The 130,496-nt window shown below is 49.0% G+C and overlaps 5 protein-coding genes across 9 annotated transcripts; 3 read left to right on the forward strand and 2 right to left on the reverse strand.

Annotated features, from left to right (window-relative positions):
• Positions 1-10,076: 10,076 nt before the first annotated feature.
• SHF (Src homology 2 domain containing F) lies at positions 10,077-29,696 on the forward strand. Of its 3 annotated transcripts, XM_037835412.1 has the most exons (7): positions 10,077-10,580; positions 19,057-19,198; positions 21,414-21,620; positions 23,179-23,319; positions 24,444-24,615; positions 24,759-24,878; positions 28,940-29,696. In XM_037835412.1, the coding sequence occupies exons 1-7, from the start codon at positions 10,083-10,085 to the stop codon at positions 29,124-29,126; spliced, it is 1,467 nt and encodes a 488-aa protein (XP_037691340.1). In that variant the 5' UTR covers positions 10,077-10,082; the 3' UTR covers positions 29,127-29,696. The 3 variants fall into 3 exon arrangements, with proteins under 3 accessions (XP_037691340.1, XP_037691341.1, XP_037691342.1); XM_037835413.1 differs by lacking the exon at positions 23,179-23,319; XM_037835414.1 differs by lacking the exon at positions 21,414-21,620.
• A 1,382-nt stretch (positions 29,697-31,078) lies between these two features.
• On the reverse strand, positions 31,079-57,933 carry DUOX1 (dual oxidase 1). The gene is made up of 31 exons (XM_037834085.1): positions 57,853-57,933; positions 56,775-56,962; positions 56,416-56,617; positions 56,130-56,296; positions 55,657-55,717; positions 55,451-55,547; positions 54,506-54,596; positions 53,541-53,643; positions 53,146-53,318; positions 51,898-52,073; positions 51,571-51,689; positions 50,816-50,953; positions 50,016-50,129; positions 49,096-49,295; positions 48,260-48,445; positions 45,877-46,102; positions 45,513-45,606; positions 45,062-45,237; positions 43,139-43,208; positions 42,594-42,710; positions 41,808-41,986; positions 41,348-41,578; positions 40,575-40,674; positions 40,254-40,303; positions 38,826-38,953; positions 35,402-35,555; positions 34,761-34,993; positions 34,357-34,515; positions 33,015-33,170; positions 32,644-32,772; positions 31,079-31,959 (listed from the first exon to the last, which is right to left on the reverse strand). Exons 1-31 carry the CDS (start codon positions 57,911-57,913, stop codon positions 31,837-31,839), a joined length of 4,401 nt encoding a protein of 1,466 aa, XP_037690013.1. The 5' UTR covers positions 57,914-57,933; the 3' UTR covers positions 31,079-31,836.
• A 4,308-nt stretch (positions 57,934-62,241) lies between these two features.
• Positions 62,242-73,420, forward strand: DUOXA1 (dual oxidase maturation factor 1). Of its 2 annotated transcripts, none has more exons than XM_037834089.1 (8): positions 62,242-62,258; positions 62,933-63,047; positions 69,225-69,391; positions 69,697-69,754; positions 70,389-70,523; positions 70,809-71,022; positions 71,294-71,511; positions 72,229-73,420. In XM_037834089.1, the coding sequence occupies exons 3-8, from the start codon at positions 69,245-69,247 to the stop codon at positions 72,483-72,485; spliced, it is 1,029 nt and encodes a 342-aa protein (XP_037690017.1). In that variant the 5' UTR covers positions 62,242-62,258; positions 62,933-63,047; positions 69,225-69,244; the 3' UTR covers positions 72,486-73,420. The 2 variants fall into 2 exon arrangements, with proteins under 2 accessions (XP_037690017.1, XP_037690016.1); XM_037834088.1 differs by lacking the exon at positions 62,242-62,258 and adding an exon at positions 62,653-62,766.
• Positions 73,421-73,505: 85 nt separating this feature from the next.
• DUOXA2 (dual oxidase maturation factor 2) lies at positions 73,506-77,437 on the reverse strand. Of its 2 annotated transcripts, none has more exons than XM_037834091.1 (6): positions 76,998-77,437; positions 75,922-75,979; positions 75,559-75,693; positions 75,096-75,309; positions 74,284-74,366; positions 73,506-73,876 (listed from the first exon to the last, which is right to left on the reverse strand). In XM_037834091.1, the coding sequence occupies exons 1-6, from the start codon at positions 77,142-77,144 to the stop codon at positions 73,683-73,685; spliced, it is 831 nt and encodes a 276-aa protein (XP_037690019.1). In that variant the 5' UTR covers positions 77,145-77,437; the 3' UTR covers positions 73,506-73,682. The 2 variants fall into 2 exon arrangements, with proteins under 2 accessions (XP_037690019.1, XP_037690018.1); XM_037834090.1 differs by having other exon boundaries at positions 74,284-74,498.
• A 782-nt stretch (positions 77,438-78,219) lies between these two features.
• Positions 78,220-96,611, forward strand: DUOX2 (dual oxidase 2). The gene is made up of 33 exons (XM_037834086.1): positions 78,220-78,434; positions 78,716-78,805; positions 79,044-79,208; positions 79,738-79,925; positions 80,106-80,307; positions 80,427-80,593; positions 81,021-81,081; positions 81,223-81,319; positions 81,768-81,855; positions 82,156-82,258; positions 82,854-83,017; positions 83,537-83,712; positions 83,936-84,054; positions 84,916-85,053; positions 85,265-85,378; positions 85,543-85,745; positions 86,074-86,259; positions 87,230-87,455; positions 87,543-87,636; positions 89,305-89,486; positions 90,009-90,078; positions 90,487-90,570; positions 91,117-91,295; positions 91,476-91,706; positions 91,887-91,986; positions 92,641-92,690; positions 92,977-93,104; positions 93,398-93,551; positions 94,702-94,934; positions 95,168-95,326; positions 95,641-95,796; positions 95,900-96,028; positions 96,349-96,611. The coding sequence occupies exons 1-33, from the start codon at positions 78,224-78,226 to the stop codon at positions 96,469-96,471; spliced, it is 4,770 nt and encodes a 1,589-aa protein (XP_037690014.1). The 5' UTR covers positions 78,220-78,223; the 3' UTR covers positions 96,472-96,611.
• The last annotated feature ends 33,885 nt before the right edge of the window (positions 96,612-130,496 follow it).

Below are 130,496 nucleotides of genomic sequence, written 5' to 3' on the forward strand. Positions count from 1 at the left end.
TTTGGACATTTTCATAGCCTTCAGACTATAAATTTGTAACCAAATAAACTCCCTTTATAAAAGCCAATCCATTTCTGGTATTTTACATAATGGCAGCATTAGCAAACAGGAACAAAGGGGCAGACCTATTGTGGGTGGAATCTTTTGATGAGGTTGTTTCCATGGAGATGTGACCCCACCTAATCAGGTTGGGTCTTAATTAGTTTACAGGAGTCCTTAAGAGAGCTCAAGGAGAAAGAGAGAGCTCAGAGCTTATACAGACCCAGACACTTGGAGATGCAGACAGAAAGATGTTTGGACATGCTGAACTAAGAGATGAAGCCCAGAGTTTGTCCCAGAGAAGCTAAGAGAGGACCCTGTGATGGTTGGGTTCATGTGTCAACTTGGCCAGGTGATGGTACCCAGCTGTCTGGTCAAGCAGTCACTGGCCTAACCATTGCTTCAAGGACATTTGTGGCTGGTTAATAAACCAACAGGCTGGTTTATTAAATCATAAGTCAATTGGCTGCAGCTGTGACTGATGACTCAGTGAAGGGCATGTCTTCCACAATGAGAATGCAGTTGACTGGATTTAATCCAATCAATCAGTTGAAGACTTTTAAGTGAGACAGATAGAGGACCTTCACTTCTTCTTCAGCTGACCAGCGAAGCATTTCTTGAGGAGTTCGTTGAAGTTGCCAGTTCGTTTCCTGAGGAGTTCAACAAACATCTACATTGGAGTTGCCAGTTTGCTGACTGCCCTATGGAATTTGGACTCATGCATACCCACAGTTGTGTGAGTCACTTTTATAAATCTTATATTCATAGATAACTCTCATTGATTCTGTTTCCCTAGAGAACCCTAACTAATACAGACCCCCAAATGCTTAGAGAGAAATGCTCTGGGAGAAATAAGCAAGGATGCACAGGAGCTGAGAGAGAGAAACTAAGACAGAAACCCAGAGACATTTTGGAGAAAGCAACGGAAACGAGACGCTAACCCCGGGAGATGCCCAGCGGACTCTGGCCATGTGCCTTCCCTTGTGACAGAGGAACCCCAGATGCCATCGATCTTTTCTTCAGAGAATTTATTGTCTTATTGATGCCTTAATTGGGACATTTCATGGCCTTAAAACTGTAAAATTGTGAACCAATAAACCCCTGTTGTAAAAGCCAGTCCATTTCTGGTAGTTTGCATTCTGGCAGTTTTAGCAAACTGAAACAACATATAAGCACAACATATCAAAACTTATGGGATGCAGCACAGGCAGTGCTCAGAGTGAAATTTATAGCTGTAAGAGCTTACATTAAAAAACAAAATCTCAAATCAGTAACCTAACCTCATGCCTTGTGGAACTAGAAAAAGAGGAGCAAACAAAACCCAAAGTGATCAGAAGGAAGGAAATAGTAAACATTAGAATAGAGATAAAGGAAATAGAGAATAGAAAAACAAGAGAGATTCAACAAAACTAAAAATTGATTATTTGAAGAGAAGATGCAAATAACTAAAATCAGAAAATAAAGAGGGGCAGTAAATTACTACTGACCTTACAAAAATAAAAAAAAGATTATAAAAGGATCCCATTAACAATTGAATGTCAACAAATTGGACAACTTAGATGAAATGGATAAATTCCTAGAAACATACAAATTACATAAACTGACTCAAGAAGAAATAGAAAATCTCAACAAACCAATTACAAGTAAAGGAATTGAATCAGTATCAAAAACCTCTCCAAAAGAAAAGCCCAGGACCAGATGGCTTCACTGGTGAATTTTGCCAAATGTTCAAAGAATTAATATTACCCTGATATCAAAGCCAGATAAAGACATCACTAGAAAAGAAAATTACAGACCAATATTCTTTATGAATATAGATGCAAAAATCCTCCACAAAATACTGGCAAATCTAATCCAATATTAAAAGGATTATACACCATGACCAAATGGGATTTATCCCAGAAAAGCAAGTCTAGTTCAACAAAAGAAAATCAATAAAGTACACCACATTAATAGAATGAAGGGGAAGAAAAAAACACATGATCATCTCAATTGACACAGAAAATTCATTTTTACAAAACCCAGCACCCTTTCTTGATAAAAACATTCAGAAACCAGGAATAAAAGATGTACTGGTTTGTATGTATCATGTCCCCCAGAAAAAGCCGTATTATTTAATACAGTCTTATGGGGCAGACATATTAGTGTGGATTAGGTTGGAATATATTGGTTCAGTGTTTCCATGGAGATGTGACCCACCCATCTGTAGGTGATAGCTCTGATTAGATAATTTCCATGGAGGTATGGCCACGCCCATTCAATGTGGGCCTTGATTAGTTTACTAGAGAGTTATATAAGCTCAGACATAAGAAGCTCACTGCTGTAGCTGAGACAGACATTTTGAAGATGGCTGTTGGAAGCTGATGCAGACATTTTGGAGAAGGCCATTTTTAAATGCAACCTGGGAGCAAGCAGACTCCAGCCATGTGTCTTCCAAGCTAACAGAGGTCTTCCGGACACCGTTGGCCATCCTCCAGTGAAGGTACCTGATTGTTGATGACTTACCTTGGACACTTTATGGCCTTAAGATTGTAACTTTGTAACCAAATAAACCCCCTTTATAAAAGCTGATCCGTTTCTGGTGTTTTGTGAAAAGGCAGCATTAGCAAACCAGAACAGAAGGTATGGTGGTTTGAAGCTTTATGTAACCCCCCAGGAAAACAAGTTCTTAAATTTAATCAACTCCTGTGAGTCTAAGTGGGACCTTTTGATAAGATTACTTCAGTTATGGTGTGACTCACCTTATTCAGGATGGGACTTAATCTTATTACTAGAATCCTTTATAAATGAATGTATACAGAGAGAGGGAGAGAGAAAGCCATTAGATTTCAATGTCTGAGAGTCACTAACAGAATGAGGTTGCATCCTTGGGGCTTGAGAGAGCGGGAGTCTAACCCTTCCTAAGGGCCTTTTCAGCAGCCCTTTCGTCTCTAGACACTGCGGTGAGTGCTCCAACATATCCACACATTGGGGAGACCACCTTCTCAGCCCCACCCTCCTCGAACATTGGGGCAGCACCCAGATTGTCTTCCATCTCCAGGGCACACACTCAATCCCTTCAGAAATGTGGGGTGGCAATCAGGTTCTCCCCAGTCCTCTGGGAATGTGATCCACCCTCTTTGAGGCCTGAGGTGGCAACACCTTTCCTGATCATCGAGGTGGAAGGCCACCCTCGACCTCCAGGGCAAACTCACCGTTTCCATTTGTGTGGGCCACTCTATTCTCACAGCCCGAGACCTCTTGACTCCAGACCTCAACTTCCATGGCTCTGTCTTTGAAGAAATTTTTCCTTCAGTATGTTCCTTGTCTGTCTCCTCCAGTCCAAACTGGCAGTGGCTCCGTCTATAAAGATCTTGCAAAAGTTCTGTTGGCTTTGCATGAAGCACACAGGGGTCAAAGCCATCAGACAATAAAACTTTCCACAAATCCATTCTGGATAACTCCATCTCCAATTTTGGCTTGTACTGGAATGGCAGTCGGTTTCTATGTTTGGTTAAATCCTCACATTGTGCTGTAGCTTCTGGGATTCCACCCCCTGGAAGCCCAGAATTTTCCAAACCATCAGTTTCTGGTTTCTTTGAACCCGAGTTCACTTCTAAGTTTCTCTCTCGCCACTTGCATTTTACTATAAGCTGCAAGGAGAAGCCATGCTATATCTACAATTTCTAGTTTCAAAATCTCATCAGCCAAGTATTCCAGCTTGTCACTTTCAAATTCTGTCTTCCATCTGACACTAGGATACAATTTTGACAAATTCTCTGCCACTTTAAAACAAGGATTGCTTTTCTTCCAGTTAGCAATGACACATTCATCATTTCTGCTCAATGCCTTATCAGAAGTGTCTTTAGAGTGCATATTTCCACAAACAGTCTCTTCAAAGCAGTTTAGACCTTTTCTATCAAGCTCTTCACAATTCTTCCAGAATCTTCCCCTTATCCATTTAAAAAGCCATTCCAATATGTTTGGTATTTGCAAACACAGCAGCACTCCACTTCTCCGGTACCAAAATCTGTTCTGGTTTGCTAATGCTGCCGTTATGCAAAATACCAGAAATGGCTGTAGCAAGCTCATCCCTTCTGTCTGAGCTTATATAGTGTTCCAGTAAACTAATCAAGGCCCATGCTGTATGGGCGGAGCCAAACCTCCATGGAAATTACCCAGTGAAAGATCTCACCCTCAACTGAGTGATCACATCTCCACAGAAACATCCAATTAAAAGTATCCAACCCAATCAACACCAATACGTTTCCTGCCCACACAAGACTGCATCAAAGATAATGGCATTTTGGGGGACATAATACATCCAAACCAGCACAGATAGCATACTACACAGATTGATCTACAGATTCAATGTAATGCCTATCAAAATACCAGCAGTATTTTTCAGAAATGAAAAACGTGTCCCTCAAATTTACAAAGAATAACAAAGGACCCTGAACATCCTGAACAAAAAGAACAAAGTTGGAGGTCTCACACTTTCCAATTTCAAATTTTACTACAACACTACAGTAAACAAAACTGTGGTAGTGGCATAAAGGTTGACATATAGACCAATAGAATAGAATTGAGAGTCCAGAAATGAACCCACACATTTATGGCCTGCTGATTTTTTTTTTTGACAAGGGTTCCAAGTGTATTAATGGCAAAAGAATGATCTCTTCAACAATTTTTGCTGGGAAAACTGGATGTCCACATGCAAAAGAACAAAGTTGGACTGCTACCTCACACCATATAAAAATATTAACTCAAAATGGATCAAGGACCTAAACACAAGAGTGAAAACCATAAAACTCTTAGAAGAAAACATAGGCGAAACCTTCTTAGATGTGACATGAAAAACATGAGCAACAACAAAAAATAGATAAAATAGACTTCATCAAAATTTAAAACATTTGTGCATCAAAGGACATTATCAGAAATGTGAAAAGACGACTTACGGAATGTGAGAAAATAGTTGCAAATCATATATCTGATAAGGGTTCAATATGTAGAATATTTGAAGAACCACAACTCAACAACAAAAAGACTAACAGTCCAATGAAAAAATGGCCAAAGGACTTGAATAGGCGTTTCTTCAAAGAAGATATTTAAATGACCAATAAGCACTTGAAAAGATGCTCAACATCATTAACCATTAGGTAAATGCAAATAAAAAACGACTATGAGATACTGCTTCACATTCACCAGGATGGTTATTATTTTAACAATGGAAAATAAAATGTTTTGGGGAGGAATGAGAGAACTTTGGAACCCTCGTACATTGTTGGTGGGAATGTAAAATGGTGCAGCCTCTATGGTAAACAATCTTGCTGTTCCTCAAAAAGTTAAACATATGACCTGGCAATTCCACTATTAGATATATATGCCAAAGCTTTAATAGCGGGGACTCACACAGATACTTGTACTCTAATGTTCACAGCAGCATTATTTACAAAAGCCAAAAGGTGGAAACAACTCAAATGTCCAAAACAGATGAAGGATTAAACAAAATGTGGTATATACATACAATGAAATACTATTTGACCAAAAAAGGAATAAAGTTTTGATACACGGTACAACAATATGGATGAACCTTGAAAACACTGTGCTGAGTGAAATAGGTCAAACACAAAAGGACAAATTTGTATGATTCCACTTACATGAAATATCTAGAATAAGAAAATTCATAAGAGACAGAAAGTAGATTAGAGGTTACCAGGTGTGCAGGTTTGGCTATATTCTGTCCCCCACAGAAGTCATGATTTTTTAACCCAATCTTATTGGGTGAAACCTCTTGATTGAGTGTTTCCATGGAGATGTGACTCACCCACCTGGGAATGATACCTTTGATTAAATTATTTCCTTGGAGGTGTGGACCCCGCCCACTCTTGGTGAGTCTTGATTGGTTCACTGGATTACTTAAGAGAACTCAAGAGCCAACACAGATACTTGCTGACACTTGAAGACACTTGGAGATGCAGACAGAAGGACATTTGGAGATGCTAAGTTAAGAGATGAAGCCCAGAGTCTGCCCCGGAGAAGCTAAGAAAGGACCCCCAGATGCTTAGAGAGAAACACTCTAGGAGAAAGAAGCAAGGACACAGAGGAGCTGAGAGAGAGGAACGAAGACAGAAGCCCAGAGACATTTTGGAGAAAGCCATTCTGAAACACAACCCAAGAGCAGAGGACCAGCAGACGCCAGCCGGTGCCTTCCCAGCTGACAGGTGTTCCGGTCACCATCAGCAGTTCTTCAGTGAAAGTATCCTCTTGTTGATGCCTTAGTCTGGACAGTTTTATGGCCTTAGAACTTTAAATTTGTACCTGAATAAAATCCCTTTATAAAAGCCAATCCATTTCTGGTCTTTTGCATAAAGGCAGCATTAGCAAACTGGAACACCAGGGGCTGGGAGGGGTAGTTATTGTGTAATGAGTAAAGAGTTTGTTTTCAATGATGAAATAGTTTTAGAAATGAAAGGTGGCGATGGTAGCACAACACTGTTAAAGTAATTAATGCCACTGATGTGTGCATTTAAAAATCGTTACAATGGCAAAACTTATGAGATAGAAATAAAACCACAATTAGAGAAAGAATAATGATGGTAAAGGATTATATAACATTGAATGAAAAAGAATTCTTGAGTCCACAGTGATTCTCGAGAGAGAAACCAAGTGGGGGAAGAAAGGAGAAAGTTCTTTTTGACAGAAGAATGCCAGCTTATAAATATGGAAGGAATGATAGAATTAGAAAGTCATCATTTTGCAGTACCCAGTGCAATAATAAATGCAAGCATAGATCATCCATGGAGGCCAAAACCATTGGGTAAAAATTTGTTGGGAGTTAATGCTCAAAAAGTTTCATGATACTATCCCTCACCTTACTGAATCTAATCATGAGGAAACTGTAGACAAATATGGATTTGGGGCCATTCTACATGACAATTATCCTGGTTGCTTCAAAAGAATGTCATGAAAAACAAACTAGCAACAAAAAAAAATGGAGGACTGTTCAAGACTAAAAGAAACTAAAGAACTTTAAAACGGAATACAATGGTTAACCTTGATGGAATTCTGGATCAGAGAAGGAAAAAAATCTTCTAAAAAACATTTTTGGAAAAAATGGAAAAATTTAAATGTGGACCGTAAAATAGATAATACTGTTGAATTAACGTTAAATTTCCTAACTGTCATAATGGTCTTGTGCCCTGTAGAAGAATTCCTTATTCTTTGGAAATGCCTGCTGAAGTATTTAGAGCTGCGGTGTATTGATATTTGCAACTTACGTTAAATGGTTTAGCAAAAAGAGAGAGAGGGAAAAACCAAATGTGGCAAAATGTTAAAAAGTGGTAAATCTAGGGGAAGGTTATACAGATTTTCGACTGTACTTTCTTTCAACTTTTCAGGGGGTTTGAAACTTTTTCAAAAAAATTTTTTGGAAAAATAAAAGAAAGCCTACATAACAAAAATGGGAAAATTATTATATAGTGTTAAGTGAAAAAAAATCAGGACATAAAATTGTGTGAATACCATGATTATAGCCATATCAAAATAAGAACAAGACAAATGATCTTTGTTCATTTCAACATTTGTTAAGCCCCTTCCACGAAATAGGTATTGCACTAGGTGACAGGAACACCCCTACTTTCCGGCAGACTCCTGATTCTATGGTATTGCTTAACTTGCTTAACATCCAAAATTTTGGATCTGGCAAACTCCACCCAATGTCGAAGGAGCCTTGCTAAGATGGGCTCACCTATGAATCCTTGGTTCCTAGCAGGCTGCCTGGGCCCCATGAGGTGTTCAACAATGCCTGCTTCAGAGAGCTCACATTCTGATGGGGGACAAAAGAGCATTAACAGATAATTTAAAACAGGAATAAATGCATGGTGCATACAATTTATTATAGTTTTAAAAAATGATCATTAAAAATTCTCCACCCCCCCACCCCCACCCCCACCTAATTGTATTACCTGTTCTTCCCTGGCATGAATCGTCCCCTTACTTACTATGTGTTGGTTCCCACCTCCATACCTTTGCTCAGCTCATGATGACCTCCTGGTTTGAATGACTTTTTACCCCTTTGCTTCATTTGTCTAAATTCTACTCTGCTCAGGTCTACCTCCCCCACAAAAACCTGCCCTCTTTTGTGCAGACTTGATTGATTCTATTCCTGTGAGCTGACAGCAGTTAACTCCATGCTTCTTAAATGCAGCCTCATTTGACACCTTCCATTGTAAGCATTTCATAGCTTTGAAAAAGCCCTTTCACGTCTATCATCCTCCTTAATCCTCACCATCTATCATCATAACATATCATATCATATCATATCACACCTTACCCAGTCATAAGAAAAGTGAGGATCAGTGGCACTGAGTACCTTGCCCAGAGATCTGGCTAGAGTCCACAACTGCTGGATTTGTGGGTCAAGAACTTTCCATGTTCTCACACCTGGAGACCCTCCAATATGGATCAACTGGGCCATTCTGGTATTTGTTATCTCTATGTCCAGTTTTGCATCATTAGTCAGTTTGTTTCACTGCATATTTTTAAAAAGTGGACATGTTTTCTCTGTTGTACTTTACAAAGCCAGGCATGATGTCAGATTTTTCAGTATCTCGGTCTGCTCTGCTACTTCAAATGTGGTGGGGGAACCAGAAGCATCATGATCACCTAGGAGCCTGTTAGAACTTCAGCATGTGGGACTCCGCCCCAGCCAGACCTACAGAACCAGAACCTGCAGTTTAAGAAGATCTCCAGGAGATTCATATTTACATTAAAGTTTGAGAAGCACTGTTCTAAAACACCCAGTGGAATTTGTACAAAGCAGGAACTCAAATACTTCTAAGACTTGGATCCTTGGGAATCCTTGGGGTTTCATGGATAACCATATCACCCTTCTCTACTCCCTCAGCTTTGAGCTTCCCCTTCCCTTTGGGGCCCCTCTCCAGGGTGGGCCTCACATGGCTCTTTGCTCTCTCAGAAGGCAAAGAGGAGCGGGGGTGGCCCTGAAGCCTTACCCAGGATGATGATGGCTGGAAGAAACTGCCCCAGGCGCCACCTTCTTAGCGGAACCAGAGCATCCAAAGGCAAATATTGGCATTGACTTCAGGGCCACAACATTTCTGCCGAGGAACTGGTTTTATTTCTAAGACAAAAGTGCTTAGCGCTTGAGCTTGGAGCCTCTGGAGGGCAAGGGGTTGTGATAGACAACATTGGAACTGTTTCTAGACTTGATTTATTGACTTGTCTGTTTCCATTCTGTCACTAATCTGACTGACAATGAAACACGGGATGAGATTTGAAGGGATTTCTGCGTAGATGCCTGCTGCCGACAGGGCCGGGTGGGCCTGCTCGCGGAGGGTTGGGGGCGTTTGTGCAAGAGCTGTTTGCCTGCGAGGAGGGCGTGGGTGGAAATGACACAGAAGAGGGTGTCTGTAGGGAGTTAATTGTATATGATGTGAGATGTATTTGCCTGGGTTGGGAAGCAACTGGGGTTCGTATAAGTGCGCTTCGAGCTGTTGGTTGTGAAGAGATAGGTAGGGCTCCCCAGGTAACACGGGGGTGGGGGTGGGGGTCTGTTACAGACACATCTTGCGGAAAGGAGCAGCCCGTTCTCTCCCCCTCCTTAGATTTTCCTCCTAGAATATTGTTTCCCGGTTGGGAGGCCTTGGGGGGCGGGGAGGTAGGGGTGAGGAGCGGAAGTCGCCAGAGGACCGGGAACATAGAAGTCTGGGGGCTCCCCTCTCCTCACTCGCGAGCTGGGAGCTGGGGCAGGGGAGGTGGGGGGACAGATGGGGACGTGTGACAACACGAGGAGTTTTTTTCCCTTCACAGTCCAAAAGTCGCATCCCCGTCCCCCGGGTGGCCCACTTCTCTCGCGTCTACAGCGACTGGAAGCCTGCGCCCCCTTTTCCCTCCCCAGCTGGGAGGCCACCCCCAGTCAAGAAGCGGAACCCCGCCCCTCCCTTGTTACAGACAGGCCCCGCCCCCTCCCGGCGCCTGGCGGAGCTCCGCCCCCTCCCGCCGGCCGGGCCGCCGCGCTCCGCTAGCTCAGTCCGGCGCGCCCCATGTTACTGAGCGGAGCTCCTCCGGCGGGCTCCGGCCCCGGGCCGCGGGCGCAGGGGAGCGCGGGGGGTGGCCCGGGGGGATCGCGCCGGGGTACCGGGGGTGCTGGAGCCGGCCCAGGAGGGGGCGGCAGCGGCGGGGTGGCCAGGTGGCTACGGGAGCACCTGGGCTTCCGCGGGGGGGGCGGCGGCGGAGGGGGGAGCAAGCCGGCGCCCCCTGAGCCCGACTACCGCCCCCCCGCGCCCTCCCCGGCCGCACCCCCCGCGCCGCCCCCGGACATCCTGGCCGCCTACCGGCTGCAGCGGGAGCGCGACTTCGAAGATCCTTACTCTGGGGGGCCGTCCGGCTCCGCCGCCCTCGCCGCCCCCGCCGCCCCCGGCCCCACGCCGCCCCCGCGCCACGGCTCGCCCCCTCACCGCCTTATTCGGGTCGAGACCCCTGGGCCCCCAGCGCCTCCTCCTGAGGAGCGGATCTCCGGACCCCCCGCCAGTAGCGACAGGGTGAGTTGGGAGGGATTGGCCGGGGCGGGGGTGAGGGTGGGGGGTCGGAGGTCTGGGGATGACAAGAGGGCCAGATGTAGCCTGGCTGGGGCTGGGCCCCTCCGTGTGAGGGCCGCTGGTGCACACGAGCTTAGTGTCTGACCTCGGGGTTCCGAGCTTTCACCCATCTTTGTTCAGATTCTTGACCGACTAATCTGGGACAGGAGCCCCAAACTCTGCCCCTAGCCTCCATCATCGTCCTAGGACTGGTGACCCTTCCCTTCCCCGGCATCGCAGTTACACACACACACACACACACACACACACACACACACCACCCCGGGAGCCAGATCAAGGAGCCTTTTTCTAACAGGATTTGAGGCACCCGCGCCCCTGCCCCCCAATCCCTGCTGGTTTGTAGCCTTTCTGCCTCCTGGGAGCAGCAGCTCACTGCCCTTTGATCTCTGACCCCTCCCCCACGAGCAGAACCAGCACAAAACTCCCCTTTCCTCCTCCTCAGGGAACCCAAGCATCCTTGCAGATCCCCAAGCCCCAGGAGGGAGGTGAAGGCTGGGGTTTCTCCCTGTGGACACAGCAAGAGTTGGCCTTTGCCTTAACCAGTGGGACTGGAGCTGGGAGGGCCGTTGTTCTCAGGAGGCCAGGACAGGCGGTATGCAACCCTTTGCCAAAGATGCTTACCTCTAGGGTCCAGGCAGGCCCAGTTCTGCATCCTTTCCATTGTCCCCCAAGATAGGGAACAGCTATTACCCAGGACCTGTTGCCCAGGTGAGGCTAAGTGGCTGAGTCCACCTCTCCCCTCCTGGCCTCAAGGCCCCTCCCCAGGTCCATTCTGGAGAAGGCTGGAGCCTTTCATGGATCTGCAGGCATATGGGGTAGAGAGGAGAGGGGGACATTCACTGTTCCATCCACCATGCCTCAGAGTCCCCTGGTGGAGAAGCCGCCACCCCGGCTCGCTCCCCCTGACCAGCCTTATCCCTCCCTGGCAGTGAGAGCTGAAAGCCATCCCCAGGTCCCTCTAGCCCTAAATTCAAAGAGATGACTGAAATTCAAAGCCACGCTGGCTTTGTTGTCCCTCTTCACTCATCCTAGAGAGCTCAGTTCTGGAACTTACTCCCCGCCCCTCAGCAGGGGAGAACACATTTTTTGTTTGATTGGAGAGCAAAGTTGCTGTCCGAATCCATTGGCACCAGGGTTAAGGCTTTCGGCTGAGAGCGCAGTTCCGCCCAATTTCCTGGATGAGAGAGACTGTGTCGGGATCATAACAGAAGCCTTAGGAATGTGAATTATTTTTCGTATTGTTCCTGCCATGGGGCATTGTCGCCCATCCTGGGCCAGGAGGCTTAGCCCCTGGAAGAAGGTTCCGGGGGGCCCTTCTCATAGGTTGTGCTTTCTTTGTGTGCCCTCGGGCTCCTCTCCTTTCTAACTGTCCTGTGTTGTTGGGTGATGCTTGGTGTGGTGGTGGTAGTGGCAGTGAGGCAGAGGGGAGTGCTAGGCCTTGTTCTTACCACTGACCAGTTAGTCTCCTCCTCCTGACCAGTCCTGAGCTAGTCCTAGTCCTCCTCCTCCCTGCAGTGGCTTGGAATGACCTCCTAAGGCTGCCCACTAAGCCGTGGGCTCCTCCAGGACAAGGACCGTGTCTCCATGGTCTGTGTCTCCCAAATGCCTGTCACGACACTTGGCATAAAGAGGAGTGCGTAAATGTGTCCTGAATGGTGGCTGTCCATTTGCACATTTCCTCAGTGGAACCCCAAGGAGGGGGCTGCACCATACTGACCGTGCAGAGACCTGTGGCCTCCTCTCACTGAGGGCATTTGAGCCTCAACCTGGGTTGGCTCTGTGACCCATGGGCTACTCAGACCGTGGTGGCCCAGAGATGTCTGTCTTCTTTTGTCAGTCACGGGGACAGGAATGAAATCCAGCAGGATCTCCCAGGAGCCACACAATCTGTGATTTCTCTAGTGGGTGTAATAAGGAAACAGATGCCATCTGAGCTGGGCCTGGGGCAGGGACACTGTCTCCCCAGGCCCTGACCTGGGGCCTCCTACCCCTTTAAAAGCCCAGATAACTAAACCCGGTGTCTGGCTACCCCGCAGGCCTACGGGGTGATCCATGGCTGCAGTGCTTCCACACAAAGATGCTGCCCCTTGCCTATGACTCGAGGCCCTGCTGAGCCAGTGTTTCTGTACTGTGTGGCTGCCTTCTTCCCTTTCTCTGGTCCCCCTCCCCTCAGCTCTGCAGGTCCTCTTGGCTTGCTGCTTTCAGGTCTTCAACTGAGGTGTGGTGGGGACTGGTGACCGATATGAGCCTTGGGCTGGCCCTCTTCTCTTCTCTTAGAGCCCAGTGTCTGGTGCCTGGGTGGGTCAGAACCCTCTGAGAGGAGCTGGCTCATGAGCTGTGAGGAAATGGGTGGAAATGCTTCTGTGATGAGCCAGAGAGACTGGGGGAAAATGAGCCCAGAGAGTATAGAGACAGGAGAACAGAGACCTGGAAAGGACCCCAAGAGACACAGGGGGCCCTTCTTCCACCAGGTCAGCCACTGTACGCTCAGGACCACTAGCCTTCTCCTTATGCAGGGCTTTGGCTGCCAGCCCACCCTGAGACCCACTGCTGCAGTTGGCAGTGTGCAAGGGTGGCCATCTGGACAGGCCTGGCAGGGGCAGGTGTGGGAGCAGCAGGAGCTGCACCCTGCAACGGGCAAGTAGGGGCCTTGCCATCTGGCACAGGAAGAACTCCCTCCTGGTGTGGGCCCTGTCTGGCCTCCAGGCCACTCTCTGGCAAAGGAGTTAGAGAGGGGCTTCCCTTGCTTTGCTCTCTTTTCTCAAACCTTGAACAGGAAAAGCCTGGTCTAATTAGGGGAGGGGATGGATATGGGAAAGGCACCCAAATTGGATGAGGCTCTTAGCTACCTGTGACTAGCTACACAGTGTTCTTTACCTCCATCATGCCAAGATATGGCTGCCTGAGTACATGCATGTGTATGTGTGTGTGTGGTGATGTGGACAGGAAGACAGGCGCACTGTATTGAAACCAGGGGCTCTTGTTCTGAGCCCGTGGAGAAGGTCCCCTGGGGTTTATAAACCTCCAGAAATTGTGTGCAGATATTTGGGTGCATGAACGTTTTTCTGAGAAGAGATTCACAGCACTCAGATTCTCATGGGGAGGATTCATAGACCTCCCAGATATTAAGAACTTTAAAAATAGATGCACCTCAGGTACAGACATCACATGGATTTAGATCCCCCAGGTCCATATTTGGAAACCAGTGAACAGACTGGATATGAAGATTAAAATGAAGGCGATGATCAAGGTGTCTGAAGTTGAACAAGACATGGGTAGGAGGTTCCAATGTGGGACCAAACCTGTCCCGTAGCCAGTGTTCATTGAGTGTTTGCTGTGTAATAACTGACGCAGCGTAGGCGTTGAAAGGGACCCAGACCACCTAGAAGATCCGGTCCTTGCCTTTGTTGAGTTTGTTTTCATTTTGCTTCTTCTGACTTTCCAGGCTCGGTGTCTTTGCGCATGTACTCTTTGATGGAGATGGAGGGTGGGGGAAAGTCCTGGGAAAGAGAGGAAGGAGGAGAGAACAGGGTTCGGCTTCTTGTCTGTGGCTCCTTGTTGGGCTGGCTGCCTGTGCTGCTGGTGGTGCTTGCAGCTCTTGCAGGATTGTGTGGCAGACCCAGCCCGTCTACACAGTGCCACCTACTCACGCTGCAACCCTCACTTCCTCTGAAGGACATCTGCTGCTTTTTGGCTTGGCCAGTGACTCAGTGACACCTCAACCCTGGCCCATAAGGGGCTGGGAACAGCTGGGCTAGGCAAGCTCTGACTGGGGCCTGCGGCTTGGAGGGTTTCCTGCTGCCCACTCCAGTTCCCCTCACCATAGAACCAGTGAAATATAAGAGAGCAGAGGTGGGGGGCCCAAACCCAGCCTGCTGTGAGTCTGGTACCCCGGCCTTGGGACTTCCGGGCAACTTGTGGTGCTTCACTGTCTTGGAGATTGTTTTGTATCTGGCCCTGTGAGCTCCTGGATGACGTGGGAATTTGGTCCTTTCATCTTCAGTAGTACACTGGCTGACATTACCTTGTGTCTGGCATCATTTTGAAGCAGCTGACATACATCAGACCAGTTGATCCTCACTACAACCCTGTGAAGAAGATTCTATTACCATCTCGCGTTCTGTATTCCTGTAACACAGGAACGTTGAGTCACACTTGTGCAGTTTCACAGCTAGTAAATAGGAGAGCTGAGATTTGCAGCCAGGCGACCTCCAGTAAGTACCACACCGTGGAGCCTCAGTACCTGCCACCAGGTGCCCATGGAGAGAAAGTGCTCACCAAGCCTTTGTTGGTGCAGACGGGGTTGGGGGGGTGGTAGGGAAGGAATGAGGGGCATGCTCTGGGGACTAGCACTTGCCACCTGATCCCGAGGTGCCCTCAGACACGCTTTACAAGGGCCTTACAAGGAGAGATGATGTTGGTTGCATGTCTGTGCTGTTTGAATGTTTTACAACAAGCATGGCGTTACTTTTGTAATTAGAAAAGATAATATATTTGTTTCATGTGAAGGAGCTTTCCTGGTGGATAAAATAGGAGAAGGGCAAAAACTTTTGTGGGTGCAAAAAGTTTGATCTCAGGGGAGGTGAGTAGTATATATCATTTCCCAAACTGTGACAGGTTAATAGATTTCAGTGGAAAAGGGTTCCCGTGGTTAAATACTTTGGAGAAATGCTAATTAGACAGCAGGCTGATTTATTTGCTGCAGGACTTTTCAGAACCTTTAACATGCTAAAATGTGTTTTCAATCTACAAGTAGAGGAGAGAATGTCAGTGAAAGCTGGGCAAGGCGCTGAGAGTCCCAGTCTTGTCTCTGCTAACAGATAAGCTGTGTGCAAGCATCTTAAGTCTGAGGTCTTAATGCCTAGAAACAGTGATTATCATTAGAGCTAATATTTATTGAGCACTGACTTGGTGCCAAACTCTAGGCTAAGAGCTTTTACATGCATTGTCCCATTTGCTCCTCACCACAACCCTGTGGGATAAATACCATTAACACCCCCATTCTACAGATGAAAAAAAAACAGAGGGAAAGGGTGGTGGTAGACTGGGGACCTTGCACAGCCAACATCCTGAAATGTGTGCCTCCCTTGCTCGCCCTTGGACTTGTACTCCTTGGCGACTGGTCGGTGGAACAGCAACGCATTGCATGGCCCATCCGCAGAGTGGAAGGCCACAAACCAGTTGGCGGGAGCAAGGCTTAGGCAGGAAGGATATTGAGAGAATGACAGATGCTCTGGGAGGGGCCCTGTCCAATTGGAACAAACCCAAGAGCAGGGTCCTGGAGGCACAGGAGGAAGGAGATCGGTTGTCAGGAGGCCTGGGGAGGGGGACCTGTAGGCAGCAGTTATTTACCCACTAGTTTGGAAATATTTCAGCATTTCCACAAGCATTCTGTTCTGGCTCTACCAGAGGATATACCTAAATATCAGCCCTGGTTTTAGATGCCTTCCTGGAACAGTCATTGCTTCCAGTTCCTCCTTTCTGCCCTTTAGCAAGAGGCTTTGATCCCTATTCACATGTCGATTCTCCTGAGAACCTCAGCCTAAGGCTGCTACTGATCTGAGGTCTCAGTGAATGAGGAGCTGAGGATGAGGATTTCATGAGAATCTCCAGAAGATGAAGTCTTGGGTGGAGCCCTTCATGCACTCAGTAGGTATACATTGAGCACCTACTGTGTGCCAGGCCGTGTGATAGATGCAGGGATACAGCAGTAAACACATCAGCATAGAGCAGGTAGACCATAAACAGTATCACAAATTGTGGGAAGTCAAGGGTGTAGAAAGCCTGAAGGGGCAGCTTTGCCTCCTTGTGAGTCTCTAGAAGCCTCCGAGAAAGCCGCCTGGGCCCTTCCTGGGATCCTCTGTGTCCTGCCAACCTTCCTAGCAGGTGTCTCTGCTACTGCTCCCCACTCCCGGTCTGTGGGGGCCGGGGCTTCCTGGAGCAGGGTGTGGATCCAGGAATGGAACAGAGGAGCCATTGAGCTGCCCACAGAGCTGCCACCTGGGCACCCACGGGCACTGCAGGCTGGGGCTGGAGAGGCTCCACGCCGGTCCGGGAGGAGTCACGGCTCCAGGCCGGGGCCAGGACTTCGGTGGGAAGGGCACCACTGACCAGGCTTGGCAAGGGAGGGGCTGGAGGGGCTCTGTGGAGGGGGAAGGTCTTTCCTCTGTTGCTGGGCTCAGGGGCTTGTGCCCGAGGACTCTGGTCACCACGCAGATCCTGGGGACACAGATTCACTTGCAAAGACAGCCCCTCCCACCCCAGCCAGAGCCCTGCTTCCTCTTCTGAATGAACAGGGAAAGCACCTCCTTTGTCCATTCCTCCTGATTAACATGAACTAATTTAACAAGTATTTACTAACAAGGATTACTGCCAAATCCTCCCAGGCACTGAGGATTTATGCTAAACACAGCTTCTGCCCTCAGGAAGCCCACAGTCTGCTGGAAGAAAGACAATAAAAGAAATATTTGCCATACAGTGTGATAATAGCCCAGCACAGAGGCACCTAACCAGGCCCAGAGAGGAGGGTGCGATGGGAGTCAGGGAAGATTTCCAGAAAAAAAGAAAATAGTTAGGATCAATAAGGGTTAGCCAGTCCAGGAGGAATGGGAAAGTGATCCAAGCAGAGGGAATGCCTTTGAGGTAAGGAAGCCTAGAGCTTCCAGGGAACAAAGTGATCCAAGGTGGGTGAAGAGAAACCAAAGAGGAAAGTGGGATCTTTTACATCCCTTTAACTGTGGACTTCTGCCCAGAGGAACAGGAGAGCCTTTGCAGGGTTTAAGGATACATGTTGCTTCATTCAGGTACTGTTGATTGAGTAGCTGCCATGCACGGATGTGAGGCTGGGAGGGACTCCCAGTGGCCACGGGGCTGTGGGTGCCAGCCAGCCTGGGGAGAAGCAGCTTTGGGTGGGGGTGAGTGAATGTTCTTTCTCTCCTGCCTAGAGGAAGGAGAACTAGATGCAGAGGGCTCCAAGGGGAGTGATGTGGTAGAGACATTTTTCTCAAGTCCCACCACAAGGAAGGCAAATCAGCTGAGGGGCTTGACTGGAACAAGGTGGGAGCTAAGGGGCTGAAGGATGATATGGTGGGAGCACTAGGAGATGCCTCAGAGACCCCCAGGGAGGTTATTGGGGGTCCAAGGAACACGAGGGAGTCTCTGAGGGGGGAAGATTCCTTTCCCTATCTCTGCCTTGCTGGGGGTTCCAGATTCTCTAACCCAGGTCACCCCCAGCTGACACCCACAGCTCTGAACCAACCATGAACTAAAGTCTAGGCTGAGATTTGGGGGAAGGCAAAAGTGGCCTGTCCGCATGCCACAGGATCCAGAACCACCTCCTGTCACCACCTGTCAGCCCGGTGGCAGAGTGCTCTTGGGGTGCTGGCAGCCCTGGGTGGGCTGGGCTCTGTCTCCCAGCCCTCCCCCCACCCCCCAGGAGGAGCCCAAGCCCAGCTTGGAGAAAGGCTCCATTGTCCTTGGCTGCACCCCGCCCTGAGCACTCCAAGCTCCTCTCCAGGGTGTGCGGCTTGCGGTTCGCCCTGCCTTGAATGGGAACAGGGCCCTTGTGTGGGAGAAGGGGACAATGTGGGACGTGGAGGGCCAGGCAAGGCCTTTCCCATCCCTGTCCTCCAGCGCCCTAGGGGATTTCAGTAGAACCCAAGTCCTGGCTTACTCAGGGCTGTCCCAAGGAGTTCTCTCTTCTGGGATGGCTGAGATGCCCAATGGTGGCAGAGTGAGTTTGCACAAAGGGGACCGGTTCCAGTCTTGGTTCCTCCACCTATGCAGAATGGCTTTAGGTATATTGTTCCCTAACCACCCTGAGTCTCCGTTTTCTTAAAATGGGGAAAATAATACCCACTCGACAAGGATATTGCAAGGATGTGTAGGCAGAATGTAACAAAGTGAGTGCTCAGCCTTTCCTTTGTTGATTATCAGCAAATATTCCTTTGTTCAGCATCGGGGAAGGCGGTGGTAAGCAGGGACCAAGCAAATCTCTGAGTTGCCTCTCAATTCTCTGCTTGCTTTCTGAACTCTTCAATACCTTTGTAGCTAGTTCTCTGAATTAATTCCCTGTGTTGAACCACCTGGTATAGGCTATTGTCCTGCTTGGACCCTGACTGAAGCAGGCCCTAAGGACAAGTAGCCCCATCCTGGCTCTGAAGCCTAGAGGATGGCCCAAAGGCACAAAATTAACAGAAGAGAAAGATGTAGCACTTGGTTGGCAGCCTAGTGGGGGGTCCTGCAAATGAGTGACCAGAGCTTGTCCCCATCCAAACCCAGAGCCCGTTCTTGGGTCTCCAGGGCTTGGGATCTAGGGCAGCCTGCTTAGGACTCTTGCTCCTGTGCACAGAACATCTGGGGGGAAGCAGAGCAGCCTCTCAGGTGTCTGAACCCCCCTGTCTTCACTCTTCTCCCACAGTTGGCAATCCTAGAAGACTACGCGGACCCATTTGATGTTCAGGAAACTGGCGAAGGCCCGGCGGGAGCCTCAGGAGCCCCAGAGAAGGTCCCTGAAAATGATGGCTACATGGAACCCTATGAAGCCCAAAAGATGATGGCCGGTGAGTAACAGGGCTGCAGGGGAGGCATTCCCAGAGGCCTGGTATGTGCAGAACAGGATCTGGGACCCACAAATCTAAGGCTGATTCCTCAATTCCTAACTTCTTGCAACTAAGAAGAAAGCCTTTGGCTTGTATCTTGGGAAGAATGGCCACTGCCTTCAAGACACTCCATTCTTTTGGAAGAGGGGCTGAAACACCTCAGACCTGAGACAGTAGAGAAGGCCCCGCTACCAAAGCTGACAGATAGAAGTATTTGCGATGGTCAGAAAGGGCAAGAAAGCAATATGGGCTGGGGCCAGTGATCCCAGAAAATCAGTAGCTTTGGGGAAGATGGTAAGTTCAAAATGACGTGAGGTCAAAGTGAAACATCTTTATGGCAATTGAAAACATATGACTAGAAATATAATTACAATGGGTGCCATAATACTGGGTAAGTAATTGGAAGAGTGAGGGTAGGGAGAAATGAATAAGACCTAGAAAGAGGCCAAGAAAAAGAAAATGGGAGTGATCAGCGAGTAGGACAGGGGCGGGGCAGCCTAAGCCAACACCCCAAGGCAGGGTGAGGGAGGGATTTGTTCAAGCACAAGTAATGTTGGTGCTGGTTGTACATGGGCGCCGAGATGAGAGAGGCCACGTGGTGCTGTGAAGGGCCTCAAAGGCTGGGATGAGGTGTTTGTACTAATCCAAAAGGGAAAGAGGAGCCACAAAGGATTCTTGAGCAGGACGAATCTGGCATTTTAAGAGGATTAATGTGGCTTTGGTGTGCAGAATGGACTGAAAGAAATGGGCAGCAAACAATGTGTTAGGAGGCTATTGTGGAAATTGTTTGGATTTTAAGGGACCAATAATTTACTTCCCTTTCTTCCCCTTCTGACCTTGGAAATAATTGAGAAATAAGATTAAGGAAATAGAGATTAAAATGTCAGCTTTATTACCAATCAAGTTGATTGGAGAACACTACTTAGCTATGTTAACACAATGGGCTTCTTAATACTTCACCACACAATTAAACTTGCCCACTCAGGCTTGGGCAATGCAGAATGGCTGTAGGCATCTGCATGGGGGCAGGACACTCACTGCCTGGAGAAAGAGAACCAGGATACTCTCTCTCTATGGGAAGGCAGCTCTGAGGAAGAGAGCAGGCACCCACTGGCCAATCAGCCGTTATCCCTTCTGCTCTTCCTCCTTGGAAGAGGGGGAAAGGAGGCAGAGAACAGTCAGAAGTGGTATTGCACAGGTGGCATTCTATGCATCCCATGGAAATATGAGCCAGTGGAATGGAGGGTCTCACCGCCATCGGTAAATAGATGTGGAGAGGTGAGCTGAGGCTGACAGCATAAGGTAATGGCAAGAAAGAGAGGCTGTTCCGAGAATGAAGGAGGGCCTGATCCAAGGAGAGCAGTGTTGTGGATAGAAATGGAGAAAGTGAGAGGGTGGCTTCCCTATTAGGTCAGAGGACATCGGACCCCTAGGAGATCCATGAATGCTCTGGAATTGTATGTGAAGTTGTGAGTGCACATTTTTTTCTGGGGAGTAGGTCCATATCTTGTATCAGATTTTCATTGAGGTCATTGTATTATTAACTTTGGGGAAGGTGGTGAGTTTAAAACGACATAATGTCAAAGTGAAGAATCTTTATGGCAATTGGAAACATATGACTAGGAGATTGGGCAAGTAGTTGAAGGAGTGAGGGGAGGGAGAAATGAATAAGACCTGAGCTTGGGGAAGAGAGGCCAAGAGATGATTCAGGAGAGAGACAAAGAGAGGTGATCAGAGAAGAGGACAGTAGATGAATGAGAGTGGTCAGCAGTGTCTGAGAGAAAAAGAAGGGCTTTCTGATTGTGAAGTGATGTCACCTGGGACACAAGGAAATTAATGGAGCTGGGGCAGCAAAGAAGAGGTGAACTAGGACAGGACCCTGCCTCAGTTCCCTAAATGTATAAACTTCAGCTCTCCAGCTTGTGCTGGCCATTGCAGGATCCTGTTTCCATTTTCTGCTTTAGCACCTATTTGCCTCTCTTGGGTTCCATCCTTTTGGAGCCCCAGAGGTATTTGGAGGGTGAGGGTCCCAGAATGTGTGGCTTTTGGGTTTCCCCAAGAGCCAGGCGCATCTCTGAAGAAGGCTCATCTCACTGCTGGGAAGAAGGGCCAGAGGAGTGGAGCCAGGCAGCCAAGGCCACACTCAAGCCTCTCCCCTCCTGCCCTGCCCTGGCAGAGATACGGGGTTCCAAAGAGACGGCAGCTCAGCCCCTGCCTCTGTACGATACACCCTATGAGCCGGAGGAGGAGGGCGCCACCCCGGAGAGTGAGGGGGCCCCCTGGCCTCGGGAGTCCCGCCTGCCTGAGGATGATGAGAGGCCCCCCGAGGAATATGACCAGCCCTGGGAGTGGAAGAAGGAGCGGATTTCCAAAGCCTTTGCTGGTGAGTCCCTGAGTGGAGAGGGCAGGTCTGCTGGGGCCTCTGAGCGTTTTCCAGGGCCCTGAGCCAGGCTTAGAGGAATGGAAGACATGGAATCCAAGGGACGGGGTTGGGGGGTGGTGCAGGAGATGAGTTGGACCGTGTGGACACTGCTATGTGCAGGGTCAGGGAATGGGCCTGAGAGTAGGCTGAAGGTGTTTCCCTGCATCACAACCTCTAGAAGCCAAGAGGCCTCGGTCACTTCCGTTCTTCTGGGGGGCTAGATATATTTAAAAATAAGGAAATTCCAGAAGAAAATTATAAAAACTGTGGCATGTAGTAAATACTTACATTTAACGCAAGAAGGCTTTTAACACTTCAAACAATGAAAACAGCTGTGTATATAATCTTGAGAGATGACAGATTGGAACAGGAGGGCTGTGTCTCCCGGTGGGAAGCCCTGCCTGGCCGGAGCCTGGTGCCCGGCCCCAGGGGGTTCCAGAGAAGCAACACCTGGTGGAGAGGGACGCTGTGAGAAATCCCCTGGGAGGTGATTGAAGGTCAGGTTTCTCCTATCCCAGCCCCACCAGTGTCCATCCGGGCCTGGAGTAGGCGGTGCAAAGGCACGTGTTAGTGATCTGAGGGGGGCTCGAGTGAGAGCCTGAAGAACCGAGACCCTGGGTTAAGCCCCAGGATCCTCCTTCCCTGTGAGAACATAAAAGGCTTAAGTGCCACTCATTCCCACCCCCACATCCCCTTACCCCTCCTCGGGCACAAGGGGTCATCCTGGAGTTGGGCCCAGCCCTCTGCTCCGTCCTCCCCACCCTGGCAGCCAGACTGGGAAACCACAGGTTTCTGATTTGCTTCCTGTAAAGCACACACCACTGAGGACTGGCCCGTTTATCTCCAGAAGTCTCCTCAGAGAATCAATACCGTTTGGATTACTTAATGAGAAAATCTATGCTCGTCATTAGGCAACCTCGTTAGCAGTCCTACGGCCACTAGTGGCATCACTCTTTTAACTGTCGAGGCTCAGGATTGGGGGTTAGGGGGTGGAGGGAGATCAAATTTCAGTAAAATATTGGCCCCCCAAGTCTGAGTATTTCTGAGACAACCTGAGGCTGGGCTGCCCCATTCTCACTGCCCACAAGTTCCCGGGCTGTGGGAAAAAGGAGAAAGGTAGGTAAGGCTGTGGGAACCTGGGTGTGGTGCTGGGAGGTGTGGGAAGCTCCACGTCCCGCTTTTCCTCCTGACCCCTTTGGATCCTGGAGCCTGGGGAGGGGTCAAATGAAGGAGATGCACAAAGCTGGCAGAGCAAGACTCGACATCCTGTCATGCTGCCCGCTGCCTAAGCCTCCCATTTGACCCGGCCAGCCTAATGTGGCCCACTCTGGCTCTGCCCAGCACTCCAAGAGTCCTGCTCCCTCTTCCAAAGTTTCCCTTCCCCCTGCCTCTGGCACTCCTCCTTTCTAGGCTGTCCTGTGTCCTGGCTCTGGGTTTTGGTGTCTCAACCTCTGCCTCTCTCTGTCTCTGTCTCTGTCTCTGTCACTGTCTCTCTGCTCTCTTCTGCTACTGGCTCCAGTTGACATTAAGGTCATCAAAGACCTACCTTGGCCTCCGCCCGTGGGACAGCTGGACAGCAGCCCTTCCCTGCCTGACGGGGACAGGGACATCTCCGGTCCAGCTTCACCCCTCCCTGAGCCCAGCCTGGAGGACAGCAGCGGTGGGTCCGGTGGGGGTTTCCAGCCAGGGTGACGTGTGCTTTCACCCCTCAGCAACCATGGCCTTGGTTTGGAGGAGCCGAGAGGGCGGGTCAGGGTCCTCCCCCGGTGCATGTTCCCCCCTCCCCCAATGGTAGGGGCGGGGGGCTTCTTCCAAATATATTTCCCACCCTGCTGCAAAAATCCACTATTTCAAACTCACGTCTCTGGGTTGAGCTTTGCCTGACCAGCGTCCTCAGCAATGCACATATTCCTGAGGTAGGGGCAGTGGTACCACAGGAAGTGTCCGACTGGGTCAGAGTAAAGGAGAGGATCTGATCCTTGTGCCTGGTGACTGAAAGACAGTAAAGGTTTGAAAGAGTCATAAGGAGAGAAAAGGAGACCAAATGGGGAGAAATAAGTTTTGCCCAAAGTGGGCACCCAACGGGGCAGTGGTATGCGTATGTCAGTACATTCGTTTCTGAGTGTGAGTGGCTATTTTCTAAATACAGGATGTCACCTGTGCATATGTGGCCCACAGGGCCTCAGCCCTCATCCTGCACAGGCTCAGCCGCCTGGGAGGGCATTGCCGAGCGGCCTCCTCTGGGCTCCCTTGGGTGCAGGCAGGGAGCCTGTGGGCAGTGGCCTTGGGGGAGGGGAGGGAGGCCGGCCGGCTGGCGGCTTTGGGCAGGATTAGCCTGTCAGGATGGCACCAAGGGGAATCGGATAATTGTTCTCAGATCAATAAGTCATTTCTACAGAATGGCTTGGCAGGGTGATTTGGAGAACGGTAATGAACTCTGAGAAGGAGAAAGAAACAATATTATCAGTGCTAAAGCCACCCTCAGGGGGATGGACGCCGGGCAGGCAGCAGGCTGCTCCAGAGGGAGAAGCTTAAGTGGGTTCTCATGTCACTCCTCTTCCCTCTCCTGCAGCCATGTGGGGACGGGAGGCCTTCCCTGCGTGGCACAGGAGGGCTCAGCCCCTAATCCCCACAGGGCCAATCAGGCCCACGAGCATGTCCTACCCTTCCGGAATGTTCCTTTGACTCCTTTTGGCACTGGCAGGAAATGGGGGCGGGGCACTGGCCATTCAGTAGGGCTCTATCTCTGGGGTCCTCAGAGCCCATGATGGTATGTTCCCACAGCCCAGTTTGAAGGATCAGAGAAGAGCTGCTTGTCACCCGGCCGGGAGGAGAAGGGGCGGCTGCCTCCCCGACTCTCTGCAGGAAACCCCAAGCCAGCCAAGCCCCTAAGCGCGGAGCCCAGCAGTCCCCTGGGGGAGTGGACAGACCCAGCACTGCCTCTGGAAAACCAGGTGTGAGTGTCTGTGTCCGGCCGAGGCCTGCCTCCCTTCCCTTCCCCGCTGTGCACCGGCCTGCCTGCAGGGGGCACCCAGAATGGGTGGGTCTGGACAGCGGGGGGCCCAACAGAGATGCCCCCGTCTCCTCTCTCATCCTCAGCTGGTACCACGGGGCCATCAGCCGCACAGACGCCGAGAACCTGCTCCGGCTGTGCAAAGAGGCCAGCTACTTGGTACGCAACAGCGGGACCAGCAAGAATGACTTCTCCCTCTCCCTCAAGTGAGTTTGGGCTGCTGCAGGTGGGGGGACAACCAGCAGGGCAGGAGGGGTGTTTTAGCTTCCTGCCTGCTGAAACACATGCAGTGGGTTGGCTCACACATGGTAATTTATTGGCTCATAGTTGTGAGGCTAGGAGAAGTCCAAAACCACAGTGCTATCGAGGTGATGCTTTCTCCTGGAAGTCTCTGGCACTCTGAGGCTGGCTGCCAGCAATCCTTGGTCCTTGGCTTTTCTGTCATATGGTGATGCACATGGTGGCCTCTCCTGGCCTCTCTGGGTTCTGGTGACTTACGGCTTCTTCATGTGGCTTTGTCTCTGGGGCCTTCTCTACAGGGCCCCCAGTAATAGGATTAAGACCCATCCTGGTTCAGCTGGGTCACACTTAACTAAAGTAACCTCATCAAAAGGCTCACACCCACAGGAATGGATTAAGATTAAGAACATGTTTTCTGGGGTACATAGCTCCAAGCCACCGCAAGGGAGCTCCCAATATTCCCACTAAACTGGGGATGTCTGCATCCCCCATGAGCTCTGGAGGTTCATGTGGACACTTGCCAGCTCTGACCTAGGCACTTGAGATTCCAAGAGGTCTGAGACTCAGCCCCTGCTCTCAAGGAGCTCAGAGTTAGTTGGGAGTAACAGGTATAAACAAACATTTGCACTACAGAGTCTGAAGGGTTCTGTCACTACCATACAGGCCTGGGACTCCTTAACCTCTCTAGGTTTCTTCAGTTTTCCTTACTTATAAAATAACATTATCTACCTTATAGAGACAGAGTAAATGAAATAATGCATGAGAAGCACTTAGCATAGTACTAAGTGCTCAAGAAATTATCATCATTATTAATGGAAGTCCAAGGTGTTCTAGAAAGACAGGTGAGGAGCAAGCAGCTTTATCTGTGGGAGTCTACGGGTGAGATGGGGGGCTGGGTCCTGAGAGGAGGGTGGGACAGCAAATACAAGGCTGTTCCTGTGCACAGAGGGTCTTGGTGTTAGTGGCTAACAACTGAGCTCCAAAGGGTTCTAGAAAAGGTGGGGAGGCAGGGGCCTTCCTTCCCATTAGCCCTCCTCCTCAGGAGTAGACATATACAGGCCAGCAGTGGCCTCCCAGGCTCCCCCAGTGCATGGGCAACCCTCCCCTTGGCATCCAGGAGTTCTGCCTGGTAGGGCCTGCCCCTGACATGAGGCAGCCAGTGGAGGTAGTGTGTCCATTCACACACATGCACTCACTACTGGAGTATCTGTATCACTTCCCACCATATCTATGTTCCCTGGGGACATTAGAGTACAGGTATATCCCCTCCCCACACTTAAATGCAGTCTATGGAAAGTTGAGACTACTAAATAGATACATTTGGGGGGTAATTATTCAACTTTATTAAAAGATAATGGAAAAAGTGCCAAAATCAGAAGACCTGGGTTCTAGTTTTTTGTTGCATACAACTAACTATGGAACCCTAGGCAAATCACTTAACCTCCCTGGGCCTCACTTTCTCCATCTGCAAAATGAGTTGATGAATACCTCTGAGGTTTCTTCCAGCTCTCAAACTCTGAGATTCTGCAAAGTATCATAAAATCAAAGGGACATTTAGGACACATTCATTTGTTAAAAATTTTATTTACATAACTTCAAGAATGTGTATTGCTTAAAAAAATTACGGTTAAGATCCATGGTGTATCTACTCCGTGCCAGGCAGCATACACACCATCTCCAAACCCACTGTCACCCTGCAAGACAGATGTCTTTTTTATAGAGAGAAAATAGATTCAAAGGGGTACATAACTTACTCAAGACCACAAGCTAGTAAAATGCCAAAACCAGGATTTGAACCCAGCTCAGTCTGACTCCCAGAACCACCCTGTTCCGTTGCATGGCTCCCACCCCTCATCAACTGCAGAATGGTCTGGTACCGTCCAGGGCGGGCAAGAAGAGCCGCCAAGGATCTGGTTCCCCAGAACTGAGCCTAGCCAGGCCCTGCCTTAACCCAGGGAGTAAATCAGGAAGCTGGCCTAGGACAGGCCTGGCAGGCCTGGACAGCAGCTCCAGCCCAGGCTGATCTGGCCCGGCCAGCATCTGTCTGCCAGAACCTTGTTTGCATATAAATGGCTTCTCTGAAATACAATTATGGTTTCTCTTCTCTCTGTAATGGAAGGGCTTTCACTGGTAATTAAACAGCTTCCTCAAAAAGCCATGCCAGCCACAGTCCTGCAGCCCAGCTGGTCCTACCCCAGCCCCCTGAGGGGGCTGATGTCCTGATGGACCCTTGAGTCTTTGTTCCAACACAGCCATTCCCTTCCCCAGGGGGTCAGTTATACTGATGGAGGCTGGGTTCTCACCTCCCAACTCAGGGCACTGGCCATTTCTTGCCCTTCTTAGCCAGATCTGTCTCTTGAGGAAAATAAATAATGTGCAACTTTGGGGAGAGGCAGTTCCCCTAAGTGGTCTGTGGGGAAGGGACCATCCCCAAACTGGGAGAGGGCCTTGGGCCGGAGCTTTAGTGCAGGGCAGACGAGCAGGGTGACTGCTCACTGCCTCCCCACTGCAGCCTCCTCAGGCCTCTCTGACTGAACATTTTCCTCAGGCTTTTGGCTCCTTTCCACCAGGGAGTGATCGTGGTCACCCTCTGCAGTTATCTCAGACCTACAGATGATGGATGTCCCCACACCCTAACACTACACCCAGCCCTGGGGCCCCCTGGCACTCAGGGCAAGAAAGTCAGGGGAGTCCTCAGGCTTCCTCCCACCAGGCCGCTGGTCTCCTTAAGACTTGTGGGCACCATGCCCTGGAGAAGAGGGATGGAGCTGGGGGCCCAACTGTTCTTTCCTTACATCCTTCAGTCTCCCCATTGTCCCCACTTCTCCCTTGAGGGCCTAGTGAAGTGGATCAAGGCAGAGCCCCCTGTGTACCAGGGCAGGGGAGTCAAGTGAGGAGGTGAGTGTGGTGGGGAAAGGGGGAGCCTCAGGTTGGAGGCAGTCCCCTCACAGTCCTTCTGCCCACCCGAAACTCTTAAGCTCTGTGCTTGACCTGGGTAGTCTATGGTCATCAGCAGACAAGTACTCAAGCTTCAGGGCACCCACGAGCATTGCTTTCCCCTTGCCTGTGGGTGAGTTTCGGGCCAGGCACCTGGTAAACCCAGCCTGCAGATGTTTGGACATTGTTCTTCCTGGGGCCCCACCTCCACACCCTCTCTCTCAAGCTGAGAGTGCCTGACATCTAGGAGTTGGCCAGAGCTCTGAACAGCCGGGCCCCTGACTCATGGGCAGGGCCAGGCACTAATGCTGATTTCCTGGATTATGGCCAGAAGATAGGGGAGGCAGTGGAGCAGGTCCTCTCCGAGGGAGGGAATCAAGCTGCAGCCTTAAGAGCCAGTGATGTCATCCCAGGCTGAAGGACATGATGGATGAGCTGGGGACTTGACTAAGGCCCAGTAGCAGGAGGGCAAAGGGATGTCCCCAGGAGGAGGCAGGTGAACATGCTCAGATTTGCAGGGGAGGGGGTTTCCAGGGTTGCTCACCCCCTCCCCAATTCTGCAAGGGAGGAGCCCCAACTACTTCCCAGAGTAGCTTGGTTGTCACATCTGTCTACCCACCCACCCTCCCTGCGGAGGCATCTGTGGTTCCACACAAATCACCAGGACCCCCTTACAGGTATCCTTCCCACCAGCTTAGGAGGGTGTTTGTAAGGCAGCTGTGGCCACAGGCTGGAAGGCAGGGGTGCCTGGATCCCAGGGAAGGTGGGGGTGTGCTGGTTGCTCCAGTTCCATCTGCACACACCCTGTACACTCACTGGACACATTCTTGGCAGAGCCAGTGCCCTCCCCACAAAGCCAATTCCTACTGCTGCCCACTCACAAAATCTCCTCCACCCCCTCCCTGCCTCTGGACTGACTTCCACCCTTCACTGTCATCTCCCACTCTGAGCTGGCTTTGTAACCACATCTGCTGGGCCAGGGGTGCTGGTTCGGGTGGGGGTGGGTGGGGAGTGATACTGTCACTGGATGGCTGGGGGGTGTGGCCAAGGTAAACCCCCACTCAACCAGGGTCTCCTCTCCCCTTCTCAGGAGCAGTCAAGGCTTCATGCACATGAAGCTGTCCCGAACCAAGGAACACAAGTACGTGCTGGGCCAGAACAGCCCGCCGTTCAGCAGCGTCCCTGAAATCGTGCACCACTACGCCAGCCGCAAGCTGCCCATTAAGGGGGCGGAGCACATGTCCCTGCTCTACCCCGTGGCCATCCGGACTTTGTAGATGTTAAGCCCGGCACTGAGACAGTCCTGGGCGCAGCTCTGTGCTCATCACCTGGCCGAGAGCCGAGACTCCTGCCCGGGATATGACATCTCAAACCCCTTTCTCTTCCTGGGATCGAGTAGAAGCTGGAGATTCCTTAATTTATTCTAAAGGGAAAGGATCTGCGGAGTAAAGGGATGTCTGGAGCTAGGGGTAGAGGAAACCCTAGGGACAAAGGACAGCTCCTGGAGTTGTTTAGGATTGACAACTCCAACCGCTTTTCGCCCCTAGGGCAGAGGTGGCGCCCCTTTTCACTACCGCTCCCACCCAGCCCGGTCAGAACGGGTGGAGCCGGATGCGGGCCCACGGGGCGCCCTGACCATGTCTCCGCCTCCGTCCCCGCCCTTCGCCGCCAAAGCACCGGGGGGCCCCGCCCAGAATCTGGCGGTGGGTTTGGATTAGGCAGACCCTGGGAGGGAGACGGCATTGGGAGATGAGATGTGGGGAAGGGCTCGAGCCAGAGGGAAGTTGTGCAGTCCCCAGGCCGCCCCGGCTCCGGGCCAGAGGCAATAAATAAACCCAGCCCCGCCAGGCTCAGCCTTGTCCGCACCTCCGGCGCCGCCTCCTGGCCTGACGGGGGAGGGAGCGGTGAAGCGAGCACAGATTCTGTGTATAAATCCGCTCGGGAGCAAACACAGGGCGGCTGTGAAAAGCATAAGAATTAAGTTGCTTTCTTTGACGAGATGTCAAAACATCCCCCCGCCGCCTCCGCCCCGGCTGGAGGCACCGGGATGCGGCCGGCCGCGCGAAGAGCTCGACTCCCTTAGAAAACGCGTCCAATTTCCTGCCAACAGCCATTTGTCTGGGAGGAGGGGAGCCGGCGGAGAGACAAAGAGCGGTGTGCCAGGCGGCAGGGAGCCGGGCGGCTCTGCCACGCGGGTCTGGGGAGGCGGGAAATCTGGCGGGGCGGACTGGGTTGGGGGAGGGAGGTCCAGGCTTGTTTCCTTTCCAGAGGAAGTGGGAGTCGGCTGTGCCTCTTCTCTCTGGACCCTGGACAGATGGGTCCTCCTGGGCTGCCGCTCCTGGCTCGTGGCCGTGCCTCTAACCGCGTGCGCGGGGCGCAGGGCCACAGCCGCGTGAGGCCGGGGCAGAGCCCCTGCTGGCTGCCACAACTGGAACCCGTGGAGGCCTATGGGTCTTGGCCCCGAGAATACCCACCCGGCCTCCAGGCGGAGCTGCTGTCAGACTCCTCCCGTGCCTGCCCTCCTCCCGTGGGCAAGCTGAACAGAAACTCCCCATGTGCAAGGAATACCTGTCACACCACTGAACAGACACCCTCAGGGGACAGCTGCCCTGGGAGGAGAGTCTGAGGGCCTCTTCCAGAACTTGAACGCACAGTTCCCAGGTGTGGTGTGAATCACAGGATTTTGGAGTTTCTAATCCAGTGGCTGTTTTCTCCAAATCCAGCATATGTGATTTTACTCGTGTAAGAATTCTATGGGGACAAAAGAATGGATAACTTGCAATCAAGTATTGTTCCAGAAATTCCCTCATAGAGGGTTGCCCTCTCTTTAGGGAGACTTGGAGAGCACCCGGACATTTTGCAGATAAGGAAGCAGACCCAAAGAGATTCGGTGATGTGCTCACCTGCCTTCCCGTCGTTTCACTACTTGGAAGAACTGTGCAGGCACAGGTGCCCAGCTCTCCCATGGCTCAGAGAAGGTCAGGGAGTAACTGAGGTCCTGGAGCAAGCCAGGCGGATGCTGGCCCCTGTAGACAGGTGCCATCAGCTCTCCCAGTGCCTCTCTGCACCGTACCCACCTCCTCCAGAACCCACCACCACACACCCTCTGTGCTCCTCCTGATTGGGCTTTGGAGGCCTTACACTGGCCACCACGAGAGGCTTTCTTTCAGGAAGGGCACCCAGGGGCCCAGAAAAGGGTCTCCAGCTCAGACACTTGACCTCGGTCAGTTTCTTTATTCAGTAGGCGCTCTGCAGGCTCAGAATGTCTGGACCAGCCTCAGTAAGATGGCTGAGTGAGTGGCTTCCTCTGCTGGTACCCCACCCCACCCAGGGCAGAATAAAGAAACCCAGAAGGCAGAAAAGTAATTTATTTGTAAAGAGAACTATTGGAGCAGAGAGGGGAGAAAAGGACCAGAGCACTGCACAGATAGGTCCTGGGCTAGGGTCTGACTACTGTATGTTTAAAAACTTGGGAAAGAAGATCGACTGAGCCTTTAGACTGGAGGGCCGAGGAAATTTCTATAAATCATGGTGGGTCCAGCCTCTACCCCCTCTGAGGCATTTTCCAGCCCTTTTGAAAGTGGGGAGCCCATCAGAGGGGGAGGTTTTGGAGGGATTCTAAGATGCCAGCATCCATGCTCCCATCCAGCCTTTTGCTCACAGCCCCCTACACACACACACACCACCAGACTTTCAGCTTGGCAGAAGAGGTTTCAGTTTGCCACAAAGCAATGGTTCTCCTACCTCCCAACCTCTAGTCCCCAAGCAGTGACCCCCTCCTCACATCCCCATTCCCTCCACTTCTCCAAGCTGAGACACGTTCTGGGCCTAGGGGCCCCTGAGCCCAAATGTGACCACAGCCACTTAAATCCAGGTTGGGAGGTGGGAAGGGGAGAAGGCTGAGGCTGCTAGAAGCAGGAAGCCTAGAGGCGAGGGACCCAAACCTCTCCTCAGCTGTACAGTGGGCAGAGACCCTGGGCAGGGGGCCTAGAAGTTTTCATAATGGTGGGAGAAATGAGTCCGGTCCTGCTTGTTGATGAGCTGACAGGCCTTTTCCACATTCTTGGTCATGCCAGGGGGCCCGCAGCTGAACACTCCAATCTTCTGGACCTGTTAGGGTGGGAAGAAGTGAAGGCTAGCTCAGCGTTCCTAATGAAGGCTAGCTCGGCAGTCAAATAGCGAGGGCCAGCTCAGAGTTCCTAGTGTGACTAGCTCCATGTTCTTGTTAAACACCAGCAAGGGTCTGTGGTGAGGGCTCACTCAGGGTTCTTGATGAAGGTTTGCTTTGTGCCACGTATGGTGAGGGCTGACTCAGTGTTTGTAAGTCAGTTTTGGTGGGTGTTTGATCACTGTTTCTAATAGGGGCTGGGTCGATCAGTGTTTAAATTGAGGGATGGCTTACTGTCTCATGGAGGGCTAGTCCAGTATTTATGAGACTAGTGGCTAGCTACCTCAGTGTTCGAAATGAAGTTTAGCTCAGAGTGCAGGGTGTGGGTGCAGAGCTCAGTATTAGTGGTGAGGGTAGCTCTGAGTTTAATGGCAAACACTGGCTCAGTCATTCAGCAGTTCCTTCCAGACAGGCATCATGGCTTCAGAGGTGGAAGTCCCTGCCTCATCCCTTAGCCCTTCAGGGTGACCCCTCATCTATCCATTTCCATTCCATTACTCCCACCAGTCTCCAGGAGATGGGTTCTCATCAGCCAGTTTCTTAACTGATGGAGGTTTGGGAGCTTTTCTCAGACCCCAGCAGATAAAGGTGGAAAGAACCTAGAGATGAGGGTCAGGAGAACTGACCTGTGGGTGAACCTCCTGCAGAGAGTTGAAGAAGGGTTCAAAAGGGGGGCGGCCAAAATGGGTGACAGAGCGCAGGCCCGTGAACAAACTCCGGTTCAGAACCTTCTGGAAGTGCCTCTCACAGATGTACTGGGGAGGGAGGGAAGCAGGTACAACCAGGGTCAGTGCCCAGTCAAACCAGCCCACAGCCCAGGAGACAGACAGCGAGGTGGGGATTGAGCTGGAGGCTGAATATAGGGGCCACCAGCTCTGTGTCCCTTGCCAGCAGGGCCTGCCTGGCCACCCACCTGCCTCAGCCATCTTGCCTTACCCTGCCAACCCTCTTACCCACCTACCCACTGAGCTGCCCTGCCTGGCTGGCCCTGACATACCAGCATTGTGGTCCTGAGGTCAAACTTCTCAGCCAGCTGCGTGATGTAGATATGAACAGACACCAGGTCATGGTGGTCATTCTCCTCCACCTCCCGGATGATGTCAGCCAGCCACTCGAACTGCCGCTGCGTCCGCGTCACCCAGATGAAGTAGATCTGGGGACACATGGCTAGAGCTTGGGAACCAGCTCAGTTTAGCCTCCCCACGTCCCAGGGGTCTCTACTCTGAAGATTAGAACCCTTCTGACCTCGGTCAGCATGTGCCTCTCCCCAGACAGCCTGGGGAGATGAAGTGTAGGGGACTATAGGGCCAGCCTCTGAGGCCAGAGGTAGTATTGTGCTAGGGCATGGAGAGGTGGAACTGAGAGAGATCCTGAGAAAGGATCCTTGGTGATTGTGAGCTGATGGTCTGTCTGGGTTGGGAAGAAGCTTTCCAAGGCTGAGCCTGTCCTGCCAATGGGCCCTGCTCCTCACCTAGAGGCTGCCCAGAGGGAAAGGGTCCGGCTGAAGGGCATTTCTCAGGGAAGACCCAACCAGCTGACTGGGGGTGGGGGTGGGAATGGACTCAGAGAAGGCCAGGGAGTGGGGATAGAGGGGTGAAAGCTGCCCTGGTAGCCTCACTCCTGGGGGAATTCCATCTCCAGCTTCTGAGGGGCAGAAGGGCTCTGTGGGTAAGAAGCAGAGGCAGAACTGGCATGGACAGAAGAGAAGAGGGGAGTTGTCTGTCACCCTCTGAATGCTAGCAGTATATGGGCTGGGCCTCTGCCCACTGCATTCTTGCACCCCTGACTCACTGCCAGGCCCAGGCGAGCAGGAGCCTGCCACCAGGTCTAGACTAGGGGAAGGGGCCCAGTGTAAAGGGGCCTGAGGGCCTGGGCTGTGTTTCTGAGGCCAACCTGACCCACCAGCTCTACCTTGCCACCTCCCCTCCTCTTCCTCTTGAGAGCTGAGCCAGTTTTACTTGTGCTCCACCCCAAGGGTGCCCTTCCCTCTCTCAAACCCCAGCTCGACAATGCTCCAAGTGCTGGTCTCCTCTGTAAGAGGGAATGGGTTTCTTCACCCCTCTCCAGTCCTGTCTGGAGGGACTCCCTGAAGCAAATCCTACGTGGGGTGCCCTATAACTGAGAGAAGGAAACTTTGTAAACCAGACAGGAGGCTGGAGGCATTGGTGAACCAATTCTATCCTTAAGGGTCTGGGGATATACTGACCCTCCCTGGGTTCCAGGCCAACTTGCCCTTGCCCAGATCAGGAAGGCCAGAACCAGAGGCAGGGGAGAGGCTCAGATGGGCCCGGTGATAGGGAGGAGGAGGAGGCCTTGGGCTGGTGGGAGGAGAGGCTCACCTTCTTACAGAACACTTGGCAACTGACTGATGACTTGAACACCAGGTCCTTCAGGATGGAGGCAAAGGGGGTGACCCCAATGCCCCCTCCCACCAGCACTGACACTTCAAACTTATGCCACTCCTGATGGCCCTCTCCAAATGGTCCATCAAGATACAGCTGCAGGGAGGGGAGTGGGTTTGGGTTAGGCTTGGCCAAATGAGAGGCAGGGAAGGCAGATACTTTAGACCCCTTGCAGCCTGACCCAGCTTTATAGAGTGAGGGAGATGGAGGGTTATGGGATCAAATGCAACAACCAGTCTCTGGGTGGGGCAGGAAGAAACACAGTGGGATCTGCTGCTGCAGGGCCAAGGCCTGCTAAGGGGCTATGGGAGCATGCAGCATGCCTAGCCTGGTCTGGGCACCTTTGGGTATCGGGTACAGCCGTCGCCCGTCGGGGGTGAGTAGATCTCCCTGAGGCGAGTGGTCCAGGGTCCTGCCGCCCGGATGTGCAGGCTGAGCGTGTCCTCATGGGGTGCAGAGGTCAGTGTGAAAGGGTGGTACTCGGTGGTCCCCAGAGCCAGGCAGGCGATCCGCACCCACTGCCCCGACTTGTACTCAAAGCCTTGAGGCCGCTGGAACCGCAGGTGGGTCACTCCTGGGGAGGGGCAGTAGGCGAGAGGCTGCTGCCCTGAATCTAGCAATGATGTTGCCTCTAGAGAGTTCCCCCACCCACAGCCTCGGTTCTGCTTCTGGAACATGAGAGGGAAGGCCTCCTCCCATCAGAAGCCATCACTCCCCATGGGCCGTGCCCACCTAGAGAAGGGGCTGGTGGTCATCAGGGAAAGGGCACCTGGCCTGGGCTCTACCTTCTTCTATTGTGAGAGAGACTGAGGTTCCCTGGCAAGGAGCTCCTCTTCCAGCTCCCTTGCCCCTGCTTCCCTTTGTCCTTGAGCCACCTACTCTGGGCCGCGCCAGGAGACAGGGTGGTCCAGGCTCTGTCCCTGCCCTGTCAGCATCCTCAGTGCCACCAAGCTTGTCCCCTAACAGCCTCCTGGCTTTGTACCTGATGGCAGCAGCTCTGCTTTCACCACGCTTATCTCCACCTTCTTCCGGCTCAGGCTCACCAGCTTGTCTCCCACATAGATTAGTGCTGGGACCAGGAAGAAGATGTGGAAACGGGGCAGCTGGATCAGGGCGAAGCTGCCATGGATGATGAGCTGGATAAGAGCAAATAGTACAGCTCAGACCCAGCCACAACCACAAGGTCTGAGGCCAGTTCGGGCCTTTGACCCCTGCATCCTCCCCACCCTGACACATACAAACCCCACCTCACCATCTACCATGCTTCTTCCAGGTGACAAAACCTATCCACTCCCAACTCCATCTTCCAAAGCAATCCATGACAAAAGAGACGATTTTCAAAAAATACAGACTCCATCCTCTTTCCTCCATCTCCACTGACAACCCCCCTCGGCCAAGCCATGTCATCTTTCAGCTGGACTCATGCAGTTCCCTCCTACCTGTTCGTCCCCTTCTCCTCTTGCCCTACTCTGATCCAGTCTTTTCAAGGTAGCCAGTGGATTTTTTTTTTAAGTTCATCATATCATGTCATTCCCCTGCTTAAAAAGCTTTAGTGGACTTCCCTTTGCACTGTGGGGCTCTGTGATACTTGGGCCTCTGCCTGCCAGGATATCCCCTCTCTGTGTTCCTCAAACATGGTACGCGCTTTCTGCTACAGGTTCTTTGCACTTGCTCTTCCCTCTGCCTAGAATGCCCTTCCCTGCCTCTGCCCATGGCTAGCTCCAAATCATTTTTCAGGCCTCTGCAAAAATGCTACCTTCTCCAGCCTTCCCTCAGTCCTCTCTATCACATCTCCATAGCACCTCCCTTTGGAGCATTGTCATTCTCCATAATTTTGTTTGTGCACTCATCTACACATTTACTGTTGTTTTCCTGTGGGTCTGTAGAGGTATGGACTGTGGGTCTGTTTGCTTGCCACTACTCTCTCAGGCCCTCACAGTTTCTGCCTGGCACATGGTAGGCACTCAGCAACTATTTACAGACTCCATCCTTTCCAAAGAAAGGAATTTCCTCAACTCATCCTCTCCTTTTGGAGACAAAGAACACAGATCTAGTCCCCTCTGTCCATAAAATAACTGGCAGGTTTTGTTCAGCTCTGGACCTTTCCCTAACAAGCTTGTCTAACAAGTGAGCAGACACTACTTGTCCCCAGTCCTACCACTCATTTGCTTTTGAGTCCACGTCAGTCTGGCTGCTGCCTCTACCACTCCTCAGAAACTAAGGGCTCCCTGGAACCAGGAATGGCTAAACCCAAGGTCTCCTTTCTGACCACATTGGCTCCCACCTTTTGCAGCCTGCGGCACTAAAGACCAACCCCTCCTGCCACTCTAGCTTCTGCAACAATGCTATACTGGTTCTCCCTCTTCAGCCACTCACCCTCCAGCTCCTCTCCTGGCTCCATGCCTTTTCCCATCCAATCATGGGTGTTACCCAAGCCTGATTTCCTCACCCTCTGCTCTTCTCTTCCTACATTCTCCCATGTGGCATGGCCTCTCAGCTGAGCCGCAGCCCGTCAGCTCCAGCTGCAGCCTGTAACATGTCCTGCCCCAACTGCGACCCTCCACAGCCAGGCCTGTTCTCTGTCCCCTGAAGGTTCTATCATCATTCCCACCTCCACACCTGTGCTTGTGCCCCACCTTTTACCTGGAATCCTTTTCAGTTTCTTCTCTGCCCAAACTTTAGCTTACCTATCTTTAAGGCCTGGCCCAGCTCCCGTCTCCTCCCCAAACGAAATTCCCTTTGATGAGTTCTTGTAACTTACTGTTTGGAACACTCAGCTTAGCAATTAATTCCACAGTGTTCATTTTGACCATTCCACATGTGTGGCATTTGTCTCCATAGCAAATTGTAAATTCCTCACGGGTAGAGGTGAGAGGTCTCCCCCTCCTTGGCTGGCCCTAGTGCAGAGCTAGTACATAACAGACCCTCAACAGATACCTGTTAAACTGAACTCTGGTTCCACATTCAACTCTCCTCGCTGAGTGATCCCAAATTCTTGAATCTTTCCCCACAGGATTACCTGTGGGGTAATCTGGTTCTGGTTTCCCCAAGCTCCTCTTTCATTGTGGAGCCCACACCCACCCCCAAGGCTTTTTGAGCATCCAACCAGGCTGCGTACAAAGGCAGGGTGACCTCAGACTCCTCTGTGTTTACACCCCATTTTGTGTTGGTTTTACTTTTAGACAACAGAGCTGCTGCAGACTCGTGATTGACCGAGGAGTTGGGGGAACAGCCAGCCAGCTCCTATTTCGATGTGCTAGCCCTGCCTGGGATCAGGAGCCTAGACGTCGTACCCCACTCTACACTGGATCACCTTGCTTGTAACTTCTCTTTCTGCCCGCAATCAATGGCCAGGCCTGGGATGAATGAGAAGGAGGAGGGTGCTTTGGCCAAGAGCATTCCCCAGGGGATTCACTCTCAAGCTGCCAAGGCTTAGAATGCCCAGCAGAGGGGCCTGCACCTTTCCAAACTCCTGACTTCCACTGGCTGTGAACCCCAGTGACCCCACAATACAGGGATAAATCAGAAGGGGCTCTTGGCCTCAGGGAACCAGGTTGGCCATTCTTCTGGGTCTCCTGTCTGGTCAAAAGAAGCTGCTTTATCACTAGGAACAAGAACATCATCTCCACTCCCAACTGAATCAGTAGCCCACACTAGAGCTCTACCTATTATGAGGAAAGTGGGGAGGGAGAGATAACTTAGCCCCAGCTTCCAAAGAAGGGAGAGGTTTGAAAATAATCAACACTGGTTCTAGGGAAATCCTAAGCCAAGGCTGGGTGGTCATCTTCAGAACCATGAAGGGCTGACAAGGTGGAAAGAGAACTCCTACATGTCAGTGAGGAAGGGACAGCACTGGGGAGGAGGCCAGTCAGACAATAGGGTGCCCTTTGGGGAGCTACCTGTGTCAGTGAGGAAAAGACACACGGCCTTGGCCAGGGGCACAGGTCAGAATCAGCTCTGGAACTGACTCCAGCAGGCTCATTAGCTTTACAGGTGGCACTTAGCAGGGTGGGGTGGCTAACACCCCCCAAAACAGTATCAGAACAAAAGTGGCAGAACTCGATTGAGCTACATTCCTCTGAAAGGGTGATGTTCCCTTGAGTGTAGACAGCCCACTCAGGAGCTGAAACTAGCCACTCAAAGTGGGGAAAGACTGACTGGGCAGAAAAGATGAGGGGGTGTCTGTGAGGAATGCGGATCAATATGGCAGGGCTGCTAGTGCAAAACCCCATGCCAGGGAGTTGTCCTTCCAAGTGCTGCATATTGGGGTCACCCTCCTGGAGGGCCCCACACTGATATGCATCTTTTAAGAGGAAGTGGAGAACCAATGTCCCAGCCCTCACTGCCTCCCTGGGAATGTCCTGCCCCAGACACTGCTGGCCTGGCTCACAGCCAACAGCCCTCACCAGGATGTAGAGCAGGATATAGAGGTGGTGGGTCAGCCAGAAGCCCCGGAAACTGCAGCGGCGGAAGTGGTGGGAGGCGAAGACATACATGATGGCCAGCACCAGGAGCAGCATGACCCCCGTGAGCCCTGCAGAGTGAAGATGGGGTAAAAGGCAGAGGCGCAGTGCCTTGCAGAGGTGAGGGTTCTTCTGAGGCTTCCAGAGTCAGGGCCCCCTCTCCACCCCACTGCCTGCCTGGGGTGGAGGTGGGGACAGCCCCAGCATCCCCTGTGTTTGCCTTCCCACACCATGGTCACAGGCACCTTTCATTTCAACAGATCCTACTCATCCTTCACAGCCCTTGTTACAGTTGTCATTTTTCAAGCATCTGTGTCATTGTTTCATATCTGTCACTTTCCAGACTCTCAGGTCCACAGGGGCAGGGACCAGGCTAGGCTAGTTTACTTCTGGATCCCCTGGCCCTGGTGCAGGGCTGAATGAATGAATGCCTGGACCATGTACTCTGGGCTGGATGCTGGAAACTGCAAGCCCTGCTCTCACAGAGTCAAGGCTTGTTCTTCATCCCTGCAGCATTTCACTAGGCCCCCACAGCACCCAGCATGAGCCCTGCCATGATAAGTGAGTGGGTGAGACCACCCTGTCCTGCTCATCATTACCAGGGCTCACCTTGGCCCAGCCCTGAGTAGATGGGAAGCCTCTTCCTCCCAGAAGGGATTCCAGGCTCAGGACATTGTGAGGCTCACAACTCAAGGAGCTGGGAGGATGTGTGTGTGTGGGGAGGAGAATGGCCCCTCAAGTGATCAAGGAGGAGAGTGGCAAAAATTAGGAAGATTAGAACCCTGCAGTGTGGAAAAGCAAAGGTTAAGAAGGGATCTAATCAAAGCCTCTGAAGTCCTGAAAGGAGAGGAGAGCATGAACACAGCCTTATCTGCTAAATCCCAGAGTGCAGGAATTAGCAAGCATCCTCTGAAGTTCAAAGCAGATCATTTTAGGATTAAAAAAAAAAAAAAATCATGCTGTGTTTCACAGAGAGGAGCACTTGTAGGAAATGTGTTACCCCAAGGAAGAAACGGACTGAAAAATATATAGGTTCAAGAAGAATTTGAATGGATTCACCGCTAATATCTCTAAAAATGGTGATTACTGCGAGTTAGGAATATGCCTCTAAACAGCTCTTGTCAAGGCAGACTACAAGGGGAGGTGGGCTTCTGTCAGGTTTGACAAAGAGCCTGGTCCCTCTCCCAGCCAGCTGGATATTCCTCAAGGCCCAGATGTGGTGGGGGTGGGTAGGATCAGGGCCAGAGCACAGAGTCTGGCTCACCATGAGAGCTGTCAGGGAGTCTGGGCCACCTGAGGCAGAGAGAACCCAAAGCCTGACACTTGGAGCCGGGCCTGGAAATTCATAGAGCAGGGAAGGAAGGCTCTCACCTGGAACAGTCTGGAAGAACCACCAGTAATACTTCTGGGGGAACTCAGACCTGTGAGGAAAGGACAGCAAGGAAGAAGCCTGAGAGGAGATCCCTGGGACTTCCAGCAAAGACTCTCCAGAGGAGGCACCACAGCACAACACCAGTCTGCCCTTCTTTTGACATGAGGATGGGGACTCTCTGAGACCCCATCACATACTCTGACACTCCTCAGTCTGCCCCATAACCTGGGAGATGACACTCTTCTGTAGGCCAAGAGAATTTGCTTCTTTTTCACTTGCAAGGAAACCATACCCTCTCCCACATCCACACACATACTCACCCATCATCATGGAAGAGGCCAGGAAAGAGGCAGGACAGGACGCTGAGTGGGCTGATGGAGAACAGGTACACATTCACCACGTGACCCGCACTGTGTAAGACTAAGGAACACCAGGCAAGGTGAGGGTGAGCATCGGGGCCACGCAGTGGAGGGACTCAACCCCTGCAGCCCAAGGTGGAGGACCTTGGGCACCCCAGAGTTGGGAGCCTGAGGAAGACCCCTACAGGTCTGCACTTCTGATCTCTAATCAACCTCCTGGTCGCCCCCCCCTCCTGCCATATGCACACTATACATGAACACCACCACATGGGTCTGAAGTGACACCACTAGAAGTTCATTCCTTCGGTTTCTGTTAAAGAGCCATGTTTTGAAATATCGACATCCCGGGGAGAGACAACATTTTGTGCTTCCATTCTGGGTGTTAGTAACTAGGGAGCTGGAGTTTGGTGAGGTGTTCGTGAAATCACGAGAAGAGGCACTCATGGGGCAGTGGGGGGCTCCTGGCTTACTCCCCAAGATTGCCCCAGCCACCGCCATTCTTCCAGAAAAGGGCATCCAAGACTTACATTAAAGATAAGTACAGATGGAGAGGGAAAGAGGAAAAAAAGGTGCAAAAGAGAGAGGTGGAGGAAAGGTGGGAGGCAGGGAGGAAAGGAGGTGTCAAGAAAGGGCAACATCAAGAAGAAAGAAGATGGGGAGGGGGCTCTCGGAAGAGGGGAAGCCAGCAGGGGGTGGGAGAGTATGGCAATAAACCCTGGACTCCCCGGCCCTGCCTGTGAGGACGAGGGCAGTGGAAGCGATGAGGCGATGGAAGTCCACGGCGGCATCGAAGGGCACGTAGCGGTTGAGGAAGGTCTCTCGCAGGAAGGTGATGAGGTTGCGGCACATGGTGAGCAGGATGTAGGAGAACATGAAGGAGATGCTGGCCGCCGTGCCCCTCGACAGGATGATGCCCACGCGAGTGGTGTCCGTGATGCCCACGTGGTGCGCAGCGAAGGCATAGTCTGCGGAGGAAGCCCAGGCCCGTGAGGGGGGCACGGGGCAGGGGGCTGGGTAGGGAGGTCACCGACCGCAGCCGCCCCTGGCCGACTGCCACTCACAGCAGGCCTCCCTCCGGTCCCGGGTCTCAGGTCGAGCCATGCCCATCACGGGGCTGCCCGGCTCCCGGCGCAGGCCCCGCCCCCGGCGCTGTCACTTATCGCAAGCCCCGCCCCCGGCGCGGCCGTCACTCACAGTAGGCGCGCTCCAGGAAAAGCCCCCCGGCGATGGCGTAGAACACAGCCAGGCAGCCGATGTGGCGCCGGTAGTTCTCAATGAAGCGCTTCAAGTGCTGCACTGTCTGGTGGCGGCGGCTGCGCTGGAACTTCTCTCGGTGCGCCTCGGTGAAGAGCAGGGGCTGGAACGACGTTACCCTGGGAGACGGGGAAAACCTTGGCCCTCGGCCCCCACCGGCCCAACGCCAGCGGAGCCCCGCTGCTTAGAGAGGGGCAGGCACCCGGAGGAAGGGGCGCCGAGTCACTCATGCCCGAACAGGGTTCCGACCTCGGAGGATAGGCCGCATTCCGCAAACGGGCTGTCCGCGGAGGGGCAGCCTCTCACTGGTCATTTAATCATTGGTGAGCTCATCCCAGGGGTTGCGCTCCAGCTACCCCAGCGCCCACTTACACTCAGACCAGCGCCCTCCCCTCCCAGGTCTGCAGCTCCCAACCCCCACCGGGCTTCCCTTCTCAGCCTCTACTGGAGGTTCAAAGGACACCTCCTGCAGGAAGACCTCCTTGACCTCCCAGGCAGAGGCTAGTTCTTCTTTGCGTTCCAAAGCCCGTCGCTCTTTCCACCAATATAACATTTACCAGTGGGATATTGTAATTATCAGTGTACTAGACTATCTCACCAAACTGATGTTCTTGGGCAAGAACTATTCCTCCTGCCTGCATCCCCACTGTTAGCAGTGTGCCTGGCACCAAGTAATCAATGCGGAATGGATAAACTGCTTGGGGTTAAGGAGAGGAGCAGACATACTTCTTCCCGAACCTCCGACGAATTTCCTGGGGAGGGTCTGTGTCCATGGGGCACTGCAGTCTCAGCTCGGCCTCGAGGTCTCTTCCGGGACAGCGGGCAGTCATTCTGGGAGAGGGACTGGGACAGGAATGGTAGGAGAATCTTAGCCACCTGAGCTGCTTTGTCCTCTGCGGCCCCTGGTCTGTCTCCGGACTCACTCTGTCCAGGAAGGTCAGACCTCTCAGCCAGGGGACAGCAGGCATTCCCACAGAGACACAGCACGGGAGTGAGTCAGATCCTGGGGGTCCCAGCCAAAGCCTCTGCATATGGCTGTGCCCTTCACACAGGCATCTCGCCCAGGCAGCAAGTGAACGCTGAAATCGAGCTGCTCACCAACTCCCATGCCCTGGTGCAGGGCTGCATCCACCTAGAGTAGGGGGTGCCTTTTTCTAATTTGCACAAAGGCACTACATGGGTTTAATGGCAGCCCTGATTCCTGCCATTCCAGGGAGAGAAATGGCAACTCCCTCCCACCCAACCCCCAGCCTTCCCAGATGGGGGTTCACCAGATCTTCTCCTGGCTGATGTAAGAGGCTCGCCGGCAGAGGTTCTTGATGACTTCAGGCACTTCCACTCCTGTAAAGCAGAGCTGGGCTGTGGAGCAGCTCAGGGCCCGCAGCTAGGAGGGCCTGGCTCCAATGTCCAGCACCTCCCTCCCCACCTTCAGACACTGCCGAGGATCCCGGGCCAGTGGAAGCCCTGCCTCTGGGTGGCCCAGCCCCAGCCTTGTCCCCTATGGGAGCTGGACTCAGCCCCAGGTGGGCAGAAGAAGACGTGAAAAAATTCCTACTCCCGGGATGGATATCAGGCTTATGGAGGTAGAGTTCAGGAAAGGTATGTAATTTGCCTACCAAGCCCATTCTGCCACAGAAACCCTGCTTAAAACCCTCCAGCTTAAAACCTCCCAGGAGTCAAATGTAGAAATAAGTAGTGGGTAAATGAGTGATGACTATAAAATTCTTTCAACTTTTCTGGGTTTGAAAATGTTCATAATAAAATCTTGGGGGTAAAATAACATCCCAGGGGCCGCCCCATTGTTCCTTGTGTGAGCCGAGTGCTCAGAAGCAGGGCAGGACAGGGCAGGACTGAGCTGCAAATCCAGGTTCTCACAGGAGGCCTGGGAATCTCAAGGTCACTTCCCCGTGCTAAACTAAACCCTGAAGACTACGCTGGTCTTTAACCCAGAAGTCATTAGTGATTAAACTGGGCATAATGAAATCGGAGTATTTAAAACAAAATATAGATGTCTATACTAACTCTTGAATGCTTTTAATGGTTTGAAAAACAGCAAATGTGGCAAAATGGTAACAACCAGCAGATTTAGGTGAAGGGCATAGGAATGTTGGTTATACTGTTCTTGCACCTTTTCTGTAGGTTTAAATTTTTTTCAAAATAAAATTTGGGAGAAACAACAAAGCAAAATTAAACAAAACTCAACGCTACCCTACTTAATCCACATTCCCCAAGCTGGGCTCTACCCTCCTCCCCAGGGGCTGGATGTTCTCAGGGTCTCTGGGGCCTGGGCTCACTGCCAGTACCCTGCCCCTGCCCTCAGGTACCTGCTGCCCTGGCTGCCTCTGGAAGGTGAAAGGGCTGCAGAATCAGGAGTGCTGGGTCTCCTCTCTACCAGATCTCCCTCACTCCCTGGAAGGGAGAAGCCCTGACCAGAGATTCATCTGCATCTTCTCTCAATTCCCCATTTCCCCCATTAAGGCTGTTCAGCCCCCCTCAAGTTCTCTTCACCCAAAGAGGGGCTGGGTGTGGTCTCAACATACCCCAGTAAGATTCCCAAGCTGAGAAGACACCATAACAGTTCAGGGCAGGTCATGGATAGATCCCCTGCCTGCTATCTCTCCCTCCTCTGCCTGACTTTAGCCCTCACCCTCCTGAGTCAGACACAGGTGGGGCAGGAAGTAGGGGAGGAACCACGGAAGTGGGTCTTCAGGTACTCAGCAAATATTTATTGGGCACTCCACCAGGGGACACAGTGGCAGACACAACCAGACACCCCGGTGGAGAGGGGTGTGGCCCTGGTGGGGCTATAACTGTCTCACCCCAGCCCTGGGCACTGGGCACAGGGCCTTTGACAGGGAGCCAGGGAAAGCAGAGTTCCAGCTGCCCTGCCCAACTCCACTCTGACCCTGACCACCATCCAGCAGCGATATTTTATGACTTTTGTGGTCTCCAGGCACCTTTGATTCTTGGGTCCCTCCCTTAGTGCACAAAAATATAAATTAAACATTATATTTTACAACGGCATTGTATAAAGAATATAATCCAGGATGGCTGCATTATTATTTATTCATTATTATAATGATTTGAAAAGAAGTTTTAAAACATTTTCATGGTTTCCTAAAAATACGTGGGCCCTAGGCACTGCACTAGTCTGCCTGCTGGAGACACCAGCCCTGCCCACCAGGCAGCCCCACCTTTGACACACAGCTGTGTGAAGCGGAGCTCACTGTCGTGGTCCCGCAGCATGAAGTGGAAGTCCTCCCACGTCAGCTCCTCCTTGTCCTGGAAGCCAGACTCCCGGAACATGGACTCCACCACCTCGGCCAGCTGATCCTTGGACAAGCAGTTGTTGGAGATCTCAATGAAGGACCTGAGGTTGGGAGACGGGGTAGCCAATAGGCTCTCAGGAGGGCCTGGGGCCCGGACACAAGGCCCTGCTGACCTTCCCAGCAGGCCTTCAGGGCCCACAAGGAAGGGCCTGGACTGGCCCAACCTCAAGCCCCCACTGGCTCTAAGTGTCTCTTGTTATATGAGTAAGGAGGAGGCCCCTGCTGCTTACCCCTCTGCTCCCTCCTTCACGTCCCACCTCTTTCGCCCGGCAGCCCCTGCCCTGGCCCACTCTCCTGGCTGTCCCATAGGACCAACCTCAGCATCCTGATAAACTCGTCCTTGGAAATGAGACCATTCCTGTCGAAGTCATACATGCGGAACATAAGGCGAGACTTCTCCTCAGGGGTGCCTGGGAGAAGGAGAACTCCATGAGGAGCCCAGCTTACCCGCCTGCACCCCCAGCTGGCCAGAGAGGGCCTCCCACCAGGATGAGCCACTGCTGGACACGGCAAGGGGTTACTCTGCTTCCTGACCCCTACCTGGGTGTTCCTGAGCATCTGCCATGGCTGGAGACCTGCCCCCAGAGCTCCCCCATCTCCAACAGGTCAGCCACACTCCAGCCTCCGTCCCCAGCCCCTGTCATCCTCTCATCTTGATAATCACTCCCTCCTCCCCACACCTTTCATGAAGACCAGCAGGATGTCCAGGAACTCCCGGAAGGACAGGTAGCCGTTGCCATCCTTGTCAGCCAGAGAGAACATGGACTCCACAAACATGTCCTGGGGCTTCAGGCCCAGGGACTCAGCAAACTCGGCCCTGCTCAGCTCACACGACAGGGCCTCCCGCACCTTCTGCGAGGAGTCCAAGGGCAGGGTCCCTGCATCTGCCTGGCTAATGTCCAGCACCTGCACTTGGCCATGAGCAAAGGGAGGGAGAGAAGAAGACAAAGCTTGGTTGACTTGAAGATCCATTGAGACTTGTAGAAGCCACCTTTTGAGATGTCTGCCTAGCACTCCCTCCCTTAAGCTTTCCCCTAATAGCCCTTTAGATGGGTCCCTAGGGCCATGTTTGGTCTACAGAGCCCCAGTCCTTTGCCTTAACTGATTGGACCAAGGATGCATACTTGACCCAAGCTGGGGATCTGGAATTGGGACTAAAAGGTCCCAGCCAGCCCTGCTGACTTGACCTCAGCACAAGAAAACTCAGAAGTTGTGAAGTACCCTCTTCCACCAAGTGCTCAGAGACATAGAGACAGAATAAAACAGAAGCACAAGGAAAACCAAGACAGCCTCAGAGAGAAGTAGCCTTGTTTGCTGACAGCTTTCCCTCCCCTGGTCCCTTTGAGGCCAGTCTGCAGTCTTCCCTTTGGACATCCTGATACCCTGTATGCTCAGAGTCAAGTCCCTTTTGCCAATACTAGTTTGAGTAGGTTTCTGTTCTTTGCATCCAAAAGACTTTTGACCAAGACAGAATCTCAGCTGCAGTGAGGAAAAGTTGGTCTTGGGAGAGGGAATTTCCCCTCATGGGCCATCTCCAACCCACCCAGGGGCTGCCCCAGCATGGGGAGAACAGACAGTGAGGGAAGCAACCCGGCTGCAGATCAGAGGACCTGTCCTTCCTGCCTGTCAGTTGGGGGCCCCTAGTTCAAGCCCGATTATGGCTTTATGAGGTAAACCTCATCATTACAAACAAGGTGCTTTAGTGGAAAGAGCTTGGGGCTGGAGGCAAGACAACCCAGTTCATGTCTCTACTCTGCCTCCCCCTCACTGCATGACCTCAGGCAAGTCTCTTCAGTTATCTGGGACTCATTTCCTCCTCTGCTCTACTTATCTCACGGGGTTATTGTAAGAACCAACAAGAAGGAGTGTGTGGGAAATGTTTTGAACATGTTTTGAAAGGACTGTGCAGATATAAGGGAGTGTCAGCCACCCCCAGGACACAGCAGCCCACCCCCACCTCCCAGCACAAGGAGTTTCGATATCCCTGATGGAGTCAGAACTGAGTGGCAGTGCCAAGGCGAATGGATCACCTGGCAGCTGAGGGCTGCCAATGAGGGTCCTCAAAGGTGCTCCCAACCTGCCCACCCTGAACTTCCTTGGGTCTCTCTCTGTCCTTGTGCATGCTCAAGTTAACTTGTTTGAGGATTAAATGGCATAAGGCATGTGCTCAGCACATAGCAAATGCTCATTAAATGGCTGCTTCCCTTTGAGAAACCTCCCACCAGCCAGCCAACCCTTCTCCTTTTCTTCAAACATTCATTTTTCCTTTCCATGGGCACCTCTGCTCAGTCCTTCCTGCTCCTTTCTTCTGAGCCAAAACTTTTCCAACTTTTGAGGTCTTGCCACATCTCACCTCCACCATGACCTTACACCAGCCAGAATGTTTGCTATCTTTTCTGATCTTGTAGACCACTTATTTCATGGGTCACTTTTGTGGCCCTCATTTTTTGTCAGTTGTCTTCCTTTCTGTGCATATCCCATCTTCCCAGTGAGAAGAGAAACTTCTTCATTGGGGGGATCATGATGTATTATTTATCTGATATCCACCACACTCCTTCCACTCCACCATTCTGCTCCCAGGCTTCCTTTATTTTTGTGCCAGATGTGGACTCAAGTCCTCGCATTTCTCTTCCTATCTTGTTTCCCTGCATCCTCCCAAAAGCTCTCAGAAGTAAGCAAGGTAGGTACTAAGGCCCCATGGAGTCCTCTGACAGCTGCACTCCCCCAAGGAGGGGTTAAGCTAGAGGTCTCACTGCACCTACCCTGCCTCTCTCCCTTTGGGGCAGGTTGTGATGAGTGAGGACAGAAAGCCTGGGCAGCCTTGAGGAGAGAGGTAAGTGACGCATACAGATAAGCCCCTTTCTGGGCATCACATCACAGCTGGGAGTAGGGTCAGGCAGGAAGCAGGAATATCTCCTAGAAAGCAGGCAGTCTGCCTAAATTTGCAATAAAGTTGATTATTGGCTGAGAACTCAGGGTCCTGACTTTTCTTGGAATCACCCTGTGACCTTACGCAGATAAAGATATCACACAGGCAGGATAGATCTGATCCCATGTTCAAACCTGGGAGAAGAGGTGCCTGAAAAAGGTCTCCAGGAGGTGGCTCCGCTGCTCCCTCGTCACTGCTACCCTCATCAGCTCCTGCTCTCGCATCTCCCACTCCTGGAAACTCAGCCCATTCTCCTTCAGGGCCTCCCGAAGGTTTTCTACCAGTGCCTGCCGCTCTTCCTCCAGGTTAAATAGTAGCACCTATGGGGGCAGCAGTAGGGAAAGCAACCATTTGTCAAGGCCTCTTGAGGTCAGGCACTTTACATGGATTACGTCAGAGGGACACTGGAAAGAGTGACCTTGCAAAATATAGGTTGTTATCTCCTTTTACAGAAGAGGAAAAGGGCTCAGGCGGTTGAGCGGCTTGCTTAGCATTCAAAGGCACCTGTGCAAAGCCATTCTTTCTTCTCTGCTCCATACTGGAGAAGGGAGAGGAAGACAGGGAGGTCAGGGAACAGAGAGGACCAGGAGCCAGACAGAGCCAGAACTGAAGATGAGCCTCTGATTTAGCTCCTCTCCAAAATCCCTAAAAATTCATTAGGTCCTAAAATAAAGGGACAGGGAAGAGGGCCTACCTTCTTGCAAGGACTCCCAGTTAGGACTGACCAGTGTGTCCTTAGAAAGGAAGCAGGCAGACTGTGTCTTTAAGAGTGAGAAGGGACTGTGGAGATCCTGTCATCAGCAGGCCCACAGCTGGACAAATGTGTTCAAGTTTATCAAGCTATTGGGTACTACTGCCAGGGACTAGAACCCAGGAACCCTGCCCCCTGGCCCAGTGCTCCTTCCCCTCCACCTAGCTGCCTCCCCACTTGCGGCTGTGAGAAAAGGCCTGATGAGGAACGGGGCTGTACCAGGTCATACTCCTTGGGGATCTTAAGCATCAGGGCATGGCGTCCGCGGTTGCTGGACAGGATGAGGTTGACCTGTTGGGGGGGCCTCAGCTGGATGGCGCGGAGCATGGAGAGCCTGCCATCTACCACGTGGATCTGCCCGGGCTGCAGGTGCACGAGCACGGGACGGCAGGGCTCCTTCCAGCCCTGCCATTCCAAGGCTGGGGAGAGACCAAGTGGGTTAGCTGGGGCCCGCCGGCCCAGAGACACATGGTGTGGAAAGGGCCAGCTCAGGGCTGGAGTTAGCTCAAGACCTTCAGCAGCTCCCTCCCCCCTTCTTGGGTACTGAGGGTTATCACCTCCTGGACGGTCCTGCTGAACCTCTAGTCTACGAGAAGAACGCCCATTTCCTGGATGCTTACCATGTACCTAACACTCTTATCAAGGGCTTTGCATGTACTGTCTCATTTAATCTTCCTAAATCTATTAGGTAGGTGCCATTATTCCTATTTTACAGATAAGAAAAATTAGCTTTAGAGACATTTTAAAAATCTGCCTCAGGCAGCAAAGCCAGTAGTGGTGGAACCATGATTCCAACTCAGAGTCAGTCGGACTCTAATCTTCCTTAATTACTTCCCTGTTACCTGAAATTCCAGTATGAGATGCTCAGACCAGTGGTTCTCAGGGATTTGAGACCGAGTAATCCTGTCAAATCTAGGGCAGGATCACATAACATCTTCCCAGTCTACCACATTCCCTTTATTTGGGATCCTGGGGAGGAGTTAGGGAGGTTGGGGAATTCCACTGTGGCATTTTCCACCTGGCTTTCCCTACAATCCTAAAAATGGGGGACTTTCTCTTAGGCTGGTAGGGAGAAAGTAGAGGACTGTAGCCCTGAACCGTGTCCTCCCCACCCCACCCTCAGCCAGCCCCAGGCCTACCTTCCACACCCCCGACAAGCTTCTCTGACATGATACTCCGGCGGTCCTGGCCCTGGAGCCTCTTGAAACTCCTCACCCGGAGCCGAGCGACAATCCAGGCACTGAGCAGGCTGACTGGGAGGGCAGGGGCAGAAGGATGTTCAATGGAAGGTGGGGGACTGGGGAGCTGGAAGAGGCTCCTCTCCCAGCTCCTTTCCTTAGTAAGACTCCCTGTTGCCTCCACTCCTGGGTCTGTCCCCTTTCACTTATATCAAAAGGTGAAGCTCCCGTGGAGCTGCTTTGTGTCCCTTGGGGACTCTGGGTAGCATCTAAGAAGTCTGCGCCCCAGCATCCCTTGCTTCCACCAATCAGGTTCCTTCCCTGTCAGAGACTAAGTCCAGAATCCTTGTGCCAGAGACTGGACTCACCCCACCAGGCTGCTGGTTGACCCACACAAAGCCTTGCCAAAGAAGAAGTCCCAAGCCCTTGCCCCAGAGACTGTTTGCCCTATCCCTGGGGCTCGGGTTTGCCTCTGACAGTTCCCCCCAAGCCCAGGCTCCTGCAAACAGCTGTGAATAGTGGATTCCCCATGGGTCCTGACCAAGGTGGGCACTCAAGGGATCCCTGGAGAACTGTGAGGCAATTCTCCAGAAGCTGACTTATCGGCAGGTCAGACACTTCTTGTGTCCGCTCCTCCTCTGACATTTCCTTCATCTGCCCAGAGGGATGTACTCGGTGCACTTTATTGTCATAGGTGGAACCACCCCCACCATCCCCAGTTTGAGACTCTCACCCAGCCCCACCCTGCCCATCACTGTTACCCAGGGGGAAGCAGCAGAGGGTCCCAATGGTGACCCCGAAGCCAAAGCCACTGCCCTCAAAATAGTCTCGAACAACCGGGGGAGTACAGGGAGGCAAGCCCTCGGTGCTGAGTTGTCTTGGCTGTGGACAGGGGTCTCCTGAGGAGGAAGAGGGAGTCAGAGTCCTGGGGGTGCTGGGCCCACAGGCTCTGGCACAGGATCACCGTGGAGCTTAGGGTAACAGAAAGAGGGGAGGGGGATGCTTACCCTTGCTCCCATACCAAGAATGTGGCATTTGCCCACTTGTGTAACAAGTGGGATCAAAAAGAAGATTCAACCTCTGTCTCTCCCTCACATACACATTTATGTACACACACATACATATGTATGCACACACACAGAATCTTCCCCTTATCACTGCTGTGGGGTTAGGATGACTTCATATGCTCAGCTCTTCTAGTGTTACACTCACCCCCAGCCCCATCCCGACTCAGATATAAGCCACTGCACCAGGTCTCTCTGAGTCTCAGTCCTGCCCTCACTTGGGCACTTCCACGGCCCAGCAAAGCTGGAGGCAGCAGGGCCACTGCTTCTGGGTCCCTTGCAGTTGTGCAGAGGACAACCTACACAGCTGTATGTGGTAGCCCTGGAGCCCAGAAACAAAGTTCCCAAGGGCAGAACCAGGGATCACTCCCCCTTTGGGGGCTACTGTCCAGCCACACTGAGCCAAGGGAGGCTCCAGACCCAGCACCCTGCAGCCATGCCTGGCCACTCACCCACATGCCAGAAAAAGACATTGGGCTGCAAGGCACTGGGCTTCAGATTGCTGATGGCCACTAGAACGTCCCGTAGGGAAGTGTTTCTGATCTCTGCAATCTCTTCTTCAGAGAATAGCCTGGGATTGGGGAGAGATGGAAAGCTGTTGTGGCCACAGAGAGATGCAGGCCCCCAGGCCCAGGACCTCAGAGGAGCAAAGAGACCCAGAGGGATTGGGGGAGGGGAGATGGGGCATCAAGGGCCTATGGGGGTTGTCTAGGGCCAGACAGAGGGTCTGGGGCCCAAGCAGAGATGGAGTCTGAGGTGGGGGCCCAGATGGGCCTTACCCATTCCTGGTATTCTCAAACCAGTAGCGGTCTCCATCCCGTAGCCGCACAAACTGATCGAGGACAATGGCACTGAAGAGGGGTCCAGGGTCACCGTGGCTCTCCAGGAGGCCTCCAGGGAGCAGCTCCAGCCGGGACAGGTCCTGGTTGTAAAGGGCGGCTGTGGCCTCCAGCACCTGGGACCGCGAGGGGGCAGTAGTGAGTGAGAGGTTGGGGTACCTGCCTTTGAGCAAAGAGGTGGCTTGTAAAGATTAGCCCAGGGATAATTATGGCAGTGACAATAACTAACTCATATATAGAGCTTATTACACCCCAGGCATTGCTCTGAGTGCTCTGTATAAGTAAACTCATCTATCAGAACTCTCTCACACATTCAGCTGCCTCTTTTATAACATTGGAATAAAACAGGCAGGCAGCCCCCAACTTTTGTACATAACTCATTCTGGGAAAGGTGTGAAAGCTGAAGGGGCAAAATCAGAAAGTGCAAAAGTTGAACGGTAGAATGATGAGTTATAAGAGGATTCTATTCTTCAGAGCTAAAAAAATAAAATAATTCCTGCTTACGTATTGGCTTTTAGAGAATAGTCTTCAGCAATCTATTCCCAGCATTTTCAACCTGATCTTCACTTTAGTTCTTTTCTTCACAATCTAATACAATTTAATAAGCACTTGACCAGCTTAATTCCAATGAGGCCCAGTTGAAGCTAAGGACTTGCTACTTTTGATGTGCTTAATGATTACTACCTTTATAATGATTTTATAAAGTTTATGAGCCCCAGGCATATATTACTGTTGAATCACTCTTTTCAATTCTCCACTTTCTATTTTATAAAATAGAAAGGGCAAAATGCAATATAATAGGCACTCAATTGTAGAAACACTGTTGTGCCAAGATGTAAAGCTGCTGAAACTGGCTTGTTGGTTGGCAAGCAATGACACTCCCCTGGTGACAGCTCAGGGTGTGACAGTGGCCTCCCCACTGTCAGTGCTTGAAAGCACAGCCCGTTCCAAGCTGAGGACCTTCTATATCCCCTCAGGTGGTTGTTGGGAAGAGTGCATGAGATAAGTTCTATTAAGTACCTGGCATACAAGGATGCTCGGTAAATGTTTGCTGAATCTGAACAATCACAGAGTCCAAAGCAGAATTCTGCTAATCTGTCAATCTCCACCCTGGTGCCACTGTGTCACTGCCCATCTTCCATGCCTTGGACCCCCCATTCCACCCTCCAGGTCCTGACCCCTGCTCACAGTGCCATCACTCCTGGAGAGTGCGGGGTTGATGTCCTGCCAGCGGGCGATGGGAGGAAGGCCCAGCGCTACCCTGGCCTTGGTGTAAGAAGGTAGGCCCAGATCCCGGCCTCGCTGCAGGCAGCTGGCCAGGTAGTCTGTGCGGGAAAACTTCAATGGCCCAGGCCAGAAATCTGGGGATGAGACACCGGAGAATCTGAGAGAGCGAGTACACCACAGTGTCCTCCAACCTGGGCCCCAGGCTCCAACCAGCCTCAGGGGTCAGAAGCTCTCTTAGTGGCCAGCGTAGTGCAAGCTCTCAGTCTTGGGTACCCCTTCCTGCCTGGCCCTGGGACTCCAGCCAAAACTCCCCAGGCTCAGGGGTCCACAGCCTTCAGAAGCAGCCTCATTCTCACCTCGCAGGTCCTCAACCACCACATGGTCCTCTCGCTCGGCAATCTGGGAGGCCATGCCCAGCAGCAGGGCGTCCACATCTTCAGCACTTCGTAGGCTGGGGTGCTTTGGGGGTGAGGAGAGGGAGAGGGGGTATGGCTGATGGAGTCAGAGGTTGAGCAGCCAGGCTCCCTCCCACACTGCTGGGAGACAGTTCTCTATAAGCACAAAGGATCCTAAAACTTTACTTCTATCATAGGAGCTTTGACAGTATGATTTGCAAAGGCACTAGAAAATCTAGGTCTTGGTACTTCTTCTGTCACTAACAGCTGTGTGGCTTTGGACAAGTCACAGAACCTCTCTGAATCTCAGTGTATTCCCCTATTAAAAAGGGACTCAGACAAGGAGGATGCTAAGTTCTCTTTCAGGTCAGCTCCATGACTCTGATTCTATGCCTTCCTCTTCTCCCTTCTCTTGCTCCCCTTCCAATCTTATGTACACAAGAACAAAGCATCTGATTTTATTTTAAGTTAATGGTCAGTGCTCTTTTTCCACATTGGTCTGATTGGGATGGACAGACTATACCTGGTAATCTCTCAGAATCCTCTCCCTCCTTCCCAACACACATATACATTCACACTCCCTTAGGAATGTCTAATTGGGAAGTTTCCTTGGGGGGCTGGAATAGCTGGGATGGCTGGGGTACTCCAAGGCCTACAGGGGTCCCAGAGCTGTCAAGGGGAGGCAGAACCTAGGAGGCAACAATGAACTTAGAATCACACCTGCACATGCCCCACTGGTCTCTGACATGGCCCTTTTGATCACATAGCGCTACCTGGTCATCTTGGCCATTGGTAAGGGACATGGTTGAGATCCTTTAGGGTTGCTTCAGTCCTACTGCCCACTTTCCCTAAACACCCTCAGACACAAACACACATACACAAAACACACACACATTCCCACCCACATATGTGCCCCCAGCCCTGACCTCTCGGCTCCAGTAGCTGTTGCAGACCCGGAGAGCTCTGGAAGCATTTGAGTTCCAATTGATGACCCCCTGGAAGTGGCAGCTGGCATTTCTGAAATGCAGGGAGCAGGGAAGCAGTGACTGAGGTGGTGGGGTCTCAATGTTAGACCTCAGCTCTGGTGTCTAAAGCTGTAGCCAGGAGCCCCAGGTCATCACCTCCCTGAGGTGGTACGTGGTCAGGCCACCTGAAGATCTTGGTAGGGTCAATCCTGGACAATCTGACTTCTCTCCCCCACATCAGATCAAACATCTAAAAATGCAATTTGTAATATATATTTTTATTGTTCTTTTGAAATTACTTGTCTCTGGATAACTCAATTGTCTATGATTCCTTGGCCATCATCAGGCATACCCAGAAATTGTTCCAGAGTAAGAAAATCCAACCTATGAATTGTTTTAAATTAGAATGCAATTTTAAAAGAAAGCTGAATTGCACCACTTCATATATACTTAATTATATATGTATATTTTAATTTTAAAGTTCCCTTTTCATTATTTTGGAACTAATATTTTCCTAAAGATCTCACACATTTTTATAACATCCCCCAAAGCTTTTAAGTCCTAGACCCTGTGCTTAGCTGAAAATACTCCCAGTGTAGTGTTAAGACTTGAGGTTCAGACCCAGTGGTCTGTGACCCTCCCCTCTGAGCTTCAATTAACCCATGTTTAATCGGGTGGTTAATATCTGCAGGGACACATGAGAAGATACACATATATGGTTGGAAACCACAAGGTATCTATTTTCAAATTGTTACCCTTCCCCTGTACACTCACTGTTCCCTAGGTCAATGGGCACCCTTCAGGCTGGTAATTGGGTCTGACGGCTTCAGAGGGAAGATTTTTCTCACCTGACCCTCCCAACACACAAATACACATTTGAGGAACACATTTGAGTCTCGCTCTCACCTCATGTAGACGCCAGGGGGCACCATGGTGGAGAGAAACTGCTCAGAGGCCGCCAGGAACTCGGGAGAGATGCTGGGGTCCAGGAAAGGGCGGTATCCTGGGGGAAGGGGAGAAGAGAGAGGGTAGTAGAATTTAGCCCTTAAAACACCCCAGCCGACCCCTATACTGTCCCCTCAAACTCCTGTCCTCCCTCTCCATCCCCTCACCTGCATACTTCGGGGGCGTTTTGTGCAGGAAGCTGGGCAGCCACTCATACAGAGCGATGTTCTGAGCCAAGGAGCGAGAAAGAGGGGAAGCGCGAATTGGTGCGGCGGGGGAGGGATCTAAGCCCCGGGACAGCTTAGGTGGAGAGAGGAGGACCAGGCAGGGACAGTGATCAGGGCGGTGCAGAGGCCTGTCCCCAAGTGCCACTCTGGGTGGGCCATTTGAGGAACGAGGGGATTTGCAGGGGAGGCGGCGCTAAATAACCACAAAGTCTCTTGTATAAAAAGCTCTTTCCCTCCTTATAATTTTCAGGGGGCTTTTCCCGGACATTAGCTCTCTGAGGAATGGTGTCTTCTTCCATAAGGGCGTGTCTGGGTGGAGGTTTTCCAAGGATGGGGACTCTGCGGGGGAATGGAGTGTCCCGAGGTCCAGGGCACGGGGCGCTGTGGGGGTCCTGGGAGGAGGTGCAGCTGACCTGGTAGGTGGCGATGACCCTCTTGCGCGCGTGCTGGAACAGCTCCTCGTCCCCCCAGCGCGGGTGCTCGCGGGCCAGCCTCTGCGCCCACAGGTTGTGGTAGCGGAACCAGAGCAGGCCCAGCGCCTGCAGGAAGGGCTCCCGGTTCCCTCGCTCGGCCCCGAAGGCTGCGGCCGCCGTGGGGGCGCAGGGAAAGAGATGAGCGGCCGCGTGGCCAAGGCGAGCCAACCCCGCTGACCCCCACCGCGACCCCCGACGAGCCCCCAGCCCCGCCCCGCGGCCTCACCGTACAGTCCCCGGGAGCCGCGCTGCCCGGTCGCGGGGTCTGGCGGGGTCCACATGAGCAGGGGCTGCTGCGCGTCGCGGGGGAAGGCGGGGTCGGGCCCCGCCGCCAGCTCTCCCCCGGAGAAGCTCCGCAGCGCGTCGCTCCAGGAGTGCGAGGAGCCATAGATGGCGCTGCCGTCCAGCCAGCCGGTCACCTCGTTGGTCTGCGGGGGCCGGGCCGGTGAGCCGGAGGTGGGGTGGCCCAGGGGTCAGGGAGGCCCAGGAACGCGGGTGTGTGTGGTGGGGGGCCTCTCCCGACCCGAGTCCAGGGCCCCAACGCCTCGCGTCCAGCCCCCCACCCCACCGCCTGCCTCATTTCACCAGGTCCCGGGGGTTGCTGGGGCTCTGTCCCGTCTTGGGGTCCCAGCGGCTCCTCTGGAAGGGCAGCACCACGTCCCCGCGCTCCTGGGGATCGAACACTGGGTCTCCGGGTGGGATGCGGATGTTGAGGAACTCGGAGGGGCAGCCAGGTCTCTCCACACTCACCAGGTCTGAGAGCACGTGGTAGCCTGGCCACAATGGGGAAAGGGAAGGGGTGCTAGAGCCAGCCTAGGGCCACTCCCCTTCCTGCCCCAGGTACCCAAATCCACCCGGCACTCCCACTCTCCTCTTTGAAGTTTCAGAAGACTCAGCAGTCATTATGGAGAAGTCCAGGCCTTGACCTGCCCCCCAGCCCATCCTTATTCAATCCTGTCTCTGTCCTGGCCCGTCTGTGTCTCCACCCTGGTCCAAGCTGTTGATGACACCAGTTTGGTCTTCTCCTTGGTTACTGGGAGGTGCCCAATAAGTGTGCCTAGGCAAGCGGCTGGCAGCTCGGGCTCCAACATGCAGCTGGAATCCTGCCCAGAGAGCCTGCCAGCTTCAGTGGGATATTGAACACTGGGGGCAAGTATGGGCAAGTTGCATGGCCAGCAGGCTAGTTAGCCACTGACCCTTATCCACTGGAGTCACCTCTCTCTAGCACCCCCATTTTGACCTCTCCTTAATCCTCTTTGCCAAAATCAGAACCCTGTCCTGAGTCTGTCCTAGGAGCCACGGGAGCAAAGAGCAAGAACAGGGTCCCACCAAGAGTCCCTACCGGATTATTTTGATGCTCCTGCTCATGGTCCCACCAACTAGCCCAACTGAAAGGGATACCCTTTTCCCTTCTCATCTTCCTTCTGTGTGGGGCAGTTATATGCCTCGCCCAACCAGACTTCACTTCATCCTGGTCCACCCTCCCTCTACTCCCTATCCCATCACCCGCCTCCATTTCTCACCGTCCTCCATCTCTCAGACCCTCCATTACTTTTCTCCCTCACTCCCTGACATTCACTCCACCCACCCACCCCCAGTTACAGAGCCTCACTGATCTCACAGGCCTCACTGGCCTTCCTCTCCCAGAGGTTGAGGCCCTCACCGAAGAAGACTCCCAGCACTGTGCGGTTTCGCATCGAGCCTTGCCCTGCAGGGCCCCCCATGGCAGTGTTGCTGAGGTCCCGGGCGTTGGGCAGGTGGGGTTCTCCCAAGGGCTGGTACACACCATCTGCATAGCTGGCTGGTACTAGGCGCTGCAGCCGAGAGCCTGGGATGGGAGGGGTAGAGACAAGCGTGAATACTCAGTGGGCCTCTCTGACTTCCTCTCTCCCAGGCTTCCATTCACGCCATAGATCCTAAAACCTTAGAAATGGATGAGTCTTTGTTGGTACCTGTCAGCCCTTGCCCCTCAGTGGTGGCTACCACCTTGGCCCTGGGGCTCTGACCCCACTTGGTTCTCACCTACCTTTGCTGCCCCATCTGTGCTCCATGAGGTTGTTGTACCACCCGTCAAATCGCTGTACCTCCCATGAAATAGGATTTTGAGTCCCTGTGAGAGAAGGGAGGGGCACAGCTGGGCAAGTCAGTGCAGAATGGGAGGGCATGCAAGATATGGGTCCTGTGAGCCTGGCACCTGGAGCAACAGAGAGTAGCCACCCAGATGTAGGACATAAGGAGCCCAGGTAGAGAACCCAGGCAAAGTGATGTTCAAACTCAAACCCAGTCCCTAAGCTGCTCAGTGAGGGAGACATGGCAGGAAGCACTAAAGAAGCCAGGTGCAGTGTGTGCAGACAAATGGCCTCAGAGAGGAAGAGAGGAAGGAGAACAGTGGCTATAGGAAGGGGATGCAGAAGTCTCCCACTTCCCTTATACCTCAACTGCCTGTGGGACACAGCAGGACAGAAACTATTCCCAGTCCTGAGACACCATATAAGGCAAGAGCCAGCCCCACCCCACACTGGGGAATGACATGACTCTCTGTGACCCATCTCTGGGCAGGGACAGTGTGGGAAGGGGCCTGTTCCTCTCTGGCTAAGCAAATCCATGAGCAGGGGTGTGGGCCCGAGGGGCTGTGACTTTGGGACTTGTCACTAATCTGCTCTTTTCCCCACTTTCCTGGATGGTGTCAGGGACAGGATTGGTTATGTGGATGACCTCACCCCTCCTCAAAATTCCTCCTCTTGACCCCACTGAACTGCTTTCCAAAAACTAGGCTCAGAGTAGGAGCACTCAGCTATTGGGGGACAGCTCGAGCAGTGGCAGCAAGGGGAAGGGTCCAGAATCAGGTGTGGAGAGGTGGTCCTTCTGGTCAGTAGATCAGATGACCAGCCAGATCCTTTCCCCAGACTAGGAGGAAACAGAGCAAAGAAAAGGACTCTCATCAGCATGCAGGAAACCTACTCCTCTAATTTTCTCTTCACTCAGACCAAGGACAGTATCTCAGAGCAAACATACAGAAATGCAGCCACACACATACACACACACACATATTCACTCACCAGGCAGTCAAGCAGGGAAAATGACTCAGGCCCTGATGTTTGAGCAAAGAAGCCAGCTAAGGATCCTGGAATTGGGGCAGGGACTAGGGCAGCCACATACATGTGATCTCTAAAATAAGATGAGCTGATCACAGAACAAAGAGGGAGCTTCTTGGGAGAGGATGTAGGGAGAGTGGCTCTTGGGGATAAGAGGCAACAGCTGGGGGAGGAGAGGAACATCCAAGGCCAAAGCAGGGAGAGGGCTCAGAAGGAATGGAAACCTGAGCAGTTCTGGCAAGGAAGGAGCTGTAGGAACCATTCACCATCCTGTTGCCTTCAGCCAGGACAGAGATTTCCATATGTTTTCTCTGCTTTCTGTTCTTGCATCTCCCACCCCAGTGATTAGGGACTTTCACTTTGTAACCTAACCTGTGGCATCTTAAGACCCAGACTACAGAGAGTGGCCTCAGATTCTAGTAAGATAATATCCAAAGCTGAAAGTAGCAAGACAAAACTCCTGTGGATAATATTGTTTGAAAACATTAGTGACTTCCCTTCAGTTTTGTGTCTGATCTAACCCTGATATCCTTTATTGCCTTGTGTATTTAATCAATCTTTTCCCATTTTGGGTCAGAGGCCCTTAATTTCTGGAAAAAATAGAGAAGATAGCGGAGAGAGAAAGGGCCCCCAAACCAGAAGAAATGAAATAGGAAGGGCTAACATGGCAGTTGAAGGCTCCCCAATTCTTAAAAATGCATTCCATGATCCACCCATTTATTCAACATGCTTGAAATGAGCACCTACTGTATGCCGGGCAGCATGTTAACTAAAGACTAGGGATACCAGGGTGAATATGGCACAGCTCCTGTCCTTTGGTGAGCCCACAAATGCTAGGTTCCTCTCCTCCTAGCCATACTTCTCCATGGATACTCACCCATGGGGGTCCATGGCCCAATGAGGAGGCTCAATGCCAGAGCCAGTTGGCAGCTCATGATAAAACTGATAGTAGGCCCTAGGTGTTGGAATACCCTGAAATGGAGAAATGTCCTAGAAAAAGAGAGGACAGAGAGAATTAGCTCCAGCTCTTCAGGAGAAATCAGGCCAAGGCTTCTGCAGGCCCCTATGAATTAAGGCCTGAGGGTGGGCCAAGCCCACAGTGGATAGCAATGAGCAGGAGGCACACTCTCAAGATTCATTCATTCAATAAATACTTAATGAGTCCCCATAATGTACTAGGCACTGGGGAATAAGCAAACAGAAATCTCTGCCTTTGTGAAAATTTACATTTTAGGATTAGTTGGAAAACCTTGCTTTGATCCAGCTTCCTGCAGCGTGGCCTCCGAGCCTTGCTTGGAAGCCAGGAGACTGGGCTAAAGGCTCAGAACTGCTGCCAGTATGCTGTGTGATCTTAGACAAGTCACTTATCCAATGTGGACCTTGGTTTCCTCTTTAGCTATAGGAGTAAACATGCCAGCACTGCCTATCTGCCAGCACGATTGTTAGAATCAAATGTGAAAATGAAGTGAATTCAAAACAAGAAAAGTTACAGGTGTTATGCAAATGTGATATAGAGGAAGTGGGCGGGAGTTTGGCTCGTCTGGGTGGACCAAGAAGGCATGCAGCACCAGGTGTTCATGTGTTTGGTGCTGAATTCCTGCTCTCTCCCCAGACCACCAAACCACCCAGGGACAACAGGGGAACAGAGGCAGGAGGGGACTCAGGCTTCAAATCCTGAGCAGCACAAGTGTGCAAGGCCAGTGAAGAGCCCCCTAAAGGCAACCTGGAGATTAGGGGTGGAGAACTACCTATTGGAGGATGGTGGAGGCTCAGGGAAAGCCTCATCTCCAGCCAAACTCACAGGATTCTTGGACAGATTCTCTAATCACAGAGGAGGGAACCCTGCGGATGACATCATCCCCACACCCACATCTCCCATCAAACAACTGAAGAAACCAAGGTCCTGGCATAACTCAGCTCAGTCCCACAGAGCGTGTCCAGATGCTGGCCTTTGTGCGTGCATGTGTGTATGTGTGTGTACACATGTCCTGTGCCCATGAGCAGGGCTTTGAAGAGCAGTGCCCTGGATAAGGTTGGACATGCTGAAGTGGCCATAGTATCCTTCCCTGTCCCAGATGCCCCTTCTTCAGGATCCTGGCCCCCAAACACCAGTGTACTCCTCAATGCCTAAAGGCACGCAATGGGCTTTCAGACCAGGCTATGGGAACAACCTGAAGAAGATCGTGGGCATACTCAATAACCACTCCTTGTGGGTAGGTAGCCCTTAATTATTTACATGGCACTGTGGGTACAGTATCTTCCCAACAACCTTGAAAGGGAAGCACAACCCTGGGACAGCACACTGAGGCCCCAGGCAGTGGCAGAGCCAGGGAGAGAACACAGCCCAAAGTCCTAGAGTGGTGACACTGGTGACCCTGGAGTGGAGGGAAGATAAGTCAAGGCCATAGGAATACCAATCTGACCCCAAGGAAGGGCTGAAGGGAACGCCTGGACGTTAAAGGCCCGAAGTTCACTCCCTGGTACGATGTGCTGGCGTCAGGAGGAGCCGTAGAGATCCCCTAGGCCCAAGCAAGCTAGGTCACCCAGCACACCCAGGTTCCAAGGGGCCCAGTCTCCCAAAACCATGGTGAGGTGAACTCGGGTCCTAACAGGGTCCATTTTAGCCTTAGGCTAAGATAGGAGGCACAGAGGAGTGGGGTTGGGGGCGCCAGGGCTAGAATTTCCCTTCCCTCAGAAACGTGGCAGAACTGGGGCCCTCTGGTATCTGACCTGCGTCCGCGGCGTCCCCCGGGCCCGGCGTGAGGATTGGCTCCCGTCCGGCTCCCAGCGGGGCCCCTGACACTCGTTTTCCTCCGGCTCCCTCTCCAGCTCTGCTCCGGGACGGGCGGGGCTGGGGCATAAAGAGGGGACGACGCGCCCCGGCTCTGAGGCGGGGCGAGGTAGGGTGGGACGGGCTAGGAGCCGGCCCGCCCGGGACCCACCGAGGTGCGCGGAGCGGCCCAGGCCGCGCAAGGTGAGACCACGCGGGCCCGCGGGGCTCAGGTGCCGGGAAGAAGTCCAGCTGTGCGGAGGGCTCGGCTAGCGTGGCCACGTGGGCGGGGGAAAGGGTACGTCTGCCTTTGCTGGTCTGCCCTGGGGCCCCGGAAGAGGGAGAGAGTGCGGGGGAAGAAGCTCCTCAAATCCTTTCCACACCATCGGGTCTTGGATTTAGGACCGAGAGGATCTGTCAATGCTCGCAGGCAGGGCAGGCGTCAAAGCAAGACATCTGTCGCACCCTCCCGGGGGTTCCCCGTGAGATCTCGGGGGTCTCTTCGTCCTGCGAGCCGCGCCTTCACCCCGCCAGACCCCGGACTGCGTCGCCGGGATTGCGCAGGAGCCGCCCGGGAGAGGAGGGGCATGGGGGTAGAAAGGAATCGGAGGCGGTGAGCGGAGCGGGCAGACACCGGGCAGTGAGGTCCTCGCGCACCCGCCTCTTCCCTGTCCGACGCCTGGGGGTGGAGGGCAGCGCCGCAGAACCTCGGGTGCGTTCCAGTAAGGTTGAGAGCGACTTGGAATGGGGATGGGGGGCAGGGAAGCCCGCCTGACCCGGTTTGTCCGGTTACAGCCTGGTCCTTAAGTGAGTTAGGAGAAGGGCGGGGGTTAGGAGGGAGCCCCACGGAGAGAAAGAGCGCGCGCTTTTGGTGACAGAACGTCCGGAGCCAGTTCCCTCCCCACACACACCCCCGGGAGCGCTGAGTGTGAAGTTCGACCAGGAGGCGAACGGCGGGGACTGCCACGCTCGCTTTGTTCGGAAGAAGCGAAGGTAGGCAACAGTGGGCCCCTGTGGGTGGCGAGGATGCGGCCGTGGGGGGTGGCGCGCTTCGCGCAGGTTCGGAAGGGGCCTTGAAGGGGGCGCGCTTCCTGCATCCACCCAGACCAAGTTCAGATCAGGCGGAGGTTCTCCAGCGAGAATCCTTATCCTTACTCAGCTGGGGTCTGGGTAGTTTGACTTGCCTGATTCAATATTTCTGAGTTCCTTATCCACCTCACGGGGGAATCCTGTTCTAGTTGTTCGTCTAACGCCTCCTTTAATGCAACAGCAAAGTACCTTTTCCCTTCTCTCTCTCTCTGTCCCTCTCTCCCTCTCTCCTCTCTCTGACAGGGATTCCTAACAGGGTCTGCCATATCCAGCCAGAGCTATAAACCTTTAATGAGGTCAGCCCTAACAAGAGAAATAAGCCATTACATTCCAGTAGCTGTGTATCACGAATCAGAGTTCTTGGCGACTCCAAGCATATCGCCCACTTCCCCTTCACAGAAAATCAGTAGTCCTTACTCTTCCTGTTCTTGCAGATGGGGGAGGTAGGCAGGAAGACATCAGGAAGAAGGTTCTGTTAAGCTACAAGAGAGTCCATGGAGCACTAATTAAGCACATAACCAACTTGGCTGAAGACTGAAGCTTACGCTAGGCTGAGTTTTCTTAATGATTGTAACTGTATCTCTATACACACATGGGAACACCACTGCATCCCGTGGTAGATAAGGATTGGATAGCTGTGTCTGAAATACAACTGGACATGACAAAAGGCTTCAATATTTGTAGGGAATCCAGAAAAGGAAAAAGGTGTCACTCTCCTTCCCAAGCTAGGTTGACGAAAGAGAACGCAAAAAGTGGGGATTGGCCCACACCAGTGAGAAAGCACCCCCATTTTGTCACAGGGTTCTCTGATGGAGTGTTTTCTGCGTCTGGATGTCTTTGTCACTGAGAGTGAGGGAGTCTGTGCTTTCATCATTTTATGTATGTGTCTTTGTGTTTATGTATGTGTCTTTATGTGTATGTGTGTGTCTCCTTATATATTGTAAGTGTCTGCATATTTATACCAATTTACATTGTGTACATATACAAATCAAGGTGGTGAGCTAGCAAAGTAGATTGAATGGATATTGACATGACATTTTTCTCAGATTGGAAGAAATTCCACCATCAGAACCTTGTCAAGCCAGGGATGAAGATGTTCCAGCAGAAACAAGCTTTATAGGAAAAGCAGGATTATTGTGTTTGGAACTTTTCATTTCCATCCCACATCTTCCTGCAGGTGGCCTGATAGTTTAATAATGAAAACCAAATTAGGATATGTATCATAGAAAATTAACTTTAAATTAGGCAATGTGGATTAAGGAAGACTTAGATCATTAAATCAAAAAGAAGAAATTAAGCAAGGTAAATTTTATTCACCAACAGTCTTTTCACTTAGTCATCTTTAATAAATGAAATAAGTTAACAGTGTTCTCCTGTACTTAAAATATAGAAAGCTTTTTGTTAGTGTTTCTTTGAAGTGCCATGTTTAATGGAGATGAGCCATTCTTGTAAAATATTTTATAACTCCTCTTTAAAATAAATGCAGCTATAATATATAACCCTGACCAAAATACTTCACACTATTATTTGCTTACATTGCAAATATTTGTCTTTGAAATTCCAGTTTGTAATATTTATTCTTGCTATTAGCAACTTTGCTTAATTACCCATGTTATTAATCAACACGTTCTACATTTTATAGCCCTTCCTTATACAGCCTTTAATCAAAACATAAAGGCTTCAGTCTAGGTGTCATAAAGAAAAAATTCTTAGACCAAAAAGTCTGTTTTAAAATAAATATTACTATCACAAATTTTACAAAATAATTTATTCCATAAATTCATATTCATTTTCAGTTAGTATTGAAATATGTATTTCAGCTTCAATTAAACATGAACATTCATGCTTAGGACTTTGCTGGTTTTAGAGACTCCGACTATTGAAGGAGCCTTCCAGAAAATTTTTTGAAATGACTGAAAATTGATGGGGTTGGTTAAATCCCTTTCTGCTCCGTTCTTAGCCCTATACAGGTGATACTCAGTTACTGTGGAATGAAAGTACAGTCAGAGGGCAATGGGGGAGCATAGCTCCCTCTTGTGTGTGAAATCAGATGCCATCTGAAGGGAGAAGAACCCATTTATATATTCTTTCATCCAGAGCCTGATTACTCATATGCTATGTGCAGGGGATGCAAAGATGGGGAAACAAAGCCCCTGCCCTCAAGGAGCTTAGAGTCTAATGGGGAGATAGATGTTCAGACAATTACAGTGAAAACATTGCGATCACAGAGGTATATTCAAAATACAATCAGAATGTTAGGAGTGGGAATATCCAAATTGGCCTGATGCTGTCAGAGGAAACTTCACAGAAGAGGTAACACAAGCTGAGACTTGAAGGGTGAAAAGGAGTTTGCCAAGAGAGGGAAAGCATTCCAGAAGGAGGAAATAGCATATACAAAGGTGTGGAGGCTTGAAAGAGCATGTCATATTTAGGGAGAGGCAGGTTGTTCAGTATGACTAGAGATTAGGCTAGACAAAAGATGAAGATGGAAGGGTAGGTGGGACCTGATCGTGAAGGACTGTATTTGTGACAGTAAGAAGATTAGATTTTACCTAGAAATCATTATGAACCAGGAAGTAAATTATTATATTTGCCTGTTATAAAAATTATTCTGGCACCAGGTAAGAGATGATGAGGCTTTGGCTTCAGCTTTACAAATTTTAGGGAATTTCAATATAGCTCTAAGGGCCATTTCCAGAAACTAGGATTTAGAGAAATAGCAATAGCAATAGAAGTTTCAGAATGCTTTCATACACATATGCTGAAGGTGCTTTTATATTCTTCACATATTTTAACTTCAAAATGACTCAGTGAGGAGGGTAATACATTTTCTTTTAAGTTAGTCATCTAGTGCAGCCCTTTAACTTGACCAGTGAGGAAAAAGGCTCAAGAGGGAAGAGTTGTTTTTATCCATTGACACAAAGAGAAATGACAAAAAAAGTTTTTTTTAGGGTATTTATTCTGGGGGAAACAGAGGCCCACAGAATTCCACAGCTAGGCAGGAGGTAAACAAGCCTGTTGCTTGGGGAGAAGCAGGTCAGGATAATTTCCAGCTTTGCTGAGTTTGTGTCAAGGAAACTATTTTGCCTTCCATGTTTAAATACAGTCTTATAAAGGCTGCAGATTAGTTTTATCCTGTCCATTCTTTCCAGGAAATAAAGTGAGGACATAAAGCACAAAGAACCCAAGGGGCATCACTCTGAGATAAAATGAGGCACTGAGAGATCAAGTGCATGTCCAGAATTCTGGGTACCACATATGTTCATTCATCAATCTTCCATTGAATAAAATATTATTTATTTTTCTTTATAAAACAGTACAATTTTCATTTTTAAAAGTTCCATATGAAAGCTTTAAAAGATACAGAAAATCCTAAATAATGAAATAAAAAAAGCATTTTGAAGTAAAAAAAAGAGAGATGATGAGGCTGAATTAGGATAGAGGCAGCAAGGAAGGAAATGAATGGATGGTTTCAAGAAATATTTAGGATGTACAGTGGTCCAAGGCTCTGGCTTTTTGATTGACAGGTGATGATGCCACTAAAGAGACAAAGAAAACAAGATAAAAAGCAGGATAGAGACCGTAAATTCAGTCTGCGACCTGTTAAATCTGTGGCACTGCTGGAACATCAAAGTGGACACTGGGTAGTTGGCCTCCTAAGTTTGGAGCTCAGGTAGGAAGTCTACCTGGAGACAGATTTGAAAGCCATCAGCCGTGGAATGGATGAGATTGCCCAGGGAATCTTGAAGAGTGATGAGATGACAACCAAGACAGAATCCTGAGGAGTATCAACATTTAAGAGAGAGGAAAAAGAACTCTTGGTCAAGTTTTTCAGCCAAGAAAAGGCAGGAGATCCAGGAGAACATGGCATTGTGGAGGCCCAAGGAGGAAAAGTTTGAAGAAAGAGATGAAGTGGTCCACAGCACCAAAAAGCACAGAGAGGTTCAAGATGGAAAGTGAAAACTGCACTTTGGATTTAACACTGAGTGACCTAGTGGAGAGGCTGGGGATGGGGAGAAGCCAGGTTACAATTACATTGAGGTGATGATGCAGTGGAAATACCAGTATAGACCATTCTTTCAAAAATCCTGCACGTGAAAGGGAGGGAGTGGGATAGGCTGGTAGCTGGGGAAGACCCAAAAGGTTAAGGAAGGGGATCCATTTTCTTTGTTTCCTTAAGAAGAGAGAAATTTAAGCATATTCTTAGGGGAAAGAGCCAGCAGAGAAAAAGAAGAGGGATATCTGATCAGAAAGGTGATAAAGACAGGCAGGATTGGGACCCAGAGCAAGGAGGGTGGATTAACAGCATTGGAAAGAGGAGGGACACCTGTTTCTCTGGATGGGGGGGGGGTGGTGCAAAAACTTCATGTTAAAACAGACTTAGAGATTATGTCACTTACCAAAAATACAGGATTAAAAGTTAAATGTCTGTTTGTCTCTTTGCCTGACACCATGCTACCCCCAGAGATAGCACAGGAAGGTGGCCAGCTTGAAAGAAGAGGCCCAGGCTGGGAGCTAGGGTGTATTGCAGGAGAGTCACAGCATTTAGAACTAAAAGGGACCTGGAGATCATCATATTCAACTGCAGATAAGGAAATCGAGGACCAGGGAAGCTATCGCTTGCTTGTCCAATGTTACAAAATAAGTCAGTGAAGAACTGGAACTAGACCTAGGACTGATTCAAGCCCAGGGCTCTATCCACGAAGAATTGGAGAAAAAGATAAGTGGAGTAATGAAATGTCCCTTTCTTCCCAACCTGGTAGCTTCTGTGTATTGATATTACTTTGTTCCAGGCACTATTCTTAGCACCTTACCAATCTCACTTTGTACAATGACCCTATGAGGTAGATGTTATCCCCATCTTTTAATAAAACCAAGTAGGAGATTAAGTGACTTGCAAGAGGCAGAATTCCAACCCAGGGATGCTTGACTCCAAAGCTTATTTTTTTTCACTGTATTGCTTATCAAGACACTGCATAGTCAGATTATAAATTATGGAGCCTCCTGGGAAAACTGAGACCCCAGTATAGATCACACTTAGAGAAATGAGCAAAGCTTGGGAGCATCGATTCTGAGATGCTTTTTTTTTCCTTCACATTTTAACATCTCTGAAATTGGGGTGTATCTTCCAAGCGGTGGTTGTCATGGTTAATTGACAGCATTTTTTCTTTCTTTGTGGTACATAAAATAATAACATGTCTTGCAATTTTTTTCTGACTTAGGTTTAATAAGATACAGTAAGTTCAGTTTTCATCTTCCCAGTATCCTGAGTGCAAAGGGAAGATGGAGGCCGAACTAGCTCTGAGATCAGGGCAGAGGCAGAGGAGAGCAAAGCCATGGTTTGAGGCCTGGGAATTTGAATAGAACAGAAAGGCCAGTGTTGATGTGTGGGGCACAAGGGCACCTGACCCCAGCCAGCACTGTGCCTGGTGGAGGGCGGGTGCTCCTTCAGTGCTTATTGAGGTGGATTCAGTTAAGCTCTGTTTCTTGGAGTTAAGCCGATTGTCAGGAGCCAGAGTGCCTGAGAAAGCTGTGCAGACCATGCAGACAGTGCCAGGTCTGGGAATCCACCTCTGATGTTGTTGTCAGATTGTATACTTAGCAGAGCCATCTGGCCTTTTTTCCTTTGGGGACTGAGGAAGGAAGCCAATCTTTTTGTAATCTGTACCATCATTAACCCTTATGCCTTCACATGGTAGTAAATACAGCTCTTTTTATGTTCTGTGATCTGTCTGCTTGTGCTGGAGGCCTGAAGGAGAGAAAAGAGAATTATACTTCTTAAGACCTTCACAAAGGAAGCAGAGAAGCCTTGAGGGTAGTGGTGGCACTGATTTAGGGGACCTGAGGGTGAGGAAGGGACCATAGGATGACAGACACTGATTGGTAAGACACTCATTCTGTCACAGCCAGAAGTGGGGGAGACAGATGGCCAAGAGGCAGAGGAATGGCAGTAAAAGGGGAGTCGGGCAAGGTCCGGAATAGCGGGGCCAGGTCCGTTCTATTCTCTGCTGTATCTCCAGCACCAAGATGGGTGCCAGGTACACAGAGGACACTCAATCAATACCAATTGTTGTTGTGCAGCATCGCCCGCCCCCACCAAAATGGCTGCTTCCGGACACACATTCCCCTTCTACGCTGGCCCGAAGCCAACCTTCCCAATGGACACCACCTCGGCCATCATCATCACTGTCTTTCTGACTGCACTGGTCACCTTCATCGTCATCCTGCCCGGCATTCGGGGCAAGATGGTGAGAAATGAACCCAGCCCTGGACAGACCTTGGCCTTGGGGTGGGGGCATCCAGTCTCCCTGACTACAACCAGACTCAGGAAAGAGTCTGAGAAAGTGTCGCACCCCCAGCAGTGAGCACCACCCCCTACCCCATCATTGATTTAACAGATAATTATTGAGCACCTCTAATGTGCCAGACACTCTGATCTCAATTGATCAAGTGATCTCAATTTTAGAGACCCTCCTCCCCGCGGTTTGGAAAGAGGATGGGTGGACTTGGAGGGTGGGTGTTCCTTACTAAACCCACCCCCCCTGTGACTCAGAGGCTGTTCTGGCTGCTGCGGGTAGTGACCAGCTTATTCATCGGGGCTGTGATCCTGGGTGAGTGTGAAGCACGGCTGACTTGGGCAGCCGCCTCCCTCCAGTCTGCTTCCCCAGCCTGCCTCTCCTCTCCTCCCGGACTCTGGTTCCCCACAGCAGACCCTGCCCACGGGCCTGCCTCATCCCTCACCCTTACCCTTGCCCTGAGGGGTGCAAGGTCCTGGGGAAACCATGCTGGATCCATCTCCCCAAACTTCCTAATGATTTTATTCATGTGAAAGCCTGTCAAAAGGAATGTCTGTAGCGAGTGGGCTTCTGGAGGCAGGAGCCAAGGAAATGGGGGAGGGCTGCTTGCTTTGCTTTGATGACCAGTCACATGGGAGACATGGAAGGTCTCTATGTTATGGTTTGTTATTTTAATGCTTCTTCTCCCAGCTGCCTGAGTGGCTCTCCCTAAATGGGGGAAGGAGGGAGGGAAGGGACAAGTGGCGTGTGACCAAGGGAAATCTTGGATGCTGACCCATTTATTCAGGCCACACATATTGTTTCAGACTTACCATGAGCCAGACCCTGGGCTAGTTAATGGGTATACGATTATGAGTAAAACAGACATGGACCCCTTCTGACTAAACCAGTAATGTCCAAAGCTCCCCCCGCCCCCTGAGTTTCCATATATCCAACTCCCCAACCCCAGCCGCGAATTTCAGTTCTGAGTGGTCTGTGGGCCAGGTCAGCACCAACACATCATACAAGGCCTTCAGTTCAGAGTGGATCAGTGCCGACGTTGGGCTGCAGGTCGGGCTGGGAGGAGTCAACGTCACACTCACAGGTGAGGAAGGGTCCTTACCTGTGAGGGAGGGGAAGGCTTTGTTCTGTGTCTTTGGGATCTATGTTTGGGGTGGCCCAAAGAGCTACAGGATGCCTGGCACTGGGGCTAGAAGGATGGTTGGGTGTAGGGGGGATGGAAGGAAGAAAATGTAAGAGGCCCTGGAAGCTGCCTTCTCTCAGCTGAGCACAGCCCCTATCACTCTGCCTAGTGTGGGTGAGTCCCTAGCTAGGCGAGCCACACCCTGGCCCTTGAGTCCCTGCTGAGCACAGCTGCCCCATTCCCTAGGGACTCCAGTGAAACAGCTGAATGAAACCATCAATTACAATGAGGAGTTCACCTGGCACCTGGGCAAGAACTATGCAGAGGAGTTTACAAAGGCACTGGAGAAGGGGCTGCCGGACCCTGTGCTCTACCTGGCCGAGAAGTTCACCCCGAGCAGCCCATGTGGCCTGTACCGCCAGTACCGCCTGGCAGGATACTACACCTCAGCCATGCTTTGGTGAGGATGGGAAGGGGCTGGGATGGAGGCCCTACTGGCCTAGACCCAGGAGTGGGGTTTCTGCCCATCCCTCCTCCACTTATGTGGACACCCTGGTAGGATGGGCTGGCACCAGTCACCACAGAGCTTAGTTAGGAAGCCCATGGGCAGGAATCCCTACCTTCTTATTTTGGGGGCTTCCTTGGGTCCCTGAGCCTCCACCCGGGCCCCTCCAGCTCTGCCGGCAGGTAGAGGTGCATGGGCCAGCCCTCACCAGGTCCTGGCTCTCCAGGGTGGCATTCCTCTGCTGGCTGCTGGCCAACGTGATGCTGTCCATGCCTGTGCTGGTCTACGGCAGCCACATGCTGCTGGCCACGGGCATCTTCCAGCTGTTGGCCCTGCTCTTCTTCTCCACCGCCACTGCACTCACCCCACCCTGTACCCTGCACCTGGGCCCTGTAACACTGCACACTCACCCTGGGCCTGCCTTCTGGATCACATTGACCACAGGTGAGGCCCAGTCCTGAAGACAGGCACTGAAGGGCTCAGTGCCAGGGAAGGAGACCCAGGGACTGTCATGTTGGTGGGGTTAAGGGACTGCCTCTGGGGGCCAGGGTTGCCTTTCTCTTCTTTAAAGCCCCCAACCCTCTTACACCCATCATCCCCTGGTTTTCTTTCCTCAATTCTACTTTCCCTCCTCCCCCTTATATGCTCACTTCCCTGTAACTTCTCTGTCTCCTCTCCCTCACCCCCCCACAACTCTCTCTTCACCCAGCTCCTTCCTAAATCTGCCCCCATATCCTCACCTACCTCCCCCAAACATCCTTCTCTGTCCCCCATTCTCTGTCCCTGCCTCTCATAGCCTTAAATTGTCTTGCAGTTTTATTCTCCTTTCCTGTCTCTTTGTGTCTGGACCCTCATGCCCTTCCCCATGCCTCCTCCTCCGTGCCCTGCTGCTCCCCCAGGGTTCCTCTGTTGTCAGAATTTACTCTCTCTCTGCTTGGATGTGATTGAAAACACCCTGGGCTTGGAGTCCGGAAACTCAGAACAACAGAGCCACACTGCTCATGTGACCCAAAGCCACCAGTAACCTCTTGGAGCCTGAGTTGTCCTGAAACACAGACTCTAGGCCTCCCTTAGAATTGTTCTGATGCTCCTAGAAGATGTCCTTGGGAGGGTGTCATGTCACTAGCACTAAGGTGGGACACCTGTTGCCCTTGTCCCCAGGACTACTGTGTGTGCTGCTGGGCCTGGCCATGGCGGTGGCCCACAAGACACAGCCCCAGAGGCTGAAGGCTTTCTTCAACCAGAGTGCTGTAGAGGATCCCATGCTGGACTGGGGTCCCGAGGAAGGGGGGTTCCTGAGCCCCCGCTACCGATCCATGGCTGAGAGTTCCGAGTGCCAGGACATTGCTCTTTCAGAGGCTTCCTCCGAGGCATGCTGTAAGGAGGAGTGCCCCAGTGAGCCTGACTGTGCCTTATAATATTTCTCCCTCCACTGGCCACCTGGACTTCTAATTCAGCTCTAGACCTCATTGGAGCCCCACAAAACCATCAGAGCCACCCTCAGAGCGGCTTGTATCAGGCCTCCAGCTCCAATCTGTAGGTGGAGTAGAGAAAGGAGGCTCTAGCCATTTATTTTTTTTAACCCTAAGGTGCTATACAGACTTTCAGCCTGCACATAAGCCTTGCAGCCATGACCAGGAGGGGGCTGCCCCTGGTTCTCACCTAGAGAACCTGTCTTTCCTTGAAGCTTTGACTCTTCAAGGTGCCCTTGACATTCTTTGAAACCCAATCTCACTCTCTTAATAACGTGAGTTAATAGTGTGATTATCCTTTGGTCCCTCATCCCTCTGCACTTCTTGTTTTCCTTTTGTTCTTCCTTTACTTCCCCGACTTTTGTGACCTCTTGGTACAATGAAAGACAGCACTGGGAGGGAGAGGAGACCAAACTTCTTATCCCACGTTGAACATTAACTAGCGGTGCCACATTCCCTTTGAGCTTCAATTCCCAAATTCACCAAATGCGATCGTATGAGTTGCCAAGGACCTTAAAAATTCCAGGACTTATATTTATATTTTTATGCTTTGCTGACATCTGCCTAGGCCTTTGGACACCATCCCCAACAGGAGTCAGGAATGGAGAGTTGGTGAATAAACTCTGAAATGCTATGCCTCTCCAGCCTACTCAGCTGGGCCAGCACAGGGGGATTCTGGTGGGAGAGGACATGCCTCTTACTCCCACCTCGGGGGCGGCTCAGGAAGATGAGCAGGGTCAGTTTCCCACCGGCCTCACTAGAGGGCGCCCCTCTCCTGGAGCCTTTCCTAGATTCTTCTGGGTTCTCCTCCCTGAGAAAATCTGGTTTTGCAGCAAGGCTGAGGAAGAAAATGTACCAGGCTGTCTCCAGGCCAGTGAAGCCTCCCCAAGAGCCTGGAGAAACCATGAGAATTAATTTTTAAATGTTTTGAAAAATCAAAAGGAAAACAGTTTATTTACAGCTCACACTGGGAAACTTTCCCAGGTGCACGGGGGCGTATCCTGGGACGGGGGCTGCCTGCCGTTCCCTCAGGCTCCGCAGCGCAGGGTCCCTCCGGCAGTTCTCTGGGCCCAGGCCCCGCGGGCACTGCCTCCTGGTCTGCGACGGTCCCCAAGTGGTGTAGGAGTCGGGGTTGGGTCCCCTTCACAGGCAAGTGCTGATATTTAAGTCCAGGGCTCCTGACTGCTTGTGCAGAGAGTTGCTGAGGACAAGAAGAGAGCCCCTTCTCGTCTGACCCGGGCAGCCCTTGACGTTTTGGTCCAAGAATGTGCGAAGAACGCTGGGCCGTGCACGGTGGAGACTCACCAGGGCTCCTCCGAGAATTAGGCACAGGATGGCTGCGGCGGCGCGGACCGAAGGAAAGAGGTTCTGGTCAGGGCTTCAGGCCTGAACTCAGCGTTCCCTCCCCCCATCTTTTGGCGCCCAGCCCTCGCGTTTCCTCCCCCGACACCCACGCTCACAGGCGCTGGAAAGATCTCTAATGTGGGTTACATGATGCACCGGTTCGTGCATTACCTGGGGCAAGATACCGAACCCTTCTGAACCCCCTCTCCTCATCTGTAAAATGGGCATATTGACATAACAGTGCCTGCCTCTATGTACTACTGAGAGGGGCAAATTAGACAATAGATGCGAACGCATTTCGTAAACTGGAAAGCGCGCTCGGGTTTGAATCCTGTCCCCACTCCCATTCTCATCCCTACCCCTCCCGGGCCCGGCCCCTGGTCCGCGCCGCGGTCCTCACCAGTGGCCAGTGTGACCCAAAAGGCGGCGCCGTAGTGAGTGATGAGTGCAGCGGATCCGAGGCGGAGCGGGCAGAGTGGCACGCTAGAGATGGAGATGAAAGCCAAGACCGTGATGAGGGCTGAGGCGCCGGTGGTCAGGAGCGCCAGGCCTCCGTAGAGCGGGACCGGCATGGAGAGCAGCGCGTTGGAGAGGAGCCAGAAGCAGAACGCCACCCTGTGAGGGGACCCGCAGCGCTGTGAGCCGGGAGGATGCGCTCTGGACCCAGCCAAGGGGACCTGGGAGGGAAGAGACTACTCCGGGTCTGAAGCTGGACTTTCCTGCACCTGCCTCATTGAACTAGAGCCCAGAGCTGTTCCTCCAGAGCGCAAGCCACCAAGGGACTGCGGAAGGCAGGTCTCTAATTAACACGCAGATTCTCCCAGCCCACCGCAGTTCCTACAGCCTCGCTCCCCTGTATCCCTAGCCCAGAACGAAAGCCCGGCGATGGGCTGGCGGATGCCAGGGCGCAAGGGGATCCCCAGACGAGAAGCAGGCTCCCAAGCTCTAGACGATTGCTGGGTCTTTCCAGATTCCGAAGGTCTATGTGTACATCGTGACTTTCTGACCCCCTCGAGGCGATACTTCTCACCCGCTGGGCGTCGGGATGTAACTAGAGCGAGCCTCAGAAGGTCCCAGCCCTCTCCTCACACACAGCCCCTCAGCCCCCTTCCACTGCGCGCGCGCGCGCACACACACACACACACACACACACACAAACACACACACACACACACACACACACACACACACGGCCTCCCCTCCAGCTCTCACCACAGCATAGCAGAAGCGTATTGTCCTGCCCGCAGGTATTGGCGATGCAGCCCGCAGGGGCTGCTGGGGGTAAACTTCTCCGCCAGGTAGAGCACGGGATCTGGCAGTCCCTTCTCCAGTGCCTCCGTGTACTTTTCCGCGTAGTTTTCGCCCAGACGCCAGCTGAACCTTTCGTTGTAGTCGATAGTCTCATTCAGCTGCTGCATTGGGGTCCCTGGAGAGAGCGGCGGGTTCATGGGACTGCACACAGCCCAGGGAGGGGACAAGTGGGCGAATTCGGATGGGAAAATAGGGAGGGGGGGTGCCGGCAGTGAGAGACAATGGTGGAGGAAAAAGCAATTTCATGAGGGCCAAAAGCTATTTGAGTCTGTGGGATCTGGGAGGTCCCCTAGCTGCCCTGCAGCACTCTCCCATACCCTGTGGTCTACCAGCCCTAGGAGCGCGCTTGCCCCAGACCCCTCACCTGTGAGTGTAATATTAATTCCGTCCAGGCCCACCTGCAGACCGACCTGGGCCTGGACACGTGCTGAACTGAAGGCCTTGTAGGATGTGTTGGTGCAGACTCTACCCACCAACCACTCTGCGCTGAAGTTGACAGCTGTGAAGAAAGGCACAAGGTGGGGGGTGGGGGATTAAGAAGATAGCATTAGGAGAGTGATGATGGGAGGTGAGGGATCTGGGGATCCAGTGTGGTGTGCATTGTAAGGCCACCAGAAGGAACCTGGAGCAGGGAATCAATCACAGCTCCCCAATTTCTCAGAGTTGCCGTCTGCCCACCTCCTTCCATGCCCAGACCCTCTCCCCATCAGAGGCACCACATACTTACCCACAATTTCCGTGCCTATGAAGAAACTGAGAAGAATTCTCACCAACCAGAACCAGCGCTGCAGGAATGGACACCTAGGTCAGGTCTGGGTACGGCCCACCGGAACCCCCAAGGCTTCTCTTGGCTCCATTTCACTCTTTAGTGCCCCTGAGACTGCCCTTCTTGTTCCACACCCTTTTCCCAGTTACATTCTTGACCTTTTGAGGCTAACCTCAGGCTTACTTTTGCAGCAAGTTCCTCTATGCCACTGGGCCCCTCGCATTTCTTATGTGTTCTGGCCACGTGCCTCCTCTTCTTCAGCCCCATTTCCCGGCCCACAGCACAGTTCTCCCTCCCCCTCCACTTGAGTCACTGCTCTCTGAGGCTCAGTGAGCCCAGGAGAAGTGCTAGGCAGGCAGGGGTCAGCTCCCCCAGGAGAGGGAGGCTCCAGAGCCTGGTAGCCAAGGAAGCAGAGGTGGGAAAGCAGGCTCTCAGATACTGCAGATCTAATGGCCAAGACGTTGGTTTCTCCCGGACTTGAAAAAAAGCATAACTTAATTTGGGGGTGTGGGAGAGGCAGGAGGAGGAGTTCAAGGAAATGCACCCAATCTACAACTTCTAACCCTATGCAGGAGTCTCTGAGCTTTTAGGAAGCAGATACCATACACAGGAGTCTCAACCCAGCACACAAGGGAAATACAGCAACCTGAGTTCTGTTGACTGTCCTGGTTCCTCTGGGCCAGAAGGTCATCATCTAGAAGACTATGGAGCTGCAGTATGGGGAGCAGTGGGAGGCCCCTGCAGCCTGTGAAGCCTAAAATTGGCCCCAGGATTATTGGATTGAGCTCCTACTCTCTGCAGCGGCCTCCCGAATTGACTTAGGGGGAGTCCGTTTCCAGGATGTTTTGACCAGGAGCGCTCTCTGTCCTTGGGAAGGGGTACTAACTGTACCAAACTTCTGGGTCTGCTCCGCCTGTACCTCAGTATGATTACAGATGGAGGTCCTTGCTGCATTCTCACCTGCCCTGGGTCCCCGTGTGACGGCTGTCCGTGACGCCCCTAACCCCAGACCCGGGCTTCTAACAGAGCTCCCTTACCGAGCGGCCGCGGATCCCGGGTAAGATGAGTAAGAAGCTAGTGGCTAAGGCCAGGAACACCACAATGACGATGAGCAGCGGCACGCTGAAGCCCGCGGCATGCCGGGGTCGGGGGTAGAAGGGCAGCACGCCGTCCCACAGGGTCATGCTGCGACCCAACCGGGAGAGAAGCGCAGAGGACTGGAGGGCCGGCGGGCAAGCTGGGTCTGCCGGAAGAGAGGAGAGCGCGTCTTTGGTCCCTGCGCCGTAATTCACTTGTCTTCAGCGCTTTCCGCGTGCAAAAACCCGACCAACGGGCAGATCACAAGAGTCCTACGGGTCGCCCCCAAAGAAGCGCAGCGGAGCGCAGCCTTCGAGAACGCTAGGATAGACGCGGTGGAGTCGGGTTAGCAGGTGAGCAAGCTTACTCCTCACTAGCTGTGGCCAGTTACTTTCTGGGTTTTGCGCTACTTTTGTTCAGTCGCGCGAGACCAGAATCCCTTTTATAGCAGCGTGGGCTGCATGCCACCCGGGTGTTGCGGTCAGGCACGAGGGCGGTTCCGAAAGCGGTCATGCAAATAAGGCGCGAATGGCGCTGGGCCAATGATTGGGAGCCCCGCCTTTGCAGCAAGAGGCGAGTCCCGCTTACAGCTGCTCACATCTGGCGCTGGTTCGGTCCGAGCAGACACTCGCGCCGCGACGAGTTTGAAGACCCAGGGAGGAGGGTGAGAATGTCGGTGGGGAGTGTGAGGACCAGTGGAGCTGGAGGGGTAATGTGGAGGGTGGGAGCTGAACCGAGAAACAAAAAAAGATGTAAATCCTACCGGGGATCTAAACCAGAGATTGCACCAGGGTATGGAACCTGACTTTCCCAGCCTTCGCCCTGCACCTATGCAACTGTGTTTGGGGGCCTCCCCTACTCACCCCTCACACAGGCGTTCATTGAAAGGGTCTGCGGACCTAGGACTTCCGACTCCCAGTTCACTAGCCTCTTTCCCTTCTCTAGAAGTAGAGCCAGGGTGTTAGAGATGGGGAGGCTCTGAATCTGTGTGCGCACCGTGGGAGGCTGGAGAGAGGTCCTGCTCAGAGCTGACATGCCCCAAAGAACTAGTGCCCAGCGGGTTCCCTTGGTCGGGATTAGCTCTCCAATAGGTTGGGGGGAGGGGTGGCAGCGGGGAACAACGTCAGTACCTCGAGGGTTGCTGGGTGTTCTGTAAAGAGTGGCTTACGGGTGCGGGTCCTGGGTGATGCTCCTGACAGCTTCGCTCCAGAAGTTGAAACAGTTAGCGCCTCCTTTCCTTGTGCGGGCTGTAGGTGTCGGGGCCATGGGGATGGTCAGTTCTGTTTGCTCACATAACAGCTCCCTTTCCCTAGGCCTCAGGTTCAGCATGTTCCACACAAGGCCAGAGGCCCTGGTGCTCCTGGGATTTCTACTGTCAGGACCGCTGGATGCAGAGGGTAAGTATCAGACACCTCTGGCTGCGGGGTGTCACCCAGTCCCACTGAGGGTGGGGGAAGAGAGAGGTGCAGAAAGCCGCTCCCTGAGGCTTGAACGTGATCAGGTCACATCGCTACGCGGGACAGGAAACTTCCAGCGCAGCCTCGACGCCGCGCCGGCCTCGCTACTTGGGTCCGGTAGGAGGCGCCCGGCCACTTCGGGAAATGTGGGCCGAGACCCTGGATTCCTTGAGAGGTCGCATAGAGGGAGAAGTTGAAGGGCCGGCTCTTTGTGCCTACAGGCAACAAGGATGAACTCTCACTGCCCTGGGAAGTGCAGCGCTATGACGGCTGGTTCAACAACCTGAGGCACCATGAGCGTGGCGCTGCAGGTGCATCCTGGGGCCCCGCTGGGCCGGAGCCGACCGATCACGGAAGGCAGAGGGGCGCGGGAACCCGGGCGCGGAGAGGCGGGGAGATCGCACTGTCCAGCTGCCTGCGCAGTGCACTCCCATGTACTTCTGGGGCCTGGAGACCCTGAGGGAGGGCACAGGGGGGGCGTAGGTTGAGGTTTGGGGGTTTCTTGGGGACAGAGTGCTCTGGCTGAGCTCTGCTCTCTGCCTCCCGCAGGTTTCCGGCTGCAGCGCCTTGTACCGGCCAATTACGCGGACGGTGTGTATCAGGCTCTGGGGGAGCCTCTGCTGCCCAACCCGCGTAGACTTAGCGCCGCCGCCACGCAGGGGAGGGCGGGGCAGCCGTCGCTCCACGATCGCACGGTGCTGGGGGTCTTCTTCGGTGAGGGCAAAGGCAGGGGGTGGAGGTGGGCTGAGGTTCACCGGGTGCTCAGCTCAGAAAGTCCACAGGAGACCGATCAGAGACTCCCAGCCTCCTGTCTCTTCCCCCTCAAGCAACACTTCGAATCTGCCTTCATCTCGGATTGAAGGGGATGTTGTTGCAGGGGTATTTGGGCCACCAACTCTTTCTCTTACACCTCGTCCCAAACCCAAGAGTATTATTGGACCCCTATTAAAGCTCTTAGGAGCTGAGTCTCCTGCCATCCGGCTCCTCCCCATGCTTATAGCCTCTTCCCGCGTAGAAGGAAGAGGCAGGATCTGTTAGGAGAATGGGAACTGGATGGAGAAGCCCATACATTAATTATATCATTTTGATTTTAACAATAATGTTATGAGGTGAGTACTATGTCTTCACTTTGTGGATCAGAAAACTGAGGCTCACTGAGGCTATGCTGCAGAGCTGGTGGCAGAGAACCCTCAGAGGCCGTCCTGTCCCTTTTGCTCACCGGTTTGCACCGCACGACCCGCAGGCTATCATGTGCTCTCAGACCTGGTGAGTGTGGAGAGACCTGGCTGCCCTGCCGAGTTCCTCAACATCCGCATCCCACCCGGAGACCCAGTGTTCGATCCCCAGGAGCGCGGGGACGTGGTGCTGCCCTTCCAGAGGAGCCGCTGGGACCCCAAGACGGGACAGAGCCCCAGCAACCCCCGGGACCTGGTGAGATGAGGCAGGCGGTGGGGTGGGGGGCTGGACGCGAGGCGTTGGGGCCCTGGACTTGGGTCGGGAAAGGCCCTGGACTCGGGTCGGGAGAGGCCCCCCACCACACACACCCGCGTTCCTGGGCCTCCCTGACCCCTCGGCCACCCCACCACCGGCTCACCGGCCCGGCCCCCGCAGACCAACGAGGTGACCGGCTGGCTGGACGGCAGCGCCATCTATGGCTCCTCGCACTCCTGGAGCGACGCGCTGCGGAGCTTCTCCGGGGGAGAGCTGGCGGCGGGGCCCGACCCCGCCTTCCCCCGCGACGCGCAGCAGCCCCTGCTCATGTGGACCCCGCCAGACCCCGCGACCGGGCAGCGCGGCTCCCGGGGACTGTACGGTGAGGCCGCGGGGCGGGGCTGGGGGCTCGTCGGGGGTCGCGGTGGGGGTCAGCGGGGTTGGCTCGCCTTGGCCACGCGGCCGCTCATCTCTTTCCCTGCGCCCCCACGGCGGCTGCAGCCTTCGGGGCCGAGCGAGGGAACCGGGAGCCCTTCCTGCAGGCGCTGGGCCTGCTCTGGTTCCGCTACCACAACCTGTGGGCGCAGAGGCTGGCCCGCGAGCACCCGCGCTGGGGGGACGAGGAGCTGTTCCAGCACGCGCGCAAGAGGGTCATCGCCACCTACCAGGTCAGCTGCACCTCCTCCCAGGACCCCCACAGCGCCCCGTGCCCTGGACCTCGGGACACTCCATTCCCCCGCAGAGTCCCCATCCTTGGAAAACCTCCACCCAGACACGCCCTTATGGAAGAAGACACCATTCCTCAGAGAGCTAATGTCCGGGAAAAGCCCCCTGAAAATTATAAGGAGGGAAAGAGCATTTTATACAAGAGACTTTGCTTGTGGTTATTATTTAACTTATTCACTATCCCCAGCCCCGCAAATCCCTTCATTCCTCAAACCTTGGGAACAGGACTCCACACTGCTCCTCTTTCAGTTGACCCTTCCATCACTGCCCCTGCCTGGTCCTCATCTGCCCACCTAAGCCTTCCCAGGACTCAGACCCTCTCTGTCCCACCCTCTCCAACTGCCCTCCTTTCCTATCTCTGCTGTTCAGAACATCGCTATGTATGAGTGGCTGCCCAGCTTCCTGCGGAAAACACCCCCAGAGTATGCAGGTGAGGGGAAGGGGGAACACCTGGGGATGGGAGAGAGGGTGGGAGATCAGGACCTAATAGGGGAATGAAGACAGACCAGAAGCATGTGATGGGAGGGTGAGGGGGTACAGAGCTTATTCCTTTTATTAACCTGTCCTGTAGGGTACCGCCCTTTCCTGGACCCCAGCATCTCCCCGGAGTTCTTGGCAGCCTCTGAGCAGTTCTTCTCCACCATGGTGCCCCCTGGCGTCTACATGAGGTAAGAAAGGGAACTGGGCTGGGAGGGGTACTGCACGCTGGCATAAGTGAGGAAAGAGAGGCCTTGGGGTCCTGGGGCTTTTCACACACCTTCCCAGGTCGTAGATGAAGGGAAGAAGAATTGGGGGCCCTGAGACAGGACCCTGGAGTAGGGAGTTGGATCTTAATAGGGAAATCTTCCCAACTTTACTAATGGCTGAACCACAGTTGCCAAGAGCTTGAATTGTCCAGCAGCACGGTTGCCGCCTTCTCCTTCACTTCCACGAAGTGTGGACAAAGTGCTCCCTCTACTTTCAAGGAACACACATTGCCAAATCCCTGCTATGTTCAAGGGCTTTCATGAGCCACCCTTCAGTCCCAGCTACCCTGCATTTGTCTGTCACCCCACCCAGCCCCATCTTGGCTTCTTCCCTGAATTCCCTTACCTCATCCTTGATTCCCCATTTCAGAAATGCCAGCTGTCATTTCCAGAAGGTTCAGAACAAGAATGTCAGCTTCCCGGCTCTCAGGGTCTGCAACAGCTACTGGATTCGCGAGGTCAGCCTGGGGTCAGGGTCGGGGAAGGTGGGTCAAGGTCCGGCTCTTCACACAGGCTGGGAAAAGCAGCGATTCCAGTTCTTGGACATTGCTGCTCCAGGTTGCTGGGAGATAAACGGTAGAGGGTGAGCAGAAAATAATCTGGGGACAACAGCTCAAGAGAGCCTAGGACTGGCCAAGTGTCCTTTATTGTGAAGTGTTGCAGTGGTCCAGGGAGAGAGCCTGGGCTCTGGGGAGGTGGAGGAACTGGGCTTGGGGAGGGACCCTAGAGCCTGCCTTGAATGTGGTGTTTACTTCCAGAGCCCCAATCTGAACAATGCCCAGGCGGTGAATCAGCTGCTGCTGGGAATGGCCTCCCAGATTTCGGAGCTGGAGGACAGGATAGTGGTTGAAGATCTGAGGGGTGAGCCCAGAGCCAGATGAGATGGGGGGCCAGAGGCTGGGGAGCCTGGGGATCCTTCTGGGTTAATTAAGAGGCAAGCCTAGGGCCCCTGCAATGCAGGAACACAGATACACACACACAATTCAAATAGCCTTTAGAGGAAAATGAGACTTGAACGTTCTTCTTCTTTTTTAAACATACTTAGCAGTTTAGTGTTGTTTTTATTTTAAATTATTTCTGTCTGAGCGTGTGTGCATTATGTGCAGGGAGGAGGGCATCATAAACTCTTTGGTGCTTAGGTTTCTAAAGGTTTTCATCCAGCCTTGCCTTGGGGTTAGGGATATAGAGGACATATAGGACACCGAGAACTTACTACTCGGTGACTAGATCAGTCTTAAGTCTGAGGGGAATAGTCTTGCTGGAAAAATTGCCCCTGATCACAGATGGAGATGTTGACCCCCACTAGGGCCATTGCCAAGATAGAGCTGGGCACAGTCTATCTGTAGAGCGGGTCTAGAGGATATATGGCAGTGTCAACAGCCCAATGCAAGGTTGCAGAGCAAAGAATGCAAAGGGTTGGGGGCACTGGGGCTATAGTCTGGTCCTCTCTCCTCAGATTACTGGCCTGGTCCTGGCAAGTTCTCCCGCACTGACTACGTGGCCAGCAGCATCCAACGTGGCCGAGATATGGGGCTGCCCAGCTATAGCCAGGCCCTGCTGGCCTTGGGGCTGGAGACCCCAAAGAGCTGGCGTGACCTCAACCCCAACGTGGAGCCCCAGGTCAGGAAGAGTAATGATAATAAAACAGCTAATGGTTTCCTGTGGCTGACACTGGTCCAAGTCCTTTACATAAGTTAGCTCGTTTAATCTACAAAGAACATTATAAGGTAGATACTATCATTATCTCCATTTTACTGGTGACATAGTTGGTAAGTCATAGAGGCAGGATTTAAATTCAGGCCATCTGAAGTGCACCCTTGTACAACTGCCCCATTCCCGCAGGGTTCCTCCTATGGGTTGTGTGCCCCCGCAGCTGATAGTCATTAGGACCAGGCAGTCTGGGTACAATGGCCACAGGAAAAGGTCTTCAGGCACTTGACAGTGGCCTCACCATGGGCAGGGGCACATTGGTCCTCCCACCAGACTTGTCACCCCGAGGGAAGCTGCCTAGGAGGAAGAGACTCCCCCTGGCCTGAGCAGCGAGCCAGGCAGCTGCTATTGTCCTGTGTCTGAGCAGTGGGGCAACAGTGGCTGCCCTTCCCCAACACACTCACCTGCCTCTCCCCCTGTGGTGCCCAGGTGTTGGAGGCCACCGCTGCCCTCTACAACCAGGACCTGTCCCTGCTGGAGCTGCTCCCTGGGGGGCTCCTGGAGAGCCACGGGGACCCTGGGCCCCTCTTCAGTGCCATTGTCCTCAATCAGTTTCTGCGGTTGCGGGACGGCGACCGCTACTGGTTTGAGAACACCAGAAATGGGTAAGGCCAGCCTGGGCCCCCACCTCAGACTCTACCTCACCCTGGGCCCCAGACCCACTGCCTGGCCCTAGGCAGCCACCGTGGGCCTTTGATTCTGAGCCTGCCCCAGCACCCCCTCCCCAACCCTTTTGGGTCTCTCTTCATCTGGGTCCTTGGACCTGGGATAGCTGGAGACCTGTATCACCTACCCCATCCCAACAACTCCCTTCTTTTCCCCACTTAGGCTGTTTTCCGAGGAGGAGATAGTGGAAATCAGGAACACCACCCTGCGGGATGTGCTGGTAGCTGTCACCAATGTGGACCCCAGTGCCCTGCAGCCCAATGTCTTTGTCTGGGATGAGGGTGAGTGGCCTGGGAGAACACAAGCCACAGTGGGGGAAGGACCAAGTGGGGGTGGGTGGGATCACCCAGTGCTGTCCAGGGAGCCAGCTCCAGGCAGGCCTGTCCCTGTAGGGCTGGGTAGCCTGTACTGGGAAGCCTGCTGCTCCCACTGTGGGGACTGGACTGGCATGGGGGGGCTATACCCTGTGGTCAGGCTGGCTGGATGCTGACAGGGGGGATATGGAAGGGAACTTTTTTTTTTTTGTCCTGAATGAGAAGGTAACTAACAGACTGTTGTTACAGTAGAGTGTACATGTTAAGAGCAGGTTTCAATTCTGACTCTATCAGTCCCTAGCTCTCTGAAATCTGGTAAGTTACCAAACTTATCTAAACCTTGGTAGACACATCTCTCAAATGAGAGTAAGAGGTAGGGTTGCTTTAAAGATTTAAATGTAATAATGAAAATTCAGGGTCTAGCATAAAGTCTGGAAAGTGACAGACACTGCAATACTGTCAACCTTTATTACTAGTCAAAGTGAGGTATGATGAGAGAAAGTGGGTAGTCAAGTCAAAAAGTTAGATGCGGGCATCGTTTAAGAGGTCGTGGGCATAGGTTTTGTTTTGTTTTGTTTTCTGTACCTCCCCACCCTGTATGCCCACTTGCTACACTGTGCTTATAACCTACACTCCTTTGATGCTTGACTGATATCTCATCCTCTGAGGCCTTCCTCTGGAAGGGGACTTTTTGAGGGGACCAAATTCCAGCAAAGGGTCCTGGGGAGAGAGGAGGATACCTTGGTCCTGCAAAGGAGGGAAGGGAAGGATGCCTGGCCAAGGAGTGGGATCCTCAGGCTTTGAGGTCTTCTGTGCCCTCTCCCTCAGATGCTCCCTGCCCTCAGCCCCAGCAGCTCACAACTGAGGACCTGCCCCCCTGTGTGCCCCTGACCGTGTCGGACTACTTCGAGGGCAGTGGTCCTGGTTTTGGCATCACCGTCGTGGCTCTCTGCTGCCTTCCCCTAGGTGAGCCCTTCAGCCCACCCCCATCTCTCTTCTCTTGGATTTCCCACTCTCCACAGACTGTACTTGCCCCTTGTCACCTGCTGCCTTGCAGGGCTAGCTCCTTGGTGCCACAGTTTGGGGCCAGACTCAAGGGGCCTTGGGTGGGGAGGGGCAGCAGCTGAGGCCTCAGTGAAGCTGCCCCTCCCCACTGGTTCCTTCTGACCCCCTTCAGTGAGTCTGATCATCGCTGGGATAGTGGCCCATTTCCGAGGCCAAGAACGCAAGAAGCTACAAAAGAAAGGCAAAGAGAGTGTGAAGAAGGATGCGGCTAAAGATGGGTTACCAGGTGAGATGGGGCTGAGGGAGGGAGGAAGGGAGGAGATTGAAAAGGAGTCCTGAGAGAAAGAAGCAGGCTGCAGATGCCAGGAGAAAGCCAAGCTTTGGGGTGCCGGCTCAGACTGAGTGGAGTTGGCCTGAGGACCACTCTACCCGATCATTCCTCCTCCCCAGCGATGGAGTGGCCAGGCCCCAGGGAGAGGAGCTACCCCATCACCATCCAGCTGCTCCCAGACAGGCATCTGCAGGTCCTGGACAGGCATCTCTCCGTGCTCCGCACCATCCAGCTGTGGCCCCTACAGCAGGTCAACCTCATCCTGTCCAGCAACCGTGGATGCCGTGCCCTGCTGTTTAAGATCCCCAAGGAGTATGACCTGGTACGGCCTGGGCTGCCTCCCCTGCCTGGACTGCCCTCACACACCCCCAACCCCCTTCTCCCTCAAGGTGCTGCCTTCCAAACCGGTCACCCTATCCTCAGCTACAGCGCTCACCTGTGAAGGCCGATGCTGCAGAGAGGGACTCACAAGCCCTCGGACTCAACCTGACCCTCCCTCTTACTCCCTTAGGCTGCTCACCTGGCTCCAACCTGGATGGATGGGGGTGGGAGGGTCAGCTTTTCTCCCCTTCCCTCAACCCAAAGTCCTCTGAGGAGAGGCCATACCGGAAGCTCGAGCTCTGACATTACGCCGCCTTCCTCCCACCCAGGTGCTGCTGTTTAACTCCGAGGAGGAGCGGGCCGCCTTCGTGCAGCACCTGCGGGGCTTCTGCGAGCACTGGGCTCTGGGCCTCCATGTGTCTGAGATGGGTGAGAAGGAGCTGTTCAGGAATGCCGTGACCAAGCAGCAGCGGGAACGCATCCTCGAGGTCTTCTTCAGACACCTTTTTGCCCAGGTGCCATGACCTGTGCCTTTTGGGGGCGGGCTGGCCCAGGGGTGGGAGGGAACCTGGCTGAACAGGACGCCTTGCGGGATGAGCTAAGCTTCCGCCATATGGGTTGGAAATAGAAAATCTGGTTGGATGCTGGCTTTGCCACTTTCTAACTATGTGACCTGAGGCAAGTCACATCATCTCTGCTCTGTGCATCAGTTTCCTTATCTATAAAACAGTAATTAAACAGTACCTATTCCATAGGGTTGTTCTGAGGATTTAGTGAGATAGTCTATGTCAGTGGTTCCGGAATTGTGGTCCCTGGACCAGCAGCATCAGCATCACCTGGGAACATGTTAGAAATGCAAATTCTCGAGTCCCTCCCCAGACCTACTGAGACAGAAATTCTAGAGGTGGGTCCCAGTGATCTGTGTTTCAGCCAGCTTTCCAGGTGATTCTGGTATACTCTAAAGTGCATCGCTGTGCAAAGTGCATGGTCTATGTACATCACCTGGCATAAATGCTTGGTACATTGTAGGCATTTAACAAATGGTAGTCACAAGTATATGACTTTGAAAATCTTTGTACGATAGGCAGAAACCAAATAAATCATAGGCACATGGCAGCCCTCTCTGGATTGGCAAGAGAGCAAATCCCTAACCTCTTCCCATCCATCCACCATGTCCACTGTCTTCTGTCCCCAGTATAGGCTCTCTCACTTTGCCTTCAAAACTTTGTGCCCAGCAGTATCCCCATTGTATGAAGCTCCTGGCTCTCAGGTCCTGGGAGAAAATTGGCTGGCTGCTGGAGATTTGATTTGCTCCTTCTGCAGGAGAGCAGAGGCCCAATCAGAAGTATACCTAAGGACCAAGAGCAGCCACCAGGGCTCCACCTTTCTGATTGGGACTTTGGGAAGATGGGCAGGGTCAATGAACTGCTTCTAGTCCAGGTCTCACTTCCTTCTCCCACTCCCTGTGCTGCTGCCCAAGTGCAGGTGCTGGATATTGACCAGGTGGCCAAAGGGACCCTGCCCGAGGACTCACCACAGAAGGTGCGGGAGGCCCTGACATGCGAACTGAGCAGGGCTGAGTTTGCTGAATCCCTGGGCCTGAAGCCCCAGGACATGTTTGTGGAGTCCATGTTCTCTCTGGCCGACAAGGATGGCAATGGCTACCTGTCCTTCCGGGAGTTCCTGGACATCCTGGTGGTCTTCATGAAAGGTAGGAGGCTTGGGGAGTCAGTGGCCATTTAAGGAGCCAGGTATCTTTCGGCAAGGAGGTGACCTGCATCCCCCTTTCTCTTCCCAGGCTCCCCAGAGGACAAGTCCCGCCTGATGTTCACCATGTATGACCTTGATGCAAATGGCTTCCTCTCCAAGGATGAATTCTTCACCATGATGCGGTATGGGGTGGGCTCTTCCAATCCTAAGATTTCCTGACGGATTAAACAGGAAAGCAGGTCAGGTCAGAGGAGGGCAGGCGAGAAGGCTATGTGGTCATCTGCAAGGAGCGGTGGGGGTCAAGGCTGCATCCTAGACTCTCAGAGCGTCCAGCTTCAGAAGGTTACCTGGCCGGGCCCCCTGCCTCTTGGAGAATCTGTTTGCACTGTCAACACTGGCCAGAAACACCTTCCTACTTAAAACAAAAAATAAGAACATTAACCAACATGTCCAACAACCAAAATCCACTAACCCCTTATGAATGCCTTTGGATCTTTGTAAACTCTTTCATATCACCCAGCATGCCCAACATTGCTTTACACACATTCTGCTTTACAGAATGAAATGATGGATGGATGGATATCTTTTGTCACTCTTCCAACGTTAATCACCGTGGCAGTCATGAGGAGAAACATGGAGGGTTCCTTTAAACTCCAACCCTTCTCTCTTCCTGCTTCTTAAGTGATTTCTGTTTCTGGTGTGCTGATAAAGGCCAGCTTTGAGCATCATAGAGTTCTTATTCCCAAAAACAATGCTTCAGTAACACTTCCCCTTCAGCTCCACAAGGGTAGGGTTCATATCTCTCTTTGTTCACTGTTGAATCCACCCCTTCCACACTGTGATTGGCACATAGCAGACATTCAACACATAGTCACTAAAAAAAAGAAAGAAACAAAATGAACAAATGAATAAATACAAATGAAACAGCCCAGATCCTTTGAACTTTTCTACCCCTTTAGTCCTTTCCATGATTTTAGGGCATTTCCCTTCATTGCCACATCCCTCCTACAGTCCAGATACCCAGACTGGACAGGGGACTTCCAAAAGCTCTAGGCAAAGCAGATTGCAGTCCTTATCTCCCTGGGTGTCTCTTTGTGGGTCCAGCCCTGGGCAGAGCACTAGGGAATCTAGAGAGGGTCCCTGCCATCAGGGCCTGAGCTCTCACCTTCCTGTCCTGTAACTCAATGTGGATCTTGTTTAGTTTCAGTGGGATGAGGGTTTTATGTGAGGGCGTTGCTTCCTGTGCCTTGTGGGCCTGGGTCTTTTTCTGCTGGATTCACATACACGTGCATGGTCTATTTTTGCTCCAACACACAGCCTAAGGAAAGAGTTTGGCCACTGCAGCTGCCACTGGGGGCACTGTCATATTGGCCATGGAGACACTTCTGCCTGTACCTTAAGGTGTTGGTATGAGGAAGCAGCAGCCATCACAGTTACCCTGCCTGGCCCTGCTGCCTCACGCCTCCACTGGGCTGTGAAAGTGGGAGCCCAGGGATGGTGTGGGAGGCATCAATGGGAAGGAGAGGGCAGAGAACCTGACATGAGAGAGGGCCATGGTATGACCTGGATGTCCCAGCACTTCGTGGACATTCATACCAGCTGTGGATTCCCCCATGTGTGAGGGCTGCCTTCTCTAACTGGTCGGGTCACTTTCAATTCTGTCCTGCGTGAGCCCATGGCCACCCCACCCAGCTTAGTGTCAGCTGCAGGGTGGATAAGCACCTTCTCAGTGCCACTTCCTGGGTCACTGGAAACCACATTAGATAATCCGGGGCCTGCCCCACCCTGCACCTGCCCCAGCCTAACCCTGTGGGGTGACAGCTTGCTTGTTTCTCGGGTTCTCCCCTCAGGTCCTTCATCGAGATCTCCAACAACTGCCTGTCCAAGGACCAGCTGGCCAAGGTGGTGGAGTCCATGTTCCATGAATCGGGCTTCCAGGACAAGGAGGAGCTGACGTGGGAGGACTTCCACTTCATGCTGCGGGACCACGACAACGAGCTCCGCCGCACGCAGCTCTGCGTCAAGGGTGGAGGTGAGTATGCAAGGAATGGTTGGAGTCAGGGAGGGGCATGTCTTCAGAATGAGACTTCCTGGTGGAAAGGACCCAGGCCTTATTCTTCTCTGAGTCCCTAGTGCCTAGTATGGAGCCAGGCATGTGTAATCAGGGGTGTCACATAGAGGTGTGCAATTTGTGCACTGCACAAAGATGCCCAACTGAGGGGTCAGGGGTGGGCTGAGACCCGGCCTATATGCTGCTCACCAAGCCACGGGTGTGGGGTGTATCTGTTCAGATGAAGAGGTGCTGTTTTCTTTACACAAAGGCAATGTCCATGGAACTGCAGGGAGATGCCCTTTTCTAATTTGCAGAGTGGCTGCCTGTGTATAGCGGGAGCTCGGTATGGGAATGAGGCTGGATTGAGAAATCTGTACATGACCAAGTCACTACCAAGTGTACTAGAAGCCTTCCCGGAGGGGCAGGGGAAAGGGAGAGTCTTCCACCCCACCCCACTGCCCTCGTGGGAAAGCCTGTCCAGCCTCTCGTTCTCCTCCCCAGGTGTTGGGGACATCTTCAAACAAAATATCAGCTGTCGAGTCTCATTCATCACTCGGACTCCTGAGAAAATGTGAGTAGGAATGGGGCATTAGAAGTTCTCCTTGGCCAGGTCTTTTGCAAAGAAACAAGGGAAGTAGGGCTGGTGGAATCAGCCCCCGGGGTCAGACATTTGCCCTCTGAAAGTAGCTCTCAGCACATGGTCAGCCCCAGCCCAGATTCCAGCTGCCTCCTGAGCCCGCATTCTGCCTGGGAGCCTGGCTCTCTCCCTGCCATTCCAGGCCAGAATCATTCCTCAAAAGAGATTACCAGCTCGTATTCATTCACTCTGCCTTCTTCCTTGCTTTGCTTCTCTCTGACCAGTTTTATGGGCAGCTGCTGTGGACAGGGATGGGTCCCAGGGCCCCGCAATCTCTGACTTGGCAGCTCTTCTCCTGGCTGCAAAGACAAGGGGAGAATGAGCCCATTTTCCTTTTCTCAGATCCTGCCCCAATGGACGGGGGCTCTCTGCCTTAGAAGTCCCAGAGCCGAGAGGCCATGGGTTGAAGAAGAGGTTTGGCAAAAAGTGAGTGTTTCCCAGATTCCTGGGTCCAGAAGACATGGAGAGAAGACATGGGACCTGCCCATACCTCATCACACATTAGGAACCATCCTGAGTCTCATTCCATTTGTCCCTGACCTGAAGGGGGATGGGGAGAGGTGATAGAGCCAAATGACTCTTCAGCTTCTGCCAACCTCTGCATGCCATTCTTCAGACAAGGGTCCTTGCACTCAGAAGCAAAACTGAGATGGCAGTAAGGGGGGTCCTTGGCTCCTACCTGCTTTGGGCACAGCAGTGAGACCTAGGCAGGGAGTGGGGAGAAGGAAGGTTAGAGTGAGCAGAAGGAGGAGATGGAAGATGGTGGAGAAAGAAGAATGGGTGGATGAAGCAAATAAAGATGGGAGGTGAAGGGCTGGAGGAATGAGGGTCCATCCCAAAATGCTTTTGCCCTTCATCTGTTATGGCCCATCCTGACCCCTGCCAGGTCACTGGGTCTCCTTTCTTGGGGCGGCATTTTGGGGAGGCCAGGGTGCTCCGACCTCACTGCTACCCTGTCCCCCATTGCTGCAGGGTGGTGGTGCCCCCTCCCCGGCCATACACGGAGGCGCTGCGGGAGAAGATGCAGCGAGGCTTCCTGGCCCAGAAGCTTCAGCAGTACAAGCGCTTCGTGGAGAACTACCTGCGGCACATCGTGTGCGTTGCCATCTTCTCAGCCATCTGTGCCGGCCTGTTTGCAGAGCGTGCTTACTGTAAGGGCTCCAGATTCTGGCTAGTGGGCAGGCCCCAACCCTCGGGGAGAGTCAGACTTGGGGAGAATTGGGGAGCCCTCTGGTTGCTCTTCCTGATCCTGAGTGTCCAGGTGGGAGAGCCCAGGTGTTCTGACCTTGGGCCTCTTGTCCCACGCGGACCCATTCTCCCTCCTTCCCCAGACTACGGCTTTGCATCGCCGTCCTCAGGCATCGCGGAGACCACCCTTGTGGGCATCATCCTGTCGAGGGGCACAGCGGCCTGCGTCTCCTTCATGTTCTCCTACATCCTGCTCACCATGTGCCGCAACCTCATCACCTTCCTGCGAGAGACCTTCCTCAACCGCTACGTGCCCTTCGATGCCGCCGTGGACTTCCACCGCTGGATCGCCATGGCTGCCGTTGTCCTGGCCAGTATGTGGCTCGGGGGCACCCTCCCCTTTGCTACAGCCCCCTGGGTCTAGCTTTGGGGCAAACAATGAGGAGACTGGAGCTCCTTAAACCTCCCTCTCTCCTGCCCTTGTCTCCTCTCTTGCTCTGGGTCGGTGGTATAAACGGCCCTGGTTGGCATCTCTAACAGGGTGTGTCTCTCAGTTTTGCACAGTGCTGGCCATGTGGTCAACGTCTACATCTTCTCAGTCAGCCCCCTCAGCTTGCTGGCCTGCATCTTCCCCAATGACTTCATGAATGATGGGTCAGTACTGGGGAACCTAGGGGTGGGCCTTAGGGGATAATAGAAAGGAAATAGAAGGCTCTAGAAAATCAGCTTCCTCACTGAGTGAGCGTGAGGAGCTAGCTCCTTTGGGGAAACTGAGAGGTGACTTCCTTGGCCTCTGGATGGCAGCTGGCCACGAATTTGGAGACTCTTTCCCACATGTGCTTGACACACCATTTGCTACTTCTGCCTGCCATCCATTCATCAGGTGAACATTTATGAAACACGTCCCATGTATCCATCCAGGTGATGCCAAGATACACGTGGTCATTCAACAAATACATATTGAGCATGTACTGTGTGCCTGGCATACTGTGTTCCAAGCATAGAGATTAGAGCTGTGAACAAAACACAAATCCCTGCCTTCATGGAGTTTACAGAATGATGAACCAAGCATTCAAGGAAGAAGCAAGGGCCAACCACAGGAAGAGAGTTCAGGATAACACTGGAGGAAAATTTGCTGAGGGTGCAGAGGGTTGGGCTGTGGAAGGCTGGGTGCCATGTCCCTTGAGAGGATACCTAGGCATCTGGGCGGACGAAGATGACCCCAGTAACTTCACCAGTTGGGCTAGCAGAAATGGACTCAAATTTGGCATGACAGTAGCAGAGGTTGAGTGTGTCTTTGCCCCACAGGTCCCAACTTCCCCAGAAGTTCTACTGGTGGTTCTTCCAGACGGTCCCAGGTAGGGGCTGGAGCTGTGTGGGGGACCTGGGGGCTCCTTCTGGCTGAGGACTTCTGCCTCTGTTTCCATCTCCCCCTGAACACATTTGTCTATAGAGACCAGCAGACTCATTTCTAGTCTTTAGGACAAGCCCCAGGGCCAGCCCCTGCAGGCAAGCTGTTCTATGGGCTGGGGAGGGATGAGAGAGGTCAGGGAAGGAGGGCAGGAGGGGAGAACGCTCTGTCATATTTTCAGCCCAGGCTGAGGTCCTGAGACTCCCCACTGACCCTGTTTCCCCCACCCCAAGGTGTGACGGGGGTGCTCCTGCTCGTGGTGCTGGCCATCATGTATGTCTTCGCCTCCCACCACTTCCGCCGCCACAGCTTCCGGGGCTTCTGGCTGACCCACCACCTCTACATCCTGCTCTATGTCCTGGTGAGGGACTTCTCTAGGCAGGACCAGGATGTGGGGCAGGAAAGAACACTCATGATGTGTGCATGTGGTGGGGAGGGGGGAGGCAGGCAGAGGTGGAGAGGAAGGGTGGGGAGGGAGGAGAGAGAATTGGACCGAGCTCCAGTATCTCAGTCAGGGCTGAGACCCAGGCTTTGGAGCCTCTGCCCGCCCCATGTAGCCAGCCCAGACCCAGTGCAGGAAGTATCTGGGCAAGGGGGAGGTGCAGGGAGGAGGCCTGGCTGGACTGGAGCTGTACTAACTGGCCATGTCTCCAGCTCATCATCCACGGCAGCTTTGCCCTGATCCAGCTGCCCCGTTTCCACATCTACTTCCTGGTCCCAGCGCTGATCTATGGGGGAGACAAGCTGGTGAGCCTGAGCCGGAAGAAGGTGGAGATCAGCGTGGTGAAGGTGGAGCTGCTGCCCTCAGGTACCAGACCCTCCTGGCCCCGGGTGGCCAGCACCAGAGGACAACCCCTGGGATCTGGGGAGACAGCTCCCCGGGCCTCCTGACCCATCGCTGCCTCTGACAGCCTCTTGTGGACTACTGCTGCTTTCCCAATGGAAATGCAGCCCAGGTCAGGGCTGTGCTTAGCCCCCAGGGAGCACATGCTGACATGAGAAAGACTTGAGAGGATGTGGCTAAATGTGCATACTCAGGGGTTTGAGGATGAGAAAGACTCCCACACATGTGGTCCGGCTCCAGGGAAAGTGCAGGGCGGGGAGCCATCTCTTCTCTCAGAATAAACCCCCTTTGGGACAGAAGATGCTCAAGTCCAATGTTGGCCCAAGTGGGGATTTGTGTCACTACAGAGGGTGGCCAAAGGTGATTTTAGGTGTCGCAGGACAGTCTAAACTTCAGGACTCATATAGTAAGAAAGTTCATCTCATTTCAATTTTATTTCAATCAAGATTACCTTAAGGACAAAGTCTCAGAGTGGCATAAGTATGTCTTTTGCGCTCTCCAGCACCTGCTAATCTTTTTCAACCAAGAGAGGGCAGCTGTGGTTAGGCCACAAACAGTATCCCGTTAAAATTTGATAACAAAATGTGTTGCCTTCTATTCAGAGCACAGGATGTTGGCTTTCCACTTAACTTAATGATCTGACATTTCCTATTATGAGAAATTGGATTGAAGAAGTAAGCCAATTTAAAGGAAACATTAGATAAATGATAGTACAAGGAGGTATACAGACAAGACCAAAATCATAAAGGTAGCCCTCAAACGGTGAAGGTGTGGTGAGCACTGAGATGGCCCATGGAGAGCCTGAGGAGCCTGTGGGGGGCTGGGGTCCCCCAACCCAGCACGCTGGCAGCCAGGGAGTGGTAATGGTCCTGGGCCCTCCATGGGAAGAGGGTGCAGAGAGGGGTTGGAAGAGGGGAGCAAGGAAGCCCGACTCTTGGGTTAACATGGAACAGAAGGGAGCCCTCTTACTCCCTGCTCCAGAGAGCCCCCCTTTTTCCGTCCACATGTGCACTCCCTGTGCCTCAGGCTAGTGGAGAGGAAAGGGTATCTGCTAGTCCTCAGGTTCCAGGAGGAGGCCTTCTGATCTATGCCCTTCCCTGCCCACGATCTCCAGGAGTGACCCACCTGCAGTTCCAGCGGCCTCAAGGCTTTGAGTACAAGTCGGGGCAGTGGGTGCGGATCGCCTGCCTGGCTCTGGGGACCACCGAGTACCACCCTTTCACACTGACCTCTGCACCCCATGAGGACACGCTCAGCCTGCACATCCGGGCAGTGGGACCCTGGACCACTCGCCTCAGGGAGATCTACTCACCCCCGACGGGCGACAGCAGTGCCCGATACCCGAAGGTGCCACATCACTGGGGATAACACTTTGGGGCATCTGGCATTGACACAGGGTCCCTGTTCACCTCCATCCTGAGACTAGAAGCTCCTGCCACCCCAAGGCCAGGCTGGGAGTCAGGGGTGCCTCAGATGAGCCTGGGTTGCCCCCCAGATCCTTGCCTTCCTTGTCCCCTCCATTTCTGGCCTCAGAACCAGGGCAGGGTCAGGCTCATCTCATCTCTTCCTTCTTTTTCCAGCTGTACCTCGATGGACCATTTGGAGAGGGCCACCAGGAGTGGCATAAGTTCGAAGTGTCAGTGCTGGTAGGAGGGGGCATTGGGGTTACCCCCTTTGCCTCCATCCTCAAAGACCTGGTGTTCAAGTCATCCTTGGGCAGCCAGATGCTCTGTAAGAAGGTGAGTGCCCCTCCCCCATTCTGCTAAGGTATGGAGTGGGTGTCCCCACATCACGGCAGAGTGATGAGAAAAAGCCTGTCGCTCCCTCACACTGAGTCTGCAAGGGCCATATATACCCAGTAGTCCAGATACCAAATGTTTGAGGCGGGTAGGGGTATAGCCAGAAGGGCCTCTGAAGGGATCTGTTGGTTAGAAGCCTCAGATCAGGCTGGTGGGTCGTGCTAGAGACTTGCTGTCCACAAGGAGACTGGGCTACCTGGGGTGGAGGGACCTTAAGCTGAGCTGAGTCCCAAGCTTCAGCCATGTGTCCCCAGATCTACTTCATCTGGGTGACGCGGACGCAGCGGCAGTTCGAGTGGCTGGCTGACATCATCCGGGAGGTGGAGGAGAATGATCACTGTGACCTGGTGTCTGTTCATATCTACATCACGCAGCTGGCTGAGAAGTTTGACCTCAGGACCACAATGCTGGTGTGTCAGGGCCAGCCAGGCAGGGTGGGTGGGCCACTGTCTAGGCTAGGAGCTGACCCTGACTGTGCTTGGTTGTGACCTTCCTGCTTCCCTCCCTCCCCAGTACATCTGTGAGCGGCACTTCCAGAAGGTTCTGAACCGCAGTCTGTTCACGGGCCTGCGCTCTGTCACCCACTTTGGCCGTCCCCCCTTCGAGCCCTTCTTCAACTCCCTGCAGGAGGTTCACCCACAGGTCAGCACTGCCCCCACCCGCCTTGGCGGCCTCAAGGCTTTGCGTACATGTTAGGGCAGCGGGCACGGATCACCTGGCCTTTCCCTGTCAGGATATGCTAGCCCTCAAGCACCATGGAATCCACCCTTGGATGGGGCCGAGTGTCGAAGGAGGGCTTCAGCGAAGACCCCATAGCTCAAGCTGCCTCCTCAAGACCTGGTCCGATACACTGGTCACTACAACCAGACTTGAGAAGGAGCTTCTTCCCAGGGGGTGAGCATCTCCAGCCTGCAGACCTCTCCTTGCCTCTCTGACCGCTCTCTCTGCACCCCTCCTGACAGGTGAAGAAGATTGGGGTGTTCAGCTGTGGCCCTCCAGGAATGACCAAGAATGTAGAGAAGGCCTGTCAACTCATCAACCGGCAGGACCGGGCCAACTTCATGCACCACTACGAGAACTTCTGAGCTGCCCTCCCCGACTCACAATGCCAGTCTGCTGCCCTCCCCTCTGTGAAGGAAGGTTGCCCAGGCCTTCCAGTAACTTCTCTATCAGAATCCACCTCAGGCCCCGGCTGGAGAGCCGCAGGAGCCCCTCCCTCATTGCCTACCTGTTCCATTCTCTGAGAAGTTAGAGAAGACCCCTTGGCTCAAAGTATGGCAGATGGCAGCAGGGAAGATGGGGAGGGGACAGCCAGGATATTCCGTGCCTTGTGAGGACTGTGAGGTGGTTGTGTGAGGAAGGGGATGAGATGCAACAGCTTTTGCCTCCTATATGTCCCTACACTTCAGTTTTCCGCAAAATCATTGTATGGTTTTGGTATTTTCTTGGCTTAGGCATTTGAGGGAGGATGGGGTGGGGATACCTGAGAGAATCTCCTCCAAGTCCAGCTCAGAGCCTTGATTCTTAGAACCTGGACGGCCCAACTGCCTCAACACAGTCCTCAAGGCATTTTCTCTCCAGCTGCAAAAAGGAACAGCCCCCAGCCTTTCCGGCCTGACGTTCCTGGTGTTGGCCAGCAATGCCTGTGCCCTGCCCCCTTGGCAGGCCACTCTCTGGCCTTTGGGAGCAGCTCCTGGGCTCTGGGACTGAGGGAGACCAGCCTTTCTGCCAGACAACAAAACACTCCCTCTCAGTTTCCCCCTTCCACAGAAGTTGGGTGGCCAGCTGTCTCAGTTTGCCTGGAAATCTCTAGTTTTGGCACTGACAGTCTCATGTACAAGCAACCCCCTGAGTCCTGAACAAATTAGGATGGTTGTTCATCTTCCTTACACAGGAGCCAACCTGGGAAGTCACCTCCACACTAGGATCTTCAAGACCCCTCCTTTTCCTTCTTCAGCTTTTCCCTAAAAAGCTGAGTTAAAACAAAATTAATTGAGGTATAATTTATATACAGTAACATATACAAATCTTAAAGTAACTATGTACATGTTAGCACTCCCCAGGTCAAGATATAGAACATTTCATCACCCCAGAAACTTCCTTGTACTCCTTCCTTGTCAGACTTCCCCAATCCCAAGAAGCAATCATCTGATTTTTATCACTCCAGATTAGTGTGAGTCATACTGAATAGAACCTTTTGAGACTGACTTCTTTAACTCATCATAATGCCTAGTGATTCATCCATGTTGTTGTGTGTATCAGTAGTTCATTGCTTTCTGTTGCTGAGTAATATTCCATTGTATATATATATAGCACAGTTTATTTATCCAGTCTTATGTTGATGGACATTTGGGTTGTTTCTGGGTTTTGATGATTATGAATAAAGCTGCTATGAACATTCTTGTACCTCTTTTTTATTTTAATTTTTATTCTAGTAACATATGTGTGACCTAAAATTTTTCCTTTTAACCACATTCACATATACAATTCAGTGCTGTTAATTACATTCACAATGTTATGCTACCATCACCACCATCTATTACCAAAACTTTACAATGAACCCAAATAGAAATTCTGTACAATTTAAGCACTAACTCCCCATTCCCTACCCCCAACCCAGCCCCTGGTAACCTATATTCTACATTCTGACTCTGGATTTGCTTATTCTAATTATTTTGTATCAGTGAGATCATACAATATCTGTCCTTTTTTTGTCCAGCTTAATTGTGTCTGACTCCACATGAAGTCTTCAAGGTTCATCTATGTTGTCACATGAACCAGAACTTCATTCCTTTTTAATGCTGAATAATATTTGAATATGTAGTTTCCAAATATTTTCTCACATTGAGTAGGTAGTCTTTTCATTTTCATGATCAAGTCCTTCGATGCATATAAGTTTTTAATTTTGATGAGGTACCACGTATCTATTTTTTTCTTTTCTTGCTTGTTTTGGGTGTAAAGTTGAAGAAACCATTGCCTGACACAAGATCCTGAAGATGCTTCCCTACAGTTTTTCTAAGTTTTAGAGTCCTGGTTCTTACATTTAGGTCTTTGATCCATTTTGAGTTAACTTTTGTATATGGTGTGAGATACTGGTCCTTCTTCACTCTTTTGCATATGGATATCCAGCTCTCCCAGAACCATTTGTTGAAGAGACTGTTCTTACCCAATTGAGTGGATTTGTCAGCCTTGTCAAAAATCAATTGGCCACTTTCTCTAGCTAAGCCAACTAGGCAGGTGAACTCACTGCCCTCCCCGCCACATGGGATCTGACTCCCAGGGGTGTTAATCTCCCTGGCAATGCAGGACATTACTCCTGGGGATGAATCTGGATTGAGAGCATCCTCTTGACCAAAAGTGGGATGTGAAATGAAACAAAATAAAATTTCAGTGGCTGAGAGATTCCAAATGGAGTCGAGAGGTCACTCTGGTGGACATTCTTACACAGTATATAGATAACCCCTTTTAGGTTTTAATGCATTGGAAGAGCTAGAAGTAAATACCTGAAACTATCAAACTGCAAACCAGTAGCCTTGACTCCTGAAGACGATTGTATAATAATGTAGATTACAAGAGGTGACAGTATGATTGTGAAAGCCTTATGGATCACACTCCCTTTATCCAGTGTATGGATGGATGAGCAGAAAAGTGGGGGCAAAAAACCAGATGAAAAATAGGGTGGGAGGGGGGTGTTTGGGGTGTTCTTTACTTTCATCTTTTTATTATTATTTTCACTTTTTGTGGTACAAGAGAAATGTTCTTAATTAGATTGAACAACTGTATGATGGTACTGTGAATAATTGATTGTGCACTTTGGATGATTGTATGGTATGTGAATATATCTCAATAAAACTGAATAAAAAAAATCAATTGGCCATACATTCTGCATGAACTGCACAGGCCTCATTACTTTTGTGCCCAGACCTGGAGTTGAATTCTGGGTCAAGATGAGTGGCTGTCCACCTTGTTGGACCAAAGAATTACCAGCTAAAGGGTAAAAGAAAGGGTAGGGGAGGAATGTAGAAGAAAACATTAAACCCACATTTCTTAAAAAAACAAACAGGAGGTGGGGCAAGATGGCGGACTGGTGAGCTGTATGTTTTAGTTACTCCTCCAGGAAAGTAGGTAGAAAGCCAGGAACTGCGTGGACTGGACACCACAGAGCAATCTGACTTTGGGCATACTTCATACAACACTCATGAAAACGTGGAACTGCTGAGATCAGCAAAATCTGTAAGTTTTTGCGGCCAGGGGACCCGCGCCCCTCCCTGCCAGGCTCAGTCCTGGGGGAGGAGGGGCTGTCAGCTCCGGGAAGGAGAAGGGAGAACTGCAGTGGCAGCCCTTATCGGAAACTCATTCTACTGATCCAAACTCCAACCATAGATAGACTGAGACCAGACACCAGAGAATCTGAGAGCAGCCAGCCCAGCAGAGAGGAGACAGGCATAGAAAAAAAACAACACGAAAAACTCCAAAATAAAAGCGGAGGATTTTTGGAGTTCTGGTGAACATAGAAAGGGGAAGGGCAGAGCTCAGGCCCCAGCTCAGGCCCTGAGGCGCATATGCAAATCCCGAAGAAAAGCTGATCTCTCTGCCCTGTGGACCTTTCCTTAATGGCCCTGGTTGCTTTGTCTCTTAGCATTTCAATAACCCATTAGATCTCTGAGGAGGGCCTTTTTTTTTTTTTAATCCTTTTTTCTTTTTCTAAAACAATTACTCTAAGAAGCCCAATACAGAAAGCTTCAAAGACCTGCAATTTGGGCAGGTCAAGTCAAGAGCAGAACTAGGAGAGCTCTGAGACAAAAGGCAATAATCCAGTGGCTGAGAAAATTCACTAAACACCACAACTTCCCAAGAAAAGGGGGGTGTCCGCTCACAGCCATCATCCTGGTGGACAGGAAACACTCCTGCCCATCGCCAGCCCCATAGCCCAGAACTGCCCCAGACAACCCAATGTGACGGAAGTGCTTCAAATACCAGGCACACACCACAAAACTGGGCGTGGACATTAGCCTTCCCTGCAACCTCAGCTGATTGTCCCAGAGTTGGGAAGGTAGAGCAGTGTGAATTAACAAAGCCCCATTCAGCCATCATTTCAGCAGACTGGGAGCCTCCCTACACAGCCCAGCAGCCCAGAACTGCCCTGGGGGGACGGCACTCACCTGTGACATAGCACAGTCATCCCTCAACAGAGGACCCGGGGTGCACGGCCTGGAAGAGGGGCCCACTTGCAAGTCTCAGGAGCCATACGCCAATACCAAGGACTTGTGGGTCAGTGGCAGAGACAAACTGTGGCAGGACTGAACTGAAGGATTAGACTATTGCAGCAGCCTTAAAACTCTAGGATCACCAGGGAGATTTGATTGTTAGAGCCACCCCCCCTCCCTGACTGCCCAGAAACACATCCCATATACAGGGCAGGCAACACCAACTACACATGCAAGCTTGGTACACCAATTGGACCCCACAAGACTCACTCCCCCACTCACCAAAAAGGCTAAGCAGGGGAGAACTGGCTTGCGGAGAACAGGTGGCTCGTGGACGCCACCTGCTGGTTAGTTAGAGAAAGTGTACTCCACGAAGCTGTAGATCTGATAAATTAGAAACAAGGACTTCAATTGGTCTACAAATCCTAAAAGAACCCTATCAAGTTAAGCAAATGCCAAGAGGCCAAAAACAACAGAAAATTATAAAGCATATGAAAAAACCAGACGATATGGATAACCCAAGCCCAAGCACCCAAATCAAAAGACCAGAAGAGACACAGCACCTAGAGCAGCTACTCAAAGAACTAAAGATGAACAATGAGACCATAGTACGGGAGACAAAGGAAATCAAGAAGACCCTAGAAGAGCATAAAGAAGACATTGCAAGACTAAATAAAAAAATGGATGATCTTATGGAAATTAAAGGAACTGTTGACCAAATTAAAAAGATTCTGGACACTCATAGTACAAGACTAGAGGAAGTTGAACAACGAATCAGTGACCTCGAAGATGACAGAATGGAAAATGAAAGCATAAAAGAAAGAATGGGGAAAAAAATTGAAAAAATCGAAATGGACCTCAGGGATATGATAGATAATATGAAACGTCCAAATATAAGACTCATTGGTGTCCCAGAAGGGGAAGAGAAGGGTAAAGGTCTAGGAAGAGTATTCAAAGAAATTGTTGGGGAAAACTTCCCAAATCTTCTAAACAACATAAATACACAAATCATAAATGCTCAGCGAACCCCAAATAGAATAAATTCAAATAAGCCCACTCCGAGACATATACTGATCACACTGTCAAACACAGAAGAGAAGGAGCAGGTTCTGAAAGCAGCAAGAGAAAAGCAATTCACCACATACAAAGGAAACAGCATAAGACTAAGTAGTGACTACTCAGCAGCCACCATGGAGGCGAGAAGGCAGTGGCACGATATATTTAAAATTCTGAGTGAGAAAAATTTCCAGCCAAGAATACTTTATCCAGCAAAGCTCTCCTTCAAATTTGAGGGAGAGCTTAAATTTTTCACAGACAAACAAATGCTGAGAGAATTTGCTAACAAGAGACCTGCCCTACTGGAGATACTAAAGGGAGCCCTACAGGCAGAGAAACAAAGAAAGGACAGACAGACTTGGAGAAAGGTTCAGTACTAAAGAGATTCGGTATGGGTACAATAAAGGATATTAATAGACAGAGGGGAAAAATATGACAAACATAAACCAAAGGATAAGATGGCTGATTCAAGAAATGCCTTCACGGTTATAACGTTGAATGTAAATGGATTAAACTCCCCAATTAAAAGATATAGATTCGCAGAATGGATCAAAAAAAATGAACCATCAATATCTTGCATACAAGAGACTCATCTTAGACACAGGGACACAAAGAAACTGGAAGTAAAAGGATGGAAAAAATTATTTCATGCAAGCTACAGCCAAAAGAAAGCAGGTGTAGCAATATTAATCTCAGATAAAATAGACTTCAAATGCAGGGATGTTTTGAGAGACAAAGAAGGCCACTACGTACTAATAAAAGGGGCAATTCAACAAGAAGAAATAACAATCGTAAATGTCTATGCACCCAATCAAGGTGCCACAAAATACATGAGAGAAACACTGGCAAAACTAAAGGAAGCAATTGATGTTTCCACAATAATTGTGGGAGACTTCAACACATCACTCTCTCCTATAGATAGATCAACCAGACAGAAGACCAATAAGGAAATTGAAAACCTAAACAATCTGATAAATGAATTAGATTTAACAGACATCTACAGGACATTACATCCCAAATCACCAGGATACACATACTTTTCTAGTGCTCACGGAACTTTCTCCAGAATAGATCATATGCTGGGACATAAAACAAGCCTCAATAAATTTAAAAAGATTGAAATTATTCAGAGCGCATTCTCTGACCACAATAGAATACAATTAGAAGTCAATAACCATCAGAGACTTAGAAAATTCACAAATACCTGGAGGTTAAACAACACACTCCTAAACAATCAGTGGGTTAAAGAAGAAATAGCAAGAGAAATTGCTAAATATATAGAGACAAATGAAAATGAGAACACAACATACCAAAACCTATGGGATGCAGCAAAAGCAGTGCTGAGGGGGAAATTTATAGCACTAAATGCATATATTAAAAAGGAAGAAAGAGCCAAAATTAAAGAACTAATGGATCAACTGAAGAAGCTAGAAAATGAACAGCAAACCAATCCTAAACCAAGTAGAAGAAAAGAAATAACAAGGATTAAAGCAGAAATAAATGACATAGAGAACAAAAAAACAATAGAGAGGATAAATATCACCAAAAGTTGGTTCTTTGAGAAGATCAACAAGATTGACAAGCCCCTAGCTAGACTGACAAAATCAAAAAGAGAGAAGACCCATATAAACAAAATAATGAATGAAAAAGGTGACATAACTGCAGATCCTGAAGAAATTAAAAAAATTATAAGAGGATATTATGAACAACTGTATGGCAACAAACTGGATAATGTAGAAGAAATGGACAATTTCCTGGAAACATATGAACAACCTAGACTGACCAGAGAAGAAATAGAAGACCTCAACCAACCCATCACAAGCAAAGAGATCCAATCAGTCATCAAAAATCTTCCCACAAATAAATGCCCAGGGACAGATGGCTTCACAGGGGAATTCTACCAAACTTTCCAGAAAGAACTGACACCAATCTTACTCAAACTCTTTCATAACATTGAAGAAAATGGAACACTACCTAACTCATTTTATGAAGCTAACATCAATCTAATACCAAAACCAGGCAAAGATGCTACAAAAAAGGAAAACTACCGGCCAATCTCCCTAATGAATATAGATGCAAAAATCCTCAACAAAATACTTGCAAATCGAATCCAAAGACACATTAAAAAAATCATACACCATGACCAAGTGGGGTTCACTCCAGGCATGCAAGGATGGTTCAACATAAGAAAATCAATCAATGTATTACAACACATTAACAAGTCAAAAGGGAAAAATCAATTGATCATCTCAATAGATGCTGAAAAAGTATTTGACAAAATCCAACATCCCTTTTTGATAAAAACACTTCAAAGGGTAGGAATTGAAGGAAACTTCCTCAACATGATAAAGAGCATATATGAAAAACCCACAGCCAGCATAGTACTCAATGGTGAGAGACTGAAAGCCTTCCCTCCAAGATCAGGAACAAGACAAGGATGCCCGCTGTCACCACTGTTATTCAACATTGTGCTGGAAGTGCTAGCCAGGGCAATCCGGCAAGACAAAGAAATAAAAGGCATCCACATTGGAAAAGAAGAAGTAAAACTGTCATTGTTTGCAGATGATATGATCTTATATCTGGAAAACCCTGAGAAATCGACGATACAGCTACTAGAGCTAATCAATAAATTTAGCAAAGTAGCGGGATACAGGATTAATGCACATAAGTCAGTAATGTTTCTATATGTTAGAAATGAACAAACTGAAGAGACACTCAAGAAAAAGATACCATTTTCAATAGCAACTAAAAAAATCAAGTACCTAGGAACAAACTTAACCAAAGATGTAAAAGACTTATACAAAGAAAACTACGAAACTCTACTAAAAGAAATAGAAGGGGACCTTAAAAGATGGAAAAATATTCCATGTTCATGGATAGGAAGGCTAAATGTCATTAAGATGTCAATTCTACCCAAACTCATCTACAGATTCAATGCAATCCCAATCAAAATTCCAACAACCTACTTTGCAGACTTGGAAAAGCTAGTTATCAAATTTATTTGGAAAGGGAAGATGCCTTGATTTGCTAAAGACACTCTAAAAAAGAAAAACGAAGTGGGAGGACTTACACTCCCTGACTTTGAAACTTATTATAAAGCCACAGTTGCCAAAACAGCATGGTACTGGCACAAAGATAGACATATAGATCAATGGAATGGAATTGAGAATTCAGAGATAGACCCTCAGATCTATGGCCGACTGATCTTTGATAAGGCCCCCAAAGTCACTGAACTGAGTCATAATGGTCTTTTCAACAAATGGGGCTGGGAGAGTTGGATATCCATATCCAAAAGAATGAAAGAGGACTACCCTACCTCACCCCCTACACAAAAATTAACTCAAAATGGACCAAAGATCTCAATATAAAAGAAAGTACCATAAAACTCCTAGAAGATAATGTAGGAAAACATCTTCAAGACCTTGTATTAGGCGGCCACTTCCTAGACTTTACACCCAAAGCACAAACAACAAAAGAAAAAATCGATAAATGGGAACTCCTCAAGCTTAGAAGTTTCTGCACCTCAAAGGAATTTCTCAAAAAGGTAAAGAGGCAGCCAACTCAATGGGAAAAAATGTTTGGAAACCATGTATCTGACAAAAGACTGATATCTTGCATATATAAAGAAATCCTACAACTCAATGACAATAGTACAGACAGCCCAATTATAAAATGGGCAAAAGATATGAAAAGACAGTTCTCTGAAGAGGAAATACAAATGGCCAAGAAACACATGAAAAAATGTTCAGCTTCACTAGCTATTAGAGAGACGCAAATTAAGACCACAATGAGATACCATCTAACACCGGTTAGAATGGCTGCCATTAAACAAACAGGAAACTACAAATGCTGGAGGGGATGTGGAGAAATTGGAACTCTTATTCACTGTTGGTGGGACTGTATAATGGTTCAGCCACTCTGGAAGTCAGTCTGGCAGTTCCTTAGAAAACTAGATATAGAGTTACCATTCGACCCAGCGATTGCACTTCTCGGTATATACCCGGAAGGTCGGAAAGCAGTGACGCGAACAGGTATCTGCACGCCAATGTTCATAGCAGCATTATTCACAATTGCCAAGAGATGGAAGCAACCCAAATGTCCTTCAACAGATGAGTGGATAAATAAAATGTGGTATATACACACGATGGAATACACGCGGCAGTAAGAAGGAACGATCTCGTGAAACATATGACAACATGGATGAACCTTGAAGACATAATGCTGAGCGAAATAAGCCAGGCACAAAAAGAGAAATACTATATGCTACCACTAATGTGAACTTTGAAAAATGTAAAACAAATGGTTTATAATGTAGAATGTAGGGGAACTAGCAATAGAGAGCAATTAAGGAAGGGGGAACAATAATCCAAGAAGAACAGATAAGCTATTTAACGTTCTGGGGATGCCCAGGAATGACTATGGTCTGTTAATTTCTGATGGATATAGTAGGAGCAAGTTCACAGAAATGTTGCTATATTATGTAACTTTCTTGGGGTAAAGTAGGAACATGTTGGAAGTTAAGCAGTTATCTTAGGTTAGTTGTCTTTTTCTTACTCCCTTGTTATGGTCTCTTTGAAATGTTCTTTTATTGTATGTTTGTTTTCTTTTTAACTTTTTTTTCATACAGTTGATTTAAAAAAGAAGGGAAAGCTAAAAAAAAAAAAAAGAAAAACAAGGAAAAAAAAGATGTAGTGCCCCCTTGAGGAGCCTGTGGAGAATGCAGGGGTATTCGCCTACCCCACCTCCATGGTTGCTAACATGACCACAGACATAGGGGACTGGTGGTTTGATGGGTTGAGCCCTCTACCATAAGTTTTACCCTTGGGAAGACGGTTGCTGCAAAGGAGAGGCTAGGCCTCCCTATGGTTGTGCCTAAGAGCCTCCTCCCGAATGCCTCTTTGTTGCTCAGATGTGGCCCTCTCTCTTGGGCTAAGCCAACTTGAAAGGTGAAATCACTGCCCTCCCCCCTACATGGGATCAGACACTGAGGGGAGTGAAACTCCCTGGCAACGTGGAATATGACTCCCGGGGAGGAATGTAGACCTGGCATCGTGGGACGGAGAACATCTTCTTGACCAAAAGGGGGATGTGAAAGGAAATGAAATAAGCTTCAGTGGCAGAGAGATTCCAAAAGGAGCTGAGAGGTCACTCTGGTGGGCACTATTACGCACACTTTAGACAACCCTTTTTAGGTTCTAAAGAATTAGGGTAGCTGGTGGTGGATACCTGAAACTATCAAACTACAACCCAGAACCCATGAATCTCGAAGACAGTTGTATAAAAATGTAGCTTATGAGGGGCGACAATGGGATTGGGAAAGCCATAAGGACCACACTCCACTTTGTCTAGTTTATGGATGGATGAGTAGAAAAATAGGGGAAGGAAACAAACAGACAAAGGTACCCAGTGTTCTTTTTTACTTCAATTGCTCTTTTTCACTCTAATTATTATTCTTGTTATTTTTGTGTGTGTGCTAATGAAGGTGTCAGGGATTGATTTAGGTGATGAATGTACAACTATGTAATGGTACTGTGAACAATCGAAAGTACGATTTGTTTTGTATGACTGTGTGGTATGTGAATATATCTCAATAAAATGAAGATAAAAAAAAAAAACAAACAAAAGCAAAGAAATAAAAAATCAATTGGCCATAGATGTTGGGGTCTATTTGTGAACTCTCAATTCAATTTCATTGGTCTTATATCCATCCTTGTACCAGTACCATGCTGTTTTGACCACTGTGGCTTTGTAATAAGTTTTAAAGTCAGGAAGTATGAGTGCTCCAACTTCATTCTTCTTTTTCAAAATGTTTTTGGCTATTTGGTGCCCCTTCCCCGTCCAAATAAATTTAATGATTGGCTTATCCATTTCTGTAAAGTAGGCTATTGGAATTTCAATTGGGATTGCATTGAATCTGTAAATCAATTTGGGTAGAATTGACATCAATGATATTTAGTTTTCCAATCCATAAACGCTGGATGTCCTTCCATTTATTTAGGTCTTCCTCAATTTCCTTTAGCAAAGTTTTGTAGTTTTCTGGGTATAAGTCCTTTACATCCTTGGTTAAATTTATTCCTAGATATTTGATTCTTTTCGCTGCTATTATAAATGGAATTTTTTCTTGATTTCCTCTTCAGATTGCTCATTAGTGTATAGAAACATTACTGATTTTTGCATGTTGACCTTGTACCCTGCCACTTTGCTGAATTCATTTATTAGTTCTGTTAACTATGTTGTAGACCTTTCAGGACTTTCTATATACAGGATCATGTCATCTGCAAATAGTGAAAATTTCATTTCTTCCTTTCCAATTTGGAAGATTTTTATTTCTTTTTCTTGCCTAATTTCTCTGGCTAGAATTTCCTGTACAATATTGAATAACAGTGGTGACAGTGAGCATCTTTGTCTTGTTCCAGATCTTAGAGGGAAAGTTTTCAATCTTTCACCATTGAGTATGATGTTAGCAGTGGGTTTTTCACAGATGCCCTTTATCATCTTGAGGAAGTTTCCTTCTATTCCTATCTTTTGAAGTGTTTTATTAAGAAAAACATTCTGTCAAATGCCTTTCCTGCATCAGTTGAGATAATCGTGCCCACCCCCCCTTGTTTTGTTTATGTGGTGTAGTACATTAACTGATTTTCTTGTGTTGAACCACCCTTATATACCTGAAATAAATCCCACCTGATCATGGTGTATAATTCTTTTAATTTGCTTTTGTATTTGAGTTGCTAGCATTTTGTTGAGGGTTTTTTAATCTATATTCATTAGAGAAATTGGTCTGTAGTTTTCTTTTCTTGTAATGTCTTTATCTGGTTTCGGTATTAGGGTGATATTGGCTTCATAGAATGAGTTAGGTAGTGTTCTTTCTTCAATTGTTTTGAAGAGTTTGAGCAGGAATGGTATTAATTCTTCTTGGAATGTTTGGTGTAATTCCTCTGTGAAGCCAACTGGTCCTGGGCTTTTCTTTGTCGGGAGGCTTTTGATGACTGATTCAATCTCTTTACTTTTAATTGGTCTGCTGAGATCTTCTATTCCTTGTCAAGGCAGTGTAGGTGTTCCATGTGTTTCTATGAATTTGTCCATTTCATCTTGGCATACTGTTCTTCATAGTATTATCCTCTTACAATCCTTTTTATTTCTGTGAAGTCAGTAGTAATGTTCCCCCTCTCATTCCTGATTTTATTTATTTGGTCTACTTTCTTTTCTCTTTGTCAGTTTAGCTAAGATTTTGTCAATTTTATCGATCTTTTCAAAGAACCAACTTTTGGTTTTTGTGGAAAACAGAGCCTGAAGTTTCTCCTCTCCTTCCCACATTCTTTAGATGGGGGCCTGGAACACTGGGCCCCTGCTGAGATAGAACACTATCAAGGCACACCTCATTAAAGTATGCGTGGATGTGAGAATGTGGCTGAAGGACTGTTTTCTGTTATTGTCTTTGAGAATAAGATAAGACCCATTTGCAGACTGATGTAAACAACCATGGGAAAATGTCTATGTGCACAGTAAAGCATTACTCTACCCTAAAAGCATAATAAATAAGGGTCTTGGAAACCGGACTCACACACTCGCCTGATAGGCGGTGTGTCCCCTGCTCCCAGTCTCCAAGAGATATTTTTGTCTCTAATCTTAATTTCTGCTTTGCCCCCGCAGCTAGTGGCGCCCAACGTGGGACTTAATCTCCAAGCGGCTGGTCCGCTCCGTTCCGGGGAAGGCTCGTTTAATCCACTAAGGTGTGTGATATTGGCGCAGGAACTCAGGTGGAGCAGAGGCCTCACTACTTCTCTAGGTAAGAAGACTCCCGAGCGTTTTGTTAAACCAGGGTTACTATGGCGAATGGAGACAGCATAACCAAGTATCGACCTTATGTCTAGCTCCTCTATCAGCTCCTAAAAGCTGATGGTGCTAAGGCTAATGAATCTCATATTCTAGAGCTCTTGCAAATTGTAGAAAATCATTGCTCTTGGTTTCCTTCTCTTGGCTCCTTGGAATCCAGTGATTGGGATAAGGTTGGTAAAGAGTTAAAGAAATTGCATATACAGGGTGTCCCTTTGCCAGTCACTATTTGGTCCACTTGGACCTTGATTAAGTCAGTTTTAAAGCCCCTCCCGATGGAGGATGAGGAGGAGAATAATGATGGTAATCCAGCAGACCCAGAGGGTGAGGATTCTCTCCCCCTTAAGCCATGCTCTTCATCGCCCTCCTCAATTTAAGGATCTTCCACCGCCTCCTCCTGCTCCCCCACCTGTACCGGGAACAAAAACCCCCAGCTATCTTCTATTCAACAAGGCACTTTAGATTTGGAATTTTGAAAACTGATCAGCTACATCCTTAAGAAGAAACATAAATTAGAAAGCAAAATATCAGTGTCAACCTTAATAATCTGGGGGCTAGTTTGTACCGCCCTGTGTCCCCTTCAGTCATCGGTTCAGCCCAGGGCTCTCCCTGAGGAGTCTGAAGAAAAAGACGTAATTAGAGAGGAGGAAAATTGACCGCCTCCACCTCCTCTGCCTTTGCAGGATAAGCAACACAAAAAACAAATTCCTATTCCTAACAATTTTCGGCGTCCTGTTACGGAACAATGTAACACCCATACAGTCCATTAATCCGTGCCAAAAAATTGTTTATTGCTGTCTCAGAATGCATTAACTAAAGTGTTTTAAATGTCTAGCAGTGTTCTAGTAAGTTTGATTTTAATGGTAATAGCATGTTGTATAGAAAGTATAAAGAATGTTTTTCTAATTAGAGGCAAAGAGAAAGTAGCTTTGCTCTAAATAACTGTTTAAGAATGTAGGATAAAGCCTAAATGAATACAGAAATTGCAAAAAGTTTGTGAAGTGGGAAATTTGTTTTTGTAGTCAAGGTTAAGGAATGGATACAGAAAGCTGTAAAAGGTTTGTGGAAAAAATTATTTCTGTGGTTAAAGTTAAAAAATGGTAAAAACTAGTAATGACTGCTTAACAATAGAGCCTCACAACTTAAAGAAAAAAAAAGTGGTTTTGTGAAACAAAATAGCATTAAATATTCTAACCACCACCTAAAGCAGCAGTTAGTATTCAATGTTGTATGTATATGCCTAATAATTCACAAAATATACTCCTGCTGTTTTACTATCAACCTAGCCACTCTCTTCCTGCTTCTCCTATCCTACTTCTCATCATAATAATTGTATGTTGTAAAATGTTTGCTTAAAAACAATTTCCAAAATCGTTTTGGTAACTTTTAATATGAAATATTTTTTTAAAATGTGCTTTTATTAAAAGTTTCCTTAGGTTATTAAGGTATTATTTCTTAATAAAAGGTTATAAAAATGTTTTCCTGAGTAATCAATGTAAAAGGCAAAAAATCGGTTTTGTCAAACTAACGTCTCTGCAATTTTGTCACGTGCATCCAATTATTCCATTTTCTCAGAAAGCCCCTGCAAGTCAATTTTGTGTTTGTGTGTGTGTGTTTTGTTTGTCTTATAAAAAATACTTCCTAGAAAGGGTTCCTCCCAGCAGTGCTCAATTCAGGTAGCCATTTTATTTAACTTATTTGTCTCATTAAAAATATACATCTATAAAGGGAATATTTTCTCACTCATAACTTGCTTGTCATTAAATGAGGTTTACCACAATCAAATCTACAGTATTATAGTATGGATCTGCTTGTTGTACCACTCTTAACAAAGATAATGTATCTGTCTGAATTCTACTACTTTTAATATATTTATGAATAAATTTCACTGAGGACATTAAATTTAATTCTCTCTGCACATAATAAACACTTAAAATGAATTAAAAGTGTATTTTAAAACCTACTGAATCATTAAAATAATTATGTAAGTAAAGTGAAAACTATTTTTAAAAATTGTATAAATATAATCCCATAAGTATACTGTGAAAATAAAGGCTGGGAAAATATAACCACTTTACTTAGTTATCTTTTAAATTAAAAAGAGTTAAATCAAGCACTTAAAATTTATTACTTCTATAATTTATATATATATATGTTTGTGTATATAAATATATATAATGTCTACCATGCTCCAATGATAGCAGTACTTAGAAAAATATAGGGGAATATAATTCATGCTATTATTAATAGCTTTTTTGCTTTTAAAAACACTTAACTTACTTTCCTTTTTGTAAGTAATTTTACCAGATTAAGTCCATTTATCTAAATTAAATTTAATTCACTTGCAATATCCTCACCTCTAAAAATTCTTATTGATGTATTGTGCTCATATTTCTCCTACTTAGTGAAATTACAGATTAAATCTTGTAAATTTAAACTGTAATTTATATCCAGGTGCCCAGTTATATTTAAGAATGTTCATTTAAGGACTTTAATATGTAATTTATAATCATGAATGCATCAGAAACTTTGTAATTCAGTGAACAAAGTATAAAATTGGTGAAATATAAAAGATCTGCTTCTTTATTCTTTGTATGACCACATAATGAGCAATAGAAATAAATTTCCTCAACTATTTCACATTCTTTCTGTTATTCTACTAACAAAACAATGCTTTGCAAAATAGAAAATTGGGTTAGGGTAACTATTGAAACACTGAATTTCTTCAACCTACTAATGTAATCAACTACAGTTTAATAATTATTTTATAAATTATCAGTGATTTATTATGTCACTACAGTAAAATTATTAAAATCTTAATTTGAAAATAAAATTCATTCTGTAAAATGTCATTTCCAATGTTCTAAATAAGATTCACTTAAATGCTATTCCAAACCTCATCAACTTTACATTTTGTAGCAAAACATTAAAAGAATATTTACAAAAACAAAAAGGGGGAGATGAGAGTATGGATAAAATCACTCCTGTGTTCCATCTCTCCCGTGTTTTGTTTACCTTGAATTATTTAAATTTTTATGAGAAACTTGATGACACTCCTGCAGAAAGACATTTCTTCAGCCCTCCTACTGCGTCCAAATATATTTTTACTAAAAGTCCTCCTGTGTGGTGGAAGGACCCTGTGACAGGGCAGTGGACAACAGGAAAATTGTTAACATGGGGATGAGGTTTTGCTTGTGTCTCTCCAGGTGAAGATCAAACTCCTATTTAGGTGCCCGCATGACACTTGAAACCATACCATGAGCAGGAAAAAGAGAAAGTTTATGTGGGACATAGAACCTCCGGTGATGCAGATGGAGGGCCTCTTGCTGAAAACGACGTGCATCGAACCGAAACTGGCCACTACTGAGGCTTCTCCTCCTACATGGGGACAAATTAAAAATTTGTGCCAACAGGCTGAACGACTGGTATGGCAGGAGCACTGGCCGTTCACCCCCTCTAATCTGGTGATAGCTTTATTTGCTATTGTAACTACTACTGTAAATATGCTTCCTTCAGTAGATGCCCATGCTCGTAATTATACTTATTGGGCATATATCCCCAATCCTCCCCTATTACGGCCTGTGGAATGGAATGATCCAGCCCCTCTTATTTATCTCAATGATAAAGCATGGCTTCCTGGTCCAGAGGATGATAGGCTACCAGAACATCCTAAAGAGGAAGGCAGTCAGTCTTTGTTGCTCAGATGTGGCCCTGTCTCTCTAGCTAAGCCAACTTGAAAGGTGAAATCACTGCCCTCCCCCCTACGTGGGATCAGACACCCAGGGGAGTGAATCTCCCTGGCAACGTGGAATATGACTCCCGGGGAGGAATGTAGACCCGGCATCGTGGGACAGAGAACATCTTCTTGACCAAAAGGGGGATGTGAAAGGAAATGAAATAAGCTTCAGTGGCAGAGAGAATCCAAAAGGAGCCGAGAGGTCACTCTGGTGGGCACTCTTACGCACACTTTAGACAACCCTTTTTAGGTTCTAAAGAATTGGGGTAGCTGGTGGTGGATACCTGAAACTATCAAACTACAACCCAGAACCCATGAATCTCGAAGACAGTTGTATAAAAATGTAGCTTATGAGGGGTGACAAAGGGATTGGGAAAGCCATAAGGACCAAACACCACTTTGTCTAGTTTATGGATGGATGTGTAGAAAAGTAGGGGAAGGAAACAAACAGACAAAGGTACCCAGTGTTCTTTTTTACTTCAATTGCTCTTTTTCACTCTAATTATTATTCTTGTTATTTTTGTGTGTGTGCTAATGAAGGTGTCAGGGATTGATTTAGGTGATGAATGTACAACTATGTAATGGTACTGTAAACAATCGAAAGTACAATTTGTTTTGTATGACTGCGTGGTATGTGAATATATCTCAATAAAATGATGATTAAAAAAAAAATCTATGGGTACTCTTAGGATGGATTGTATGGTGTGTGAATAAAACTGTTTTAAAAATATCCACGGAACTTCACTACACAAAGAACCCTAAGTTAAACCATAGACTATAGTTAAGATTACAATTAGTGGGTTAATGTGGTAGAAAGGGGAAGTTTCAAGTTGTGTTTGTCACCAAAAGGAAAGGTAGAGGTTAAAACATGGGACTGTATAACACAATCTTCTGGTGAATGATAACTATGATTAACTGTACAAATATTAAAAAGTTCTTTCATGAACTAGAACAAATGTAGGACACTATTACAAGGAGTTAATAATAGAGAGATATATGAGAAAAAATGTACCTATTGCAAACTATGGACTATAGTTAACAAGAATATCTTAATATTCTTTCATTAGCAGTAACAAATGTACCACACCAATACTAGGAGTCGATAATGGGGAGGAGGGGATAAGGGGTATGAGATGCTTTGGGTTTTTTTAAGTTTTCTATTTGTTTTTCTGGAGTAATGAAAATGGTCTGAAGTTGATCATTGTGATAAATGCACAACCATGTGATGATACAGTGAGCTATTGATTGTATACTTCGGATGGATTGTATGCTGTATAAATGTATCTCAATAAAATTGAATTTAAAAAAAGAGTACATAAATTGTAACAAATGTATCACACCAATGCAAGGTGTTAATAATAGAGTGATGCATATAGGGAAATCCTGTATTTCATACATGATTGTTCTGTAAGCCCACAACTTTTCTAATAAAAAATATCTATATATTAAAAAAAAAAAAAAAAAAAAAAAAAGAAAGGAAATGAAATAAGCTTCAGTGGCAGAGAGAATCCAAAAGGAGCCGAGAGGTCACTCTGGTGGGCACTCTTACGCACACTTTAGACAACCCTTTTTAGGTTCTAAAGAATTGGGGTAGCTGGTGGTGGATACCTGAAACTATCAAACTACAACCCAGAACCCATGAATCTCGAAGACAGTTGTATAAAAATGTAGCTTATGAGGGGTGACAAAGGGATTGGGAAAGCCATAAGGACCACACTCCACTTCGTCTAGTTTATGGATGGATGAGTAGAAAAATAGGGGAAGGAAACAAACAGACAAAGGTACCCAGTGTTCTTTTTTCCTTCAATTGCTCTTTTTCACTCTAATTATTATTCTTGTTATTCTTGTGTGTGTGCTAATGAAGGTGTCAGGGATTGATTTGGGTGATGAATGTACAACTATGTAATGGTACTGTGAACAATCGAAAGTACGATTTGTTTTGTATGACTGCGTGGTATATGAATATATCTCAATAAAATGAAGATTAATAAAAAAAAAAAAAAGAGGAAGGCAGTCAGAATAATTCTACTTTGGCCTTCTTACATTTACCGCTATGTTTGGGACACGGGAAAGCATGTTTGTCTTTTGAGCAACAAGCATGGCTTTCAATAATTCCAAAGCACGGAAATGTCTCTCATTCTATGTTGTATTTGTTGACAGGTCAAAGCTTTGCATACCAAAATAATAGTAGTATAAATGATGGAACTCCACAGCATCCTGTCTGCCAAGCGCCAAAGTATTGGTCTCCAGACTTAATGAGAATACATTGGGAAACTTGTCGAGGAACTAATGGTGTGCTACTGCTTAATGGTTCCTATGGAATTGTAACTGACTGGTCCCCTAAGGGGTTCACAGTGCAGAACTGCAGTGGCCGAAACGAGTCCTGCTCAGCACATGAACAGTTAAGATGGAAATTCATATGCATAATTTGGCATCCCTTTTGAATAATACTGAAAGTATGCAAACAGAAGCCAGAAAAACTATAATATGGCATGGTACGGGAATGGTCTCACCATGGCCTTTTTAAAATAATTTTGCCCCTCAAACATCTGTTTGAAAAATTCTAAAGGCTCTACAGTATATTAAAATATGGAATGGAACATATTCCCATAAAAATAATTACACTTTAAACTTCACTAATTTCAAACACTTTAGTGTGCAGGCTTGTGTTAGAAACCCATGTGTATTTTGAATAGGTAATCTCTCTCTTAACATAAGTTCTAAGGAGGTTTCTTGTAATGCTAATGCCACTTGTGCTTTATATTCTTTTGTAAATAGAGCCTTAAGTAACAGCAATCTTACCTTAATTATCTTACAAAGACAAAGGGCCTCTAGATACCAGTAACTTAGGAAAGGCCCTGGGAATCATCTCCTGATATGCATATACTATTAACGTTATTAAATAAAGTGTTACATAAAGTAAAAAGATTTTTAGGTATATTAATTGCATTTATTATAGGTTTAATAGCAATAACCACTGCTGCTGCTGTAGCTGGCACTGCGCTTCATCAATCAGTACAGACAGCACACTTTGTATAAACATGGCATGAGAATGCTAATAAAGCCTGGAGAGAAGAGCTGAAAATTGATAAAGAAGTTAACCAGCATTTGGTTAACTTAGAAAATGCTGTCCTCTACTTGGAGAAGAAATAGAAGATCTAAGGCATAGAATACAATTAACGTGATTGGAATATAACCACCTTTTGCATAACTCCACATAAATACAATTCTTCGGCAGTAAGCTGGGATAAAATTAAAAAACATTTATGGGACATCATGAAAATTTATCTATTGATATTTCCCAGTTACAAGCCAATGTTCACGCAGTTCAACAAGCAGATCTCCAAGTTTTATCCTCATCTAAAATCTTTCAGAGCATTGCTGATGGAATACAACAGCTAAATCCTTTACCATGGGTTAAAAGCTTAAGTAGTGAAATGTTAAAAAGTGTCTTTATAATATTAATTTGTCTTTTATGTTTATGTCTAGTCCTCTGATGCACGAGACAAGCAGTCTCTGATTTAACTGAGAAATCTGCAATCCCAGCCATCATGTCTGCAATAAAAATAAAAACAAAAAGGGGGACATGTGGAAAACAGAGCCTGAAGTTTCTCCTCTCCTTCCCACATACTTGAGGTGGGGGCCTGGAACACTGGGCCCCTGCTGAGCTAGAACACTATCAAGGCACACCTCATTAAAGTATGCGTGGATGTGAGAATGTGGCTGAAGGACTGTTTTCTGTTATTGTCTTTGAGAATAAGATAAGACCCATTTGCAGACTGATGTAAACAACCATGGGAAAATGTCTATGTGCACAGTAATACTCTACCCTAAAAGCATAATAAATAAGGGTCTTGGAAACGGGACTCACACACTCGCCTGATAGGTGGTGTGTCCCCTGCTCCCAGTCTCCAAGGGATATTTTTGTCTCTAATCTTAATTTCTGCGTCACCCCTGGCAACAGGTTTTATTAATGTTTTCTATTGTTTTTAATTTCTATTTATTTATTTCTGCTCTAATCTTTGTTATTTTTTCCTTCTGCTTGCTTTGGGATTAGTTCACTGCTCTTTTTCTAGTTCTGCCAGGTATGCAGTTAGGTATTTGATTTTAGACCTTTCTTCTTTTTTAACATAAGCATTTACTGCTATAAACTTCCTTCTCAGCACTGCCTTTGCTGCATCCCACACATTTTCTTTTCCATTTTTAAAAAATGTTTATTCTAGTAACATATATGTGACCTAAAAATTTCACCTTTAACCACAAATATATAATTCAGTGTCGTAAATTATGTTCACTATGTTGTGCTGCCATCACCATCATCCATGACCAAACTCTCCCATCATCCCAAATAGAAACTCTATATTTTTTAAATCTTAACTCCCTATTCCTCACCCCCACCACCCCCTGGTAACCTATATTCTAGGTTCAGACTCTATGAGTTTGTTTATTCTATTTCATTTCAGTGAGATTATACAATATTTTCCTTTTTGTGTCTGGCTTATTTCACTCACCATGTAGACTTCAAGTTTCATCCATGTTGTCTCATGTATCAGAACCTCATTCCTTTTTAGGGCTAAGTAATATTCCATTGTTTGTATGTACCACATTTTGATAATCCATTCATCAGCTGATGGACATTGGATTGTTTCCATCTTTTGGCAGTTGTGAATAATGCTGCTGTGAACATCGGTATGCAAATATCTTTTCAAGTCTGCTTTCAATTCTTTTTGGTATATACCTAGAGGTGGGATTATTGGGTCATCTGGTAATACTAAATCTTCTAAGGAACTGCCAAACTGTCTTCCACAATGGCTGCACCATTTTACCTTCCCACCAACAATGAATGAGTGTTCCTATTTTTACGCATCCTCTCTAACACTTGTATTTTCCTTTTTTTTAAATAGTAGCCATTCTGGTGGGTGTGAAATGGTATCTCATTGTGGTTTTAATTTGCATTTCCCTAATGGCTAATGATGTTGAGCATCTTTTCATGTGTTTTTTGGCCATCTGTTTATCTTCTTTGGAAAAATATCTATTCAGGTCTTTTGCCCATTTTTTAATTGGGTTGAGTCTTTTTGTTGTTGAGTTAAAGGATTTTTTTATATATTCTGGGTATTAAACCCTTATTGGATATGTGATTTCCAAACATTTTTTACATTGTGTAGGTTGTCATTTAACTTTCACATTAAAGTCCTTCGAGGTGCAACATTTTTAACTTTGATGAGGCCCCATTTATCTATTTTTTCTTTTGTTGCTCATACTTTGGGTGTAAAATCTGAGAGAATGCTGCCTAATACAAGGACCTGAAGATGCTTCCCTACCTTTTCTTCTAGGAGTTTGATAGTTCTGCCTCTTATATTTAGGTCTTTGATCCATTTTGAGTTGGTTTTTATAAATAGTATGAGATACTGGTCCACCTTCAACCTTTTGAAAATGGAGATTCAGTTTTCCTAACACCATTTGTTGAAGAGACTTTTCTTTTTAAATTCAGTTTTGTTGAGATATATTCATATACCATACAGTCATCCATGGTGTACAGTCAGCTATTCACAGTACCATCATATAGTTGTGCATTCATCACCCCAATCTATTTTTTTTAACATTTTCCTTATACCAGAAAGAATCAGAATAAGAATAAAAAATAGAAATAAAAACACCCAAACCATACCCTCCATCCCACCCTATTTTTCATTTAGTTTTTGTCCCCATTTTTCTACTCATCCATCCATACACTGAATAAAAGGAGTGTGATCCACAAGGTTTTCACAATCACACTGTCACCCCTTGTAATCTACAATGTTATATAACCATCTTCAAGAGTCAAGGCTACTGGGTTGGAGTTTGGTAGTTTCAGGTATTAAGTGTTATCTATATAGTGCATAAGAATGTCCATCAGAGTGACCTCTCAGCTCCATTTGAAATCTCTCAGCCACTGAAGCTTTATTTCTTTTCATTTTGCATCCCCCTTTTGCTCAAGGAGATGTTCCGAATCCCGCGATGCCAGGTCCAGATTCATCCCTGGGAGTCATATCCTGCGTTGCCAGGGAGATTTACACCCCTAGGAGTCAGGTTCCACATAGGGGAGGGCAGTGAGATCATCTGCCAAGGTGGCTTAGTTAGAGAGAGAGAGAGAGAGAGAGAGAGGGCCACATCTGAGCAACAAGGAGGCACTCAGGGGAAGACTCTTAGACACAATTATAAGCTGTCTTAGGCTCTCCTTTGCAGTAACAAGCTTCATAGGGGCAAGCCCCAAGACAGAGGGCTCAGCATGTCAAGCTGTCATTCCCCAGTGTTTGTGCATCCCACACATTTTGATACATTGTGTTCTAATTTTCATTTCTCTTAAGATCTTTACTGATTTTGCTTGTAATATCTTCTTTGACCCATTAGTTGTTTAAGAGTATGTGATTTAACTTCCATATATTTGTGGATTTTCAAGTTCTCTGTCTGTTTTTAAGCTCATTGAGACTTATTTTGTGACCCAACATGTGACCTATCCTGGAGAACAGTCCATGTGCACTTGAGAAGAATGTACATCCTGCTGTTTTGTGGTGCTATATTCTGTACATGTCTGTTAGGTATAGCTCATTTATCATATTATTCAAGTTCTCTGTTTCCCTATTGATCTCCTGTCTAGATGTTCTATCTACTGAAAATAGATGTATGAAGTCCCCAACTACTATTGTAGAGGAGTCCATACATATGTATGGTTAGGTCCATACATATGTATGATTGTTATTTCTTCTTGGTGGATTGACCCTTTTATTAATATATTCTGTCCTTCTTTGTTTCTTGTAACAGCTTTTTACTTAAAGTCTATTTTGTCCAATATTTGTGTAGCTACCCCAGCCCTTTTCTGGTTACTATTTGCATGGATTATCTTTTTTTCTGTCCTTTCATTTTCAACCTATTTGTGTTTCAGAGTCTATTGTGAGTTTCTTATAAATAACATATAGTTGAATCATGCTTTTTTTTTAATCCATTCTGCCAATCTGTGTCTTTCAATCGGGGAGTTTAATCCATTAACATTCAGTATTACTACTGTAAACGCAGTACTTACTTCAGCCATTTTGCCCTTTTGTTTTTATATGTCATATCTTTTTTTGTTTCTCTTTGTCTTTATTGCAGCCTCCTTTTCTCTATAATTGATCTTTTGTGATGTATGTGACTGATCCCTTTCTTGTTTCTGTATATTTTTAAATATTCTTTTGGTTACCCTGGTGTTTGTATTACACAACCTACATCTATAACCTACTAATTTGAAAAGACACCAACATCAGCTTCAATAATATACACATTCTCAGCTACCATATCCCTGTGTTTCCCTTCTTTATGTTGTTTATGTCCATTTTCAGGAAATATGGTCTTTTCTTGTTCGATCATATTCTGACTCTTAGAGAAATTAAAGAATAGAGTTTTATATTGAGGATACCATATTATTGAGTGTTGCATTTACCCTTTTAGTTACCTTTACTGACTTCTTTCAATCTGAAGAACACTCTTTAACAAGTCTTGTAGGGCAGGTCTTTTGTTGATGAACTCTCTCATTTTCTGTTCGTCTGTGAATATTTTAAACTCTCCCTCATTTTTGAAGGACAGTTTTGCTGGATAAAGAGCTTGGGGCTGGCAGTTTTTCTTTTTCAGTACTTTAATTAGATCATCCCACTGCCTTCTTGCCTCCATGGTTTCTGAAGATAAATGGGCACTTAGTCTTATTGATGATCCCTTGTATGTGACAAATTTCTTTTCTCTTGCTGCCTTCAGAATTCTTTCTTTATATTTGACATTTGGCATTCTTATTAGTTTGTGTCTCAGAGTAAGTCTATTAGAGTTCATTTCTGCTTGGAGCAGGTTGCACTTTTTGAACATTTATGTTTGGATATTTATGTCTTTCATAAGAGTCAGGAATTTGTGGCCATTATATCCTAAAATATACTTTCTGCCCCTTTTCCCTTCTCTTGTCTTTCTGGGACACCTATGATGTGTGCACTTCATGCTGCCACTCAAGGCCCTGAGACACTGCCATTTTTTCCTATCCTTTTCCCTATCGGTTTTTCTGAGTGTATGATTTCAATTTTCCTAGCTTCTATTTGCTGATTCTTTCTTCTTTCTCTTCAGATATGTTGTTGTATGCCTCTAGTATACTTTAAACCTCCATTATTGTGCCTTTCATTCCCATAATCTCTGTTATGTTTTTCTTTAGGCTTTCAGATTTTTCTTTATGCTCACATAGTGTCTTCTTAATATTCTTTAGCGCTATATCCACCATTAGTTTATTTCTATCCGTATTTTCCATCATCTCCTTGAATTGATTAACAAGATTTCTTTGAAATTCTTTAATTAGTTGTTCCAAATTCCATGTCTTCTCTTACATTTTAATTTGTTTCCTTGGCTGAGCCATATCTTCTCTTTTTTTAGTATGGCTTGTAATTTTTTTGCTGATGCCTGGACGTCTGATTATTTTGATTCATTAACTTTGAAAGTCAGTTTCTCCCTCTTGCCTAGGGCTTTATTGTGGATTGGATTTGTGTCAAGGCTCTTCTCTGATGCTTGGTGCAACTTATTCTGGATCATTAGAGTAGTCCGTGTTCAACTATTTAGATTTTTTCAGTTCTTCTGTACTTTATTCTTGCCCTGGATATGCAGTACAATTTTTAAGATTGCCCTTTTGAGTGCAATTGTTTCATCTCCAGGAGAAAACTTCCTTTCCTCTCTTCCTTATCTGGGAATCTTGATTGGTTCTGCTCGTTTTTGTGCAGAATTTCCTCCCCAGCACCTATGATCAGTTTAAATTCTCTCCCTCACTCAGTGCCATCTTTACATTATACTTTTCAGTTCTGGGACCTGTCCTGTCTTACTGCCATTCAGTAGCCCCACTCGTTTTTTTTTCATGAAGCTTTTCTGCTTCTGGTTTCTTACCCATTACAGTATCCAGCTGTGAGGATCCAGATGGGGAACTCCAGAAAGGTCCATTTTGCTTTTAGGTGGTCCAGCAAACAGAGACTGGATTGAGTGTTTGCACCTCTTGCCAACAGTTCTGCCACAGTCTCTTTTTTCCCTGGGGAGACTTTGGTATGTGGCAGTCCTCAGCCACTTGTGTTCCACCCTGGATTCCTGTTCCTGGACATGCATGGGTCTCTAACTCGCTGCTGTGAGTGGCTCTATGGTCTGCATCAGTGGTGGGAGGGACCTGTGCTGTGCTGCCTCTGTGTGACTCCCAAGCTGTGCAGGACTGAATTCGGGTGGTGGTGGGGGGGGGGTCCACACTGGTTGATCTGGGACATACATCTTCTACCTGATTTTGATGTTTTCTTTTCTTTTTCCTTGATGCAGCATTTGTGGAGTCCTCCAGTCTCTTCCGTACTCCAGAGTTCCAAGCAAATGAGATTTGTCCTTTTATCAGATGAGTGTGAGGGGAGACTTTTCGAGGGGATATCTTACATTGCTATGTTGATGACATCAACTCAACTGTCTTGTACCTGTCTTTTGGTGGACATAATGTATTCATGTCTCCTGGGTATATATCTAGGAATGGAATTGCTGGGTCATAGGGTTCTCCAGTCAGCAGCACCTGTGTGGCAGGGAGAGTTTCAGGCCATCTCTACGTTCCTCCACCAGGCTCCTCTCCTCATTGGCCCTACCATCTCTCTTTGGCCAGGTCAAATGCCTCTGGTTCCCAGCCCTCTATATTGAAGTTATGTCTCTGGCAGAGCTGGGAGAACACTAGATCAGGAACCAAGAGACCTGTCTTCCAGAGCCAACTTTACCCCAAACTAGCTACTAAGGAAAATCTCTTAACTTCTCTGAGCCATTCCTTCATGTACTAAAATGTCTGTGTGGATATTGGAAACTTAGATAATGATGCTGGCCCAAACAATTATACAGATGAGAAAATGCATGAGAATATACTATGCAATTGGAATCTGTGATGACTGTCAATCCTATATATTAACAGCATCATGCGTACAAGCTTCCAGCCCTCCTGCCCGTCGCCAGATATATAACAAATCATCAGTCCCAGCCCCTTAAGCCTCAGCCTTAGCTTTATTCCCAAATCTGGCCCATCAGTGACTTCCTTATTCCTTTCTAATGATCATTCAAAATATTTACCTGCCTTATCATAATTCATCTATCCTTGCTAGATTAGAGAATGTCATTAGCCTGGCTGCCGTGATTATTCAGCCCTGCCCTCCCAACTGTGGTAGAGTCTGAGTAAGATCTCCTAAAGCCTCCATGATCACTGAAGATGTGTCTCCAGACAATTCTTGCCCAGGGCCCAGGTAATGCTAAGGCTATGTCCAGCTCAGCCTCCCTGGTTTCAGCCTTGACACCACACCCCAGCCAGGTTCTAGATGGCAGCCCTACGCACATATTCATGTGATCTGGCTGCTCTGTCTAACCCTGCCCAGATTCTCAGAAAACCAGTCATCTCTGGGATAAAAGTCAAGGACTTACAGAGAGGGTGGAAATTGTCTTCAGCTTTGGGCATTCACCAGGACCCTTGACTGGCCTCACCCTTCCCAGGCCTTTTTGACCAGATCAGGTAGCCATTGGTTGAGGCACCTCTGAGCTGTTTGCCAACTGGACAAGTAGATGCGGTAGAGAAGTGAGATGCTGGAAAATTTGTAAGCAGGGGCACAGCAAAAATGTCTCATAGAAAGGGGACTGGGGAAGATGAATGACTCAGAGGAAATTCATGGGAAATTTGTTATTGACAGAGTAAAAGAAAGCATGCTTTCTCCACCCTGGGTCACAAATGTTATCTCTGTCCCAGGGACACAGCCCAACCCAAGCCCTGCCTCACAGGGATAGGAATATATGTGAGGTTGGAAAGGGATGGAGAAGAAATCAGAGGGGATTGGATAGTGATGGGATAGGGGATGAAAAACAGGAGGATGGATATGAGATTGGATGGGGTGGATCTGGGGTCAGATGGGAACGGGATGGGATGAGGAGGGGATGGTGCTGACGTTGACCTCTGTAGGATAGGAGCTAAGACTGGTCACTGTCTCTTTTTCCAACTTTGCAGCCCCAACTTCTGCTTCAGCTGAGAGAGAAGAAAGTTGTTAAGATGTGGCAGCCTTTCCACCCATTTGCTAAGAATTTTTGAGTAGGAGGAACCAATCCAGCATAGTGTTTATGCCGGTTTGGATGTATTATGTCCCCCAAAATGCCATGTTCTTTAATGCAATCTTGTGGGGGCAGATGTATTAGTGCTGATTAGATTGGAACCTTTGATTGAGTATTTCCATGGAGATGTGACCTAATCAACTGTGGGCAAGATCTTCGACTGGATAATTTCCAAGAAGGTGTTACCCTACCCATTCAGGGTGGGCCTTAATTGAATCACTGGAGTCCTAGAAAGGGGTTCACAGACAGAAGGAGGTGCTATAGCCAAGAGGGACACTTTGAAGAATGCACAGGAGCTGAGAAAGGAGCTGGAACACAACCTGGGATCAGCAGACACTAGCCACGTGCCTTCCCAGCTAACAGACATTTTCCGGATGCCATCAGCCTTCCTTCAATGAAGGTATACTTGTTAATGCCATAGCTTGGACACTTTTATGGCCTTAAGACTGTAACTTTTTAACCAAATAAACCCCCTTTATAGAAGCCAATACATTTCTGATGCTTTGCAAAATGGTAGCATTAGCAAACTGGAACAGTGTCTAAGAATGAAGGCTCTTGAGTCAAATTGGGTTTGATTCCCAGTTTTGTTCTTTGCTAGCTGGATGACCTTGAGCAAGCAAAGGAAACTCAGTATCTTACTTTGCTCCTCCACGAAATGGGGATAACAAGAGTGTCTGCCTTATGGGGTTTGGGAAATCCAGTGATACGATTCAATTAAATTTGACAGATGTGTTCTGAGCATCTATTATGTCCCAGGCACAGACCCAGCTACTACGGAGCTTACATGTTGGTAGGAGCCAACAGACAATAAACAAGTTTTTAAAAAACCACATAATTCCAGATCATGATAAAGTGCTTGGAAGACAATAAAACAAAATAATATGATACTGAGTGACTGAGTGGGACCCTTTAGATTAGATTAATGGAAGGTCCCTGAGAATGCAACAATAAGGTTATAGCAACTAATGCACACAGAGCTTGCTGTGTGCCCAATATTATTGTCAATCAGATACATTAAATCATTTAATCCTTAGAACAACTTACCATTATTCTCATTTTTTACGATGAAACTGAAGCATAAAGAGGCTTAAACAACTTGCCCCAAATTATTCAGTATGTAAGTGACAGGATTGGATTTAAACCCAGAAAATTTCGGTCAGAGATAATGCCCTTAATCCAATTTTGCTGAAGTCCTTAAAGCAAAGAAAATTGGACATGGAAAGAGAAGCCACAGGGAGCAGCCAGAAGCTGGAAGTCCACAGAACGCAGAAGAGAAATGAGAAGATGCAGTCATGTGCTTTGCCATATGATGGAAAAGCAAAGAACCAAGGATCGCCAGCAGCCAGCCCCGGAATGGCACAGTGTTTGAGGAGAAAACATCATCTTGCCAAAGCGTCAATTTTGGACTTCTATCATCAAAACTGTGAGCCAATAAATTCCTGTTGTTTAAACATCCATTTTAAAGTATTTGTTTTAGCAGCTAGGAAACTAAAACACTCACCAAGAAAATAAAGGGATTAGGCTAAGATTCATTCCATACCTAAAATCTCACTGTTCCTTTCTGCACTCATCACCCCAAATTAATGGACACTCGATATTTGTAAAACAGCTTCCTTGGCAGCTCATCCAAGGTTAAATTGGCCAGGGGAAGGGAACTAATACTTAGAGGTTTGCTATGTGTTAGAGTCTATAACGCATTTACATACATTGTCTCATAACAACCCTTTGAAGGAGATATTATTGTCCCAATTATACAAAGAAGACACCTGAGGTTCAGAGAGCAAATTGCCCACAGGCATCTGGCTGGTGACCAGCAAAATCAGGGTTTGAACCTGGGTCCCATGAAATCTCAGAATAGGTGTTCCTTCCATCCTGCTGACTCTAAAGTTATAGGAAGGGAAGGAGACCAAGCAGTCCAAGAAGAAGCATTTTTACACTTTGATTTTCATTGTTAGTTGTACAAATGATATTTATAGAACAATTGTGAACACAGATCATAATAGGTCCCACAGCGCCTAAAAAGAATGCAAGACGCATTCCCAGTCCTTCAGGACGTGAAATCAATCCAGCTCTGGGGAGAAAGTGCAGCAACTCATCATACTTGCAAGTATAGTGCTTGTTCTATGAGTCTCTTTCATGTCAAGCTATAAGCTCCTGCAGGGTAGGATCTGTGCTTTATTGTTCACTGCTGTTTCTTCATTGTTTAGTGCAGTGCCAGGCACAGAGTAATTCTCAAGGGATATTTGATGAATAAAATACATTATACCATAAGTGAATAACGAAATGCCATGATGAGTGAGAGAACTGCAAGGGCTAGAGGAGTTCAGAAAAGATCCCCATAGGGGGAGAATGTGAGCGAAACCTTGAAGGATGAAAGAGGTCTGGACCTCTGATGTACGAACTCATTCCACTGGTCCAGAGTTGAGGTACATTTCCCTTCCACAGCCAGAACTTCCTACAGATGGCATCTGCAGAAGGAAAGAATGTCCCTGGATTCCTATCACCCTTGGATCTGCAATATCTAGTGGGAAACATCTACCTCCTCAGTGTCAGGGACCCCAGTGAAGGTCGTTACCTGAGAACATCACTTTCTGGGAAACCAGAGTCTCACCTGGTCAGGGATTGGGGAAGGTTGACACCTTTGGAAAGCATGGGCTTTGGGGGATGGTCTGTGGATGAGGAGGGGAGGCAGTTAGGGCTGAGTTCTCTGGGGCAGGAATCCCTTGCTTGAGGTGGTTGAAAGAGGAGGTAGGCAAGCAAATAGCAATGGAGTCCCCTCTGAATCAGGCACGGGGCTGGATTCCCTAATATACTTGCTCATTTAATTCTTGCAGCAACCCTACCAGGCAGCCATAATCATCCGGATGTCCACAATGAGGGAAAGATTAAGTAAATGACACAACCAAGTGGAATGTTCTCAAACCAGTTTAAATGAAAATAATTAGAAGGGCAATCTCATGCTCAGGAAATTTGGTAAAATATCTTGAGTCATAAAATGTTTAAGCCCTTAGGAAAATAATCAGAAATCTAGACAAAGATTTACACTTATAGATGAAAATACACAAAATGGTAATAGCGATGATAATATGGTTGATCTTATTTTCTTCTTTCTACTTTTTGTGTATTGTTCAAAAACACAAAATATTTATAATCAGAGGGAAAAAAATAAACATTAAAGTGGGTTTCTGTCAAAACAAAAGTCTTTTCAGGAAAATTATAATTATAAAGATTTTGTAAGCATATAAAAATAACTCAGATTTATCATTAAGTGAAAATAAATTGTAGCAGTTTTTTAATCACTACTATGAAAGTATTTATTTATAAATAGTTAACGGTGTTCATCTCTGGGGATAGAGTAGAATGAAGAGTGATTCTCATTTTCTGTGTTACCCATTTCTGTGATTTTTAAATAACAAATGTATATTTCTTTTATAATTATAGATAAAAATAGAGATATTTAAAAATTATAATTGCACATGTGCAAGGACTGGAGGCCAGCAATAAAAATTCAAAATTGATGTGTTTACAGTGATGACTGCTGTCAAATAAAAATTTTTATTGCTCTTTTATTAGGACTGTGCCAAAACAAAGTTTTAAAAAATTAATATTTTACTACCAAAAGAAAAAAGGTGATTAAAGGAAACTGAAGGAGGAAGAAATAACATGAGAAATGCTAAAGGATTGCAAACAAATATCTAAATAATTCAATGGCATTTGTTCTGAAAGAGAGAAAAGAAGAAACTATTTTGCCCCTTCCCCAAGGGAGCAGCTGAGTGATGCTTGAAAATTGTGTAAATATCCTTTAGCATAGCAGTCCTACTTCTAAGAATCCTACAGAAATATTTGCCCTTATGTGGAATGATTTACATACAAGGAAATTCATTGTTTTTTTAATGGCAAAATTTTGGAAGAAACTGACATGTCCATTAATAGGAGAATCATAAATGATAAATGGTGCATCCATTCAATGAAAGAATATATTTAAAAACAATGAATGATCTACATGTGCTGACATAGAAATATAGCCAGGATATGATTATTAAATCCGTGTGTGTGTGTGTGTGTGTGTGTGTGTGTGTGTGTGTGTGTAATGCAGTATTTGGGGCACAGCTGCAAGGATGTATTCCAAATTGTTAACAATAAAGACCTCTAGGAATATGGAGCTTGAAGTGAGGCATTACTTTTCAGCCGAGTTAAAATTCCATTGTAGAGGAGAGGAGAGCAAATAACTAGCAGTGCCGAGAATACTAACACAGAAAGCCTAAATAGAACCAAATTAAACAAAGACTCATTCATAATGCAAAAAAAAAAAAAGAAGAAAAAAACCTCCAAAAAACAAAAAGAATAACGAGGTACAAAGTGAATGCATGACCAAAAACCTCATGAGAAAACACAGCCTCGTTATGGATGAGGGAATGGCCTTTGGAGCCACCAACCTGGAGCTCAGATCTTGGTGTGTTGGTTACTTTCTTCAGGTTCCATCACTGCTCTGAGTCTCAATTTCCTGCTGAATGTGAGGGTAAAATGAGATAATGTTTGCAAAGCTCAGAGAACAAGATAGCTCTCCATAATATTTCCCTATGCGCCTACTTGCCAACTCTGTAAAATCAGAGATGAGATAAAATAGGAACATACAAATGTGAGTGTAGCACTTGGTGAATGGTTGTGGAGGGTCTGGGGAGAGATACATTTTAAGCGTCTAGAATAAAATGTCTTTGAATCTCACTTTTCAAACTTTGGCAAAGAGAAGAACATGAAGGAAAAGCCCTCACCACCTGAAGGAAAAGGACATAAGGTAAGGAACACAGTTGAGTTTTCCCTTTTGGAAGAACAAATATTTCAAGAAATGGAAGCCTTGAACGAATTCTGCAGTCCTCGGCTGCAGAAGTAATTGTTAGAAACAATGGGAAACAAATGCAGAGAAGTGATTTGAAAGACTGAGGCATGAGGTCTAGTTAAATGGTCAATCAGCTACGATATGGTGAGAACTTCTAGGGGAGTAAATGGAAGTTTCAGCAAGGTTTTTTAGATAGGGAGGAAACAATTAAATCCATATTTCCCTAAAACAAGATTAAAAGATGAACTTAATTGTTCATAGAAATTAATAGTAGGATTGATAAAAATATTCCATTAACGTTTCTTATGGTGAAAAATCAGTTTTAAAAATCAGAAAGATAGTGTACTAAAATAGCTGGAAGGAAATACCTGAAACTGTTGAACTGTAAGCCAGTAGCCTTGATTCTTGAAGATGATTGTGTAACTTATATTGCTCTTGCAGGGTGACTGTGTAATTGTGAAAACCTTGTGACTGACACTCCCTTTAGCCAGTGCATGGACAGATGAGTAAGAAAATAAAGACAATATATAAATAAATAATGGGGGGGGGTATGGGGTATAGGATGTTTTGGGTGTTCTTTTTTATTTTTATTTTTTTATTTTTTGGAGTAATAAAAATGTTAAAAAATTGATTGTGGTGATGAATGCACAAGTATACGATGATACCGTGAACTGCTGATTGTATACTTTGGATGATTGTCTGTTATGGGAATATTATCTCAATAAAATTGCAAAAAAAAGAAAAAAGGAAAAAAAAAAACAGAAAGAAGAGGTAACGTCTCTTCTGACAATTTTTAATGTCTTAGAAAATATGAAGTCCTCAACAGGAACCACATGTAAGGGGAAAGAAAGTGAACGGCGGAATTAACAAAGGCAAGTCCAAGGGATGATGGAAGGACAGACCTTATCATCACAGCCATAAATGAGGACAAGTCAATTTCCTTGGAAAAGAGAAAGGCCATCGACTTCATTCAAAACCAACACTTGGTGACATGGAGCCCATAAAACATGGCTAAGGACCAAAAGATACAGAGTTCTGAGAACTAAAGAGTGGTGCCAAGAACAGTCCAGCTGTGGGCAGTTACTGTGTTGGTCACCAGATAAAACAGATGGCTAGTTTAAAAAAAATGAAGAGATCATGCAAGGCTGCAGCCTCATGGCTGAAGCATGCAAATGGCTGGTTTCTTGGAACCAGCATCGGCAGGGTTTGTTTTGCCGTCACCCCACAGTCACTGAGGACTCACAACTGACCTGAGAGGTTCATGATATAACTGTTTGCCCTGCCCAGGCTGTCCAAGGGTCTGACGGGGGC

The sequence above is a fragment of the Choloepus didactylus genome, chromosome 4 (genome assembly GCF_015220235.1).
Source record: "Choloepus didactylus isolate mChoDid1 chromosome 4, mChoDid1.pri, whole genome shotgun sequence".
Lineage (NCBI taxonomy): Eukaryota > Metazoa > Chordata > Mammalia > Pilosa > Megalonychidae > Choloepus > Choloepus didactylus.

Bases quoted from the DNA above. Each gene is read 5' to 3' on its own strand.
- SHF (XM_037835412.1), top strand. From the start codon at position 10,083: ATGTTACTGAGCGGAGCTCCTCCGGCGGGCTCCGGCCCCGGGCCGCGG. The intron at 10,581-19,056 runs GTGAGTTGGGAG...CTTCTCCCACAG, and splicing joins CCCCCGCCAGTAGCGACAGG to TTGGCAATCCTAGAAGACTA. The intron at 19,199-21,413 runs GTGAGTAACAGG...CTGCCCTGGCAG, and splicing joins AGCCCAAAAGATGATGGCCG to AGATACGGGGTTCCAAAGAG.
- DUOX1 (XM_037834085.1), bottom strand. From the start codon at position 57,913: ATGGGGGGCCCTGCAGGGCAAGGCTCGATGCGAAACCGCACAGTGCTG. The intron at 43,209-45,061 runs GTGGGGCTGCCT...TCTGCTTTACAG, and splicing joins CACACAGCTGTGTGTCAAAG to GAGTGGAAGTGCCTGAAGTC. The intron at 31,960-32,643 runs GTCAGTTCTCCT...CCACCCTAACAG, and splicing joins TGCAGGAGGTTCACCCACAG to GTCCAGAAGATTGGAGTGTT.
- DUOXA1 (XM_037834089.1), top strand. From the start codon at position 69,245: ATGGCTGCTTCCGGACACACATTCCCCTTCTACGCTGGCCCGAAGCCA. The intron at 69,755-70,388 runs GTGAGTGTGAAG...CCCCAACCCCAG, and splicing joins CATCGGGGCTGTGATCCTGG to CCGCGAATTTCAGTTCTGAG. The intron at 71,512-72,228 runs GTGAGGCCCAGT...CCTTGTCCCCAG, and splicing joins CTGGATCACATTGACCACAG to GACTACTGTGTGTGCTGCTG.
- DUOXA2 (XM_037834090.1), bottom strand. From the start codon at position 77,144: ATGACCCTGTGGGACGGCGTGCTGCCCTTCTACCCCCGACCCCGGCAT. The intron at 75,310-75,558 runs GTGAGGGGTCTG...CGCTCTCTCCAG, and splicing joins AATTAATATTACACTCACAG to GGACCCCAATGCAGCAGCTG. The intron at 73,877-74,283 runs GTGAGGACCGCG...GCGCCGCCGCAG, and splicing joins TTGGGTCACACTGGCCACTG to CCATCCTGTGCCTAATTCTC.
- DUOX2 (XM_037834086.1), top strand. From the start codon at position 78,224: ATGCTCCTGACAGCTTCGCTCCAGAAGTTGAAACAGTTAGCGCCTCCT. The intron at 87,637-89,304 runs GTATGGGGTGGG...TTCTCCCCTCAG, and splicing joins GAATTCTTCACCATGATGCG to GTCCTTCATCGAGATCTCCA. The intron at 93,105-93,397 runs GTGAGGGACTTC...CCATGTCTCCAG, and splicing joins ACATCCTGCTCTATGTCCTG to CTCATCATCCACGGCAGCTT.